The 139,753-nt window shown below is 39.5% G+C and overlaps 14 protein-coding genes and 4 long non-coding RNA genes across 31 annotated transcripts; 7 read left to right on the plus strand and 11 right to left on the minus strand.

The window, feature by feature from the left end:
* Positions 1-11,995: 11,995 nt before the first annotated feature.
* Positions 11,996-14,037, minus strand: LOC138928365 (uncharacterized). 2 transcript variants are annotated; one of them, XR_011444894.1, is made up of 3 exons: positions 13,871-14,037; positions 12,908-13,718; positions 11,996-12,238 (listed from the first exon to the last, which is right to left on the minus strand). It is a non-coding gene; the product is annotated as an uncharacterized lncRNA (long non-coding RNA). The 2 variants fall into 2 exon arrangements; XR_011444893.1 differs by lacking the exon at positions 11,996-12,238 and having other exon boundaries at positions 12,807-13,718.
* A 3,026-nt stretch (positions 14,038-17,063) lies between these two features.
* LOC138928307 (uncharacterized) lies at positions 17,064-20,507 on the minus strand. The gene is made up of 3 exons (XR_011444808.1): positions 20,417-20,507; positions 19,984-20,082; positions 17,064-17,194 (listed from the first exon to the last, which is right to left on the minus strand). It is a non-coding gene; the product is annotated as an uncharacterized lncRNA (long non-coding RNA).
* Positions 18,260-19,787, plus strand: LOC121502217 (fibrinogen-like protein 1). The gene is made up of 3 exons (XM_041775269.2): positions 18,260-18,268; positions 18,326-19,562; positions 19,622-19,787. The coding sequence occupies exons 2-3, from the start codon at positions 18,328-18,330 to the stop codon at positions 19,761-19,763; spliced, it is 1,377 nt and encodes a 458-aa protein (XP_041631203.2). The 5' UTR covers positions 18,260-18,268; positions 18,326-18,327; the 3' UTR covers positions 19,764-19,787.
* A 7,237-nt stretch (positions 20,508-27,744) lies between the features above and the next one.
* Awh (LIM/homeobox protein arrowhead) lies at positions 27,745-47,100 on the minus strand. 5 transcript variants are annotated; one of them, XR_011444876.1, is made up of 6 exons: positions 46,979-47,100; positions 32,073-32,254; positions 29,712-29,929; positions 28,651-28,884; positions 28,319-28,379; positions 27,745-28,098 (listed from the first exon to the last, which is right to left on the minus strand). XR_011444876.1 is itself a non-coding variant. In XM_017175405.3 (6 exons), the coding sequence occupies exons 1-6, from the start codon at positions 46,982-46,984 to the stop codon at positions 28,037-28,039; spliced, it is 816 nt and encodes a 271-aa protein (XP_017030894.1). In that variant the 5' UTR covers positions 46,985-46,999; the 3' UTR covers positions 27,745-28,036. The 5 variants fall into 5 exon arrangements, 3 of the variants coding, with proteins under 3 accessions (XP_017030894.1, XP_017030885.1, XP_070141479.1); XR_011444877.1 differs by having other exon boundaries at positions 28,663-28,884; positions 46,979-47,099; XM_017175405.3 differs by having other exon boundaries at positions 28,319-28,444; positions 28,663-28,884; positions 46,979-46,999.
* Positions 30,920-31,838, minus strand: Bfc (Booster for Crq). The gene has a single exon (XM_017175443.3). It carries the CDS (start codon positions 31,658-31,660, stop codon positions 31,007-31,009), a length of 654 nt encoding a protein of 217 aa, XP_017030932.1. The 5' UTR covers positions 31,661-31,838; the 3' UTR covers positions 30,920-31,006.
* Positions 47,101-53,448: 6,348 nt separating the features above from the next.
* On the minus strand, positions 53,449-78,685 carry enc (R3H domain containing protein encore). 5 transcript variants are annotated; one of them, XM_017175273.2, is made up of 12 exons: positions 78,395-78,685; positions 65,731-66,248; positions 62,789-63,623; positions 62,576-62,717; positions 62,350-62,503; positions 61,952-62,284; positions 61,664-61,887; positions 60,478-60,876; positions 57,791-58,718; positions 55,279-57,732; positions 55,112-55,211; positions 53,449-54,865 (listed from the first exon to the last, which is right to left on the minus strand). In XM_017175273.2, exons 2-12 carry the CDS (start codon positions 66,223-66,225, stop codon positions 54,810-54,812), a joined length of 6,120 nt encoding a protein of 2,039 aa, XP_017030762.1. In that variant the 5' UTR covers positions 66,226-66,248; positions 78,395-78,685; the 3' UTR covers positions 53,449-54,809. The 5 variants fall into 5 exon arrangements, with proteins under 5 accessions (XP_017030762.1, XP_017030746.1, XP_017030753.1 ...); XM_017175257.2 differs by having other exon boundaries at positions 62,576-62,732; XM_017175264.3 differs by lacking the exon at positions 78,395-78,685 and adding an exon at positions 66,718-67,180 and having other exon boundaries at positions 62,576-62,732.
* Rdh (Red herring) lies at positions 67,303-70,978 on the minus strand. The gene is made up of 2 exons (XM_017175305.3): positions 70,770-70,978; positions 67,303-67,763 (listed from the first exon to the last, which is right to left on the minus strand). Exon 1 carries the CDS (start codon positions 70,969-70,971, stop codon positions 70,852-70,854), a length of 120 nt encoding a protein of 39 aa, XP_017030794.1. The 5' UTR covers positions 70,972-70,978; the 3' UTR covers positions 67,303-67,763; positions 70,770-70,851.
* A 362-nt stretch (positions 78,686-79,047) lies between the features above and the next one.
* Positions 79,048-84,612, minus strand: Scsalpha1 (Succinyl-coenzyme A synthetase alpha subunit 1). 2 transcript variants are annotated; one of them, XM_017175545.2, is made up of 4 exons: positions 84,453-84,612; positions 80,246-80,694; positions 79,719-80,003; positions 79,048-79,648 (listed from the first exon to the last, which is right to left on the minus strand). In XM_017175545.2, exons 1-4 carry the CDS (start codon positions 84,487-84,489, stop codon positions 79,433-79,435), a joined length of 987 nt encoding a protein of 328 aa, XP_017031034.1. In that variant the 5' UTR covers positions 84,490-84,612; the 3' UTR covers positions 79,048-79,432. The 2 variants fall into 2 exon arrangements, with proteins under 2 accessions (XP_017031034.1, XP_017031041.1); XM_017175552.2 differs by lacking the exon at positions 84,453-84,612 and adding an exon at positions 81,220-81,397.
* Positions 81,988-82,546, plus strand: LOC108080713 (uncharacterized). The gene is made up of 2 exons (XR_001770930.3): positions 81,988-82,351; positions 82,422-82,546. It is a non-coding gene; the product is annotated as an uncharacterized lncRNA (long non-coding RNA).
* Positions 82,917-84,079, plus strand: LOC138928318 (uncharacterized). The gene is made up of 2 exons (XR_011444828.1): positions 82,917-83,708; positions 83,767-84,079. It is a non-coding gene; the product is annotated as an uncharacterized lncRNA (long non-coding RNA).
* A 402-nt stretch (positions 84,613-85,014) lies between the features above and the next one.
* On the minus strand, positions 85,015-87,969 carry PIG-B (phosphatidylinositol glycan anchor biosynthesis class B). Of its 2 annotated transcripts, XM_017175358.3 has the most exons (6): positions 87,778-87,968; positions 87,478-87,708; positions 86,555-87,022; positions 85,911-86,492; positions 85,608-85,851; positions 85,015-85,517 (listed from the first exon to the last, which is right to left on the minus strand). In XM_017175358.3, exons 2-6 carry the CDS (start codon positions 87,603-87,605, stop codon positions 85,356-85,358), a joined length of 1,584 nt encoding a protein of 527 aa, XP_017030847.1. In that variant the 5' UTR covers positions 87,606-87,708; positions 87,778-87,968; the 3' UTR covers positions 85,015-85,355. The 2 variants fall into 2 exon arrangements, with proteins under 2 accessions (XP_017030847.1, XP_017030840.1); XM_017175351.3 differs by having other exon boundaries at positions 85,015-85,851; positions 87,778-87,969.
* A 90-nt stretch (positions 87,970-88,059) lies between these two features.
* LOC108080572 (mpv17-like protein 2) lies at positions 88,060-88,885 on the plus strand. 2 transcript variants are annotated; one of them, XM_017175386.3, is made up of 2 exons: positions 88,061-88,512; positions 88,590-88,757. In XM_017175386.3, the coding sequence occupies exons 1-2, from the start codon at positions 88,165-88,167 to the stop codon at positions 88,611-88,613; spliced, it is 372 nt and encodes a 123-aa protein (XP_017030875.1). In that variant the 5' UTR covers positions 88,061-88,164; the 3' UTR covers positions 88,614-88,757. The 2 variants fall into 2 exon arrangements, with proteins under 2 accessions (XP_017030869.1, XP_017030875.1); XM_017175380.3 differs by having other exon boundaries at positions 88,060-88,885.
* A 97-nt stretch (positions 88,886-88,982) lies between these two features.
* LOC108080560 (mpv17-like protein 2) lies at positions 88,983-90,146 on the plus strand. Its single transcript, XM_017175369.3, has one exon. It carries the CDS (start codon positions 89,135-89,137, stop codon positions 90,017-90,019), a length of 885 nt encoding a protein of 294 aa, XP_017030858.1. The 5' UTR covers positions 88,983-89,134; the 3' UTR covers positions 90,020-90,146.
* A 499-nt stretch (positions 90,147-90,645) lies between these two features.
* IntS10 (integrator complex subunit 10) lies at positions 90,646-92,963 on the minus strand. Its single transcript, XM_017175319.3, has 3 exons — positions 92,708-92,963; positions 91,597-92,644; positions 90,646-91,534 (listed from the first exon to the last, which is right to left on the minus strand). Exons 1-3 carry the CDS (start codon positions 92,908-92,910, stop codon positions 90,872-90,874), a joined length of 1,914 nt encoding a protein of 637 aa, XP_017030808.1. The 5' UTR covers positions 92,911-92,963; the 3' UTR covers positions 90,646-90,871.
* Positions 92,964-93,052: 89 nt separating this feature from the next.
* Positions 93,053-102,435, minus strand: Ptp61F (Protein tyrosine phosphatase 61F). Of its 2 annotated transcripts, XM_017175340.2 has the most exons (7): positions 102,212-102,435; positions 97,352-97,525; positions 97,013-97,275; positions 96,013-96,379; positions 94,992-95,590; positions 94,803-94,928; positions 93,053-93,196 (listed from the first exon to the last, which is right to left on the minus strand). In XM_017175340.2, the coding sequence occupies exons 1-7, from the start codon at positions 102,332-102,334 to the stop codon at positions 93,172-93,174; spliced, it is 1,677 nt and encodes a 558-aa protein (XP_017030829.1). In that variant the 5' UTR covers positions 102,335-102,435; the 3' UTR covers positions 93,053-93,171. The 2 variants fall into 2 exon arrangements, with proteins under 2 accessions (XP_017030829.1, XP_017030821.1); XM_017175332.3 differs by lacking the exon at positions 93,053-93,196 and having other exon boundaries at positions 93,261-94,928; positions 102,212-102,434.
* On the plus strand, positions 100,968-105,080 carry Ndc80 (kinetochore protein Ndc80). The gene is made up of 2 exons (XM_017175587.2): positions 100,968-101,395; positions 103,020-105,080. Exons 1-2 carry the CDS (start codon positions 101,278-101,280, stop codon positions 105,029-105,031), a joined length of 2,130 nt encoding a protein of 709 aa, XP_017031076.2. The 5' UTR covers positions 100,968-101,277; the 3' UTR covers positions 105,032-105,080.
* A 227-nt stretch (positions 105,081-105,307) lies between these two features.
* Positions 105,308-106,304, plus strand: RsfS312 (ribosomal silencing factor RsfS-like protein, 312). The gene is made up of 3 exons (XM_017175629.3): positions 105,308-105,678; positions 105,737-105,997; positions 106,077-106,304. Exons 1-3 carry the CDS (start codon positions 105,381-105,383, stop codon positions 106,253-106,255), a joined length of 738 nt encoding a protein of 245 aa, XP_017031118.1. The 5' UTR covers positions 105,308-105,380; the 3' UTR covers positions 106,256-106,304.
* Reg-2 (Rhythmically expressed gene 2) lies at positions 106,297-107,521 on the minus strand. Its single transcript, XM_017175616.3, has 2 exons — positions 107,191-107,521; positions 106,297-106,832 (listed from the first exon to the last, which is right to left on the minus strand). The coding sequence occupies exons 1-2, from the start codon at positions 107,435-107,437 to the stop codon at positions 106,297-106,299; spliced, it is 783 nt and encodes a 260-aa protein (XP_017031105.1). The 5' UTR covers positions 107,438-107,521.
* Positions 107,522-139,753: the final 32,232 nt, after the last annotated feature.

Below are 139,753 nucleotides of genomic sequence, written 5' to 3' on the forward strand. Positions count from 1 at the left end.
AAGCAGAACCACTCCTAAACCACACCGACACGCTCTCTATAATTTATTTTGACATGTTTGCCAACACATTTCAATTGATTTTATTGTTACCGCGAGTCTAGCTCTAGCCGCCATAAAAATACGAAAATAAAGTGAAATCAGATGAAAAGTATCACAATTATTGAAATATGAGAACTTTTGACAGGCAGCGACACTTGGAAAAAATCCAAAGGGGAATTTATTAAATAATTGTTAAAAGAGGTTATAGAATAATAGAAATAATTGTTGAAAATTACGTTTAATTATTTTTAAAATATTTTAAAAACGAAAATAAAATGTTTACTTAAGAGGGAATTTAATTCTAGTCTCTTAAGCGAGTGTTTAAAAATGTTTTCTTATATTTTTATATAGTTTTATTTATATTTTATAAGGTGTCTTCATTTGTGAATTGAAATAACGAATTTACTAAGTAATATTAATTCTAAAATATATATATAAATATTAAACGTACTTAATGAAGTGTCTTAATTTATAAATGTCAACGAATTTAATAATAACTTTTCTTGATTTAATTAAATTACTACCTATATTATTAAAAATAAATAATAATAATAAATAATGGAAGAAAATGTTTGTGTTTTAGCAGGTTTCCTACCTCATTCATATTTTTTTTATTAGATTATTTATTAATAGTAGCCATCTCTTGTTTATTATTTATTTCTACATTTTTGAAATATTTTTTTGTAATTCCAAAACTGTTCCTTCTATTTTTTAGAGTGCCTTCAATAGTAATAACAAGTTGCAGTTATCGCCTACAAATCACCCGAAAACCGCAGAGCAGACAGACTCCCTCGCTGCCAAATAGTTTTGCGGATTTGTAAATTAACAAATTGAATTAAACGCGCGACTGGGCAACAGAGAATCAGTGGAAGGCCCTGGCAACCCTGGCAAACTTCCACCAGACTCCTCTCCCAAGGGGGGTTTTTAGTTTTATTTTCGACTGGGTTTTACGCCTATTTGCATTTCGCTTGGTTTGCCCGGCTGGTTGGTTATTTGGTTGATTTCCTTTTTTTCAGCTACCTCGAAAATTATGAATAATTCCCTGTGTTTGTTGTTCGATGATATAATCGCGATGGTAATCGGTATGTGACATCATGTGGCAAATTGCGGCAATTGTTGTTAATGATTAGGCCGTGCAGAAATTGTAGAGATCAATGGCCTTTGATTGCGGTCACAGATATGTTTGAATTTCTGCAGGTGGCCCCGGGACCTTGCACTGATTTTTAAAGGATTTAAAGAGTCCCTTTTCCGCCACTTTAAATCAATGTAAATAACTTTTCTTAAGTTGAGAGAGATTCTTTTTATTTTTTGCTGAAAAAAAGTTTGATATTTGTGCATATTTTAAAGCAAACAATTTGCATGCAAATACACATACATGCGAAAAAAAAGTTTTCCTTCTGTGTTTGCCATATGGCATATGTGCCTGCCTGCCTGTGTGTGTGTGTGTGCTTTGGTTGTGTTTGTATTTGCAATGCCTCCTCCGCCTGTGAAAATATTCGACATATTTTCCAACAACCAAAGCAAACATCAAAGGATGTTATGGCAACGAATGGGAAATGCTCTGGAAAGTTTTAAAAGGGGGTAGAAAATATATATTTGGGATTTTATGGAAATCTTAAAGATTAAATTATCTTTTACGAGTTGAGAGAAAATCTATCTTGGAGAGAGGAAAAATTTTGAATTATTTAAAATTATAATTATTATTTATTTCTTATGTATTTATATTTTTCATATCAATGTTATATTTATTTTTAAAATTATAACTTATTTAAGTCTTTGAAAAATTGTTAAAAAATACAAGAAAATTAATAAACTTTTTAAAAAGTCAATTCTATGAAAATATCATAATACATATTTAAAGCATACGCTTTTTTAAAGTAATAAATTGTTTTTAAGTCTTTGTATAATTAAAATCCTTAAATAAATTAAAAATCAATTACTTTCAGTAAAGCAATCAATTTTAGTATTACTTTACCTGGATTGTTTTATAAAAGAATATTATAAAATAATTAAAAGAATTTACCTTTCAGTTTAAATATTTAAATCCAAATATTTAACTTCAAATAAGTCTCTTTCCATTCTAGAAAATATATTAGTTAATTGATTGCTAAATTCTCCAAATTATAAATGAAAGAAAACACCCAGAAAACCAATGAATTTTCCTGGCACTTCCTCAAAAGTTTTCGGAAATACCTTTTACTCTCCCAATGGAGCCCTTCCTTCGCAAGCAGTAAATATGCATTTTGTTGAATTTTCCATTTCCATTTCCATACTCCCCCCTTTGGCCATTTCCATTTGGCCAACCATTTTGCGCATTTTTATGTTGTTTATTTTTGGTAGCTTTTTAAAAAACATCAGAACTTTTCATTTACATATTCGCTTTGTAAAGAGACACACACACACACAGAGGAGGGAGCTGTGTGCTGGTGTCCTGTGTATCCTTCGGAGCGTTTGCTACATTTCGCCTGGTGCCGAAAATTTGCATAAAATGCAAATGATGCTGAGCGGGGAAACCCAGGGGGGGGTAGGGGCCAAAAATCGTGGAGGAAGGATGAGCTACCTCAGTTACCGCTGTGGCTTTTTGTGGTCCTTTGCGATATCATATTTATTAAAAGGATTATTGGTGCTTCACTGGCATATCCTGTTAGCGCTGCTCAACGAACATTCGCCACCCAACGCAAAAAATCACCCAAAAAAAAGGGGAATGGGTATGAGTCTCCGTTTTCCCATTTATGCAAATGAACAACGGCTGCCTTTTGTTTCAGGGTTTTTCATCTATCTCCTTTTCCATTCGAAAATATGCTGCTTTTATTTTATTTTTTGAGCGCCGCCATATTTGATTTAAAAGTTGACGCCGCCGAATCGTTTCAAAAGCCTTGTAAAAAAAAAAGAAAATTAAACAAATACAATTAAAATGGACGAGTTTTTCTTTTACAACTTCGAGGGAATTTTCAGTGAATCTTCACCTGATTTCACACCTGGCACTTAGCACTTAGGAAAGCCGAAAAGCCGGCGCTATCTTTGGACGCTTGGCGTTGGCGCTTTGTTATGATTGCACTTTATTTACTTGAATTTTCTCACCTCCGAACTCGGTTTACTTCTAATGAAGTCGAACATTTTCGGCTGCACTTTTATGGCCCAGCGAGCGCCTTCAATTGGCGGCTGTGATGGGAAATTCGAAGGATTCCTTGGGAATCGAGTTGAGTTAGGGTTTTATGGGTTGGTTTCGTAAGGTTAGGGTTTTCTGTGGGTGATAATTGATTGGGGGTTTCTAAGGAAGGTTCTCTTATTGCGGGTTTCTAGTGTTTTTTAGGTCCTTAAAACATAATCATAGTTGGCCTTTTAATATAAAATAAAACTCAATTGAAATAAAATAGTTTCCTTCTATAAATCAATATATAAGGTGTTAAAAACTGTTTGTCTTTTACAAGAAATATATTTAATCATCTACAAAAATCTCTAGAGTTTTCTTTAAACTTGTAAAAAGGTGTCTTGCTATGTTATTTCATTCTTTTGGCATTTAAAACTCCTTAACAAATTTAAAAATAAAAACCAAAATCTCGTTTGAATCAAAAAAACCTCGAAATAATTCAACAAATAAATTAAAAACTATACTAATTCAAGGCATTTTAAATATTTTATAAACCAAGAAATCAAAATGTCCCAGAGAATTTAAAATATCTTTATTCTTTCACCTCCCAAAAAGCCTTTTCGAATATGCCTTAATTTAAGGTGCCCACATTTTAAAGGCTTCTCGGCCTTTTAGTATGTCAATTCAAGAGTTCGTTTCGGCATGACATATTGCAGCAAGTGGAAATTTGCTCGATTCCAGCCACCCCTTTTGGCCCCAAAGTCATCCCCCTTTTCGGAAAAAGCCAGCCAGCCCCCTTGCACACACAGATAGCACCCTTGGCCACACAGATGACACCCACATATGGCACTAACACCGCCAATTTGACGCCAAGTGAGTGCCTGTGTATGTGTTTCCCCATTTTCCCAACCCGGAAACCCCCATACTCCCCCTCCCCATCCCCTTTGATGTCGATGCCCACTTGTCAGTCATTTTACGAAAATGTTAAAGTATCAAATTCATTGGAATTGCGTTGAGAATGTTTGACAGTTCATAAATGCCCGACGCTTGACTTGCATAAATATTTTGCAAGGCCTCCCGGAACGGAAAATTTCATGGAAAATGGGGAAGTGGGGGTGGAAAACTGTATGTGTGTGTGTGTCGCATGTGTGTGTGGCTCTGAGCACTTGAAAAAGTTTCCAAAATGCGAAAAGTCAAACAAACGTCCGCGCCTCCGCTCAGCTCTTGACAGTTCTCCCCCCTTGTTCGTATTCAGTTTTCCGCTTTCCATCAGCTTTCCCCATCTCGCATTGCTGAGCATTTCCCCCCACATTTCATGGTTGCCATTTTGTTTCGAGAGCCGTAAAAAGTTTCCCCCGTTTTTTATCCCCCTTCATTGTTTTTCTTTCATTTTTCAGCTTATTTTTATTTATTTTGTTTGTTTTTCTATATGTTTTTTTTTTGTTCACTTTTTTGTGGGTTTGCGTCGGCGCAGTGTGAAAGTTGCTCAACCGAAAGAACTCACTCAACGCCCAGCGTGTGGGCACTGCCACGGAGAAGAAGCACTCAACTCAAGGGGGCGTTGCCCAAAAATGTCGAGTGGAATCCGATCTTCGAGTGGGTGAGTTTCTCGGGGACAGGGTGTTTCTGTTTAATTCCGATTTTCAGCTGCTGCTAAAGGAAAAACAGCTGTTGGCCGGAGAAATATTGAGAGTTTGCCGTTGAGTTATGTTTTTTGGTCCGATGCTAGGGACCTTGTTATGGGCCTTTCAGGACCTCGCCTGGCCGCTGCCTTAGTTGGTTTCGTGGAAATGTGAATGACAGGAGGCGTTGGTGCCACACGTTCCCTGAACGAGGGTGCGAGCGCCGGCAAAAATAATGTTTGGTTTGAATATACGAATAATAGGCCTTTGTGAATGTTTAGGCATTTATTTAGGTCACTTGGGTATTGAAATTTAATATATTATTTAAATAAAGGTAATAAAAAAGGTGTAAATGGGAGTTACAAGGGGTTATTTTGCCAATTTTTTTTTATTTTTATAAAATAAGTAATAATTACCTTAAATCTAAAGGAACTTTAATGAAGAAAAATATTTTTTTAATATTTAAAATATATTTTAATAAAAACTAAATTTATTTTTATTTAAATTTTAAAGTAATTTATAATATTCAGAGATATTTCAGTTACTTCTTTTTGTAATTTATTAAAATACTCGCTTTATTATAAATTTCATTTGCATTTAAGCTACCTCCCAATTTTAATCTCTTTCCTTCGATATGACTTTTACCTCCATCATAATCCCTTCCCTAGCTTAATCCTCCACCTGTTCCCCCTTAGAATACCTTTATCCCAGCTCCCTATTCCCGTTGGCTCTACCTTGAAAGCCCTTTTGATCATTCGCACTTCAGTTGGCTTAAATTGTATAAAATGGGGCGGCAGGTAAAGGCGCCTAACAATTCACTTCCGCGTCTACAACCATTTCCGTTGCACTACTCAACAAAACAAAAGAAATGCCTAGAAAGACGACAGCAACAACTACAAAATGAGACCTCGAAAAAAAAGAAAGCATACGGAAGGCAAATAAATATTAACAAAAGCTGAAAAAGACGCAAAAGTACACAAAACAGCGAACAGGAAAAAGGTGAAAAATGTATGTTGAAGTGTCCGCATGCTAAAAGTTTGAGGTACACATAAGAAAATTAACACGTATATTTAAATAAAAATATTATAAAAAATTAAAAACAATATTATAAAATTATAAAATATTAAAGAAATGTAGACAACGGAAATTATATATTTTATTCTTAAGGCAAGACTCTTAAGTACTAAATAACAATATTTCTAATTTCCTAATGCTGATATTAATTTTTTCCAACTGTTTTTCCCCCTCACAAACCCCTATATATGTATAACCCCCCCTAAGGTGCTCCCCCTTTCTATCCCCAATATTGATGGCTTCTGCACACGAAAAGGTGCAGAACGGCGGAGTATGACGCGATTAGAATCTGTAATTAGTTTTCGTGTATCTGCAATTGTTGTTGCTGTTTGTTTGTTTGCTGTTGTTATTTTTGCTGTTGTTTTTTTTTTTTTTTTCTTGCTGGGAACTGCACTTGTTTGGCGGCTAAACTTAAAAAGGCGTTAAAACGAGCGCCGACGCTTCAGACACGCGATGTTCACTGTTCTTTGGGCTCCTTGGCTCTCGATTCTTGGTTCTTGGAGCAAAAAAAACAACGAACTTGGGGGCGGTCTGGGGGAATCATCATGATGAATGGCATCCCAGATGCAACACCAGCAGAAAAAAAAGAGGAGCGACCTGTCATGAAAGCCAATTGCCGCTGTTTGCCCTCGACTCTGTGAATGGTGCCACAAAATTAAAAGGCTAATATAAAACCATAAAAGCATGCAGGATGCTCTTAAAATGTGTGTTTTTAAGGTATTTAAAATGAGAAGAAATTTGAATTTAAACTCTACATTAATTAGTTTTTGATATTTCAATAAATAAGAAACGTTTTTAAGACTATTTTGGGCATACACTATAATAAGAGTTTTTTATATTTATATAAAACATTAATATTTGTTTATAAATATATCTAAAAGTTTAAGAAAATAAGTTTTTTGTACACAAATTCGGGGATTTCCCTTTATTTAAAGTATAGGCTTTTGGTCATCGTTAAAATTATATCGATTTCGTATCATAATCGAATGTTTGCAGCTTGTCGTTTGTCGTTTGGCGGCACCATCATCAATGCCCGATATAACAACTACAAAAACACCGACACCACACACACACACACTCTTGAGGCAGAAACAACAACAATAATCAAGGCACAACAGCAGCAAACAACAACAGCAACAACAACGACAGCAATGGCAAACAGTAGTGGCAACAAACAGGCTCATTTGCATATTTACCAAACAAACACACTCACACACACCTACAAACACATCCCGTGCGGTGTGTGTGAGTGTGCCAAAATATACGATATCGTGTGCTGATAATAAGTATCTGATAAGTAATGATATACAAACACAGATACAAAGATATAGATACAGATACAGGCGGTGCAAGTGTGCCTTTAGCGTGTGTGCGTGCGATAAATGCATTCACAAAATGGCTGAACACCGCAATGCACACCCACACATGCACACTCGCCCGCAGAGAGAGAGTGACCGTTATGCAAAGTGCAATGGCTGCAGTTGTTGCACTTACTGGAAGCAGCCATCAGCTGCACTTGGAGGAAATTTGTTATTAAATAATAGTTAAATGCTTTATTAGATGCTTGAAAAGCTAAAGATGTCATAAATTTTCTTGAGATATTTTTCTGTATTTTTATACCCTTGCAGGGTATTATAATTTCAGTCAGATGTTTGCAACGCAGTGAAAGAGTCGTTTTCGACCCTATAAACCATATATATTCTTGATCAGCATCAACAGGGGAATCTTTCTAGATGTGTCAGGAAGAAATCGATTTTTTGGCCATTTTTGCAAAATTTTATAAGGGGTTACATCATTAAAATTTTTGATTTTGATAAAAAATTTAATTTTCAAAATTTTAAATGAAGTATGCAGATTTATTAACTGTAGAAAATCTTGCACAGAACAGATTTCCGATTTAAAATTAATGCTCTTTTGGCCGAGTTATGATATTTTTAATTTAAAAAAATCAAGAAGTTTTTTATGTTAGGAAAAATTATACACTTTTTTCCCAAGTGTATTGCACCTTGCATTTGCTGTTGCTGCTTTCGCAAAACTCTCGTTTGAGTTTGGCTTTGTGGCGCATTTTTGGCGTAACACAAAGTGAATCACACATATACACAGAGTCAGAGCCATGAACAGAAAACCAAAGTCAATGGCAGCTGCAAAAGCAACACCAAATCCCACACCAAAAGCAAATGAATTGAGAGACTGTAATTAATTGAGTTTAAAAGTGCTGCATAAAGTGAAATTAAAGAGGTGAAAAGGGTTTAGATGATTGCTTAGTTACAAAGTGGCAAGCTTAAATATTATTTAGCTAGATTTACTTTTCAGGAATATAAAATATATAAAATTACAAAGGCTCTTCCCTATTTAAAACACATAATCTCCAAAAAACCCCCTCAACATTAATCACATTTTATTAAACAAGAAACGTGCTATATAAAGCCTTAAATGGAACTAGCTTGACACTTTGGTCGCGTTTTATGACCAGACTTGGGACACAACAAAAAATTATTTATTTATGTTTTTTTTTTTGTCTGCATAAATTGTGAATACGTCTCAAGCAGATCATAGATCGTGGTTCCGTATATATACCTGCAGCACATTAAAGAGCCATTAAATTGCGGGAAGCTTTTATTTTAATGGATCCACTGAAAACCGAAATATTTTAGTAATGCCCTCAAACTAGATTCTTGTTTATAGAAAATCAATTAAAAAACTATTTCATTCGACGGAGGCCTAATTAAAAAATGAAATTCCAAAGAATAGAGTCATTTGATGGTAAATCTCTATCGTACAAATTATAAGGTTTATTGGCTTTAACGTTTTATCTATTTTCAAGCATTTTAACTGTAGTTTGAGTGGAAAAATTCAAAGGCGTCATAAAATTACAACATTTCGAGTCTCGGATCATGGGAGAGCTATAACTTTTACCAAAGAAAAAATGCGTGAAATATTGTATTGTTTATTTTGATTTAACTTAAGCTAGGAGGGGATGATAATGAATCCTGTGTTGTTGGATTCGCGAATCCCACGCGAAATACTAAAGAGAAATCAAGCAAATGAGCCGAAAGCCCTCGAGCAATAACAATTCATTTCCCTGCCTACAAAGATCCCTTCTTGTTGACTTTTTGTGTCACAGGGATGGACACATAATAATTGCTCAATGATTGAGTCCAGAAAGGCACAGAGAGAAAATCAGGACAAGATATATGGTTTTGTACATCCTTTAATAATAAAATATAAAAGATTTTGATTAGGGAAAATTATAGTAAGAAAAAAACAACATTTAAAATATTTTAGAAATTTAATTTACCCATAAAAAATACTATACTTTTGTCCACAAAAAATATAATTAGTGTATACAACCCCACTATAATTATATTTATTTTCTAAAATATTTAAATCTCTTTTGAAACCTCTCCATTTCCAGTGCATCTTCCCGAATCGACTCTATAACCCTCGGGCGCTTCCCACATTATTGTGTCATTTGCCATTGTTAACTTGTTAATTTCGTTTGATTGATTTTTAATACAACGGCATACAAATCGCCGCTTTGGAGACGGAGGACATATAGTTATGATTAAATCAAGTGAGACTCGCACGCGGCTTAGGTTGGCAGTGAGTTCCACAAAGGACGAACAGCCAAGTGCAACGAGGGCAGCGAGTCAAAAAGGAAGCTGCAGGCACGTGTCCTTAATCCGGTAATTACAGCGCCGTTCGTCCTGCCAACGCGGCCCAGCCGCTTGTGGTTTGAATGCCCAAATAGATACGGAGATACGAGAGACAAATAGATAGATAGATAGATATGTAGCAGTTACTTTTGGAGGGACTTCTTTCTGCTTTCTGTTTTCCCAGGCTGCGGCGTAACAAGTTAATTTATGTTCGATCCCTAGGCCCAGATAAAAAGGTAACTCCACCGATTTCCCTTTTTCATTTCGGGACAGTGTGTGTGTGTTTGGGGGTATCCGATTTCGGGGCGACCTGTTGACAAGTTGCCACATCCAAATGGATGACCACAGCAGCCCGAAGAAAAGGGGCCATCTAATCGCCTTGGCATCAGTGCACAGTGGTTTAAGTAGTCAAAAAATATTATAAAAACGTAAAAGGAAACTTACTTCGGGAAACCGAAGGTTATTTTTATTGCAAATCGGAATATCTGACTCTTGGCAATCCCTAAATTTTTACATCTTAAGCTTTTAAAAAAAACTTGAAATATTCGCATCCTATAAATTGATATTTATCGATAATTTAATATGATTATTTTGATTTTGATTTAATTGAAAAAGCTAAGTTTATTTCCCTATTTTATTCTATTCCTAAAAAATCTTAATTAAATTATTATAATAAATCAATCCCTTAACTTCACATCTTCCTTATTTTACAGCCTCAATTTTAGCAAACTTTAACCACTGTGCAGTGAAAAGAAAAAATGTTAAATGCTTGTAAATCCGTATCTAGTCGCTACTAAAATGTCCGCATAATAGAGTTATCACAGCGACCCCGGTCAAATCGAGCCACGCTCTCTGCGCCGTCGAATATATACTATATAGAAATATATACATATAACCCTAGAAATTTTGATTAATTGTCTCTGTTTGGGCTTGCGCTTTTAATTTTTCCCGCTCAACGCCGCCGTTGTCATCTCCCCAGATATTAATTCACTGTCTGCGGCTTTAGCGTTGAAAAATTCTTTTGTGTGTCGCATTGTCCAACTAAATCCAGCATGGAGCTGGAGCCACACATTTATTCAATATTAATTCAGTCGATGGCGGCACGGCGCAACAAAGTCAAATCGATTTTTTATGAAAATCTCTCTGTCTCTTATGGGCTTTTAAATGTTTAATCGTTTATGAATTTTGATAACGCAGCGCTACTAAAGCGATGGCTTTAAAGATGATCAGTGCGTCATTGATCCACAAAAGAAATAAGTATCCAGCGAAGCGGTTTTCAGAGATTAACTTTTTGCCCAGAGTGTGCCAAAAACGGAATAATGATGGCTTAATGTGTGGAATTAGCATAGGTCAGAGTGCTGAAAATGAGCTTATTGATGGGCTAAATGGAATCCTTTTTATATATTTTAAGAGCTTTGATTTGTTTATTATTTTCAATATCAATTTGCCAACGAAAATATTTAATCTACCAGCAGTTAAACACTAATTTCTTCAATTAAATTTTAATGCCAACTACGCCAGGGTTATTTCAATGAAAAATGAAAAACCATACTCGCCCACAGTCATTATTAAACTAAAAGTAACCAAACGAACAGCATTTAAAGACTAATTACATAAAAAAACAATAAAGAAAAACACTTAACTCATACATATTTTCCATAAATTTGCTGGCTAATAAACCCCAAAACTACTCAAAAATCTTTGAATTTATGGGCTCCCGGTGGAGTAGGCACCACCCACCTCTTCACATCAAATCCAAACACCAAGCAGGAGTCGTGTAGAAGTGGCAACAATGTGGCGGCGCCTCGGCCATTCGCCATTTTTATGGCCCACCTCGACACACAATTTTCCAGCCGAGTGCGGAAATGCGCGCATCACCTGGACAACTGGCCAAGATGATGATGAGGCGGCTTAAATTCGTATACCAATTCGGGTTCCGGAGTCGGGTGCACCTTTTCAATGCCATAAAATCGGCTGACTTCGTTGCGGTTTCGACTTGGTTTTGGTTCGGTTTCGGGATTCAGGGGATTCAGGGGATTCGGGTTTTGGGCTATCAGCGCGATGGCATCATTGTAATAGACTCTTCACAGTGCACATTTTTACGATGCTTACAAGCATTTCAACAAGTTTTACAGCTTTTCCACTAAAAGCCAGCCCCCGAAAAGTGGTCGGCACACAAATCTCCATGGCGCTACGAATGAAAATTCAAGAAGAACTCCCCCATCCTGGAAGTTGTATCTTTCTGTGTTGCTTAATGTGCACTGTGAGAAAAGTATGTGTATGGGGAGATGGATAAAAAAATGTTCATATATAAATAGCAATTAAAAATCAGCTAAAAACATCACAAAATTTCGGGTTATTCTCGAAAATATGAGACTTGTTCTGCATTTTATATACTTTTTAGAGCGAAGATTTCTTAATAATATATTTTTTTAGTTACCCTTTTCTTTAGTTAATATTTTAGACCACAAAACATAAATTAAAACTTAATTTCTTCAAGTGTCCTAGCAGAAAAGAAATCAATTCGAAATGAGCCATTAAACGCTGCTAAACACGCGGGCATTTTCCACCGTTTCCACCTTTTTCCACTGCTTTTCTTCCACCTTTTCGTCCGGTGGCTCCATCTCGGCATCCCTCTACGGTCCAGCCATAAATTTCCAACAAAAGAATGTAACCCGAGGCCTGAGAGTTATCCGCTGGGCAGGTTTTTCGGTCTCCTCTGTTTCCCGTTCGATAGCCGGCAGTCCCGATTTCTTCTGAATAAATTAAAATTAAAATAAAAATCATTTGTTTTTTTTTTCACCGCCTCAAACGTGGGAAATGTATGTGTTCATCACCGAAAAGGCTTGGGATGCACTTTGGTTGCAGTCCCCCTTTTATATTTATTTTTTATTATTATTTTTCTTCTCTGTTTCACAACATTATTTTTGTTATTTTAATTTAACGATCTCTTAAAAGTGCAATAGAGCCAAAAAGCTTGACCAATGTAATGTCAATGATGTCATAATATCGGAAATCGGTAACCATATCCTCGACAAATCGGAGGACGCAGGCTGTCTACCCTCGTCGAGGCTGAGCATGTCTTGCATTTTGTCAGTTGAGCATGACCGACTGATCTAATTAGGATATTATGTCACAGACTGGGAATAAATCTTCTCGAGGGTGAACTCAGAAGGTTTCAATTGGAAGTTTTAAAATGTTAAAAAAAGAGACAGGAAAGTAAGACAAAAAAGAGACAGTGAAGTGTGGGATTTAAAAGATATATTCAAAAAGGTTTAGAAACATTTGGAAGTAAGCTAAAGCTTCTAAAATAATCAAATAACATTTAATGTAATATATTATAGAAATTTATTATTAATTTCGTCACCTCAAAGACCTCATTTTCCATATATATTTAAATTCCCCATATCGAATTATGATCTTACGTATATTTCCTCAATGAACCATTCCTCTGACTGGGGAATTATGTATGTCAAAATCTGTGTCCCATTTCCAGTGGAGATATCTCCTTCAGTCTGCTTTTTCAGAAATCTTATCGCCCCGGTTTCGGATCCTCGTGTAAATTGTCACCGGCCAACAGGCACTAGCTCAATGTAATCTCCCCTCTTTGAGACCTCAGTCTCTATTCCCTGAAATTCCAGCTAAATACCCGCAAGTCCGATAAGATTTTTCCGCCTTACACAGACGTAAAGGGTTCCAAAGGGTTTACCAGAGATCCCACCAGCAGCAGCAGCAGCAGCTCCCAATCTCAATCGCAGGCCCATTTCCAATTCCATTTCCATTTCGATTCCCATCTGGTGCTCACATTTGACATTTAGAGGCGAGCATATTTCTCTCAAGTCTATGCCGCATGCTCCGCCAAATTGGTATTAAATTACTCACTTTGGTGATAATCGAAATGGACACGACACGATTACGGACGCAACACGCCGAGATCGGGGTATCGGGGAGCTCAGGTGGGCAGGGACAGGCACTGGGGAGGGGGGAGGAAGGCTTATCTCCGGACTTGGTGGGATCCCAACTGTGAACCAGTTCTTTGGCGTGGCGAGATCATAAAGAAAGTAAAAATATTGAGACGCAGACAAGTTGAAAATGCCACCACATCACATTTTGAGCGTTTTCAAAACGATCGATTCCGACGATAAGACAGTGGACACAAGGGGTCGTCAGTTCCAAGCTGATGCCATCTGCCATCTCTGGGAGCCACAACAACTATATTAAGGGCCTGGGGTTGATCTGTTCAGGAAGTTTTTTAATGTTATTTTTATTAAAATTTAACATTTTAGCAGAGGCACAACTTCTAGGGAAATGCTAAGCTTGTTCTTTTTTAAGTTATTAAAATTCAAAACTAAGCAAAAATTGTAATGTTTAAAAATATAAAATTATACCTCTATCATCATGATTTTAAGTCCTTTTAGTGGCAAATCCCGGTCCAGTTTCAATCTCAACATGTGTCAAATTGGGCAACTAACTGACTAATCTCGGACATAAACAGTTGCCCTGGAACAAGTGTTATTATTTCTCTAAATGTTTGGGATCAAAACAATTCAACTGTCAAATGGAATTGGCCAGGATGACAGACAGAAATGGCAAAGGCACACACAGACAGAGAATTAGGGGGAAAAACGGAAATCCTATTTGCATTTCAAACATTGCAATCCAGGGACTATTAAAAACAAATATTTGTGGGCACCACAACAAAAGCAAAAAAGAAGAAAAATAGCTTTTCTTATTTAAGGAGTCGACTTTGGGTTACCCTTTAGGGGATTTTTTTAAAGAATATTATACATAAATGTATCAAGTTGTAGGTTATTAAATGATTTAACTATGATATTGCCTCTAATAATTATAAATTTATAAATAATAATTATGTTAAAGTAAGCGAAATAAAACTATTTCCTCTTTAATCTTGCAATTTCTCTAACCCAATATACCCTCATCTTCATAATGGATATCAAAAAAGGATCAAGGCGCGAACACAAAGTGAACATATGTATTAGACGGTGGCTAGGACACCCCTTTTGGCTGCCTAATCCTCTACCCTCATCCCGCCGCTTCTTCCATAGAAATCCGCTCCTTTTTTGGCCTTGCCCGCACACAGTGGACACCCGGAATGGAATCCGAGCTCGAACTATCCCTGGCAGCGTTTCCGCCTTGACAATTTGTACAATTGTCGCTCAATTTATGTGCACAAAGGGGTGGAGTGGAGCAGGAGACCCAGGGGCAGGAGCAAACGAACAACTTCCGATTACAACTTCATTTGTAAATGTTTCCTTCGAACCATTTTTATCCTGGTGCAAATACACAATGCCTTTTGGCACACGTTTGGGCGAGGGTGCGATTTTGAGCTCAGTACACTTAACAAAAAAACATCCAAAATTATACAAATAATAATGAAGTTTGTAAAGAAATTTTTGAAAATTCTAAGACAAATTTTTATATATTTTATGTAATAAAATGTAAAGCAAAGAATATACCTAAAGTATAGGACTTTTTTAAGGCAATAGAAATTCACAAATTTATTTTTTTAAGTGCATTAAAGCAGGAACTGAGCACAACCCACATCTGTCAACTTCAATGAAGTGTCGAATGGTAAGTTCATCGTCACCAGAAATAGTTGTTTCGTGATGATTTCTTTTTTATAGGTATATATTTTATTATTTGTTTCTGTTACTGTTTTTATTGCCGGCTGCTGTGCAGGGACGCAATTCGTGGTGGGTGGTGCGACCTTGTGGGCGATGGGCGGTGGGGTGGTGACGCAAATTAAGCCTCTGGTGAATTTGGATCCCTCAGATTTAACACGCTCTCGCCAACCGCCGCTCTGATGCTGCTCTTTGAAGGCTGCTAATCACTTTAACATACATTTGCATTGCATTTACACGCATTTTGACCCTCATTAATGCGCCGCCTAATAGCCCCAGGGGCAAGTCCTTTTTCCAGGGGAATCCTTCGATTCGGATGGTACATAGAAGGGGTGTGGCAGTTGTGCAATAACTTTATTATCTTTGAATATTTGTTTAACAATATTTTATCTTTTTTTTCTACTAGGTTTAATTAGGGAGAAAGGTTAAGGTTGATCCATTTTTTGGCTTTGAAATTATGGTTAATTAATTGTTGGAATATTTTTATATAGTTTTTCCAGTCCTATCGAGTTTTTTAGTAAATATAACCCCTTTTTTCCTTTTTAACTTTCTGTGCAAAGTTTTCTTGAAACTTGTGAAATTTCGCGCTTTCAAAGGGTTAAAGTATTCCATTATTTTCCGGACTGAGACAACATGGGATCTTACCAGCAGCTGCCTTCCCGCATTCCCCTCGCTTGTCACTATTCCTTGCCATATATTTTCTTGGCCTGTTTTTGTTGCAATTTCCGTTTTAGATGCGGGCCCTAAAAGTGGAATGAATGCTGCTGCTGAATTTCATCTTTGAATTGTTTTTTTGCGCCAAAAACTTTTGTTTACTTGGCAAATAGTGAAGACTCGAAGCCCGCCCCTTCGAATCTCTCCTATATATAAATAAACCTATGGACAAAGTTTTATGTTGACTGCCAAAATCTAAGCGACTGTTTAGTTGCTTACCCCCCAATTTTCGCTCCCAAATTCCCTCCTTGAAGGTTTTTGTTGCATAAAAGTTTTTGTTATGCTTCCTCCTCGCTGCCATCGTCGTTGTTAAATTTCATGTTGTTGTTTCTGCCAAGTCTTTCCCTATTTTTTCACAGTCGAATTCACCGAAATTTGTCACGTTTGTTATTTTTGCGAGACGAGAGTTTCGGTTGTATTTACTCAACTGATTTTGATAACATTCGTGTAACATGGCCGGCATTTAATAGTGGGAGTTGACTGCCAGAAAGAAAACAGTATCTAAAGAGGTTTTATATTCCCAAAATTGATTTTAAAAATATTGGAAAAAATGTTTGTGGTATAAAAAGTGTAATAAATTACTTAAGAAGACTTTAATGATTTTATTAAAGCAAGAGAAACGAGCATTAGAAATTTATAAAGGTTTTTATGTGATATTAGGAAGTTTAATTTATAAAATAAATTTAAGAAATTATTTTTTAATGTTTTCTATTCTTTAATAAGCATATACATATTTCATTTCTTATTAACTAGAAATTCTAAGGTAAATTTATTTTAAATAATAATAATAATAATAATAATAAAAATCTTATAAAAAATATTCCAAAATATTATGTACTTCCTGTAAGCAAAAAATATACACCTTTAAGTTGATAAGGCACAACCCCATTTCTTCATATTTTTTTACCAACAAATCCTTTTTCAAAGGGCCACGCCCTCTTTGGCCAATGCGCCCATAAATCGCCGACATGAGCATTTTGTCCTTTATAAAGTCTAATCCGCATTTATTTTATGCTCGGCTACAAATCGTCGCTTTAATAGTGTCACCATGAGTTATTGGAGCAGATCCTCCGTAACTCGGCTCGGCCGCCCGCTCTCTTCGCATTGGGTTCCCTCGCAGCTCCATGGAAGCTGCCCCAACAAATAACAAAAATAAATGCATGCATTAGTTAATGTCCAGCCGTTGTCGCTCTGCCCTGCCTCTGCCCTCCCTCCGCCCCGTCTCTTTCCACGTCCCTTACCACACGGGGGCAATGGATCCCAGCAGGATGCAGTTTATAAGCGGACCGAATCGAGCATCCAGTTGCTCCGGACCTCGCTCCACTCGATTTGTGCACTACGCCAAAGAATTGGGACCTACAAAATACTTCAATTAATAATTTGATGCGTGTTAATAATATATATTAATTTAATAAAACAATAAATTAAATTTTTAAAATTTGAAGTTGTAGCTTTTCCAGTTCAGCGTTGATTGATATTTAAACAATTTCATAAAATTTGCTGTAAAATATTCCTAAATAATTCTGAATTCCTTTTAATAAATCCTTTTTTTAAGTGTATTATCATTGCTGTTGCTCTGAATGTTACTGTTTTTGTTGTCGTCGAAGGCGGCGGCGTCGCTTAAGCCAATTCAAAACGGTGGCCGCCGATCCAATGGATCCCCCTGGCTCGCGTCCAGCTCCGTTTCCAGATGCCAGCTCCCATCTCAGTGTTCCCGGCTCACGCTTCCAGTCCCCAGGAACAGATCCTCACTTTGCGTATTACATTTCGCGCTCGATAAATCTCCGCTGCCTGCCGCCCCGACACATATTTCATATCAACGCAGATAGTTCTGTGAACAGTGGAACCAGCATCGTTGCGATTTTCAACAAAAATGTTAAGTATATTCAATTTAATTTTAGTTAATTTGAGCATTTTATTGATAACCCAAATGATAGCGGAATTGAGTCTATATATTTAAACTTATCAAGATCAGGAAGAAACATTTTCTGAGTAAAAAGGTTGTTGACCCTAAAACTTTGAGCGAAAATGTTTCATATTCCACAACAAAATATGTAGGTTATGTACAGAGTTGATTAATATTTGCTGATAAGTAAAGGGAAGCGGTCTTGAAGAAGGCAGACGACGATGATGCATGGTAAACTCATGTAAACCATATTGACTTATCAAGGAAATTTCTCGCTAATGCGGTTTATGTATACATATGAATGTTTATGTATATATGATGTATATATGAAGGTTTATATACATTGTAAGATTAAAAATAAAAGGCACATTACAATACATCTTTTTTAACAAATTCAGTTCAGTTTACTTTCATCGGTTTCTCAGTTCGCAAGCTCAAAATAATGAAGTCGGCTGTTTTCGTTTTAGTTTTTTGGTTTTCCTTTTCGGAGAAGCCAAATCTGGTCTCTGCGAACACATCTAAAGGTTTGTTACAAAACCTTAATAATACTCGAACCGATTGCAGTGGATATTGTTTCTCAGCAATGCAGACGTTTCTCGTGAATCTCGTAACATTGGAGCATGCAAATAATACCCGAGATAATGTGAATATTACAGAGAATGTTATGGCCTCCACCATCACCGATTTGCAAACTCTACTGCAAAATAAAGACAGGCAAATATATTTAAATAATGAACAATATTTAAAATTTATCAATATACTAAGAGAAAATATTGCTGTCAAAAACCAAGAAAATATCAGATTACAAAACATACTAGATAATCTAACAGAAACTATAACGAATCATAGGATTGAAACTGTACGTAAAGATGGTCAATTCCAGGATAATAATGAACAAGTAAGGGCCAAGGAAATCAAAGACCTAATAGAACAAATCAATAACAAACACGAAAACCAAGAAATCATAAGATTACAAAACAGACTAGAGAATCTCACGGAGGTTATAACAAATTATAGGATTGAAGCTGAACGTAAAGATGGTAAAATTGAGGACTTAAGAGAACAAATTAAGGACAAACTGAAAAATCAAGAGATAATACAAAACAGACTCGATAATCTGACGGAAGTTATAATGAACTATAGGATTGAAATTTCACTTAAAGATAGTCAAATCCAGGACTATATTGAACAACTAAAGGCCATGGATACACAAATTAATACTAAAGATAACGAAATCAAAGTCCTAAGAGAACAAATTAAGAGCACACAATCCATCTCAGAGAAGTTAAACTTAACAAATGATGAGCTCGCAACATACAAATATACGGAGCAGTGTCCAAACTTGGCCACAATTTCCTATTTTCAATTTAAAATTCGTGGAATAAACACATTTCAAGCCAGGTGTAATCCATCCGGATGGATGGTCATCCAGGTGCGGTATAACGGAAGTGAAAACTTTAATCGCTCCTGGAATGAGTATAAGGAAGGATTTGGGACGTTAAGAGCAGAGTTCTTTTTTGGCCTGGAAAAATTGCACCTCATGACAGCAGCACGAACTTATGAACTTTACATTTCCCTTAAGGATAACACCGGAAATACGAGCTATGCTCACTACAGCGACTTTAAAATTGGCAGCGAGGAAGAATCCTATCGTCTGAAATCGGTTGGGAAATATTCTGGAACAGCTGGACCATCACTGGATTATCACGTCCAATCCAACTTCTCCACATTTGATAGAGATTTCACCGATGGTAACGGTTTGATAGGTTGTGTAAGCAATAACGGTGGTGGATGGTGGTATAAGGATTGTGGATTTAGGTATAACCTTCCACAATTATTTATATATATTTAATAAAAAAAGAAAATTGTCATTACAGCTCGCTCAATGGATTCTATTTCAAAAAAACAAATCCTGACATCCAAAACAAGTACATCATTTTTTGGGTAGGTTTCCGAGGAATTTACTCAAATACAACTCTTACCGAATCTGTGATGATGATTAAGCCGACGACCCTATAAAGCAAAATATATATTCTAATATTACTATCGTATTATATATATACATATACATTGGCAAACTTTAAACCAAAAATAATAAAAAAAAAACACTTTGTATATAAATAAATTTTACTTCGCCTTTTAATGATTTCTAAAACCACTGTGCATAGGAAGGTCGCGCGGTTGCGCATCATAAAGCAAATTTCATTTTGAATTATTTTCTTATATTTTCTTTACTTACTTATTGCTGCGATTCGGATGTTTTTTTATTTTTATTTTTTGCTCGTATTGCCCTCTTCTTGTTGAGACGTATTGTGCTCTGCGGAATGAGAGTGGTGATCTGTGGGCCAGAAAAGGTGTTAATGATGATCATCATTGCGCTCATCATCATAAGCATTATCACTGGGGAGGATATATCGACGGAATATCAAATAATATAAATATTCAATAAATATCTTAAATTATCAATCTTCTGAGTATTATTTACAGATGTAAAATATTTAGAAAATCAACGAAAAGGATTAACAAGGTTCCCCGAAATAATAACATTTGATAATTTAAATATTAATAATTTATGTATATTTTTATTTATATATTAAACCGATATTTGATATTTTTAAGCCATCCCTATTTGGATAAAGTCCATGCCCATTGATGGCGTTGTGCATACGAACCTCAGATGTTCTTAAGTAAAATTTAGGAGCTTTTCGGTGTCCTGTCGCCGCACTTTAAGTTGATTTGCTGTGGCGATCGTAATTCACTTGGATGTGGTTCCAGATCGGTTGAATATCTCGGCGGGGTAATAACTTGGGGATTTCAATATACATACATATGTATAAGATATATACGCACAAGACGTCGGCATGCAGGACTTGAAAATTGTCATAATTTATGAAATTAAACCATGAAAATATTTACTCATCTGCAGCACGAGTCGCTGATGCTCATTAAAATTTGCTAGCAAGGTTACACCTAAAGAAAGCCACTGAATATTTTCTATTTTATAATAAAAATAAAATAAAATACTAATAAAAATTATAATAATAAAGTAGAGTTTAAACTAAATATAAAACTAATAATAATAATACTGTAAAAGAAAATTAATTCCTACTAAAATTCAATTTCAAATAATAATAAATTTTTTATTATATTCTATTTTATTCAGTGTTATTTCAACTTAAAACTTTAGATTACATTTTAAAATTAAATAAAATTTTCAATGCTTAATATATAAAATATATTAAGCCAAGGTCTATTAATAATATTTTCTTGTAAAAAATAGTACATATTATTATTTGTTTATTAATCTTATTTTATAACCTATTTTCTTTCCGTGTAAAACCAAAGTCAAAGCGAATGCTGCTGTTGACAATGATGTTGCTGTTGGTGGTTTTCTGTCGGTGCTGTTGCTGGTGTTGCTGCTGCAGCTTTGCTGTGACTGCTGTTACTGGAAATGTTGCAACCACCCGAAAGTGGCTAATAAAGCAAATCTTGTTGACAATACCCAAGACTGGAGGCAGACTGGAGGAACTTTGTAGCCTCCCTTTTCGCTTTGCTGTTCTGTTTTTGGTTAAGCTCTACATGGAAATTTCGCCAATTAACACCTTTTAGCATGTTGGCCCAAAGACAACGACAGCAGCTGCCGTCGGAGGAGGCGACAACAGCAGCAGCAGCAGCAGCAGCATCATCGAATGCGTTAATTAAAATTATACTAAAAGCGGCAAACAGCAGCAGCAACACAAGCTGAAGCCAAAGTCAAAGCCAACGAAGCAGCAACATCACATAAAAAATAAGAATGAGAAATGAGAATAAGAGGCTCCTCGACGGGGCATAAGGACTTCTTTACTGTCGCTGGGCTATTAATATATATAAAATACGGCTAAAATACGATTAGCTGGCCTGCTCGGCAACATGTTGCTCCGGCTGGGGCGCATAGTAAATATTGACAAGCTGCAATGTGCAACAGTAAAGGCAGCAACATCCATCCGAGAGCAGCAGCAACATGAATATCGCACCTTGTAAACTCATTTGCGCGTACGTGTTGAAACAAATGTTTGCGGGGGGTAAGTGAAATAAACAACAACACAAAATACAACAAAAAACTGAAAAAAATTGCCATCCAGCATCCAAAAACAACAGGCAGCGACTGCAATTCGAGATTGTCTCGTGATTGCAGCAGCGTGTGTCAGCACGAAGTTTAAAATGGAAACAATTTTATAGAGTTTTTTATTAAGCCTTAAATTTTAGTAAAATATATTTTTTAAATAAATTAAATTCATAATACAAAATAACAAGACATAAAAATATTAATTTACATAAAACTGAAAGGTAGCTTTGGTTAGTAACGGTCACGCCCCCATCTTTAATGGCCGCCGTCCCGTCAGCAACAAATGTTGCCTTGGCAATTGCCATAAGTCAGACACAGCAGTAACTGCAACTGCAACTGGCGCAGCAGCCGCTGCAACTGCAGTAGCAACATGGCCACGCCACAGGAGTGAATTTCATTGCATGCAGTTTATGTGCGGCCTAATGGGGCTCTTGTTGCTGCTGCTGCTGCTCTTGGTGATGGGAAGCCACCAGCAACACGTCCATCTTCATCATAGGGTTCCTTCCTTCTTCTTTGCTGCCAAAGGGAATTATATAAATATAGCAGAACCCAAAAAATTTGAAAGTAAACAAATTAACTCATTTAAAGATAATACATTTAACATTCTCTGGGGACAATTAAAATGTACTTATAATTCTTAATGTAAGATGAAATTAATCTAGACCATCAATACAAAATTTCTTGTATAATAAACTACTTAAAAGAGAATATAAAAATTGTTAGGTTATAAGTAAAAGAACAAGAAAAAAGAATCATTAATTTTTAGCAACTGCACTTAGGTGTATCTATAAGAGAAACCAACAATTCTTTTGTCTTGATTTTAAATTCTATAAAATAAATTATTATAAATAAAGTCTGGTCATAAATAATATATATATATATTTAACTAATATAATTCAATGCAAAAATCCCCTTGTAATCTATCAGATATCCGTAGATATAAGAAAAACAGAAAGCACTTTATTTTGAATTGGTCTGGTTTTTTGGGCACCATGACACCAGCTTCTCTGAGCTTCTCTCCACAAAAGGGGGCCATGTCCACCCCTCGCCTTTATGCAAATTCGCTGCTGATGCTGCTGCGTGTCAATGCAAACTTTGCTGACTTGCATGCGAATGTTGCTTGCACAAACATTGAGGTTGAGGTGTACTGCCAAAGTTGTCGTCATTGGAGGACGTTGCAGCAAAGGAGTCGCCAGTCGCTGGACTTGTCTTTGCCGCTAAAGTTGCACAGTAAGAAAACAAATTAAGAGATTATTGAAATTTACTAAATTAATTTTACATTTTCTCTAAAAAAATAACTAATTTGGAGGAGAGTAAAACTATATCTTTCTATGTTTTTGATCTCGTTATCAATATGTATTGCATTTTTTCTTTCAGTGCAGTGCTGCTACTGCTGCTGTTTGTGTTGCAGCTCCAGGAGCAACCACCGCCTGGCTTGTTGGCCCGGCGACCACAGCTGGGTGTCCTGTGCGCGCACAGTCGAGTCGAGTTAAGCAAACTCGGTGGCCACCGGACAGGACGGGCAAAAGGCAAAAGCTAGGGGCAGGGATTCGCATACCCTCGCCTCCGTTGCCCCAATGCCAATTGGACGGGACTTGGCCCCGGGAATCACCCAAACGATTGAACAGAAGCTCCTTGCATATCAGTGTTGAGTATCAAATGCAATGGCAAAAAGCTAAAGTTAAATAAATAATTAAGACTTCAAAATTTCAAGTTAAATTAAACAACATTTTAATTTAAAAAATATATACTAAATACGAAAGAAAATATATATTTGTTAACACTTTTAGTCCCAAATTCTGGAATAATATTAACGATCTTTCAATAATATAAATAAATTGTATATCTTTCTTATTTTAATTAATCAAAAGATCGGAGATTGCCTTTTAAGAATTATAAATAATTTCCTTTTATTTTTATTTTGTTCCCCTTAAAACTCCAACTAAAACTAACTTGATCTTTTGGCTAAAAATAAACCGAAAAGCCAGCTCAAAGGTGCGTAAGTTGTCGATTCCTCAGACCCCGCAGTCCAGCCAGTTGGTGTTACATTTTTACGTGCTCCAACGCCCAATGATGATGGTACACACAGCACCGATGGATGCTGGGATGCCGTAGAAGGAGAGGGAGAAACCGAAGGAGGTGGCGGGTAAAGGCGGAGCAGGAGTTGACCACCGGCCAACGCCTACGCAGGCAGTCAGATTCGGATGCGGATTCCGATTCGGATTCAAAAAGACTCAGGCAAGAGTTGGCGGGCAGCGCAGCATGATGAATGTCCCATTCCCATTCCAAGCTCCTAGGTGAGCAGCGTTCTTCGTACGTGCCTGACTTTACTGGCAGAGGTGTGGCCCAAAGGGGGTTCTACTTAAAGAAAGAAAAACCCAGATCTAGATGTTTGAATTTCAGATTCCTTTGATCCTTTTAGCAACTTTAAGCCCCTCTTTTCGGGTTATTTTAGACACCTCTGACTGGAGGCCATAGAACGTGTGCCAGCGGGTCGTGTGTGGTGTGGGGATTGTGAGGATTTTGGCACAAGATTTCTGCGCCCCCCAAAATCAATTAAAATGCCAAGCGGCATGAGTCACACGCAACCCGGACAGGCTGTCACTGAGGTTGGTCCCCGCCGCCGTGTTGAAAGGAGCGGGCTGCCTTTGTCCAAAGAGACCTACCTCCTCGATGGATCATCTGGCGATGATGGAGCTGCCGAGGCGATGATGGGCCAATGGCCAGGAATTACAATGCTTATTGCATCTGGTCGGACTGGACATTTGCATACCCAATCACCGAATGGCAGGCATCCTCACACTTGACCCCGTTTTCAATGGACTCTCTGGCACGTTCTGTAATCGATCATCAGTTCCTAAAGTGGCCACAAGACTCGATTCGAAAAAACCAAAGTCCAAAGACGGGAGACTGAAGACAGAAGATTGTAAACTGAAGACTGGAGACTGAGGGCCGCCTCTCATCAAAGTCCAACAAAGCGCATACCACAGATATCAATTAATTTCAGCGGCCCAGCGTGGATGTGAAAAGGCCAACAAAATCGTAATAAGTCAATGCCTTTGATGGATGCACAGGAAGAAATCAAAAGTTGAAAGTTTTTTACTAAGAAAACATAAGATTTAAGTAAAATTTCTCTTATAATATTTAATTTACTAATATTTTTCCTCTGTGCATCTACAAAGATCTCTGTTCCACGACTTTGAACCTCTTTTCCAGCTTGCGTCTATTGATAAACACAAATAATTTTGTTGCAGGATGGATATGAATATGAATATGGATATGGATCCACCTCGGCCAGTCACAATCATCATCAATCGGTTAAGAAAATATTTAACAAGTGTTTGAATGATTTTGAAAAATGATGTGTGCCTGTGCAGCAGGCGCGATTTAAGCTTGGGATTCTCGAACTGCGATCTCGGGGATCTCTTGCAATGTACAAGATCTTAACGTTCCTCTTCTCAGCTTTAGTCGTCTACAAATTATTGCACGCGATCGCTCATTTCCAGCAGAAATAACACAAACACGGCAGCAACACGGAGTGGCACAACAGCAACATCCACATGGGGATCGGAGATCGGAGACGCGGGACGCGGGAATCGGGATGAAGGGAGATCGGGCTTGCCAGCTCCCAATCTTGCGTCCGAAGGCGATGTAGATATAGCAAATAAGATATGGCTGGGGCATGTCATGAGGCCCGCGACTGTGAAAACATCTCAATGGCAAAAGTATCACATCATTCATAATTCCATTGCCGCAGAAGGGGGACTCGGACTCGAACTGGAACCCCAACTCCAACTTCAACTTCAACTCCACCTCCAGCTTCAACTCGAATTGAGTTGTTGTAGCTGGCCACGAAAATCTCTCGCTTCAAGTGTTGAATGTTTGCTCAAATAACAACAAGCTCGGATCGAGAGATATCTCCAGGGGATCGGGGATTGTGAATCTCGGATCTGGGATCTGGGATCTCGGAGATCTACCCAGATCTCTCGGTGAAATTTGACAAATGAACCATGCAGCCCAAAAAATAAATAAAAATACCTTGTATATCGGAGTGTATGTTTGTGTGAGAGCGCAACCGTGGCCCGGAGTGATCATTATTAATGATGACGATTTGTTGATATTTTTGTAACGTGCTATGGAAAGCCCTTTTTTTTTTCTTTTTTGGTCTGCAATGCGATCGCACAATTATAGACCAACAACAGGAATTACAAACAAGTGCAGGGTCCCAGTCTCAGTTACAATCCCAGTCACTTGCAGTCTCATCGAATGCCAAGTCATGCCCACCCATTGGATCTTAAGGTCTACACGGACACAAATATAAGGGAAACTTGTACAGAAAAATTATAAAAAAATATAAAACAGTGTCATGCTTTTATATACAAATTTAGGTTGCAATTTTTATTTCAGACTGTTTAGTATTAAAGGAAAAATTTAAGTAAAAATGTCTTAAATAAATTTAATTATCTAAAATATTATTAGAAATATATATTAATATATATTCTAAAGGAATTTACCTTTCCCAAATTTTTTCTCGGTGCAAACCTACATTCTCAATCCCAATAACCATGATCATGGTGATGATCTTCCACACAAATTGCCAAACAGCTGGCCAGAGGCAGGAAACCTTTGCATAATCTAGGCTTATAATTCAATTAATGCCTCGGATCGCTCGACTGCCGTCGCCGCGATTCGTTTTTCATTTCGATTTTCGTTGCACTTAGCTCCGAACCTGAAGTGCAACACTAGAATCCAGCCACATGACTGGCAGCTCAAGTGCCCATAGCCATTGGGGATGGGGATGGGGTTGGGGATGGAGATCTGGCTATATGGTGACGGTAATGCGGGACTGGGAGTCGATGATCAGGCGCAAAACGTCGTCGTCACACTGTCTGCGGCAGATGCTTTAAATGATCGCTCAATGGGTTGAGAACAGCACCGCCAGGTTGATGATCGAGCACCCGGGGGCTGCACACACCGGAAATCGATTTCGAGTGTTGCCCAAAGAGATCGTTTGGCATTAGCAAATGCTGAGCCACAAATTAAGACATTAACGAAGCGATTTCCTTTGTAGATTTTGCAGCTTAAATGTTTAGAGTGACAGAATCAAGGATAACATATTTTGAAAATTAAGAAAAAGAGCTTGATTTTAAAGGATGACAATATTTTGTAGTTTTACTTTATTTGGTTTAGTTTTCCCTTTTAATTTAATCTTTCTTTTTAAGCAGAAACCAAATATATATTCCTTAAAAATACTTCCTGACGCGAGAGTCTTGCCTCAAACCTTTTCTGTTTAAGATTTTTGTATACCATACTTAATTTTTCTTTCAAAAATGGTTTTCTCTAAGCCCTCTTTAAATATTAATACATTTTCCATAACAAGATCTGTTCATTTCCCCCTTTACATTCCCAGAAAATAAACACACACACTTGTAATTTTTTTGTTTTTGAAAAAGTTTCCTTCTTTAATTTTCTTATTTTTTTCGTTTTAATTGATTTCGGTTCATCTTTAATTGTATTTTTATAATTTGTGTTAACTAAATGTTAGTTTTTAGCTGTGTAGTTTCCTTCATTTATCTGCGTTGCTTATCAATTTCGGCTATAATTACTATATACAATTGCCTGGCCAGCTATATGTGTTTAGGTTACGACTATTTATATCGATTTTATACATTTAAAAAACAAGAAAATAAACAATAACAACGTTTCGCTTGTGGTGTATAGGTAGGTGTAAGACAATGATTGGTTAGGCATACACATAAATATATTACAGGAGCCTTGGCAAGCAGTTATCCATCTTCAAATTGAATGGTTTCTCTTTTCTTTTCGGGGTAAACACTTAACGATTACTGAACATTAAACTAAATTAAATTTAAATTTCATTTAAATTAAATTAACTAAGTTTTGCAGCTTCTAAGCCACACTACAATGCAGGAATGTTTTTCTGTTTATTTTCGATGAGATTTCACTGTGAATGATGCTGATGGAATGGATGAATCGCTTGTGGTTTACAGAATTACAGATTGCTCAAAGCCTTTTTAAACTGGGACTGGCTGCTTTGTATGGTGGTTCGCTTGTGAGTGTTTCTTCTGGTTTCGTGGACGATTTACACAAAAATTTTGACTAGGAAAGGACGTTTCTTGGGCGGGCCAGCCTAGCGATGGGCTCGAGCTGGCGAGGATTGCTCTAGTCACACCTCGCTGGGCATGCAATGCACACTCGAGTCCTGCGACAACTCATCCATGGAGGATTCTAAGGAGGAGAAAGAAATGGGTAATTAGTTGTCAACACATTTTCAATTATAGTCTTAGGGATTTGTTTTAATTATTATCTAATATTTTGTAGAGGTTATTATATCTTTTTTGGAATTTTTTGGGTAAAAAAGGTACGACTTGCAATAAGTCAGAGATCGTTATAGAATCTCTTTAGTTTAAATATTTAATAATAGTTATTTTCTTTAGTGATTCCTTACCGTGTGCCGGGTATAGACCCGCTTTAGAGCCGTTCATATGCATTGGGTTCTGTGCGTTATTCTGAAATGAATACGTTAACTGCAGGTTAATATGACGCGCAAATGAGCTTCCTTCCGGTTCGCGTACTGCAATCAAAAATCGTTTGTTGAAAGTAGAAAAAAAAACAGAAGAAATTGTAAATACTGTGTTAGCATCTTAATCTTTTTTCTTTTCTTTTTTTGTATTTTTGTAGTGTGTGTTTGGAGGAGGGTTTGGGCTTCTACGGGAAATCTAGGGTATGTCTCTAGGGGTATTTCTCTGGGTTGGCATGCTGCACTAATCCACTACTTACTTTTATTCTTACCAGCATGTATGTGTTTTTTCTGACGCGCCCGCGAGTTCTGGAACCAAACTTGCGTCACACGCTTGCTGAGACCGGTCACCGAGGCAATACGCTCCAGATCCTGGCCATCCGGATTACTGTCAATCTGGAAGTTGGCCTGCAGCACTTGCAACTGCTCCTCGGTGAAGGTGGTTCGCACCCGTTTCGTCTTGCTCTTGTGATAACCATCGCCATCACAGCCATCTGGAAATGAAATTGAAATGGGAATGGCAATTGGTATTATAAATATTATAAGAACGTGTGAGGATCGGAAATTTAATCGCTATATAAATCGTAAAGGAACTAAGAGACTATAAGCACTTGGAAAAAAATATATCACAATTATAAATGAATTTCTTTCTTAAGAAATATATTTAAAATAAATATTAAAGCAATTAAATGCCTATTGATTTCCTTTTTAAATATTCTTTACTTTTAAATTATATTAACTTTGAAATTGCACCTTTAAACATATAAAAATTGTTTTAAGAATTAACTAGATTTAAAGCCAAGTGTATTATGATTTATTTTCTGCTATTTTTCCTCCATAAACCAACTGCTTAAAGGGCCTTAAGGTCTCTCGTCTCTCGGACTTGGCTCTAAAAGCATTTTGACAGTCGGCCAAATTGAAAATGTCAAAAAGTGTTTATGGTTTATAGAGCTGCTATTGCTGCTGCCGTGCTTTATGTGGCCACCGTGCTGGCCCGGTGGTCTCCTCCAGAAATTTTTTGGAGGGGGAAACTCAGGTCTAGGCTGCGACATTTACAAGCCGATCACGTCAGCAAAGGCTGGAGTGGTTTTTTTTACGAGTATGACACGATTTCGTCAACGACGGCGACTGGCTGGCGCTTAGTGATTCCCAGCTTCACTGTACCGTCCCCAGTCTTGGCACAGTGAAGCGTTCCAAATTGGCAACCCTTTTGCCACCGAAGCGTGCAGCCATGTTTCCTACTTGTTTTCACTGTTTTTATGCTTTGTTTTTTGTGTTTTTTTTTTTTTTTGTAAATATTAAAACAAAAAGAAAAACTCACCGTCGCTTGATGTGGTGCCACCCTCGACCGTTTCCAGATAATGAGCCTTGCAGAGCACCCGGTCATCCATAAGCGCAAACTGCTCGCCGGTGGACAGCTGGCGGCCGCACTGGTCACAGGCGAAGCAGGCCAGGTGGAAGACCAGCTCCCGGGCCCGTCTCACCCAGTCGGAGGCGGAGATGCCGCGACAGCACTTTGAGCACTTGGCGCCGAAATTTCTGCAATTAAAAAGAAACGGAAAACGGAAATTGCAAATCAGTTTTGGCAATAAAAGGTGAAGATATTACAAAATCAGAGGGGTGGTATATTTTCTAGAGATTTTATATAAAATTGAATACTTTATAAATTTAATAAAATATATTTATACTTTAGCTAAAGGGTTTTCCTTAATTTTTAAAACTATTTTCTATAATTCTTCAGTAAAAACTAAACAAATCAATTAACAAATATTCCTGTAACTTGTTTTTGTGAAAATTGAGTGAAGTGAATCATTTGGATACGGTTTTCGGTTTTTCCCGTATGATTTTTTTTTTGGGACTTTTTCCAAGCGGAAGTTGTGCCCAGCATCGATGCTCCGACAAACGTTTTTCCAAATGAGTTGGCAACTTTCGGTGGCTTATTGTTAGCTTTTAAGCTTATTTTTACAACAGCCACAACAATGTATGGCCAGGGCATGACTCGGATGTGGACGTGGACGTGGATGTATGTACGGACCTGGAGCTGGAGCTGGCGGGGATGCAATGCCATGGATGATGTCTCCATCGGGCAGCAGGCAATGCACACTTAAAATTCTTAACTTGAAAAATAAATATTTTTACAGCATCTCACGGCGCGTTTGTTTGTTTATTTTCATTTCGTTGGACGTCGACACCGTTTTTCCTACGACGTTCTTCTTCAACGTCTCTACCCATTTCTCGATTTTGTATCCATCAGATACGAATGATACTGGGGCCGTAGTTTGGCTTGCAAGTTGCATTTGCCTCGTAAAGTTTTCATTTCGTTTCGTTACGTTTTGGCCGCATCTTTGTCGCTGTTGACTTAATGGATTAAGTCGAATTGTAACAATTAACCAGCCAACGGAAAACTGTGGGAAAACACTTGTGCACATAGTTGGGAGTTGGAGGTGGAAAATCGATGGGAAATTTTGGAAAGTTTAAGTAGGGGGAAACTACCAGCTGTTGGCTTGCTTTTAGTCTTATTTTTTAATATATTTTGTAAATAAAATTCTGTTTATTATATTTCGTAGTCCTTGACTATATAAATTGATATTTTAAAAATTTCATTTAAAATTCCACTCAAGGACATCCTAGACACGGGCACTTGGTCTTTGGGGACTGGAATGGAAATGTTGAGATGACGGCTGGCCCATTGCAGACCACTCTCATGATTAGAATCAAATTCCCAGTCTGCATCTTGCATTGATTGAACAGCGGCAACAGCCGCTTGGTCAACTCCGAGGTGGCGCAGTATGACTCCGGACGTTCCGGCACTGCGCCATAGCAGGCACAAATGTTGGGCTTGCATCCCTTCCTTAGATTGGGTCTAGTGATCACATTGTGCATTATGCCCGCCTGCCAGTCGGGATTTATAGCATCAAAGTCTGTCTTCACCCGATCGAAGATAGGTTTGGCCTTCATCTCGGTCATTCCAAGCAAATATTTGCAGTTCGAGCGTTTTTTGTAAACGTGTATGAAAAGCTTATCCTCCTCTTTGACCGGAGAGTCTAGCGTGAAAACTACGCACTTGCCGCACTTGGGCGACAGGGGATTCACGCAGGAGCCGTATTCCCGGTCGCAGACACTCACGTAGACCGACGACCGGAAGGTGATCTCAACACAGGTGGGATACTCCTCTGGCGCACACTTATTCTGGCGTGTAATCAGCAGATCGTCCACCACAAACTCCATCATCCACAGGATGTTTCCACAATAACGTTTCTCTGAGCCCATTTTAATCCAAGAATTATACAAAACACTTTAAAACTTAAAAATTTAGCCAAAAATGAAAATTTGAAAGAAGGAATTAAATGAATTTTAAGATACACAAAGTTACTTCATAATTTAGTTGAAAAAAAGATGAAAGTGTGATGTCAAAGACTTGCCAAAGAATGAGAAATGGTATTGAAAATGATTTGATTCTATACTCAAGGCCTATTTGGTAGGTTACTTAGAAATAACCAGGTTTTCAAAATTAGTTTATAAAACTTATAAATCCTAAAAATATAAACCAATTTACAGAATTCGGTAAAAATAGTATAGCCTTCTTTGGAAAGGTTTCCAAGAACCTTTTAAATTTTCTAGCTTTTAAATCATACTTATTTAAATTTATTTCTTATGTTTATTGTTATGGGCTTGTACTCACTTGCTGTAGTCGGCCTTGCAGTACACCTGTCGCTCCCGGATGAAGCAGGACTGCTGTCGGTCCAGGGGGCACATGCACATGCAACAGCGAAGGCAGTGGGCATGCCAGGAGCAGCCGCCAACCTCCAGGAAAAACCGATCAGAGATTGGTTCTCCACACGCTGCGCAGGAACGCAGCTCAGTCTGGAAAATATAAAATGAAAAATTTAAATAGTTGGCTTAAAGAAAAGGAGGATGTTTTTCTTAAACAGAAATTAAAAAAAAATATTTTTATCAGATATTGTAGATATATACACTTAGTTAGACATAAATCTTAAATTGGTTCTATATGCTAATTTTAAAGCCTTTTCTTTATCATTTAGTTTGTTTGGAGCCTGAGAACCGGATCGGCTTTTCTATGCCAAACCGATCTGATCTGAAATCGTAGCGCCCCGTCGGATTTGTTTCTTCTTTTGTTGTGCCTTCAAATGAAATCGTTCAATAAATCTGGCAAATGTCCCGGCGGCTTCTGTTTTATTTCGCGGCTGCAGCATTTAACTTATGTATATTAAACAAATTTCAATAGCAACAAAAGATGGGACGAGTTTCATTCGCTTTGTTTTGTTTAGTTTTTCGTTTTTTCTTTGAAAATTGAACCATAAATTTAAAAATGTTATGCTAATTGTTGTTGGCGATATTATTATTGTTATTGTGTTGGTGGCGACGGCAACTGCTACGAGTTCGATTTTAATTCCAGGTTCCCCCCGAAATGTGAAATTTATTGACCCACCGTCGGAGCGATCTAATGAATATTCAATGTCTCGCCTGCATGTTACGCCGTTTTAAATGAGTGTTTCAAACAAATTTTATTGCGTTTCATAAAGTACCGAAAAAAAACACAAAAGTTAAACCGAAACGAAAAAATAATCCGTGGAGCATTATTCAGATTGTGAGTTTCTTAATTGATTTTTTTAGTGCTCCTTTTGGCAATTATTTCAACAGCTGGCGAAAGATACTCATCTACATTGAATGGTTGAAGATAAATTATTTGTAATATAATGGTATTAACTTATTTTAACAGAATTACTGTCACTGAGTGCTAAAAATAATATGCAAATTATTTATAACATGAGAATAAATCACTTTACCAGCAACAGCCCATATAAATCTTGGTTTGTATTTTAATATTTTGTGAATTTTTAAGGCCCTCGTAAAAACTCAAATAATTTATTTAAGTCTGCTCTCATAATTTCACCATTAATGCCCTCTCATTATCCTTCACTTCAATTCTCGATCTGGTTATCGTTGATTATGATGTGCAATTTCAGTTCGGAATTTTCAATATAAAAAAGAATTGACTGCCATACTTGAAACATTTAATTAATGGCCGTCATTTTGTTTTTGTGTATATATATTTCTTTTTCCATTCATTAAAAAATATAAACTGATGGCCACACAAAAATGTTTTTTCCATTAATCAAAAAATGGCCGAGAAAAATAAGTTAAACTTTTGCTGATGGCAAAACAATTGAAGCCGCAAATAATTGTCGTCGCTTGTAGCCACTTGTTATTAACTTAGCTGACGAATTCCCTTTTTCCCTTGCCGCCAGACATTGACAAAAAAAAAATATATAAATAAATACAAGCAAAATACATATTTAAACAAAGACTTGGCCATGACTAGGCCGCGATCAAAGGGCCCGACATTTACGGCTAAAGCAATTAATAAAACAATGCCAAACGGGAAAAAGAATTTAAAGGGGTAAGACTAGTTTTAGACCCCCGAAAGTTATTATTTAAAAACATATTTAGACAGTAAAAATACTAAGCTAAGCTACTTAAAACTTAAAAAATTCAAATAAAAATAAACAGACAAACATACAATTCTACAAAAGCCAAGAATTTATATTAAAAACTCCTCAAAGAAATCATAAATACCCCTTAGCCCAATGATGGTGTATCAAAAAACATGGAAAACCAGCAGCCCTGGGTAATAGATATCTATGAGAATAATTTATGACAAGCCGCAGCAGACTATCAGATACAAATGTATCTTTTTGTCGAGGGGGGTTGACGGGCGTCTGCGGCTGCCCCGAAATTCCAGTGAAATATGCAATATGGCCACCGTCAGTAGTAGTCCCAGGCGCAACTGGTGAGGAGTGTGTGCCGATGATATGGGTGTGCGTGTGTGGCAGATATAACTACATACATGAGCAGACACACACAACATGGCCGCGCTGCTCATTTCGCCTCGTTTCGTTCAGTTTTTCCTCGCTCTTTGCGCGCAGCCGCTGCCCGCTGCCATTTAACTTTTCAACTCCGCTGTGTGTGACACGTTTAATAGCTGTCCCAACCCCCCTCCCAGCCACCACCTTGCCTGCTGCCTACCTCACCTTTTTTGCCCTCTCCTCCCCTCCCCTGGATTTTCCCTCAACGAGCCTGCGCTCTGCTACGTCCCGCTCAGCCTGTCACTTTCGTTTAACTTTTCACATTGCTCGCCCGAAAAAACACAACCAACAACAAGGACAACCAGGGGGATGGGGTAGGAGGAGGGGTGCTGCATTCGGCGGGGTGTTTTCAGCAATTTGTTTTCCCAACGCCCGTTTTAACACACAAAAACGGAGGCTGAGACTTTGACTTGTGAGCACTTAAAAAAAAATAATTGATTTTTGGAAATTATTTTTGGGGAATAATGAAAATAATTTATGAGAGAATTAAATTTAATGGTAAATAAAAAATAAGTAAAGAAATAGTTAGAAAAGATGTTAAAATATAAATATGTTTTTTTGGGAAATAAAAAATAAACCAACTTTAGGCAAAAAAGCATTAATTTTAATTCGGAAAACTTTTCTACATTCAACATATAATTTTTTAAGAAGTACAAATGTTTTGATATATTTGAAAATTTAAATAATTTGAACAATTATCAAATTTTTAATAAAATTTTAAAAAATTTGTTTCTGCCGGAGATGGCTAGATTGACTTGGCTGTTGATGCTGATCAAGAATATATATGATTTATAGGGTCGGAAATGACTCCTTTACTGACTTACAAGATCCTAACTTAAACTATGATAACCTGCCAGGTTATAAAAATAAAAACAATTCAATTCCTTTTAAAGCTATAAAAAAAGGTTTCAAATCACATTTTCTAACGAAGATTTTCTAATAAAAACTTACAAATATATAACATATATTCATTCATGCATACAACTTTTTGTTTCAAGTGTAGAGGACCCGAAACTGCGAATTGCAGTCCCTCTCCTTGTTGGCTTGTTGGTTATACACATGCAATTGCCGTTGTTCTTGTTGTTGCTGTTGTCATGTCTATGCCCACTTTTGAAAATATGTCAGTTGTCAGACAGGCAGCCACAGGGGAAGGAAGGGGGAAGGACGGCTAGGACAGAAGGACAGAAGGACACATTTGAAGTGGCATTTTTGGCGAGCATGTCATTTGACTGTAATTTACTCGTGAGTGTCGTGTCGTGAGGCCTGCCTGCTGCGGTTGAGTATTCAATGCGAGATGCATAAATCTGCCCATGAATTTTAAATGGGTCTCTTGTGCGCGCGAACGAGGTCTTAGAATCACTGGAAAAGTTGCCATTTCCATTTTTATTTTCCGACTGTGACAGCAATAGGAAAAATCTGAAGTAGGCCAAAAATTGGAGGTAAAGATGAAGTTGATGGGGAGACCCATTAATTAAGAGGTTAATACGGGGAAGTTAGATATATTTCAAGACGTTTTAATATTAGTAAAGATATTTCGAATAAATTTTAAAGAGATTTTTATTTGATTTTTGATAATCTTGAATAAACTGAGTAACTACAGTTTAATGTTAAAAAGTTAACTAAAAAACCATCATACTTTCATATCAAATACCTTCACAATCAAATCCCAAACTCAGATCCAATAATATAGATATCAAACAAGACTCTATGTGAGGGTCTAGCAGTCTAAAGTAAACTCTAAATTATAAGCAAAAGGCAGCCAAGATTTCCGGAACTGATAGAAGATAATGATGAATTCGCTAGATCTCTGCGGGTCGCAAGGTGCGATAATATATAGCTCCCCCCTGAGTTATCTGTGGGACCCTGGCTAGTTCTTTTGCCTCTATCTCTCTATCTTTTATTGTTATTATTTGCTACGAATACTCAGTGTTATATAAGCACTCCCTATACCGTCGGCCCTCATAAAAATTCCACAGTTTAAAACTTGCACCTTGCAACTTTTGGCTCGAAATGTCGTAAATAACCCGACTTGGCAGTCGTATAAAAATGGGAAAAACAAAAGGCCAAGACAGAACTATAAAAGACACTGAAGAGTATGCAATAAAGTTTATAATCCTTCGCCCCAACTCCACCGAGAGGGCAAGGTGCCTCTGCCTGCCTGTGAGATGATAATGGTGTGAGTGTTTTGGAATGAAACCGATCTGGGAATATAAAGAGTGGACTGCAGGCACAAACGGTAGCCGGGGCTAAGAACTGTATCATCTTCGGGTCCGAAAATAAAAGAAGAACACGCCTAGAAGATCGATTACCCGAAAAACGGACAATCTTTCACGTCATTGCGCAAATTGAGCGATCATCATTGGGGGAAAGGGGAATACACTGTAAAGAATATGTAAAAAGAAACCTAAGAAGAGATTTTATATAACAAAAATATTAATTTTAATTGTTTTAATATCTTTCATTCATTTAAAAACACTTTTTCTGTCTTTAAAATATTTATTTGACTTGACATTTCATCTAATTTCTGATTTCATTGAATTTTTCTTCGAGTGCTGACAACTCCCTGAATCGATTTCTTTCTTCAATCTCAATATCAATGAATTGAGGGATCGTTGAAACGTTGGCTGCTCGGTTTTGATGACAAAAGCCTTGGCACTCAATTGATCTCTGTGGTTGTGACTTGTCATCTCTTTGCCTTGGCTATCCATCCCATCTATCCACCCAGCCACCGTGAGAATGTTGTGCTCCCAAAAAAAAAATATATATATATATAAAAAAAAACAGAAATTGAAACCAAACAAAAGCCGCTTCCACAATGGACATATCTCTCGGCCGATATCGTGGCAGTTATAACAACACAACAACTTGAGCACTTGTCACTTGAACGGATTTTGGCAAATGTTTTCCTAAGGCCTTTCGATCTCTCGCTTTAAGCTGCTTTTCAACAACAAATTGCAGCGAAGGCTACAAATCAAACAGAAAAGACTATCAAAAAAAAAAAATAATATATTGGTTTAATTCCAATATTTTTATTAAGTAAAATTTATGATATTTTTATGTGAAAAGAAAATGTACAATTACCTTTTGCTGATTTTAATGACTTTCGAAAAAAGGTGTATTGATTTTTAATTAGATATATAAATATTATTTACTTTCTTGCGTAAATTATTAATATTAAAATTATTTTTATACTTTTTAAATTATTAGATTTTCTTTAGGTCTCGACTCGAGCTTCTTTTCAACACACAAATTAAAGCGTGGGCTTAAGAGGCTACCAAAAAAGATAATATATGGGTTTAGTTCCTATATTTGTATTGTGTAAACCTTTTCATATTTCTAGGTGATTTATGCACCATGAAAATTGTCAACGGGCGTCTGTCAAATAAATACTTCGTTTTCTGGTTTTGTGACTTTCGAAAAAGGCGTGCATCGCTTTTTAATTAGAGCTACTTTTTTGTGTTATCCCAGTTGGTTTTGGAGTTGCGTGGGCACCTCGAACTTTTGTGTTTAATATATTGAATTATGCTAAAATATCACTACCAAAAAGATTACACGTCGGCGTTTGTTTGGCGTTCAGTTCGGGATCATCGTATCTGATTGTTATTTAATGGCCTCACGAACTGCTCTTTATGAATGGAATCGCCGCCAACAAACGCCCACGATTCCACGGTGAAATAAACGTAAAAATACAAATACAAAAAAAAAAGTGGAATAAAAAGAACCTCGTTCAAAGTATATCCATATTACGAGCACGCTCCATAAATTGGCTAAATGTTTACAAATATTTCATCGGGAAACGGTTAATGGCAATCTCACCTCCTCATACAATCGCGTATATATAGTCTATAGCTGTTGCTGTTGTCGCGCCCATTGATCCAATCAAATTGATGGTCAGCTATAACTGAGCAGAGCGAACAGAAATGGGGAAAAAGGGAATCCATTTCTATGGGAATACAGGAGAAATTGGCTAACTAAAAACTTAACTAAATAATTAAAAAATAATTCAGTTAAATCAAATAACTAACTTTCATCTATACGCTCTCAAAAAAATATAAAAGAAAATATTCTAGAAAGTATCTAAATGTATTTTTCCTTTTTTAAAGAATATATCTGTATCTTCTTTACTTTTAAACAAATTTTAAGGAATTTTTAAGAATTTATTTGTACCTCATCTAAGCTAAATTTTCTTGTATATTTTTAAGCTTTCCTTTTAGCCACATTTCACTGTATATCCGCGTTGCATTCACACTTTAAAACCTGTCCCTCAGTGTGTGTGTGCCTGCGCGTTACTGTTGGTTTGTGCATCTCTCCGGCAAACTTAATTACCGCTTTATGTCAATGGTCCAGCGTGTTTTTGCTAAATTTATCAGCGTTATTAAATTTTATCACTGGCGACAAAATGTGCATATGCCATTCAATTTTCACAACATATTCGCACACACACACACCCCCCATAACCCTTCCCTTGCCCCATGTCCAGTCTAGGCAAATACAAATATTATGATGGCAGACAACTGGCCTGGTGGATCGAATGGTGTATGGAGAAGACCCGGGCTCCAGTTGTGGGCCCCAACATTGGTGTAACATCGTAAAATATTTTACGGCCAAATGGATTCCGCTGCGGCCAGAGTCGCCAACGTTTTTATGGGCCGGAAAAAACAAAAGGAACCAATATGCCATTCGAATTTGAAAGAAAGAAAAGCTTCCAGTTTTCCACTTTTTCTCATTTAAGCCGCTAAGTGGATAATTGACAATTGCCAAAAAGTAACTAAAATGCAAATGAAATGTCTATTAAAGATAATATACTGTCCATCATTAAAACGCCAAGACCCGAAACGAAAAAAAGCTAAAAAAAAAACCCTGTTAAATGTTTATACTTTATATATGCATATATAAAAAGTTTTATTTCACTTTATATCTTGGGTTTTGTGGTTTTTTTTTCTGTGGGTTCTTGCGATGACAAAGCCTTGGCTCATCTGTTGAGGGGGCGGTGGGGGATGTTATGTGATGGGGTTAGGTGTGTAGGCTACACCGAGAATAAAAAATGAAATATTTAGATATAGTTTGAGATTTAGGTATGAGAAAATGATTTTAAAATATTTTTTAAATTTAAAACCGAAGGAGTATCTTTAGAAACATATTTCTTTTATGAAAATATAGGTTTAAACTTTATTTATGATTTAAATTTAATATAAGAAATCATATTAAAGGGTATAAAAGTTAAGCATCATATGATACAGCCCTTTAAAATGTTATATCACCATTTAAGTACTATTTCAAGTATTCCCCCCTTTTCAATTGATATTTTCTCACTGTGTAAGCTACCCCAGATATCCCAGAATCCCCAGTGTTGACAAGTTATTGCCCGAAGAGAGGCAACGACTTAAAATGTCGCACTTTATTACACTACAAAACACAAAACTGAACTCAACGCGAGATGATCATCTCCGCCGGGCTCTGGATCTGGCTGGGGTTTTCGTTTCGGATCACCTTGGTTCTGGGATCTGGCACTCTGAGACTCTGGGTTTTGAGTTTTTACAGCCATTTCAGTGTGGATCTTGGGCTGTTGGCAAACATCGGCCTTTGTGTGCGCTCCCAGCCGCGTTTTATTATAACTGTTGACTGCTCGCATACGAAATAAATTTCATTTTAATACTTTCTTCGTTTTAGTTTTCGTATATTTTATTTTTTTTTTTTGTCGGGGAGCTCGGAAAGTGATTTGCATACGGGTCGGCGTTCTCACGCGTTTCCCACCGGAGATCATCCCGCCGAGAGAGAGAAAGAAAGAAGTCGAGATCCCAGAGTCCAGATCCCAGAGCTTGATAGATCGCCCGACTTATGCAGCTAATACCGTTTTCGATCCAGCTTCCAGCTTCTATAGTTCAGCCGCCGCACAGTGGAGTCTTTATGGATGAAATCATTAACTTCAAAGGCAATTCTGGTTCTTAAAAATATTTTTCACCTTTAAAAATTCCTATAAAATAAACCAAACCGCCAATTGTCTTAAATTTTTCACTAAAAATTACTTCATTTATCGCTCATTATTTAAAAAATATAAAGTTATTTTAAACATACCCCCATATATTTAATTTTTAATTTAGAATAATGGTCCACTGTGCACCGCCGGCTGCCATTTCCACTGACCATAAACATAAACAGGTGGCAATGTTCATTTGCATAGACAACGTTTCGATATTAAATTTCAAAGCGAACGACCAGCGTCAACGACATTCCGAAAACACTAAACAAAAACATGAGAAACAACAAAAACATTAAAAAACAAAAACAGAAAAACGACCAAATCGAAAAACTCAATATTCAGCTTGGCGGTGGCAATCTAAAAATGGCTCTTCGATTTGCTTCTGGTCCCCTATGATGGTCCCGTCTATGAAGTATAGTATATCTGTGTATTTTTTTTAGTGGTTTCCTGAACTTGTTTCGTGTTTTAATCATTTGCGGCTTTCGGCAGCTGTCCCAAAATCGAAACGAACTTGTAAATTATATATATGTCGCGACAGCTCCAGCCACAGATCCAGGCTTTTGTCATTTGAATTGATAAGACCGAATTAAATGGTAATGGGAGCGAGAATTTCGATTCTTTTTCTTTTTAAATGGTAAAATATTCGGTAGGGTCAATAAGCACTTAACTTCTTTATTTTAGTTCTTGGTTGTTTAAATAATATATGAATTTAGATATTAGTTTAGCAAAGGAAATGGTTTCGAAAAATAATAACATTAATTTATTAATAGATTAATCAGGAAATCTTTAGGGTTATTTCATAAAATTCCTCTAGCTGAATTATAAAAATATTTACAGTCTTTAAATATTAAAAAAGATGTTGAAATAAGTGTTTTTAAATTTCGAATAATTTTTTTAAGTAAATTATAAATTGTATATTTTTCAGACAAACGAATAATGTTTTCCAACTTTACTTATATTTATTTATATTTAAAAAAATTGAAAGATAATAGAATAGAATTTTTATAATATATAAAATATATAGAATATATGAAATATACATATAACAAAATATTTATACTTTTTTAAATTATGTAAATAGTATTTAGGATTTTGTAAATAATTTAAATATTTTATTCATACACTTTCTTCACTTCTGAACTTCAAATTCTTCACTTAAATGGCTTTGTAAGCCCATCTCTTCATTTTCCTATCGCCATATTTTTCAAATTTAATAACCAGCGATCGATTATCATTTCAAATCTATATTCATGGCAATACAATAGCTTGTAGCAATGTCAAATTAAATTATGCTGCCCCTTTGTTACCATCTTGATCTGGCCCGTGCACATTTATTAACTCTTAATTAAAGATAATCTCTATCGAATTTGTTTGAAATGCATATAAAGTATGGTATGCGAGTTATTGCGTTAGTTTATAATAAAGGAGCACCCTGCGGCTATGCAATTTGCTGGGCAATAAATTTCAATAAAAAATAAAGCATTTGCATTCGATGGGATTTGTTTTGAGAATGGGTGTAGCCACCCTCGCCAAGCACTTCATTTGCCATTTTTTTATTATTTCATTTTTATTTTTTGCAGTTTTTTTATAATTTTATTTTAGCTTGCTTTTTGTGCCTCTTTTTTTTTTGCATAAATTTAGTAGAGAAGCACAGCGTAGCAGTTGTGCAAACAAGACTCAAAGTCGGGGAGAGAAAATCCGCTGCCAAAGTTCTCGAGCTGTCTGACTCTTAATAAATCGCTTATAAATCGCCCGCAAGTATCTCAAACGTTTTCGACACGCGTATTTCTTGTTCCCTTGCTGCCTTTTTTTTCTTCATGGAGGTATCTTTTTTATTCGCATAATTCTGTGCGCATTTTTAAGGCATTCATCATAAAGTTTGGCCGGTGTTTTAGGAGGGCCAAAACTCGAGAAAACCGAAATGCTTTTGTCTTTTCGTCAACATGTCACAGCCACTAAACATCAATAAGTTGGGCTTTTATTGATTTCGTGTTTTATTCGCCGTGCTGTGTGTTTTTACAGCTCATCTTTGTGCAGACTTTTTAGGGGGATTTCGAGTTTGATTTCTTATTTTTTATTGAGCATTGGCCACAATTAATTACTATACACAAAATATATAATATTTTCATATTTCAGTTTCGAGGGGCTCTCATGCAAATTGGCTTTCGGCTATTGTATTTCGGTGTTTCTGTATCTCCCTTACTTTATTTTTTTTTTTTTTGTGGGCCAATAAATCACATTCGAAGCTGTATTTTTTTTATTTAGGTTTTGTTTTTTTTTTTGTGGGCCACCGCCAAAGTTCTAGCCGATAATTTATTTGGGTGACTTTGAATGATTTTAGCGGTGTCTTTCAAACGCCCGAAAGAGCATTTCGGATCGATACTGAAACTAGTTTCGCTTCCCTAAAACTAATCACTTTGGCTACTGTTCGCCGATGCCATCGATAAGCCCGATTTCGAAAGCTCTATTGGCCAATTTGCAATTGTCAAACAATTAAATACCAATATATTCAAGAGAGATAAAACAGGAACACTAAGGAAAATAATATTAGGTTTTGTTGAAATTTGGTAAATATTTATAGAAAATATGGGAACTATTTTTCTTATTTAGTACATTTTCAATGCAGTCCCAAAATTTAAGAAAAGTTGAAAAATATTTTAAACTCACTATATTTATCTTTAGAAAGTAAATTTCCTTTATATATGTTGTGAGTTTTTAAATTTAAGAACCATATAAATTCTACCACTATTTATATACAAATTCTTTTTATAAACCTGCATTTAAAATATTCATAATATATATTTAGCAATAAAATTTTACCTCAACATTTTTTCTGACTTTCTTACTGCTTTCAATAAATATTTTGCAATATTTTTATCATAATCAAAATATATTTTAACATTTGTTAAACATTTTTCTTTATATTTCCCAACATTTTACCAGTTTTTCTTCACGTTTTTAATTACTTTTCTCTTAGTGCAGAGAATCTAGACAGAGAACATTTATTTTAGCAAACGATGAAAGTTGTGTGGAATTTTAGCTAAAAATCAAATCGATTGGTTTGTCGTTAGAAATAGTTGAAGGGGGATGGGTTGCTAGAGGTCTTGCCCCTGTAAATTTTAGGGGCGGTTTTGGGTATGGGTTTCTTTTTTTTTTTGGGTGCTGCCAGCCGACAGGAGCTGGAATGATTTGTGGCATTTTACAATTTTATTTGCTGCCCCGAAACCCCCGAACCCCGAGCATCATTTGTAAGCCAACTAAGCGTCCTTTAAGGACTATTTTGTGGATGCACTCGAACGAACAATGGAGGACACTCGACTCGCCTTCTTTTGTGCGGTTTTCGGGGCTCACTCTCTCCCTGTGCCTCTTCATACGATTTTCGTTTGAAGAGGAAAATAGTATATACGGAAAAGCAGGGGACTTTTCGCATTTACCTGCTAAAAATGCTGCTGGGATTTTGACACGTTTCAGATACATATATATATGTATATGTATATTCCCCTGGAGAGTCGAGGGATCGACGTCCGCATGCGCAACGCAACCCAAAACTGACCAGAAACTCGGGTCCTCTTCGGATCCTTTGTCTATTTTTAAGTATATATGTATGTTTGCGAGGCCCAAAACAAAGGTGTGATATTTGTTTCTCTTTTGTTCCTGATCAGGGCAATTGGCTCAAGTCAAGATGCATTTTCTGCCTTTCCCATTGTTTTTCCACCGCCAGCTAGGCGTAGACTTCTTGTCAGCGTTGACAATTAGCCAAAAAGCCATAGAAGATAGTGGTCACAGGACATAGGGACTCTTGAAAATGCCTCCTTTTTTGTTTTTTGTTTGTGAATCCAATTATGAGGGGCTTGCTGAAAAATCTGCTGACCGTTGGTCAAAGCAGCTGGTTTTCCCACCTTTCTTATATTTCCTTTTTGGCATTTGGAAAATCTTTGCAACCGGCACGCGCTTCTCTTCTTGTATTTCTTGTGTGTGGGATTAGGTGACACAATGGAGTTAGGCGTCTAATCTACAAAAGGTGTTTTGTTAGCCACTCGAAGCTAATAAGTAGATGGGTAGATATGGAAAGAGTCACTCGGACATGTATCTTAAAGATGTATCTTCAAGAGGTTATTGTTGTGAGAAATATGTATCTAAAGGCAGATTCTGTAGGTTATCTAGATAAATTCTTTATAAATATATCAAATAATGCAGTTAAAGGCTTAATTAAATTAAGTTCCCAAGAGATATGACTATTAAGAATAATTTAATTAAAAATCTATGTAAGGAAGTAGATTTCCACTACAATTTCTCATCCTTCAAAATTCCTAATATTTTTTTAAAAACCTCTTACATATCTTAAAGCTAAATAAACAGTTTTTTATTTTAAATTTTAAACTCACCAATCACGGAAAACATTTTCAGCCCCTCGAAGAAGGCGTCAATGACTTCTTAAAACACAAAAAAAAGACTCTGTAATATTTATGGGAGGTTTAGTTTTTACCAATCTTTCAATTTTCTTGTGAATTATTAATGAAAAATCAGTTATTGAAATATGTATATATGTTTTTTATAGCTGCTTTGCAGGCATTCGACATTTAAACGCTTAAATATTTATGCCTTTTTTATATCTCTTTCTCCGACTGACTACCTAAGAGCAGGGAGAAAAAAGATCCATACATTGTTGAATATTCATAAGCCAGCAGCGCCTAGTGGCGTCATTTTCGGATTTGGATTGGGATTCGGATAATATAGGCGGGACGGGGGATTGAGGCTGGGGTCCGGCCAACATCTGGGGCGGGTCAAGATCGATGATGTCAAGGGAAAAAGGTCGATCGGTCCGTGGAGAATCCCCTCTTATTTCTTTTTTTTTACTGTTGACATTTGATTTCTGGGCTTATCGCATTCTCAAGTTGTAATCCGCGGCGCTGTTCCTCAAAAGCCCAACCCCCGCTGTTCGGTTATCGTAAGAAGTTCTACCTTTAAATTCATAAGCCGATGCGATTAAATATATAACGCAGAGCAATAAGCGTCAGCACCTTGTCCAATTTGCTATGGTAATGAAAATTATATTCGTCGAACAAAGCCATGGCAAATCGATCATCGGCGAGCATAAATCATGATCGATTCTCTGCACACTCATGCCAAATATAACTTACGATCTTACGGCTATCTCTCAAGTTATCTCAAGAAATCCTGTGGGTGGCTCACACTCGTACACAAACAAAAAGCTATGGCACAGCGGGTGCAAAAATCGATTAAACGTTTTCGAGATAAAACCAAAAAATGTATTTGTTGAATGAACATTGAATTGAGCAACATCATCTAGGCGACACGATCACTGCAATGTCGAGGGGGAAAAAGCCCAGCTGACTATGGAGTTTTTTGGGTTTGGTTGCAGATACATCTGAATATTAGCCTTCATTTCACAGCCAATATTTCAAGATTCCCTAAACAGTGAATGCTCGAAGAGAGGGAAAAGTTTTAGCTAAGAAGTTGATTTTTAAAATATATTTTTGCTTAGTTTTGAACTTTATCTTAATTCCTGTTTGTTTTTAAATTTAAAAGAAAGTTTTAAGAGCGAAGGAAATATTAACAGAGTTAAATTAGAATGTATATTTAATTTGTACTTATTTAATTTAATACAAATACTTATTTAAGATATAAACTTACATAATCTCTATAAGCTTTGACTTTTAAAATTAAAAAGAAAGTCTTTCCAAATTAATGCTTCAATTTTCATTTTCTTTACCGAGTTTTCACTGTATTTTTAAGCCAAAGTGTGGGCTGTGATGTGAGGCGATCGTCATGTTGGTTTTTTTTTTAAGTTTTTCGGTTTTTTGTCTGACTTTTTCAATGCACCCCACTGTGCGATTTGTGTGCTTTTCATATTCACCGCGTTGCGAGTATAAACCATCGAAGGTGGTGGCCTCTGTCGTCTCCGGTGGACTTACTTTTTGGAAACTCATCGTTTTCCAGCCTTTATTAGCGGGATCCCAACGAATTGAATTGGTCTGAGATCGGGAATATGGAGATGTGAACTATTTTGCTCTCGTTTTTTTTTTGTTTTTGTCTTAAGTCGAAGTCACTCTGTATTTCTAATGACCATTCAAGCGCCGCCTGTTGCGTTTTGCTGACCCGCAGCGGTCGGGTTAAGCAACCCGAAAGGAAAACAATACTCTTTTATGGGTCACTCTGGGGTCTGTCTTACATGTGCAGCAATTACAGAGGAAGGAAAGTATCTGTACATAGTGATGTCAGTTTCATTACAAAGTACAGAATCAGCCATTAAACTTTGTGTAAATATAGTGTTTTTTATTATGACATGATTGACATTTATTAAACGAGTTATAGGGCTTTATAAATGCGATATTAGGCAGCCTTAGTAAGTGTAATTGTGAACATTGAATGCATATTACATACTTTAGAGGGGGTCAAGAGGGGTACACTTATTTTTCAATTAAATATGAGCTCATCTAGGCTTTTATATTTATATAAAGAAAATGCATAATGCCTTTAACAGGCCTTAGGATAATTTTAAATAATTTTATATTAAAAACTGATGGACAGAAATTTAATTTATAATAGAAAAAACTATGTATTGATATCATATAGTTTTTATTTCAAGGAAATAAAGCCATATTTCTTTAATGAAAAACCTTTTAAAGATTTTCCCTCATTAATTAATTTAATTTTCCCAAATTATACATCAATATTAAACATTCTTTGATAACTCACCTTCATTTTAAGTGCCTCCACAATTTTGGCGGTTTTTAATCCAAGTCTTTTGCACAAAATTCTTCTCTCGCCAGCTTTAGCTTTGGGTTCAAGCCAAACCTTAGCCAGATTACAGATGTCAAGATGTTTTATTTATATAGATATAGAGCTTTATTTTGGTATCTCAATGGGTCAAGCGTCGTCCCATTGTTGTGATTATATAATAATTATTATTCGCAAGCTAATAATAACTCGAGATCGAGTTTATCCGAGATGCGGATCAATTCGCAGAGGTCTGCAACATTTTCGTTTGCTTAGGCAATTAGCACATTCGATAACAGTTCACTTCAGTTCCGACGGCAAAAAGGTTAGCAATGCTGCCTCTCCTGCTATATATTACGGATATTATTCGATGCCACACACGTTACACGTTACACGTACGGAGATTTCACGATGTTCTCCCCTCTCCGGTAGAGTTGGAGATGTCTGGAGCGGAGCGTAGCGGACGCGAGATGTTGTTACAGCTTCGAGGCCACTGCGCAAACTGCCGGCGCTCGAGGTTCGAGCTCAGGGATCTGGCTGACTGAAGCGATTCATGCCCGGGCCCACCACCACACGCTCACATGCTCACAGGTAAACTAACACAGCACAGCAACTGAAGTGAACCACCACCACCACCAGCAGCAGCAGCAGTAGCTAGCATCCCGTCCAGACTCAACTCGACCGAAAACCCGCTCAACTGGTTTCTGAGTCGCTCCGCCGTCGCCAGCTGTCGTGCTCGGGAATATGGTGGTGGCTCTCGATTGGCCAACCTAACCACGCCCCTTGTTGCCGGGAGAACGAGTTCCGGACCGGCGTCCCCCATTTTGAGTGCTTTTACCCCGCGACATCCCACTGGAACAACGTTGCTTCTTTTGGCCAATTGAGTGCGCCGGCGCGTGCCAACACGGGCCACTTGTGAGTGGGTGAGTGAGTGGGAATCTTGAGTGTGGAGCGAGTGGAAACCGGCGGAGTCCCAATGGCTGGGTTGTTGCTTACGGTGGTGATGTTGCTGTTGGGTTGCTGCTGGGTTACTCTTCATGTTGCTGTTGCTGTTGCTGCTGTCTTTGCCATTATTGTCTATGTTGCTGCTGTTTTAAGGAATTTCTGGTGATGTTGCTATTAATGTTGATGTTGATTTTACATCTTTATTTTTTTGTTTTTAATGTTGCTGATTTATTTGCAATTTCCACTGATGATACTGCTTATATAAGCTTTTTATGTTGCTGTGTTTATTTTCTGATGTTTTTGTTTTAAGTCTTAATACTGCTGTATTTATTTCTTCATGATATTGTTGCCTGTTTTTATTGATGATATTTTCAACAATATTGCTGCTGCTGTTTTTCATATCTACATTAATTTTGCTGCTTTTGTTGGAGGTTTATCTTATAATGTAGCTACCTTGGTTACTGTTGCTGCCAAGTTTTTTCTGAAATAAAATATCTTGCTAACGCAGAGGATCTACATATATACCCTTGGAGGGTATTAGAATTAGAAAATTGCAATGGCAGTAAATAGTTTTCGAATTTAATTGCAAGTTCCAAGGACTTATTTTCAGTGTATCTGTTAATTTTCTTGTGATGTTGATGCTGTTTCTAAAGCTGTTGCTGCTGCTGCTGCTACACTCGTCAGATGTTGCTTGGCAATGTTTTTGTTGCCTCTCATGTTGCTGCCATCAAGAATGAATGGAAAATCGAGAGAAAACCGAGGGAAAATGCGGGAAACGGAACTTGCACTCCGCCGCACTTGACTTTTTTGGGGTCAAACCGCTTGTCGAAGGGGAAATGAGTTGCCAGTGGAGTTTCCTCTTTAGTTATTTGTTGATTTTTATTTTGATTTAAAAATGGGCAATGCTAAATTTAAAATTAAACAATTTTTGTATTAAGATTATTATCTAGGACCTTAAATACTTCACTTTTATGATGACAACTTGCTTTTAAATTCCCCCTCAAGTTAGGATCCATCAAAAGTATAAAGTATGTCTGCCTTTGTGCTCCTTATCCTTTGATTTAAGCCTGAGTTTAAGCTCTGTATTTAGCTTACCGCTCTCCATCGGATTTTCCTTTGACTTTTCGCAGCTCGCAGGCACTTTAACCATTACTTTGTGCCATTTTTCATCCAGTGTCTCCTCGGTCGTGGGCTGTCTTTTAAAGCCGCTTGGCATTCAATTGGCATTTGCCTGTCGCCATCACCCAGCGGAGCAGTGGATTTCCCTCACCCACTACCACTGCCCCTGCTTCATTCGCCGTTTTCTTTTTTTTTTTTTTTTGCTTTGCTCACGTTATTTAAGGATTAACATCATTTTATGCTGCCTCGCAATGCCTTTTTTGCAGGATTAAATGCTGCCGTCTGCTGGCTCTCGTTCTCCTGTCACTGCACTCATCCAAAAACAGCTTTATTTGAATTTAAATTTTTATTTCTATTTAAATATTAAGAAAGTTTGGTTTAAGAAGATCTGTTTTAGAAAATTTATATTTGGAATATTGTAATAAATATTTTTAAAATATAATCTTAACAGAAGAAAACTGCATTTCCTGTAAATTTTGTAGAGTTTCTTAACCTAATATATTATTTACTATTTTAAAAGATATTAACTACTCTCAAAAGATAATTGAGACTCAAACTTATGACTTAAATGAAAGGTATCCTAAATTTTTTCCGTGTTCGCCTTCCACTTCAACACCCCCTTTCCACCCCCATCTCCGCCTCCCTCCTTTCGCTCCTTTGAATTGATTGCATTGCACTTTTTCTCGCTGAAAGTTGTTGTTGCTGCTGTTGCATAGTTTGCTGATGCGCCGCCTCCATTCCATGGCTACAAAGTGATTTTTATGGCTTTCTGTCTGTGTGTGCGTATATGCCCGTGTGTGTGTGTGAATGCAAATGTTTACGTTTGTGTGCGAGAGTGTGTATGGGTGTGTATTTGAGCGCACTTTGATGTTTCCGCATTACAAAGGCGGCACTTTAATAGCGGCGCAATTTATCAAAAGGCAAACCAAAAAGCTCGACAGCAGCTGGTAGCTTTAACACGCATACGCCCCGTGGGGTGCCACAGAAAAATTGAACAAGAAAAACTAGAGAAACTAGGGGTATCAAGGGTCTAATTGATTCACAGAAGAGACTATTAAAAAGTACAATTTTGTTGTATTTTAAAAACGAAAAATTTAAATACATTTTACTTAGCTTCTTTATAAATTATTTCTTAAATAATAGTAATAACCACAAACATACCCCTTTAAAATCCTTAATATAAACCCCCTTTAAAAACATATATTATCCAACAAAAAAAAACCCCTTGACTATTCACCATCTATCAGCACATCGAAGCGCAGCCTTCGTCTTATCCTGGACCACATCTGCTTTTGGGAACCAACCAAGTCCAATCCAGAGGCTCTAAATTGATTAACAGTAGCCTAGCTCTTGGACCTAGGTGGGGAGATGTGAAAGAGATGCTGTCAACGCTTCGGCGTTCCCGGAATGCCTTCCATTTACATGCCATAATTTTTAAATGTCACCCGTTTACAAAGGGCTTGACCATTTGATTTCGGCCGCCAGTTCCAGTTCGGGCCCTCGTCGCGACGAACAGGTTGAACCTACGGTTTCGGGGCAGGTAGTTCTGATCGGGAACCCCAAATGAACTCATCCTTTTCACTTCTCTTCCTCTCTGTCTTTGTTCGATTCCATAGACCAGCGATATTATATTTATTTAGATCTTTATTGAGCTGCAACCTGTCGTAGCCGCAGTCATTTTTGGGTTTCGGGTTTTGGATCTTCCCATTTTGTTGGCAGATTTATGTTCTGGCCTCCATCCAGATATTGATCTAGGCGATACCATCGAAGGGCTGACCAAAAGTAACGTAACTCTCTCTGCATGAGAAGGCACAGTGAAAAAAATAATTCATACTTTTATTATTTAAAAAATTGTATGCTTTGTATGCTTTAAAATTGTTTTTTTTTATTATTATTTCTGGTCTCACTACCTTTGCCTTTGTACCTACCTACGTTTGTATTTTGGTATCCTCTTTACCAGTAATATTTTCTTTAATATTTCTTATAATTCCCAAGTACTTTTTCTAGCATAAAGCTTTTTATAAGAAATCTATGTAAGGAATAAGACGTTTGAAGAGTAATAATTCATAGCTTAAAACTTACTATATAGAGATTTCATAGAATTACTTTACTTACTTTGAGTTTAGAAAGCAAATTAAATATAATTTTCCCACAGTGTCCCTTTCTTTGATCGGTGAAAATTTCAGGGTAATTTGTTGGCTCCGTTTTCAAATTGTTTTTGTTGGCCGGTTGCTTGGGTTTTGAGGACAACGACAGGCTCTTGCCCAAAACTGTTGGTGGCATATTCGATTGTGTGTGCGGCTACCTATTCCGTCGCGCGTGTTATGAAGATGTTAAGAGATCCCCGATGCCCTGGTCAACCCCTGAAATATGTCTTAATTGTCCGGGGTTAGGGCCAGTTATGGAATGGACATAGCCTTTACTCCTACATATAGTTCACCGGCTGTTTGCACAACTCTCCTGTTTGCTCAAGTTTCGTTTAATGGCTGGGTTTTTCCTTTTCTTTTTTGGGGTAACATGTGCCAAAGGACACATCAATTTGTGGTGGTAAACGACTGTCCAATGCGTTCTCATAGTCCATAAATCATTTGCCCAACAACTTGTTCTATTTGGCCAGGAAATACAATTCATGTTTCATATCCAGTGGGAGAAATAAAATCCTATAAACAATAAAGTTGTTCTCTAGGGATTTTTTAAATAATAAAGAGCTTAGAGCTTAGCTGAGAAATTTCCACACTTTAAACAAGAAAGGAAACTAACTTTGGGAAGCCGAAATTTGTATACCCTTGCAGTTTGCCATAAGATCATGGCATCGAATCGAAAAAAGATCATAACTAAGCCAAAAAAGCTTTAAATTATATTCGGAAAGCATTTCTATGTTACTTTTTTCTAAGTTAATAAATCTGTATATTAAATAAATTTTTTCGAGAAATCAAAATTTTTGTTAATTTTCGAAAATTTTAATAATGTAACCCCTTATAAAATTTATAAAAAATTGGATACCTTTTTTTTTTTACGGAGATGGCTATAAAGACTCGCCTGTTGATGCTGATCAAGAATATATATGATTTATAGGGTCGGAAATGGTTACTTCTGCTTATAATAATACCCTTTTAGGGTAAAAAAATGCGAAATACCCCCAAAAAATCAAACTCAATTTAGCAGTTTTTTGTTTTTTCTCCTTATACATTACGTATATATATATATATTTGTAATAACTCTCTAGTGTATATATAAATTAAAATAAATAAATACATTTTTTTGGTTGTGTGGTTTTTGTTTTGGTTTTTTCTTTTTTTTTTAATAATAATTATCATTACCATCGTCATCATTATATATCAATAGAGTTATCCTCGTCGGTAAAAACGCCGCCCTCGTCTCTCAATATTCTTTTGTGTCTTTATCTCATTGCATGCTTGGTTGTTCGAGTTGCTGGTTGCCGTTGTTGTTGTTGTTGTGGTTGTGGTTGTTGTTGTGTTGGAATTACAATGTTTTACCAATTCAACCGAATTATCATGATGCAGTGTAGTAGTAGTGATATTAATCATAATAATAATCATAATAATAATAATAATAGTATATTGTATAACATATGCCGCTTGCTGTGTGGATTCCTGCCTCCATTTGCACATTCCCCAAACTCTACCCCAATTCTCCCCCTTAACTTTCACAACATTCTCTCTCTTTAGTCGTCAACGATTTTTTGTGGTTTATTTTAACAAACAGAGCAACAAACAAAGAAATGCACAACAGGAGCCACATGTTCGATATGCTCCCCAGGATACCATCTCTCTAGATCTCTCTCTCTCTTTCTCTGGCGCGGGACTAGCCAACAAAGCGTTTTCTGTGCTTATCATAATATAATTACTATTTTCTTCGGTATTCTGGAGTTTTGTATCTTCGTAATTGCCGAATCTTGAGCAGTTTTGGTTCACTAACTTACTTGGTACTGTTTTGTGTTATCCGGCTATATAGTATATGTATATGTAATGCTATATGTGAGTTATCAAGTGTTTGCAAGCCAAGTCTCTAGCCGAAAGCTATTTATACTTAAAGGTTAATGTCAATGAAAGGGGGATAATGGAAAGGAGATAATGGAAATGCGAATGATAAATGATCCTAGGCTGACCTACTTACTCGCTATCATGTATATATATACTCGTAGTCGCGTTTCAGATTCTTGTCGTTTTGTAAATTATTGTTATGTACATTTTTAGACATACAGTTCTAGAAGTTCCGAGCGAGTCCTGCCAACACACATGCACACACACACAGAGTTTTCGTTGTACAAAAATCAGGCAAATGAGGCAAAAATAATCCAAAGCTGAAAAGGAAAATAGCGAAATCCAGGCGAAGACAATCATAAGTAATAACGAAAGAAAGGCTTTAACTTTTAACTAATCATGTGGCTTCTCTTTTTATTATATACTTTTCGATTTTCTTTTCTTTTTCTCTGTTTTTTTCACTTGCCTATTATATTATTTAGATGGTACATATACATATGTAGTTTATACGCTAAGCTAATTATTTTGTTTAACAATAAATGTATATAGCTGCTTGACTGCTCCATCCTTCAGTTTCTCTTGGTTTTTATTATCATTATCGTTATTATTATTATTACTTTGCTTATGCTTAACAACGAAATTTTTTAGCTGCAACTTCTTTGCAATTAAGGAACAGAAAAATTATAAGGATATTCTATTTCGAAAGAACATAAACGTAATAAGGAAAATATTTCACAAAATCAAAAATCAAATGTAACAAATTTTCAATAATTAAAATTACAGAAATAATAATTAATAATTGACTCGCTAAATTATAGATTTCAATAAGCAGATTTGGTGGCCTGTGTCGCAGAGAGACTTTCCCGTCGAAGAAGAGCTTTTACACTTGAATTTTGCTGGACAAAATTAGATATAAGACTCGCGCAGCAGCAGCAGTCCGGGTACGAGTCCGGGTCGGGGTCAGTCAGTTGCTGTTGAGTTTCTGTTCTTGGCTTTCGGTTGAGATTTTTAAAATAATTAAAACGTATTCAATTAAACACACCAAAAAGCAAGGCGACTTGGTAATTAGTTGACTTTTTTTCCTCGTTTTTGGTAGCAGCTTTTGGAAATATATTTGAGAATTCCGGGAGATTGGAAGAGTGCAAGTTCAAGTCCGGGTCAAGAGTCCTCAGTCCGTCGTTGTGTGTTTTCATTTATTGCTTCTTCTTCGGCTTCTTCGGTTCTTCGTTTCTTTGTTTCTTTATATTAAAGACTATTTTTGTAATGGCACAAAATATACAGCATTCAATTTACTTCCTTCTTTCTTCCTTTATCCTGTTCTCTCCCTCTCTCTGTCTCTGTAGCGGATCAGTTGTGGTAACTTAACTCTATAGAGGCTATGCTTTGTCGGTTCCCCCTTTCCGTTTCTTACTTAACTCCTCCGGCTCCTTTATAGTTCGGTTTTGGTTCCAGGTGCCACGATTTCTTTTCCTTTCCAGCTACTGCTACCAAAATGCCCGACAACTCTCTGCGGCCAGCACTCGACGAGGTTCCTTGCCTCCAGCCATCCTTTTATCCATTTATCCGTTATCCGTTATCCGTTCATCCGCTCCACTTGCTCTCCTAGTATTATGGTTGTCAACTACTTTATGTTCCACTAGATTAGGTTGCTATTTTTATATTTATCTTAGGTATGCCGTTATGTTTATGTAGTTTTTGTTTTGCTTTTGGGTTTCCTATATATTGGAGTTTTCCGGCTGGCTTTACCGCGGACGCGAACCTTTGTAGTTCGGGTTCGGATGGCGACTGGGATGACGCGCTGGAAGGGGAAGATATACAAAAGTTAATTGCAAGTCGGAAATACATTTTTAAAATATTTATTGGACTCAATATTCTAAAATTATAAATAACAATAATAAAAAAACTAGTTTAAAAATTTAAAAAAATGATTTATAGCTTTGGTTTGGTTTTTAAAAACTTTTTCTTGCTCAAAAAATTATACAAACATCGATAAATATCGATTTATTATGATATATTTATTTCATTACATTAATTTTAAACTCACCTTGTATCATCATTGTGGGATACATGCCGGCCACCTGCGCCATTTGCGGCCGGATATCATTCGACGGCGACCGTCGACTGTTGGGCAAGGCTACCGAGGGCTAAACGAAGGAAACAGACACCGATTATGGTCCACTCAAGCTCAAATGGATCTCAAGGGATACTCACATGCGCAAAGTACGTCTGGCCGTACTTGAAGTATACACCGGCGGACGCCCCATTTGGATTATAGCCGCCAAGGGCGGCCGCAGCGGCCACGCCGCTGAGAACCGCTGCTGTGGCCTGCTGACTGCCAGCGGCTGCGGCAGCGGCAGCAGCGGCGGCACTATGATGCAGCTGGGCTGTGGGAATGTGCGAGCGGGCGCCGCCGCCGCCACCTGGTTGCGGTCCACCATTCGAGCCAGCCGCTGGCCCAGCAGCACCACCAGTTGCACCGGCACCACCGCTACCCAGATAAATGGCGGGCGGTGAGGCAGCATTCAGGGCAGCTCCGGTGGCCTGGTCCAGGACCACATAGCCGCCGGAGTGACTGGTGACCAGGGTTGGCTGTGGAGCAGCGTTGGGCGTGTTGGCGGCACTATTGTTGTTGCTGTTGCTGCCAGCAATACTGTTGGGCGAGTTGTTGCTGCTCTCGTGGCTGCCGCCACCGCCGCCGCCGTTGCCACCATTGGCGCTGGGCGAGTTGCGCTGGGAGACGCTGCGCCGATAGTCCTGATTCTGGCTCATGGACTTCTGGCTCCGGAAGCTGGCGGCTCCGGCATTTAGGCGAATGGGCGGCTTGGTCTCGTAGCTGCCGGGATTTGTCGAGCTCGTCGCATAGCTGGGCGCCGGCGGCGGGGGGCCACTGATGAGCGGCAGCTGGTTGGGCTTGTTCTCCCGCTTGCCACCCATGGCATGGGGAGGCGGTGGCCCGCGATGGTGATAGCTGGTGGTGTTGCCACCGCTAGTGGCTCCACCGGAAGACGAGGAGGCGCCTCCTCCTCCCAGGCTCACGCTGCTGGGTGAGGCACGCGGCGTTGGCTCGTTGTTGGAGTTGAGAAGCGGCGTCTTGGCCCCGGAGGGCATGCCACCCAGGGGAACCGAGTGGTGTCTAGGATTGTAGCCGCCGGGATGATAGGGTTTGCGCACTCCTCCTCCCACTGTCTGTGCTCCCGATGCTCCTCCATTGTTTCGCTTTTCGTAGGGTGAGTAGCCGCCGCCACCGCCGCCGGCCTCGTTGCTGCTCTGGCTCTGGTAGTAGTGCGCCGTGGAGCTGTTACTGTGGTAGCCACCGCCGCCTCCCCCGGCACTGCTGCTGCTGCCACTGCTATTCCCATTGTTGCCGGGATGTGCTGGCGGCGTACTAAACAGCGGTGCCTGTCTTCCCGGAGCCGCTGGCGTACTGGGTGCCGATTGCGAGGTCACCTGATCCATGGCACTCCCACTGGCCGCTGGATAGAAGGGAGCCGCCGTGATCAGTGCGTGATGTGGCCCCGCCTGTGGCGGTGGTGGCGCCTGCTGAACCACCTGAGGAGCTGTGGGTGGACCACCACCGGCTGCTGCTGCTGCTGCCGCCGCCGCTGCCGCCGCATAGGGGAAGATATTCGTTGGGATCAACGCGGTGGCATGTTGGGCTGGCAGCGCGTACACATGTGCCGCTCCCGCCGCACCACTGAGATCCGAGCCAGCCGCTCCTCCACCGTGGGCCAGCGTCAGCGTGGGCACCGCATGATATGTGGTTGTGCTGGCCGCCGGAGCAGCAATCAGCTGGGCGGAACCGGCCGCCCCATGATGCCCACCAGCACCACCACCGCCGCCACCGGCATGGTGGTGGCCCACCGAACTGGGCGGGTAGCTGCTGGGATTGTAGTGAATGGATCCACCGCCGGGCGTACGCTTAACACGTCCTCCATAACCGCTCGAGGAGCTCACCACAGCACCGCCATTGCTCGTCTGCTGCTGCTGCTGCTGATGCTGGTGGTTATTGTGGTGCTGCTGCTGATGCGGCTGGTGGTGCTGTTGTGCTGACACCACCGCTTGAGGACCAGCCGCTGTTCCAGCTCCCGGCGTGTGAGCGTGCGTGTGCTGCACCTGCTGCTGCACTGGGGGCTGGGTGGCCGCCACCATGGGCGCGGCAGCCACCGCCTGCTGGGGCAGATAGTACGAAATGGGGTGGTAATACGGATACGAGTATTGGATCGGATACGGGGCCATGGGCAGCTGCTGGATCTGGGCACCGCCGCCGCCGGGTTCGCTGGAGTAGATGAGCGGCGCCTGGTAGATGGGCCCGCCATTGGGTGCCGCTGCCGTTGCAAACTGGGCCGTCGGATAGGCAGCCGCCGTTGCCATTGGCATCACCGTGGTCGCCGTCGCCGGTCCTCCTGGTCCCGCCTGATAGATGGCCTGCGCCGGTATGAGACCCTCGCGCGGCTGCTGGGCGGGATCGAAGACAGGTATCATGTAGGTGCCGCCGGTTAGCTCGCCGCCAGCCTCCGGCGAGGCGAACAGCGTCTGGGTGGGCGGATGGCTGCTGGTCGTCAGCTGGAAGAGCGGCTGTGAGGCGCCGCCGGCACTGGCCACGCCGGGCTGAGGATAAGCGGCATATACCATGCCCTGCGGCACCGCATAGATGCTGCCATCGGGCTGTAAGGAATAAAGAGTTTGTATCCAATTAAAAACTAGGTGTTTAGCTTAGACTTACCCCCTGCTGATATGTGGTGGCGCAGTAGGGCGCCGCCCCGTTGGGCGTTGTGGTTGTGTGAAAGACGGTGGATCCATCCGGCGCTTGATAGCTCTGCGTATACGTCCAGGTGGTGGTCTTGGGCTCCTCAACAACGGCCACACTGGGTCCATGACTCTGGCTGGGCGTCTTAACCTCGCACTGGCTGTAGGGCGTGGAGCTGGGCGAGACGGACTGGAGGTCACAGTTGACCTGCGTGGCAGCAGCCACCAGAGGCTGCAGAGGCAGAGGCGTCTGGCTGGCCGGCGGCAGAAGGTCGGATGAAGCAGCCGAGGCGGAAGAAGAGGGTCCAGCCAGCGGCTCCTGCTCCTGAGGCAACTCCTGCTGAGCTCCGGCAGCTCCGTCCAGTTCCAGCTGCTTCTCACCCAAAGCACAGCAGGCGGGTATATTGGGACTGGTCGCCTGGTTCTTGTACTTTTGCACCTCGATACGATCGTAGTTCTTCGTGGAGATGGAAGTGGTAATGCTCAGGCAGGCCGTGGCACTGGCCAAGCTATCACAATCGTCACCCTTGACGCTGCCTCCATCCTGCTGCTGCTGCTGCGGCTGCTGCTGCTGGTCGTAGCTCTCGTATCCTTCGGAGCACTCCATGCCCGGTGATTGGGTCTCCTCTGCGTAGCTCTCGGTGGAACTGCAGGAGAGCTCAGTGGTGACATACTGCTGTTGCTGCGGTGGTAGCTGCTGCTGCTGCTGTTGTTGCTGCAGCTGTTGCTGATGCTGATGCTGCTGCTGCTGTTGCAACTGTTGCTGCTGCAAATGCGGAGACGATTTGCGATAATTGTTGTAGCCACCGGAGTTGGAGTTGCCCTGCGACTGGTACTGATTGCCCCCCGTGTGCTGGAGCGCCTGGTTGGGCGGCAGGTTGGACGGGTCGTAGTGGTAGATGGAACTGCAAAGGGTTTATTTAGATATAAAAACAAATATTTCACTTGGCTAAGGAACAACTGAATAGGGTTGAGTGTGTCTTTTGGTAAGTATTTTCTCGCTCGGCAGCATGCAACGTTCGAATAGACAAAAGTAAGTAGAAAGATTATAGAGCGGCGATCAAAATAATAAATTTGTGTGGCTTTACTTTATTTATTTTTATATTATTTATAGTTTATTTATTTAAAAAAAAATACTTTGATTGCAGCTCTATAAAGTAAATAAAAGGAAAGTACAGTCGGCACAAGCGGCTGCTGGCAAAAGTTGCCAGGGTTTTTGCTCTTTGTATAATTTATTTTGAAATATTTTTTTTGTTGCAGTGTATTTTGGCGACGCGACGGCAGCGACAGCGACAGCGACAGACATTTAGGATTATATATAAAAGTAATCGAAAAACAACAACAACAAATGGTTTGATCGACTGATTGATTGATACAATGCGAAATGCAATTTGAACGAACAACAATTAGGATAAGACGACAACACTGGCAGACGATACACGGATACACATTCATTCTTGGGAGTTATCGATCAACGCTGGAGGCAAGGCAAGCTTGGTGATTTGGTTTTTGGTAATGGAAAGGTGAAGTTCTTAGGTTGGCTTCGAGAGGAAAAGTCCGATATGATATATGGGCAAAAATAAGGCGCTCAAAATCATATCGAAAATATCGTTTTATATATCGAAATTAAAAATCTGAAAAATAGCGCAGGTAAATGCTAATTTATTTATGACTCCCTTTTTCAGATTATTTTTCTTCGATATTTAAAACAAAACATCAATTTATCGCACATATCGACTTATATATCGACTTTTACGATGCAGTATTGATATATTATGATATGATATCAAGTTCCGAGTGGCCTCTGTTTCGGGGTTTTCAAATGTGTGTGAGTGTGGTGGTGTGAAAGTGAGAGATAGAGGCACAGATCGAGAGATAGAGAGAAATTGAGTGGTGAGAGGCGATTAGTTATAATCGATATTTATTCGATAGCAGTTGGTGTTGCACTCGGTGTTGGTTAATTTAGTTCGAGTTTAGGCAGATAATTTACAAAAACAACATCAACAAGTCGGCACGAAAAATGAAAAGCTAAAAATGTTGCATATTTCACATATATAAGAACGTATTAATAGTTGTAATAAATAATATATATATAAACATAGCTATAGTTATATATTAAATATTTTTTTAAATATTTGCTAAATATTTAATTAAGCTTCAAGCAATTATTTTAGAAAAAAACATTTGTATATATTGGAAGTTACTCTTTGAAAATGGTATGTCTAAAAAATTTCTTTGAGTTGGCTAATTTTATAGTTTTTTGTAATTTTAGATAATCTGTTAACTTTTTACTTTTAATATTTGCTGAGAAAATTATTTAAAATGTTGTTTTTAAATATAATCATTTTTACTACAGCTGTTTTGTTTTACTATTAAATATATATAACTTTTATAAGGATAAGGTAAACGAATACGGAACTATATCATTAAAAAATAGATATATATATAACATATATAACTGTGCCCTAAAGCCGCATTTGTCGCTCTTTCTATTCTAGTTAGAATGTGTAAGTCGAAGAACAAATAAATAAAGCATTTGCAGAATTTGTTTGGAAAATACGAAAATTTTTGCAGCGATTTTTGTATATTGTTATTAATATTATTAATATTTTTTTAATTGTTTGTGTGGTTTTAATTTGCTTTGGTTTAGTTTTTGTAAATTACCCGTCTGCATTGACAATTGGTTGGAGGGTTTGCGGATCAATGAGGAGGCTGCCAATTGGCACATTCGAAATGTCTGTGACGGCCCAGACGAGTCCCGATGTCCCCGAGGAGTTGGACGACGACGACGACGACGATGCCGATGCCGACCCGGACGCGGCTCCCACTATTCCCAGGGGCGGCGATGTTGCGCCTGCTGTGCCTGCCTGTGCTCCAACCACGGATACCCGGCTGTGGTTGTGCCCATGGCCATGCCCATGCCCATGACTGTGACTGCTATGGCCATGACTGTGACTGGGCGGAGGCGGATGGTTCAGCTCCGGCGTCTGCCTGTCGCTGCCGTAGCCCGTGGGCGAGGGCGTGACGGAGTCGGAGCGCACGGATTGGGTGCGAGTCTTGTAGCTGGAGTTGGTTGGGGAGGTTGGAGTTGGAGTCGGTTGTTGGATTGTTTAAAATGTTGGTTGTTGTTGTTGGTTGGTTGGTTGGTTGTTGGTACATTGTTGTTTCGTTTGTTGTTGTTGTTGTTGTCGGGGAATTGGCATACAAAAATTTTGATTGATTTTGGTTTGTTTTTTTTTTCGTATTTTTTAGTTTTCAATTTTAAATTATTTTGAATTTAAATAAAATGGGGAGCGAGAGCGATTTTGAGTTTGGGTACATGGATATGGTTTTAACATAAATTTATTTTAGTTCACCGGTCCCACTAGGTATTTTTTAATAGTATTCATAAAAAAAATAATAATAATTTAAGTAAATTTAAAAAATTTTATAAGCATTAAATTCTTTTAAATTGAAATATAAAAACCATGGATCGCAAATAAAAGTCAAAGTAAAATAAAAATTAATTCTAAAAAATTGGTATTATGGTTATTTTATTTATTTATTTATTTTTTTTTTTTAATTAAATTGAATTATAATTAATAATAATAATTAATAATAATTAATCAGGGATCGTAACCTGATTAAACGCAAATAATTTCTATTGAGATGTATATCGATAATATCGATGAAAACATTGGCATATTAATCGAAAAAAATATCCCTTTCATATCGAAAATATCAAAAACTAAAGAAATCTTCTACATCCACTTAGTTTTAATTAATTATTATTAATCTTTCCTAGACCTAGTGGTTCCGGTTCAACATTTGAACAAAAAACAACAATTTGAGGCTTTTAGAGCACACTCACCCACTGCTGGAAGGTGACAGCCGCCATGGTGTGGAGGTACTGCCAGTGGAGTCCTGCTTGACGAAGCCGCGTCCGCTCTTGTTCGAGTTTGTGGAATCACCGCGCGGAAGGGAATTGTTGCCGGGACCACCGGAACTGGGCGGTCCACCATAGTTGCCAAAGTTGTGGGACTTGGGCACGGCTCCGCCGCCCGAACGCATAGAACCATCCCGCGATTCCGTGGACTATAAAGTAAAGATTTAATTTAATTAATTATATTAAATTAATTTAATGAAAGTCCTTCCATACATTCTGCATTTGCAGCATCTTTCCATTGGGCCTCTTTGGCCTGGGCGGCTGCTGGGATTGCTTCTGCTGTTGCTGCTGCTGCTGCTCCCAGCCACCGTAGCACTCCTCGTCGCCACCGCCACCGGAATAACCATCCTGGGCGCCGCCAGTTCGACTAAAGATGCGACTACGCGCCCGATCATAGTCCTCCTCGCGCTCCTCAAAGCTCTTGGCCTTACGGTCCAGGGAGAGCGGGCATAAGTAGGGCGACTGGCGCACCTCGTCGAAGCTGTGCGTGTCCCGCTTCAGAATCGATTTGCGTGCATCGTCGCGCACCAGCGACTGGAAGCGTATCTGGAAATCAAAGTATTGTATAAATTAGGGATAATTATTCAGTTTTATAGCTGATGTGTGTGTACCTCTGGTATGCGCGTGCCCTTGGTGACGGCCACAATCACACACTGCTGTGTCTCGGTGTCCACATTATGCTCCATGCCAAAAAAGGCGGCGGTGCGATGGATCAGCATGCGATTGTAAGAGGAAGCGGGCGGAAAACGATACTCACAGCCGCGACTGCAAAAGGGGAAATTCATTAATTATACACACATTTTTTGTTGCTCTAGGATCTACAGATTCTTGACTCACCTATTCTCCTGAACAAACTCCATCAAATCCTTCTCGATCTTAAGCAAGATATTGCGATCCTTGGGATTCTTGTTGAGTGTGTCGCGAAAGAACATTAGGAGATCGGTGCCACCATAGTCCGTGTACTGTTCGCTCGAGTTCTCTGATTGATGAAAGACTAGAATCAGTGAGTGGATGAGCCGGCGACACACACAGAAAGCCGATAACACTTACCGCGCGATATGAAGCCCGAGGTGTTGTTGCTGCTCGAGTTGTTGGAGTTGGACACGTTTCCTCCGCCTCCTCCTCCTCCATTGTTGCCCCCGTCAATGCTGCCGGATGAGCTGCCTCCGAGATTCTTCAAGCGCGGCTTGTTACCCTTGGCATTGGTGTTGTTGTTGGCTCGATGCTTCTTGTTGCCGCCAGCTCCCCTTGGCTCGTAGTGATACGGCTCCTCGTCATGGTTATTGCTCAGATTACTGTTCTGGCTGGACATCTCGTGACGCTCGTGGCGTTCATGTCGCTCTGCCGCCTTGTAGTTCATCCCAGAGTTGTATATTACACCCGTGGAAGAGTTGCTGCCAGTGCTGTTGGTGTTGTTCTGATGCTTCTGGATGTCCAGGCCATTGGTTTTCAGATCCACAACATACTTTTTGCCAGCGGTGTTGTTATTGTACTCCATGCCACTGCCATTGCTATTGGTGCGATTGTGCTGTCCGCCGGATTTCTTTGGTGGCGATAGTTTTGGGAACTCTGCCTCATTGCTGAGCGGGACATTCTGCTGCGGCTTCGGGGGCGACTGTTGCTGCTGCTGCTGCTGACTAGTGACAATCACCGCAGGTGGCGCCTCCATCAACGGCGAGTTGCCCCTTCCAGTTGATTGTGCTTTGCTGTTGTTGTTATTGCTGATGATGGCATTATTGTTGTTGTTATTATTGTTGCTATTGTTGTTTTCTTGGGCTTCCCCCTGGAGCTGCTCGGAGGCGGCGCGCGGCGTTGGCGTGCGCGGCGGTGATGTCGACTCACGCATTGCATGGCTGCGTGTGAGATGTTTGCCCTTCATGTTGCCCTGTTGCAAGGAGAGAAAAAGAAATAAAGGGGCAATCAGAAGTCGTCGAGGGGTTGGAAAGGTAATTAGTTTCAAATTAGTAAACCAAAATGAAATGCCAAAGTTGACCACTACAAGTAAGTGTACAGTAAAGCCTTGTTATAAAGCTTTTTTCCTAAACAAAGACCAGCTTGACCCGATTTAAGGAAATGTATCTTCCATTTATGTAAAAAAAAATATATATAAAATTATTATAATTTAATTTCATTTCATTATTGTTCAACCACAAGTTTCACTTTACTAAACAAAGGCCTGCTTAAGCGTTATTTCAATGTGAAAATCCATGATGCAATTGTTGGCTCATTGAAATGTGAAAAACAAACTCGACGGCTCGACGGGCCCACACTCTCACCGGAAAAACCGAAAAGGTTAGACAGCCAAGGGAGTAAACTCCGCCTCCTGGCAGTAAAATATACCAAAGGATATATATACTATACTGTATACTTTATAATACCCCACATTCTTGCCAAGACTCGGATTGCCTTTTGACATTATCCGCGCGACCTGAAGGACAGAGGACATCGAACGTTATGGAGGATGGGGAGTTCGTTCTCAGTCAGTCTGTCAGTCGGTTCAAGTTTAGTCATCACATTAATTTGTTTCTTGTATTATTTGTTTGCCTCGTTCATTGATTTTCCCAAGACTGACATCATTAATCAGCTGGTTGAAGTCACTTGAAAGGTGGCGATTGGGCTAAATTAACACTTGAAGTCTCAAGGAAATGAAGTGAAATGAGGGAAATCAGGGTTAAAATAAGAGCAAAAGAAATATCTACAAATAAAAAATATATATTCTAACCTGTACTGGTATTTATTCATTTGCCACAAACACTAAACCCAACTTAATTAACAGGAAATTGACTGCCTTTTCTACTTAAAAGAAAAGCTTCCGAGTTGCCTCACCGCAGGCAAAAAAAAATTCCCCGAAACTGCTGAAATACTGAATTATAAAACTGATTTCCTGGAATCTGATTTGCGCCCATTTAACTTTCAATGTGCGGGGGAAAATCAATAAATCGACCTTGGAACCACGCAGCAGCAGCAGCAGCAGCAGCAGGAGCAGCTGCCAGTGAATGGTCCCAAAAATCGTTCTAACGGGGAAAAACTCTAACACACACATAAACAATGATTGACGATAAATCCTGTATGAGCATTTAACCAAGGCAACCGACTAGGGGCCGAAAAGGGGTGTCGTCCAACACCCACCCACCCAACTCATACATACATAAACCTTGAACTCTGGTGTGTGCCTGGCAAAAAGAGGGTTTAGAGCCGTCTGGGATTGTGGGGCGGCAGTAACTGACTGCCAGGAGCCAGGAGCAATCAGAACCACGTTTACCAATTGCACACACTGCACTCTCTTCGGGGTCGATTGGGGAATTTCCAGCTATTGCGATTCGCAGAATATACATATAGTAATCGCCATCCCATACCACCCACCCACCATTTGGACTGCCAGTGACCTGACCCAGTTTATTAGACATTTTTTGGGCGTGTATCCTCTTTGCTCGAGAGTTCAGTTCATGGCTGCATTTATTTCGCTGCGAGAGAGGAGATTGTCCCAGCGAGAGAGAAACGAGAGCAGAGTCCCGACCAGATGATGAGCGGAGAGGAGCCAGAGTAGAGAAGCCCAAAATGCAACTCGACACCTGACAAGATGTGACCTGACCTATATAATCCTCGCCTACGCCTGTCCGGGCATTTTCAAATTAACCTTATTTCTACATTCTAAAAGTTTTTGATACATAAAAACATACTCAGAGCTTAACTTTTGAATATTTTATGATGGGGAAAAACCAAGTGATGCCTTAAAATAATATTAATTTAAACGATTTATATTGTTCTTAAGGGAGAACCTTGTTCCCTTGAATTCAAAATTCTCTATGAAAGTCTATAAATATTTAAAATATCATTAACTTGACTCTTTTGTTTTTGCAAACATTAGTTATTAATTACAAAAGGTCCTGACAGCCCCAAGAACTATTAAATGTTTAAGTATTTAATAACTACTCAGACTTTGTTCGGGCAAATAGCTTAAAACCATTTGAAAAGGTTACACTTCAACTTACCCGTCTGTTGCCGAAGCTATTCTGGCGTCCCAAATTGGCAGCTCCTCCTGATCCGGATCCTGGCACTGTCTGGAACTCCTCGTTGCAGTTGTTGTTGCTGCTGCTGCAGTTGCTTGTGGTTACTGCAGCAACACTAGGGGCTGCAACAGTGGTGGCGGCGGCGGTGGTGGCAACAACAGAGGATGTTGCTGTTGTTGTTGGAACAGCAGTTCCAGCTGCTCCCGAAGATACAGAGGAAGATGCTGATCCTGTTGCTGCAGCAGGTCCGCTGGCAGCAGCGACTGCAGCTGCAACAACTACTCCTCCTCCTCCTCCTCCAAGTCCCACACCCGCTCCCACTCCGGAGGATGAGTTAGTGTTTGAGGCAACGGCGGCGTTGGCACTGGCAACAACTACAACGGCGGCCGCAGCGGCCGCTGTTGAGGCAGAAGCGGCAGAGGATAAATTGGTTGGAATATTCGTAGCTAGGGCTACTTGAGATTTTGTGGAACTCATAATCACAGTTTATGTCAAGTGTACTGAAATGGGAAATAAGAAAAAAGGGAGTTTAGTTAGTGAAACATTTGAAAACTTAAAAAAATAAATTAAATTAAAATTTAATATATATATTAAATTGATGAGGCAAACAATACGCAGGTTACAGATATTCACGTGTGAAACCCTTTCACCAAAGCTCATAAATAGATTTGACTTTAAGTATAATTATAAATTAAATGGATTTACAATAAATGAACTATAATTTCTATTAATTATTATTATATCCCAAGCTTTTGTCAATTGAAAATAAAAATTATTTTTAAATGGTATTATGACACTTAATTGATACAATTGTATATAATCTTTGCTTGATTTTTATTTGGGTAAGAATTTCCCTCATTTCCCTGTTCGTATTTTCATTGCCTTTTGTATAAAGCACTGGCAGTGTCATACAACCACAAAACATTTCAGAAAAATGTAATTATCACCCTTCTATAAATAAATAATTACCTCAATAAGTGAGTTAGACTATTGCATTTTGTTTACACGGTTTTATGTAGCTCCAAAAATTTGTTAACAAATTTTCGTTAATCTGTTAGATTTGGGTTAGTTGTTTGTCTTTTGTTCTGGTTTATGCTGTGTCTGCGGTTCATAAGAATTTCTGCATAGTTTCTTTATTTATTTAAGTATATTTGTACGAATATTTTAAAAGTTTTTTATCTTTTGTTTTTTGTTTTTTAGGTTTTCTTTTTCAGAAAAAAATCATATTTGTCGAAAAGTTGCGGCAGTGCAGTTGAGAGAATATATATTTGATATAAAAAAGAGGTTGAACCAAATAACTCTGACGCTGATGTTGTTTTTCACTCGATTTTCTTTGGTTTTTGTGCGACTTACGATTAGTTTACTTTTAGTTTAGTTTGTTTATAAGATGCAAGGCTTAGTATTTTGTAGATAAATAGTTATTGTATTGGATTTTTGGTGGCAAAAAACTTTGCGAAGAGAGGAAAAATAAAACACAACTTTTGGTTTTGGTTTCCTGTCTGTTTTTTTCTGTTTCGTTTATGTACTTTTTTCTTTGTAATTGAGTTTAAAACGTTTGGTTTTTATTTGGGGTTTGTTTGTTTTTTTTTTTTTATAACGTTGTTTATCACATTTACACCATATCACCGAAAATCAGAAGCTGCCCTCGCTTTTTTTGGTCTGTACACTTGCTTGATTTTCCCAGTTATTTTGTTTAAAAATTAATTCATTTATGCACTAAACACTTAAAGGGCTATTTCTATAATTAATTTTATAATATATATGTATGTATATTGTATAGTTAAAAATATTTTAGTTAAAGCTTTCTCTTTCTTGTTGTTTTGTGATTATTTCTCTCGCCTAATATTATGTTGTTATGTTATATTCTTCTTCCTTCACAATATTTCCTTTTGTTTATTTATTTATACGAAGGTTCTCCTCTGCGGTTCAGTATTTGTTGTTGTCTATATAGTTCAGGTTCTGTGAGGATTTCTTTGATTTCCTGTTGTTTCTAGTGGCACACATTATTTTACTATCTGCAAAGTCGTAGGAAGTTTATTTAGTAGAGCACGATATTTGAGGGATTTCCGCGCACGCAAGAGATATATACAGTGAGAGAGAGAGGGAAAGAGAGTAAGAGAGAAGCTGAGAGAAAGGGAGGAACTTAATAGGGAAAACACGCACACACACCAATAAAAAATATGACCTTGTTTACGATTTATTTTGATATTCAAAACTGCACGACGAAACGAAGTACCCAAAAGGCGAGAAAACCGATTTCATGATGCGAATATTGCCCTCGGCACAATTAAAAGGGTGGATTATATTCGCAAGCTCTCTCTTCAGCTCCTAAACTCCTCAGTTCCTCAGGTCCTTTGGCTCCTTGACGGTCCTTGTAGGGACTGGTTCAGGTTTAACACAATTATCTCGAGGCTTTGATTGCAGAGTAGGTAGCTAATATTGTTCACTTTTTGTGAGCATTAAAAGGGTTGCTCCTGGAACTCCCGAAAAATAATAAATGTTGCAGAATCCAATGATGTTTATCTGTCCGAGTTGAATGGACTTTGCATAAATAAATGAGGCAAGTCGGTGCTCGGTGTGGCAAGTAAAGAAATCTTCCACAAAAAGGGGCCACAATTTGTATTGCAAAAATGATTTTTTTTAATTACAAATTTCTGGGAAAAAATATGATTAAGAAGGGCAAAGGAAAATTCCCAAAAAAATGTAAAAGCAAGAAAGACTTTAAATCTAAGAAACCATTTTCTTGAATATATTATGTATAAACATTCAGAAAAGTTTAAAAACTGTTAGCTGACATACAAAATATTTTTTGTTACATATTTGCAAGCGCCAGTTGACTTTTGCCCTAGTTTTCCTTAGCAATTTTCTTTACAAAGGCTTATGGCATTAACCAATAAGAATTCATATAAGAACAAAAAATGCAAATATCAACAAAGAGAAAGTGAAAATAGATAAACGAAGGTTCCAAGAGTCCGCCCCTAAAAACACCTGACAACAAAAAAATAAAACCAAAGAAAATAAAAGAAAATGAAATGAAATGTCATGACAGTCGCACTTGAATCTTATATTCTGGGAAATACCCGCGAAAAAGGCGAAACGAGATTTGGAGAAGAATATAGAGAACACATACAGGAGAAGGACAGAGAAGAGGTGGAGCAGAATAGAGCAGAGAGATGGCAAGAGGAAGCAGGCAGGTGACAGATGACGTAGCCGCCTTAAAAAGAAACACGCATACGACGTGTGGCACACGACCAAAACGAAGGTGACGACGTCGTCTTCGCCTTCGTTTCTCCGCGTTTTCTTCTTGGAATGAGAATAAGTATGGAAACGAGGCAAAGGCAAAGTTCGCCGAGGAAAATTTGGGACAAGAGTCGGAAAATTGCATTCCCAGCGTAAAGCAGAAACAGAGGACGAGAGTTCCGTGAAGGGGAGCGCAGTGGTATCATCGCTTGCATGTGCCATGGCATTACGACTTGCTTTCGACTTGGCCTTCCCGCTGTTTACAGCTGCTCGCTCACTCACCCACACCTCCCTTTTGGCTGCTGCCACCCGCTCAAAGCGACAAACAAAAAGCTTCGCCGTACTTGCGAGGAGCGAGGAGGTGCTGCGAGCAGCGAGTACTAGGAAATGTGTTGCGGTTGTCTGCGGAGCGAAAGCTCCAAGGCGCCTGCGTGGGAGAAATTAAAAGAGAGGAACTCACAAGAGAGAGAAAGCCAGAGCCTGGCGGTATAGGCACTGGGAGAAATAATTAGGTAGTAACTAAAGAGACTCACAGAATGGTAGAAACACCTCTATAACATTTCTTCGATTTTTCTAGTTCGATTATTTTTATTAAGCTGCAAAAAATTCTAAATTCTGTTCATTTATGAAGAAATTATTCATTATTTAAGAAATTTTTAAGTATAAACACAAAAGTTTATACCAAAGTTTAACTGATCTCCCTATTTTTGTCCAAGTGTATTACTAGAAGAGAGCACCGCGTGTGCCTGCAATCCCGAAGCCCGAGCAGGAAGTGTCGCTGCGATGCACTCGCAAAGGCACCAAAGGAAGCGGCTAAGGACAGGGAAATCCGGGGGAAAAAGAGGCGCAGGAAAAACTTAAAATGGGCGAAATGGGGCGTGCACTTGCCACAAACCAAATAGTCAAATGATTATAATTTGTTGACACGCCGATAATACGTTCCCGCTAACATGCACTTTTCATCAGTTTCCCTCACACGGACACGGAAAAACTCTACTAATTTGTTCGACGAAACGTCACCGAATTCAACATAAGGCAGTGGGGAAAATGAGGAAAAAATACGAAATGAAAAACGAAAAAACCGAACACGAGCAAAATTGCCGAGCGCCCATATAGTATGTGTGTGTGTGTGTGTGTGTGTTTGTGTGGGGGCAAAACGTGTGAGACTGTGTATGTATAATACACCAAAAATGCCACAAAATAGCAGAAAAAAGAAAGATTGTCTTCTTCTAAAAACCAAATGAAAATTCCTCGCGACTCGAAAACATTTTTCGCAACACTCAGACACACACACACACTTATTTCTCTGCACTTTTTTGTATATATATTTTTAAACACACTCTGCTGCCCGGCGAAAGGGGCTTCCTTTTTATAAATGAGGAGCTTTACTTATATCCCATTTACTTCTCGGTGTCTGCGGTCTCAGCACTAGCACTATTCCAAAACCGATTTCCATTTCGATTTCGATTTGATATTGGAATTCAATGTTGCTTCTTCTAGTTTTTGTATAGTTTTCTGGTTTATTTATTGCTACGCGCGTGCCATTTTCAAGACGATTTGTTTTTTGAGTTTTTCCTTCGTTTTGGATGTTGTATGTTGAGCAAATCCCCTGTCCGAAATATAAAAGCCCAACTCTCTGGATTTTCTCTCTCTCTCCTAGTGGTCTCTCACTCACACTCTCTTTCTCTCTCACTTTTTGTTATTTTTGTATAATTTGTATATTTTTTTTTCTGGTAGAAGAAAAAAAAAACCGAATTTTCTCGGGCACTAATTTTTCTTGCCTCCGCTCGTTTGCTTCATTGTGAAAAATGTATTTTTAAGCTGCTGCTGCTCCGATTTTTCTCCTTGATGTTGCTGCTGCTGCTAGTGTTGCTGCTGTTGGTGTTGCTGCTGTGGATATTGCTGCTGCTGCTGCTGCTGGTACGGATGACAATGACAACTTTGGCAACGGCTGCGACAGAAGCGACGACCGCTGGCGGACATTATGGGAACACGGCCGAATGGATACTGGGCCAACTCGCTGGCTGGCGAAAAATACTGTCCCAACCAGCCTGGCACACACACTCACTGTCTCTCTTTCTCTGAGAAGTTCTCTCATTTGAAAATCTCCTCCGGCAAAAGGGTGGCAAAAGCAGCCTAGTGTCTCGCATTCACTCTCTATCGCGGGAAGAGAGAGCGCTGCGAGTGCGTAAAAGCTTCGCGGAAAACAGGTTAAAGCGTATGCTTGTCCTGCTCCCCTGCTCTCTCTCTCTCTTATCTCTCTCCCCGTTTAATGTGCCACTATAGTTCACCCGATGTCCCATGGCCCAGAGCTAAAATGCTTATTGGGGTGGCATTTGCTCTCAACTCTTCACTGGGCAGATCACTTGCAAAAAATGGGATTTAAAAACTAATTATTAATTTTAAATAACTTTAAAATTTATATTCTCCTTTTTCTTTAAAGTTCATAGAATAAAAATACTTGTTTTTGGGTAACTAGTCGTATACGTAATATGGAAACCCTTTTACACTTTAACCTCTTTTCACTCTCCTAGTAATCTATTGAATATTTTATCAATGTAAAGTCAACTTTCCACTTTTGCTATGTTTATTTTGTATGTATTATTTCTTCGAGTGTTCTCATCTACTTCTTCTTGTTGCTGCTGCTCCTGAACGCCGCTGTGCCTGTTGTTTTAGTTGTTGTCATTGTCCTTCCTAATGCGTATTAGTATGCGTGTGCTGCTCCGACTGCAGTTGTTATAGTTCTTCTTCTGGTTACTGGGCATCTCCGCGTCCTTTATGTTTTGCTGTATATATCCCTCTATATAAAAGCCTATATCGCTGCTTGCTTGGTTCTTTGGCTTCACTTCCTAGCAGGCCGCCAAAGGACCTTGGACATGTGGCTATTAGTGCGTGAGAGTGCAAGGGAGAGAGTGGAAGAGAGAGACAAAGCGAGAACCAAACAGGATTGTTTATGGCACAAAAAAATAAACTTCATTAAAGTCGATGATGTTTTCAATGTTCTCTATACCTGAAAATCGAATTCAGTTTTAATTGAATGTAAATACCAAAGAGGTTTTCCATCAAAGCAATCTAAATCTGGGATTGAAACTCATATAATCAAATTGTTTAGGTGAAAGCTAGCCAGCAAAATGAATGGAAATAGTTTGGATACAGTAAAAAATGCCAGAAAAGGATACTTTGGACAATGAAATATCCTACAAAATTGCATAAGGAAAAATGGGGAATTCATTTAGAAATATGTATATAAAAAATTAAATAAAGAAATAATTACTTTACTTTAAATATTTTTCAAAATGTCCACAAATAAAGACTTTTTAGGCACTTAGCTAAAAGGGCATAATTAGCATTATTATATTTTTTAGTATAAAATTAGATCTTCCATGTAAAACTTTGAGCCATAAATCATCATTTATACCCTGGCCAAGCATAAAACTTTTTTCAATTCAATTATCCTTGCAAATCACTGCTAAATTGACCAAAAAAGTGTCCATCAATTGAAGCTGCCGCCATCTCTTTTTATTGCTTTTCTCTCGCTTCTGGCTATCTCTTTCCTGCCTGCATATCTGTCAATTTGGAGCCTGAAATTGCATTTGATTCCTAACGGAATATGCCAGTTATTTTATTTTCCTCTCTTTTTCTCCTGATGATGAATGCATTCATCATTTGAGTGGGCAATAAAAAAGCTTTTAGAATTTTGTTGCTTATGGAAAAAAGTATGCAAAAAGGGGGAGGGAGGGAGGAAAAGAAGAGAAAATACAGGAATAAGGATAAAAAAACAGGCATTGTTGCTGCCAATAATGTTAAGCCAGGAGTGTAATCACAATTGTTCTTTCTCAATTTAGTTTTATTTTTACCTTTGCACAGGATAATTGTATTGTTTATTTTTTTATTGGTTTTCAAATGTGTCAATATAGTGATATAAAAGTATACAGTTAATAATTATAAAACTAGCAACATATTTTATTTTCTAAGCGTATAAATTAACTTTGTTTAATGCAAGTTTTTGTGAAATTATAATTGTGTTTAGATAATTTATAAACTATTAGTATCCCAAGCATCCAAACTCTACTTTGCTCATTGTGCATTGTTGCGTTTAATACCGCAAACTGTGAGATAAAGTCAGGTGAAGCGTGTCCTAGATTCCACTACAAACACAGACAAACAACAAACAACAAACAAAAAACCCCTGTAAACACAAACCACACACTCATACACACGCATAGAAATTCCACCCCGAAGTATGCAACATAATTTTAGTGCAAACAACGCAATAACGCAACTTTTCGTCTAGAGGGACCTTGAATTCAATCAAAGTTGCGCTAACAATCCGGCAGATACTTTAGCTACCTCTCGCTCTCGCTCCCATTGCCTCCAGCTTCCGTCTCGCTCTGGCAAATTGCGAAATAATTTGCATCGATTAGCCAAATGGTTCCCGAGCATCCCCCCCTTCCCTGGCATGTCCTTCTCATTCTCTCTTTTTCTCGCTCACAGCTCTCGGGAGACTTTTTTGCCTAAGCAGGGAAGAGGAAGAAAAAGCATCTGGGGGATGTCAAATGCGTTTCCCCAAATGCGGCGTAATAAATTACACTAAACGACAAAATAAGGGTTTAAAGTACTTATAGATGTATCTATTGTACTTTAATTTATCTATAAACTATCTATAAACTGAAATTTTTATAAAAAGTTGTAAAAACCTGGGCTAGATAATGTTTATTAATAAATTTATAATTAATGAATAATTAAATTTTTTATTTATATTTGATAGGATATTTTTATCCTCATATTATATTAACTAAGGTGGCTAGTGTAATTTTTAAGAAATACTGGAATGATGATAATGGAACAGGAAATGATGGTACAGAAACACAAAAAGAGAGGGAGAGACACGAGACTGTTGCTCCTCTCTCTCTCATCTCTTGCTCCTCTCGGTTAATGTAATTGCACATTCGTGAATGTCGCGCCTTTCGCCTGCAATTACGACATCTTATTTGGGTCAACTCGGAGAGATAGCTCTCCGGAGAAGGAGGCGAAAGAGATGGAAATGCGACTAGAAAGAGAGGGCTACTAGCGGAGAGAGAGAGACAGAGAGAGGCAGAGACCGAGCTTAAGCTCGCCGCACGTGTGAGCTTAAAAGCGCAACGCATTTCGAGGCCAAGTGCCGAGCGAGGATGCGAGGATTCGAGGACTCGAGGATACTGCCAGCATCCGTCTGTCACTTCCGCAGGCAACTGCAGTAGTATTCAGAAGGAGGGTTGGCTTTAAGGGGGTGGCTGGCTATGCATGGACGCGGGGTGCAATACTGCACTCAGTGTCCAGTGGGTGTGGCCGGTGTTGGCCCAGTTAAGTTCGCCCTAAAGGCACGGTAAGCATTCGCCCAAACGGCACTGAATTTAATTTAAAACGCAAATAAGAGTATTTTTTCCTTGAAAAGCAAAAGTTATAATTATAATATGTGGATTAAACTCCTAGATAGTTCCTGAAAGTGTTAAATATGTAATAAGTTTTATTAGACTGCTCTTAACTTTTGTTAAAGATTTCACCTGAACAGACGATATACAAGAGGAGCTGAGAATGTTAGAAAACTGGGAGGTGATGGCCATTAAAGCCTTTTGTGATGATCCTGCTGGGGGATATTAAGCAAGCAAATCTAATCTAATTAGCCGGCAAATGCCAAAGCAGAGTAAACTCTTGCTGAGAGTCAAGGCACCCTCACTCCTCCCTCTTAATGCCTCCGTGGACCACCTGAGCGAGCAACCCACTGTGGCCACCTCTTTAACACCTCCCCCGCTTTGCTTTTATGGCGCAATTAAAATGCTAAATGCTTTACGACATCGCCCAGGGGGGGTTCTTTAATTAATTTGCCTGTGACAATGACTGGGCCATGCCACGTCTCGTGTCTTGACGACCATGAAAGGTGTTAACAACAAACGTTTGGCTAAGAAAGGAGGCAAGGACATCAGCACCACCTCCTTTTACTTACACTTGCTTGACCCAGACGAGCAAGCAGGCGAGCAACAACAAAACAAAACAAAAAACGGGCAGAAGGACACGCAGGCAGACAACCCAGAGAAGTCTTCATTTAAGCGCTCCTAACAACCTCATACTCGTTTTCCTCCACCTCTATCGCAACTAAATCCCAAGCCCCGACACTTCTATCGTCTGATTATGCCAGCTTTGATGGATATAGTCACCCTCAACTGGTTGTCTCGGATTGTTTCCGAGTCAGGTATAAGGTGGGACCTTGTTTGCATAGCCTATTTAGAATACTCTTGGCTTTTGTTTAGATTCAAAAATCAGGAAATTATTTAAATGAGAAATCAAACCTTATTATTCAAATGCAGTCAACGGATTCGAAGTTAAAGCTGGCAAATATAACTTTTCTGACTTTATAGAACCTATACATTAACTTACATTTTATTACATCAATATATGTAGCTACCCTTTAAGACGAAAGACCACAAAATTATCTAAACGTTTTAGGCCTTTTCCTAGGCTTCTTTTTAGCTGACTCAAGACTTAAACTTGCAAAGTCCATGGTAAGTAACACAGTGAATCCTGTGACACAAGGGCTAGACTAAACGGGAGTAATACATCAGCAAAAAGGAACAAATTTAATAGGAATAGGAAAACAAGAGCGAAAGTTGCCGAGACAGCATCTCCTGCCCCGCCATCCTCAATCATTCATTTGGCATATGAAAAATTCTTGTTGCATATACAAAGGGGCACCAGGGAACCGACATTTGGGGCCATTTGATTGTTGGCCGCTGTCTGCAGGTATAACAGCCATATTCCGGGTTCATTCCACGTAGCCATATAGCCACCTGCGGGAATTATGAAATATGCAAAAAGCATCTGCAGGGGCCTTAGAGGCACACCCTGGCGGCCTGTCGCCCATCCACCTCCTCACCTTCCTCTTTTGCGGGAATAGAATTCGCTTGGCATCGCAACTTTGTCTGCAGAGAATCTAAAGAGGCAGCATACAAGGGTGAACGGGTGGCAGTTTGAGGCCTCCGAATCAAAATCAAACACAAAAACAAAACTGGCGTAACCGATGAGATGTCATGTGTCTACTCTTATCATAGGCGATTATTCATAAGATGCAGCGAAACGAATAACAGGTGAGATTCGATAAACTAGAGCTGCAATTAAAAAGGTTACCAAGGTAAGGGTAACAGCTTAATTATACGATATATGTTAATATACTTTACAGTAAACTCCTTAAAAGTAAAGTAATTTAGGTGAATATCTTTGCAAAGTATAAACTTCTTGAAGAATTGATAATTTAATTTCTTATAAACACACATACTTATATATATTAAGTTCCCTTTTTAATTTAAGCTATGTTTCACCTATTTAAAACAGTTTTTCATCAGTTAAGTGTGTCTAATTTTATGTTAAAAATGTAAAACAAATATGTACACTGTTAATCTAAAAGGAGAAAAATACATTTTAACCGTATTGCTTTTTAATATATGTTTTTTTTATAAATAGAACTTGGTTTACTTATAACTGAAATAGGATTTTGGCAAAAATTCGGCCAACAGGAGTTGGCCTGTCGAAAAAAAAAAGCCAGAATGTCTTAGCAAATTTAAACAAAATAACAAAAGATAGCAAATGGCATGAACAAAGGCAATAAATTAATTTACACAAATTCCCAAAATTCTTCAATGAAAAATGCTTTTTTGCAGTAAGATTTGCATTCAACCTTTTTTTGTATTTGTGTAACGACAACGAATCGGACGGGCGAAGCGAATCCGAGCGCAGCAACAAAAGACTAAATACTTGTTTTCTTTTCTTTTTGCATTCTTTTTGTTGTTTTATTTCTTTTAACAACTGAAACATTGTGCGACAACGACGACATTTCGATTATAGCATCAGCCAAGATACATCGTCATCATCACCGGCGAGAAACATCATCGTCTAAGGCCTCATCGAATACAAAAACGAATATCTAAATATTTGAATAAAATAATAAACAGAGCAAAAGGCAGAGAGAAACACAAAACAGCGACGTTTTAGTGCATTCAGTGTGTAAAAATGCACAGTAAACACCTGAATAAAGGAATTAGTTAAGGCAGAGCCATGTGGTCAAGAATGAAATATAATTGTGGGTTTCCCCAAAACAGCTTTAAAATCAATTCCAAAGGAATTTAATACAAATTCTTTGATATTACATTCTAATAAAGATTTTAATTATTTCAAGGGCAAGATTTTCCAATAGCTACAGGTTAAATTTAAGTTAAGAAAACGAATTATAGATTATGATCTATGATAATACTATAATCGCCACTGTCCCCTAAATATATTCTTGTAGATTGGCTACAAGTAAAGTCATTCCCGGGTTAACTTTTTGTTTTTTTGGGAGAGGCCACAAACAAACCTGACGACATGATCACGACGCCACCGGTGGTGTAAGAGAGAAACGCTGCGTAGCACAGAGGGAAGGTAGGAAGGGAGAAATGATACCAGCCTGGTCGCATGATTCGCAAAATAGATTTTCAATAAAAACCCACTCGAAAACGCCGACAATGGCGGCGGACGTAGGCCAAAGAGCCATTTCGAATCTATTTTAAACACAAACAAAAGCATTCTCTATAAATCGAGCAAATGCGAAGAGGAAGAAACTTACAGAACTTACTGACAAGAATGTGATATGTCCCCCAGAGTTATGGGTCCTTGACAAGCTGGAGATAATATACAAAAGGATATTTTTGTGGTCCTGCTCTGAGAGCAAAGATCTTGAATATGGTTTAGTTTGTCCAAAAGTTGAGGAATTCCGGTAAAAGATTAAAGAGGATTCAGATACACATATCCCTTACTTTGTGCGATTTATGGATATTAGATCTAACATGTTTTTAACTATTAAATTAAACTATTAGTTGATTTTCTTTAAGTTTTTATACGTTTCTACACTTTTAAAAATAGAAAATAAAAAACCCCTTAGACCAATTTTAAATCTCTTAGAATACGATTTTTCGAAGGTTTTCGTAATCAAGTCCATACAGAAACCTTTATTTTAAGTTAATAATTACTTTTAAACACCAAATTCTCAGATAACATTTTCGATGAATTTAAAAATACTTTGTCCTGGGAAAGGGACACTAAGAAATGTTATTATTTAATGTATTTTGCAATGAATAAACCGGCATGGAACAATAACAATAAAAAAAAAAAAACTGCGCTTTGGGTTCTTCTGCGAACAAAGATGGGATTCTGTTCCAATTGGAAGAGACATACAACCCTGTGCAACTCCGTAAGTGCAGCCGGCGCTCCAAGAACCAAGATGTACGCGAACGAAATCACTTGTTACAATTTTGACTCTGTTCACGTCACAATACGCTGCAAAACACTTTATTTGCCGATCCTAGCCCGATTTTCCTGCGAATTTGGCGAAAAAACTCACCATTTTCAGTTCTGCTGGCCATGGCGACTGTTGTTGGATATTCTCTTTTTTCCCTTTCTGTTGACTTCCTTCTCCGCTTGCTCGGCTTCTCTTCGCCGCTTTACCGTTTTATGCACGAGGGAGCGGCGGACGATCTGCGGTGGCGGCACTGCAGTTGTGGGAGCTCTTCGCGGTGCTTTTCACATTTGTTTAAACCGCCGATACACAATAATAATAATAATAATAATACAGAAAATGAGGTTTTCAACGGTATGACCCGTGTGACAAATCCTTCACCGCCGCCAGTAAGGTTTTGAGGAAGATGCAAATGAATGTGATTGGTCACACTGTCTCAGCTGATATATCGATAGTTCTCAAGCAGTCTGGCAGCTCTAATATATCGGGAATATTTGTATATTAATTTTTCTTGATTTTAATGGAATTATCAAAGGGTATTGGTAAAATTTAAATTGTGAGTCGTGCAAATTAAAGTTTGAATTTATTAAAAAATACTTGTAGAAGTGAAACTTAAATATAAGGTGCAGTCTGGCAAACGCCGCAATAGAACTTAACAGAACTAACACATTTTACAACACTGAACTGTTAACCCTGCTAGAGCGCCAAATGGTTTCAATTTGAAATATAAGAAAATAAACATGAAAAACAAAGAATAATTTCGTAATAATTTTTTTGCATATTTATTACACATTTAAATACAATTCGCTTTGATATTTCGAGCAGGTATTTTTAATTTAAGGCAAAAATCAGATCCAAAAACTCATTTTCAAAGCCGAGTGCATTTTAAACAACTTCAATTATTTCATTTTGGTGCGAGTTATTTACTTTCAACTTGGTGGTACGGCAGTTAGGTAACTTAATTCTTGGAATACGTGTCACTTTAGCGATTTTTCACAATAATTTATTTGGATTTTCTCGAATCAACTCAATTCGATTTCGACACACTTTCAGCTTAAGGTTATTAGTTCATGATCATGAGTTGCGTATACGCTTTGTTCGGCGTACGGATTCCGGTTTGCGGTTATGGCCCGTTTTATTTATTTACACTAACTCCAGGCGCTTCATCTCCTTGAACAGCTCGTGTCCCATTTTGGCTGGACTCCTGGTCACAATAACGCCGGCCTTCTCCAAAGCGGCGATCTTGTCGTTGGCACCTCCCTTTCCGCCCGAAATGATGGCTCCGGCGTGGCCCATGCGACGACCGGGTGGCGCCGACACACCGGCAATAAACGAGACCACAGGCTTGGCCTTGATGCCCTGCAATTAAGAGAAATAATTGAAGATTTAATTTAAACATTTATTAAAAGTATAAAACGCAGTTACTTACCGAATTGTATTCGGTCAGGTAATCGGCAGCCTTCTCCTCGGCCACACCTCCAATCTCACCGATCAGGATGATGCCCTTGGTCTCGGGATCCTTGAGGAAGACCTCCAGGCAGTCGATGAAATCGGTGCCGTTGAACGGATCACCGCCAATGCCCACGCAGAGAGTCTGGCCCAGGCCCACCTCGGTGGTCTGGTGCACGGCCTCGTAGGTCAGGGTTCCTGAGCGCGAGACCACGCCAATCTTGCCGCGCTTGTGAATGTGACCCGGCATGATGCCGATCTTGCACTGCAAACCGAAAAAGATAAGAACAATAGTTGGGTTTTTGAAATTGTAATTCATAAGCTGAAGTCTGTCTATTTGAAATAGACATTAAACCGATATTGTTATTAATTTCTTAACTTTAGTCTGTGTGCGTCACGCCGAGAGATAAGCGGCATAAACAGAGCCAATGGAAATTGAACTTTGCACCGCTTCAGGCCAGTGCTTATCTCTTGGACTTGGCGAGTTGGAGATGTGCGAGTACGAACCTGTTCTGGGGCAATGATTCCCGGGCAGTTGGGTCCCACCAATCGCGACTTGCTCTGGCTAATCAGGGCATGCTTCACCTTCACCATGTCGTGCTGCGGCACACCCTCGGTGATGCACACAATCAGTGGGATCTCCGCCTCCAGGGCCTCAATGATGGCAGCAGCAGCACCAGGCGGCGGTACATAGATGACGGTGGCATGTGGATCCGTTGCCTTCTTGGCCTCCGCCACCGAGGCGAAGACGGGCAGGCCCAGATGCTGGGTGCCACCCTTCTTGGGGGAAATGCCGCCGACCAGCTTGGTGCCGTACTCCAGGGCCTGTTGGCTGTGGAACGTGCCCTGCTTGCCGGTGAATCCCTGGCAGATGACCCGCGAGTCGCCGTTCAGCTTAAGGTTGCCGCGCGTCTTGTTGTACTGCGAATTGCAGCGTACGCCGGCAACAAAGCCATCTGAAAAATTGCAAATATAAATCATTTATCATTTATTTGTTAGTATATTTATTAAATATTGAAAGACTTGTACTTAAATAAAAGGACTCTGGAAAATATGTATATTTTATATAACATAGTTTCGAGTCAAAGACCTCTTTTGCTAGTACTAATTTAATTTCATTAGGCTTTGTGTTGTACACTAGACTTAATTCTGTTAAATATATAATATTTTATATATATATATATATATATATATATATATCATATTTATATCGTTTAATAAACGGGAAAATATATTTGTTCTGTAATATTACTTGTTATTCACACCAAATAAGACATTTAACCTTATTGTGGAGTATATATACATATATATATATATATGTATATATATATATAAACAGCACATTTACATTATACAAACAAAAAAAATATTAAATTGATTTTACTTGCTTAAATAACGACCCTTAAGATGAGCTTGTTAATGTCAAAGCGATTTCACAGTTAATGTAAAATTGTTCGAACTTCGAACACCTTTTCATTTACCTTTCAAAGCATATTCTGATTTCCCCACTATCGCCATGCGAATTTTATATATTGCTCTTATTCTTATTCCTTATTTTTGTATTTCAAGATATCACAATATATATGGGCATTTCCACAGAAAGGTCCACCGCGGCCAAAAAACTAAAACTTCTCTAAAATGCTTATATATGTTTATACCAAAATTCTGAAATAATACCAGAAGCTCATGTCTCAAAGTAGATTAAAATACGTTGAAAAACAACGAAGTTATTTTTTTATGGCAGCTATAAGATATAGTGGTCCGATTTTCATAAAATTAAAAGCGAAAATCTGAAATAATATAAATTGGCTATATCTCAAAAATTATGCAAAAATTTTGAAAAACTGCCAAGTTATAATTTTTTTTCTAAAAATTGATCGAACATTTGTATGGCAGCTATATGATATAGTTGTCCGATCCGGCCCGTTCCGACATATAGTGCAGTGAGAGTATATAGAAGACTATATGCAAGGGTTTATTTAGATAGCTTTAAAACTGAGGGACTAGTTTGCGTAGAAACGGACAGACGGACATGGCTAGATCGACTTGGTTGTTGATGCTGATCAAGAATATATATCCTTTATAGGGTCGGAAACGTCTCCTTCACTGCGTTGCAAACTTCTGACTGAAATTATAATACCCTGCAAGGTTATAATAAACTACGCTATATTTCTGCTTGTAAATTAAAGCATATGAAAGTGACATTATTGCATCACATTTTTAAATTTGTTTCATTTAAATAGTCCCTGCCGTTTCGCTGAAATCAGTATTTAAACAGCTCGCCGCGAAAGTGACTTCTGTTTTTGTCGCGTGCAAATCCTTCAGTTTTTTTAAATTTTCTTTAAATTGAGCAAACACTCAAAATCAACATTTGCACCAATTATAGTCCTAGGCAAGAGCTATAAGTTAACATTTATAAAAAAAAAAAAATGAAATGTACAATACTTTTTTTATTATTTGAATGCGTACAAATGTCGAAATATGTTGACATGTGGGGTGGATGGCCACCCAAAACGTGCGACTGGTTCCCGCCACATTACTTTGAGCCCATATGTGCTGGCCAATATTGTCAGCAACACGAGGTTTGTAGGACTGAAAGACCGGGCGAGCCAAGTAAGTATAGGTCATTTGTAATGCGGAAATAATTTAAAGAAATAACTTAAAGATTATCAATACATTTCAGTATTTTCATATGTTGGGAAGGGAAGATGTCCCCCCGGGAAAGCGTGCCCGCCGCCAACCAAAAAAGCTGTTACGAAAAAACAACCGAAAATAAATAAAATAAAAACTACAAAAAAACCATAAAAATGATAGACTATTTACTACTGTGTATTCTGGATTTCTAATAAATTGTTTCAGCATTTAAAGAATATTTTAGGTTTAAAAATGAAAAATATATATAATAATTTTAATTGTCATGGAAAGTTACCGATTATCGAGGTATCACTGTGTTCTGATAGTCAAAAAAGCCGTTGTTTGTACGATGGGTAACATGCGAACCTTGAACGCATACTTTGAATATTTTATAAGCTAAGCTTTTGCAAATTATGTTTAAGGAACTTGTGAGACAATTACATAATTTGGGAAAAAGAAAAATATTATTAACTTTAGAAATATATATTGTAGATAGATATAATAAAGTTGTATATTTTAAAATTTCTTTTAATATTAAAATTCGTATAATTTCTCTGCAAACCCTGACAACACATTAGGACCTCAAACATAAATAATACTAGCCACAAAATTTGATTTAAAGTGCTTCAAAACTAAGAGTCTAGTCTACGTAGAAACGAACAAATGGACATATTTTGAACATTAGTTTTTGACAGTAAATACTAAAATTTCTGGTGTTAATTTTATATATCTTTTAAGGCTGTCATTATTTTAAACTCATTTACACTAAGAATTTATTTGGCGTTTCATTCATTCTTTGCAAGTTTCTTTATATTTATCTGAAAAAAGGATACATCTATTATCCTTTTATAAAGGATAATCTTTGCCGCACTGCAAAGGTGCTTTTTCAATGAAGAAAATATGCTTTACTTTTACAATATAAAAACAAAAATGCATTAAATTGATTTTACTTGCTTCAATACCGACTGTTAAGATTAGTTTTCTAATGCCAAATTGATTTCACAGGTAATCAGAAATTGTTTGAACACCGTTTTATTTACCTTTCAAAGCATTTTCCGATTTCCCAGTATCACCATGCGAATTTTGTATATTGCTCTTATTCCAATTGAGTTTTGATTGTTATCAAAAATGTTTTTAACCAGAGCCTTCCTTATTTTTGTATTGCAAGCTATTACAATCCACATATCAAATATAAAATGCAAAAAGTGCGAGTGGACCCCGCCAAAATACTATGAACCCTTATGTGGAGTTGATAAAACATGCAACTATAACGCTGCTAACCGAGAATTGCTGGATATGGAGATTTGTAGACGTGAAAATACACTCGGCGTGCCACGTAAGTATAACAAAATTTGTAATGCGAAAGTAATTTGAAGTTTATCAAAATATTTCAGCATTTATATATATACGGTGGGGAAAATGTCCCCCCGGCAGAAAGTGGTGCCCTCCAACCAATATTGCAAATTCAAAACATTATAAAAATAAAGAACAATTAGTGAATAAAAAAGCTAAACCAAAACCAAAAACAACTACAAAAAAACCATAAAAATTATAAATAGTATTTACTAATGTGTATTCTGTATTTTGATTTTTTTTAGAATTTAAAAAAATTGTTTGGTTTATAAATGAAAAAATTTAGTTTTAAAAATTTTAAAAAAAAGTTTTCGTTTAAAAATGAAAAATATATGAATTTGTCACGGAAAGTTACTGATTATCGAGGTATCACTGTGTTCTGCCGAAAAAGCCGTTGTTTGTACGATGGGTCACATGCGAACCTTGAACGCACCTCCCCCGGCTCCTCACCCTCCCCCTCCCACGCACCAACGCCTGCACTGCACAGCTAAAACAACTCTTCCTCTTCACCGAAGCCACGTATCTGGCAGGGCTTGTAAATTAATCCGGCTCGTTAATGCCAATTGAAGCTGCTTAATCAGAAGAAGCAAGCGGACCGACAGGTGCCCTCTAGTTGTTTGTACTTTTCCCACTTTTGTGCCGCAAATCCATCAAAGTTATATAAGTTATTATGCTTTCACACGCCTTTGGCGGCGATTATTAGGCAATAGGTAATTTAGATACGCACCTCGCACCTTCAGCAGCGCCCTCATAGAAGCAGCCATCTTATGTGTGTTGGAGGGTTGTGCGATTTGAAGCAGCTTTCGTTAATTAAACGCGTTTAATTTAATTTCGCGAACTCAGCCGAACAGAAGGTGACGCCGTGCGATCTGGCAACGCCGAGCTACTTAAGAATTAGAGGTGGGAGTGCAACAGGGCTGCCATATGGTTGGCAGGTTCTTTAGACGATACTATCGTTTTAGAAAATGTTAAAAATATAATTTTAAATATGTTTAATTTAATCAAGGCAGTAATTGCTTTAAAAATTAAAGTTGCCGTAGAACCTAAACAAAAAATGTACAGAATTTTATACAAGAACAAAGTTAGGAGATATATATATTTTTTAGTTTAAAAGTTAGTAGCTTGACGACTTAAAATTCATGTTAATTTTAATATTTTCATTTAAATTAATTAAATAATTTAAACAAAAATATGTATATTCCTTCTGTTAATTATCAGTATCAACTTTTAACATTTCCACAAGTGAGCGTTAGCCAACACTGGCCACCATTCAAATAAATGCCCCGATATCCGCTTGAGCTGAACCTTTATTTTGAGAAATGAAAGAAAGGACAGGACAAGAGGTGCGTATGGTCTACATAATAAAATAAAATATAAAATATATATTGCCTCTCGTTGGGCCGCCTAACGCCTAAATGCTGCGGATGGCCTACAGATTTATCAACTAGCACAAATTACACGAAAAGCGCCTACGAGTCTTCTCCATTCTCTACGTTTTAAAAACTTTTGCAAAGGCCAAAATGTTATACAAAATATACGTTTGTATTAAGAGTTAATATTAATTTTTTTTTGAACGGAGGGCTGAGTGGTGGGGTTGCAAAGTCTATCAGGTTTCTTTCGCTCTAAATGTCTAATTGAACTGATTCTCCTCGGCCGGTGGGAGTTCCTCCAGTCCCGGATGATCGTGGACATCGGGTTCATCCTCATTGCCGCCGCGATTAAATGCATTCTCCTCGCCCTTCTTCAGACGCTGGTAGACCAAAATGGAACGACCCGTGCGCGACTGACGATGCTGCAACAGAGACACGAGATTAGGTGACTGGGCGCCCACAGCCTGCGACCACTCGTCGGCCAGAGCCTGCAAGCCCTCCAGCCTGGTTACCTCTGCGTGCTCGATGCGATGGAGCAGTCGGTAATTGCGCAGGAACACGCTGATATTCTCGGCCAATGGATCGAACAAAACCAAGTGCGACGGCTGGGCGGTGAGCGGGTGTACGGGTATATTGGAGTTAATCCAGTGCACTGGGTTCTCGAAGAAGCGGTCCGCCTCGTCCTTGTACTGCTCCTTCTTGTCAAGATTGGGTTCACAGGTCAGAAAGCGCATGGTTACGTTCTCGTGGATGTGGCTGTGCATGTGGGAAATCAAAAAGATGTCTTAAATTTTTATTTTATTTCAAAAACTCACCTGTAATACGGCGTCGAGTGGCAGGGCATTAGAAAAAGGATATTCGCACGGTGCTCCCGCTCATCACGGTAATCCTGGGCAATCTCCCTTAGCTTGGGCATCAGCTCTATGGGTCCCTTCTGGTGAACGGTGCTCAGATACCATGCCGGAATTATATTGCCCACCAAGATCACCAGGGCAGTGGTCCACAGTATAGTGCTAGAGGCACGATAGCTCCATTTGGACAGGGCATCAGCCGCCACATATAGACACAGGGGCAGCAGCGGTGACACAAACCGGAACTCCTTGTGCTCCACAGCACTCAGTACCAGCAGAGTCAGGAAGATAGTAATCAAGAGCTGTTTGCTAACCGCAAATTTCTCCGACTTCTTCACAGTCTCCATCACGCCAAAGATGAAGGGCAAGGTGTTGATGCCCAGAACAGTTGGCAGTCCCACGGTGAAGTACCAGTACCAAGGATGTGAGCCATAGAAGCTGCCAATGTTGTTGAATATGTTGTACTTGAGGAACTCGTACGGAGTGACAATTAACCGACCATGCCAGTAAGTATCAATGGCCACGCCCAGGCTAGCAACGAGTAAACTGTGAAAACAATCTATGAAATAATTCCCAAAAGAATATCTTTTTAACAGTAGACAACTCACCCGATCAGAACGAAACGCTTGAGTATCAATTCCACAACATTTTGACGGCTCTTTCGCAAATGATACAGGCTCAAAGGAAGCCAAATCACCGCCGCCGTGGGACGCAGGAAGCAGCAGATGGCAGCTGACCAAAGGTAGCCAGTTCCCTCGCCAAACCATGGGAAATAGCTCAGGGCAATCGTGGTCAGTGAGGCCTCCAAGGTATTGGCCAGAGTTCTAGATCCCGTGTAGAACCAGAACCAGGGAACCAGAACCAAAAACAAAGCCCACTTGCGCTTGCCTGTCCACACGAAGAAGCGATAATCGGAGTAAGCGGTTAAGGTGGCCTGTAGAATCCTTGGCAGCAGCACCAGAAGCTGAACGCTGTCTAGATGGAGGAGAGCCAACAGCTTGTAGAGACCGGCGATCAGCAGGGGGTAGACATAGCTGCGAATGCCCTGCACCCATTCCCAGGTCAGGTAGCCGTAACTATGGAGAGGGAATAAAGATATAGATATTTTTATCAATAAAATCACAAAAACAAATTGTACAATTCATTATAATTAATTAAGACTAATGCCAAGATAATTGCTAGAAATATTTTAAGTACATATATCAAGGTACAAGGTAGAAAGGTAGTCCAAAGTACCCTGATATGGTTATTTTCAAAGAAAGCTGAATGAAACTTGGCAAATTTAAATTGTATTTCAATAGGTTTTGTTATCACAGAAGCACAGGATAATATTAAATATTAGCTATTATTAAAATATTAGTTTTTTCTCTGAAGGTAAAATCTCCAAAAAACAATACCCTTTTCTTGGTTACAGCTAATACCCTGTAATAGTTGGCCAAAAACCATGAAATACACCCCAACCAAAATCGAATAAATTACAAATCACCAATTATTATAATGCAAAGATAGACCGTTAGAGTCTGGTACTCACCCAAAAGTGATTTTGTGGGCCACCTCCAAACTCTGCCAATATTCATCCGGGACGTAGTATGTCTGGACCACGAAAACGGAGGCCAAGCGCACGGCCAGAATCAGCAAAAACACGTACAGCAGCCTCATCGCTGCGTGGGTCCCAAAAAAGAAGCAGAAGCCACAAGAGCAGTTCCAAAATTAGTCAGCCAGAAAAACCGGATGAACGATGTCGTCGTCGACTTGTGGTCACCTACAAAAAAAGTGTGTTTTAAGCGCGACTCCAGTTAATTTATTGGCTGCCTAGTGAGCCGGTCCTAACCTTAAATGGTTGCGTGTAGAGTGGAGTTTGGCTAACCGGACGGAATCGCTAGAAATTCCGGAATTTAGCCACGAAAACGAAACACTTTTGGCGGCGGCCTAAAAATAACGCGAACAGAGGAGCAAAGCAAAAACAGAAAACAGTGTGGCCGTACCAGTAAAGGGTTCTTGTTATCGATTAATATCGGTCAGGGATGGAAGCAACGAATTTGAATTATTTTTTATTTATTTTATTTTTTTATATAGAAGATAGATGATGATATTTCTTTAAGAAACCCCATATTTTAATGTCAAAAATGAAGTCAAACCAACATACGTTTCGAAATATATACAACATAAATTCAACCCAACCTAGGGAATCGAGGAATGGATCGCATGGAGGAGCAGGATGTTTAGAGTGCGATGGCATCGCCTGTTACGTTCGTTTCTTCGGAAAAAAGCCTCACCGGTAGACCACTTCTTGAAGAGATTTCAAACCAATCGAAAGCGGCCTGACACCGAATCGTTCTGGTCGCAGATGTCCGGAAAGTACCTACTCCTGACCGACACCATGGGATCTGGTTTGCTTATGGGCATCGGAGACGCTGTCGCCCAGTACTCCGAGCGATTAGCGGAGAACAAATCCTTTGATTATTCCCGTTCCAGAAGCATGGTAATAACCGGCTTGATGATAGGGCCAGTACAGCATGGATTTTACTGTTTACTGGATCGGATATTTATTGGCAATACGGGACTGGTAATTCTTCAAAAGTTGCTGGCGGATCAGTTGATAATGTCGCCCGTCTATATCGGTCTGTTCTTTTACCTTACTAGCTTGCTGGAGGGGCTAAGCATTAAGGAAACCAATGCCCAGCTGTCGGAAAAGTTCTTCTATACCTGGGCCATCGACTGCTGCTTTTTCCCGGCTTTGCAGTTTCTGAATTTCCGCTACCTTCCTGAAATGTATCGTGTGATCTTCATAAATCTGGTAAATTGTTTATACATAGTGATGCTATCCTATATCAAACACAGCTCGAAATCAGGACAAAGCTAGGACAAAAATGTAGTATTTCTGTCATGTTTCCGTTAAATTATAATGAAATAGAACATTGAAACTCGGCCCAATGAGAGATTTAGGTTTTTTTCTATTAAAACATTAACATTAACAATCAAGACTTTAGTAGAACTTTAAGGTACCAAAATGTGTTTGAAAATAACAGCAAAATCGGCCCTAAAGTCTATCGATAATCGATTGTCACCGAGCAGCTGTTAGCTTAACGTCAAATGCTTAGTGTCAAAGAACTTTCGTAACGTAACTGAAACTCACGGAAGAAACACAACACACGAGACATTAAATCAAAATTCCTGCGGTTGCCGCGATGTTGAGCATTCGCTGCCTGCGGCAGCTAGACGGGCCCCACCTCCGCCCCGTGCTCAGCCTAGTCCGGAAGCCCAATGGGATTGCTCAAAGGAATTTCACGGCTCTATGCCGCGCCAGAAGTGGTCACGTAATAGCTCCGCTCAGGCAGGGACTAAGATTGGGTCATGGCAAGGGGGAGACGAAGGGCGGAGCCCTGAGCTTCATACTCATGCGCTGGACGAAGATAGCGTGGAGCAACATGTTTGGTAAATACTTGCTGGTGACGAATGTGGTGGGATCCGGCCTGCTGATGGTCGTCGGCGATGTGATTGCCCAGGAGTACGAGTACCGGCGGGGCTTGCGGCAGCAGGATCGCTACGACACTGGTCGAATGTACCGGATGTTTGTGGCTGGCGCTCTGCAGGGACCGCTCCATCATCACGTTTACAACTGGATGGACAGGGTAATGCCAGCCCGCTCGATGAAGAACATCGCGAAGAAGATCCTCATTGATCAGCTGGTGATGTCTCCTGCCTGCATTTTCATATTCTTCTACACCATCTGCTATCTGGAAGGCCAAAATCTGGAGGACACCAACAAGGAGCTGATTAGCAAGTTCCCCTACGTCTACATGCTGGACTGGTTAACATGGCCGGCGGCACAGTATGTAAACTTTCGCTATCTGGATACCAAATATAGGGTAACCTTCGTCAACATCTGCACCGCCGTCTACAATGTCCTCATGTCCTACATGAAGCATGACTTTGGGCTCCATCTGCCGCTGGAAAACCAGCTAATGGAGTCGACGAGCAGCAAGGGCAAGAGCACCTTCTCAGACAAGACAACCACTCCCACCGAAAACCAGGCCACTGATAATTTACCCGTGCAAGCACCGAGAACCTAACCACGGGACATGCGAAATATTGTGATAAAAGAATGAAAACTTAGTTACCTATTAATATGCACATATTTTGGTATTAATAATTGGAAAAGAAGAGGCTCTCAGTATGAATATAAATTGATATATGGTACCACAGTGAACTTGATCATGTCTATAAATATATTATAAACTCTTAAGATAGAACAATTTAAAGCATTTTAGTGGAATTTGTTTTAGGAAAAATGCCAATGATGAAGCTTTTAATTGTTAACCTTTACAATTTCAACAAAAGCTCGCAAGGAATCAAAAATCTACAAAGTGAGCCACCAGTGATCCATTTTTTGTCTTGTTTTCGGATCTCAAACGATAGTAACCCATTTAAGTTACGGGTAACTCTCGTTTTTGGACCCCTGGATTATTAAGTAAAATAAACAAATGTAAAAACTAAGTTACCCTAAAATGAACATATCAAATAATGACCTCGATGTTGTTTTGTTATCGCGTTTAAGTGTTAGCTTAATTGATAAAGTAGTAAATAAGCTTTCTAGTCTTTAATATTTAAGTAAACTCTGTTGTCTGCACTATTTAATACCTTTATAAGACGAAAAGTGGTTTAAATAAATGAAAATACACAAGGAAAATTTTAAAAAAGACTGATATATTATCATCAAAATACTTATTTACAATGCTTTTCATATCAGGGTTAATCTAAGTAATCAGTTGGCTCAGATTAATTGAACCTTAGTACTGAGACAACGAAAATCCGCAGTCACAATTGTTGTGTTGATAATTTTCTTTGAAATTTATATTATAAAAAACCCTAGTATATTATAGTTTATATTAAACCCTCTCTTGATCACTAATGCCACGAAAAGATTACTTGATTACAATCGTCTCGACGGGCTGAGTGATCCCAAAGATGTGCTGGGCCAGCATCAAGTGCTCCTGGCTGATGAAGTTTGCCAACAAAGTAATCACATTCTCATTGCAGCGGCCAATCTGCTGGCGGGTAATGGCCTTGAACTCATCCCTGGCTCCTTTGTCCGCTCCCCGAGTACCAATTCGCCGGGTCTGAGCGCCACTTGCACCAGGAGTGACCGCGGTGGGAGCTCCGCTGGAGCCACTAGTGGGCGGCGAGCTGGTCAATTCAAAATTGTCCTCCTGCTGAGAGTTCCAGATGAACGAAAGTTCCTCAATCACATCAATGGCTATTATATAGGTGGATAGGGTGCGTAGATTGAACGATTTGCGTTGCTTGATCACGTTAAAAATCTGCTGGGTGAGTAGGACATCGTTGAGAAGATTCAACTGCTGGAGCACCAAGAGATCGCAAATCAAACGATCCGGGCAGCCGGGCTCGTAAACTTTTCGGCTGAGCCGACTGATGATGGCGCCCACGCAATATTGAACCAAGGCGGAACGGGTGAGGGGAAGGAAGACCATGTGGCGGTGGCTCTTCAGCGCCATGTTGTCCAGGAGCTGGCCCTGGGTGGCGGGCAGCTCGGATAGGATCTTGAGAATGCACTGAAAGCCCTGGAGCTAAATAAACAATAATAATAATTCGAAATAAATGAGAATTTATAAATACAAATTCAACTTACAGTCATGCTTCCTTGCATTAGATTTAGACTCAGGATCTGCAGGCTCTGCACCAGGCTGCTTTGCGGGGTCATGTCGGACATGAGCTTGTTGGCCTCATCCCTGTGCCCAAAGTAAATGGCCAAATCGAAGAGAAACCTTGAAATCCAGGGCGCCAGCGGAAGGGCCAGCATTAGTTGGCTGAAATCCCTCTGAAACTGATCCGTATTCAAAAGCTGCCAGCACTGGGCGGCATGCAAAAACGCCTTGGATAGCTCTGGACTGAGGGGAGTTGTCAGCGAGAACTTTGGTGGCTCCATGCTGGGAACTTCAGAGCCATCCCCATCGGGTGTCCACTCCATGAAACCCTCCACCAGAACGTGACTGACATCGGCATCCTCAATTCGTAGCTTACAGTTCCGTATGTAGCCGTGCAGCGAGTAAATAAACAGGGTCGTGGCATAGAATAGGACTTGCGAGCTGCCGGCGGGACTACCGGAGAGTATGTCCACCAGCTTCTCCCAGTAAACGTTCTGATTCACATGCTTACTGAACGGCAAAAACGGTTCCCAACCCATCATCTGGCCGCAGATCATCAAAACCTTGAAAATGTTCTTCCAGGCATCCGCCGTGTCCGACTCGTCCATGATCTGGCGCAGATAATACTCCAGGGAACTGGTATACAGCCTGCAGGCCAGAGCTGGCGACAATTCTGGCGGTTTATTCTGTATCATGGGCAGGACCTCCTCCACCAGTATCCTCTGATACAGATCCGGATCCGTTTTCATGCCCTCGGCCAGCATTTCTAGCAGTCTGGGCGCCTGTGTTACGGCCGACTTGGGGAACTTGTTGAACATCAGCAAATAGATATAGATGCACTGCTCCAGATTGTCGCCACTGTGGTTAATGGTGTGCATGAATATGTTGTGCTGAACCTCGGGCGTCAAGTGCTTGTACATCTTCACATAAAAGTCCTGTTCCGGCGTATTTTCATTCTCGTTTCTCAGGGCATTGGTTAGCGAATTGATTTCCTGCCACAGTTCCGAATTTTGATTCGGGAAATTTGTGGCGCTATAAAGGATGTGATCTATCGTTTACCATTAACTATATAATTTAACTTATAATTAAGCTTACATGACGCTAAAACACTTGGCAGCCTCCTCGTAGTTCTTGCCATCGCGCTCTAGTAGGTAGGCCTCGTATTGCACATTAAAGGCAGCTGGATATAGCGTCTTGGCCGTGATTATCCAGGCTTTGGCGGCGCAAGGATCGCTTTTCCGCAGGCTCTGGGCCTGCTTGACCATGTACAATTCATTTTCCTCGCTGGAATTTGTCATTTTTTGCTGAAATTCAACAAAACATTACCGGCAGCTGGTCCACTCACAATGCTATCGATAGATCAGTTTTACATTATCGATGGTTCGATGTCGATAGGCAGGCAGCTTATCGGAAAGTAAGCGCAAAAATTTGAAATCAGTGTTGGTAGTTAACAAGTATTTATTTAGGCAATAAAAGCTACAAATAATGCGAAATGATATGTTAAATTAGTGGCTTTGTGTTGGTGCTGGACTGGGGTGGATGGGCTGTGTTTGGTGTTACTAAGTCTTGGACTTTTTGTGTCGTCTGAAAACAGAGAAAGATGGAAAAAACATGTTATATGGAATGGCAGCAGTAAGAAATTCAACCCTTTCGTTTCTTAAATGAATAGCTTTATTTGAATACTTTCTTTCGTTTTCTCCTCGCACTTCCCTTTATATATATATTGAAATATATAAAGTGTGTGGTTGGTTTGTGTGTGTTTTGCTTTGATTTGTTTCAGTGTATGGTGTGTGGTGTACTTAGCCAAACGTTCAGTTAACTAGGGCATTACTATATAGGTATTGTTCATGTTACGTTTACTGTTAAATATAATTAATATAAATATGCATTTTTCGTTTATAAGTTATCATTGCGTCCGTCCTTCTTCGCTCTCATCCGATTTCATCGTTTTTGTGGTTGCTTTCTTGAATTTTTGTTTTTCCTCTAAAATGTGGTTTACACATATAAAAAATAATCCTTGTCGCAATCTCTTATAAATATGTTTTTTGGGGGGGATATTATTAGGTCTATGGGCTACACACTTACTCTTCTAAGGGGGAAAACCATTGAATAGTTTCCCGCTTTTGTTTTCCCCCCGCGGTTTTAAATACAAAATGCAATTAAATTAAACACCTATACTTCGCTTAGCTTGGCTAAAGCTTCTGTTCAAATCAATTAACCAAGTCCAAGGTTATAATTTTGAAAACAATCACTTTATTTTTGATTTCCAGATGGTTTTAAACACACAAAAACACGCATAAAATGAAACGTTTTTTGATTATCGAACTCCTTCAAATGACTTAAACGAGGTATAGGTGCATGTTGTGCTATATTATTGCTTTAAACAATGCCAGTAATTGCTGTATTAGCAACAATTCTTGATTATAATCAGCGGAAGGAGCGTATGGGGCGTTGCAAAGTAAGATTATAGAGACACTTTCTTTCATACAATTCTCCAATTTTGGCACATTGTGCTGCAAACTTTATATTTTTTCGTTCAACAAGTGTGTGTGTGTTTTCGTTTCTTTCGTTCATCATAAATAAATACACATAAAAATATGCTATAAGAAATTGCTGTACAACAACAAGTGAAGCGTGTGTATGTGTGTGGGGGAGGGAATTTTTGTTATATTTCATGATCAAAACTTTATTGCATAGCGAGCGAGCTGGGTTGAAGAATATTTGCATTTCGTCGATCGGTTAATCATCATTTTTTTTTCAGAGTGTAGAAAATATAAATTTGTTCTAAAAGTGTCAGTCTATTGCGCAAAATCTACTTTTTGTCGTGATTTCTACCCGATTTATCGATTAGTTTAAGGTTGCGTGTTCTTGTTTCTTTTTCTTTTCTTTTCTTCGTTTATATATATATAAAAATTCCCTAATATTTATGCATCTTGTATCATCGCTGCCTCCTCCATCACATCCAACACTCGTCCCACACATTAGATGTGGGGATGGATGGATCGGATCGGATCGATCAGGAAATCCTACCGGCAACTAAATACGTCATAATACAGCTATTGCTACGACAGTTAAGTCGCTACGACTACTACTTAGTGGCTACGGCGGGGTCACTTAACCTAGCTTTGTGTATGCGTACGCGCAGATAACGCCCACCACAACACCAGCGGCAATATATGTGAGTAATGACCTTCGTTTCTTTGCCGCCACCTGGCTATCCTCGCTCTCCCTTTGCTTCCTTTTAATGTCGTTGACCTTCTGCTCCAGACTGGCCTGATACTCGTTGCGTTTCCGCCGCTTCAGCTCGTTTTCGGGACTAAAAAATGAAAGCAAATTGATGATGAAAGGTTTGTAATATGAATTTAAGGATTTTTATTACCTGGCTGGTAGCTGCTGGCCTGGAATTGTATCGATGCCATTGGCCTTGCTGATCTGTTCAGCGACTGGCGCTGGCTTCTCATTGTTGGCATTCACATCGTCGGCCTGTGTCGTCGTCGTTGTTGGGATGGGCACATGTCCATTCACAGGCTCCGTATCGTGATTGTCGTTGTTAATCGTCTCGTATTCCTCCTCCTCCACATCCTCGTCATCGTCCTCGATGTCTTCCAGCGAGTAGTCGTCGTCATCGTCGTCGTCCTCCTCATCGCTATCCGAATCGTTGGCATTCCTAACCGAGGGCAGCGGCGGCAAGGGTCGCAGGCGATCGGCCACCTCGCAATCGCGTATGATGTCGTGCGGATGATTGATGATGTTGTTCAGGGCATCCTTGCTGCTCAGCTCACCGATAAAATCTCCAGCCGCCGCTGCACCATTGGCCTGGGCAGCGCGCATATCCAGCGAGAGGACGCCGCCAGAGTTGGGGGCCAGTGGCAGGATGAGCGATTGAACGCGCGGCGGCAGCGGTGGCGGGAGCTCGTCCAGTGTGTGATTAGAGTCTGTGTCATTGCTGATTGTCGGCTCCTCAGCGTCGAGGAAGGTCTGAGAAAGTTACAAGTTAGAGTACACAAATATGATTAGTTTCGTGCCAAGGCCACAGGTGTGCCACAGAAATCTCTACCAACCGAAAAGCAATGTCATCTCCTGCTTCAATGCATCAGGGGTAATGGCAAAATAAATTTAGGTTTTTAAAGTATTAAATTTTAGTAATTTATTAACGCATTTTGGAATAGAATAACTTGTTAATAACAGTAAGAAAGGGTGACCGACGACCCCTTTGATCACAGATTGTTTTTGCTTGAAGAAAACATTAAACCATAAAAGACTAGCGAATGAAATCTCTAGAAACTAATACGGTGACAGTCTCTATAGATTGCCGTGACACCCCCATTCTTGTTTTTTCTTCATCATTGCAAACGGCGCCGCTTGACAGCGGAACTCCTTAAACGTCTTCCAATACATACGGGATCGTGCAGCTTCTGTATGCCCTCGATGATGGCCTGGTAGGAGAAGTCCAGCTGGTCGGCGGTCTGAATCAAACCCATGCGATAGCTGCGCAGCTCGCACAGCACCTTGGACACATTGCATTCGCCATACTGATCGATCAGCACCAGGCAGCAGTCCACCAGGCAAAAGGTACCCGATCTTCCTATGCCGGCACTGCAGTGCACCACCGCCGGTCCCACGTCGCGGCTGAGGCAGCCCGAGTCGCGGACTTGCTGCAAGAACTTGAGGAATGCATCCGGCGAGCCGGGTATGCCAAAGTCTGGCCATGTTGTGTAGTGAAACTGCAACACTTCGCGGCTCTGCTGCGTTTCGAGATCGGTTAATCTGCAAATGATTAGTTGTAATTAATATTATTCACAATTATTCAGTTATTATTTATTTAAGCTGGAAACAAATCGATTCTGAATGCAACGATTATATCGATTATTTAGAAAATAACATCGTTTAAATCGAAAACTGAATTGTTTATTTTTGAAATCAACGAGATAAATATTAAAAAAAAGAAATAAATTTCTACGAATTAAATAATGAAAAATGAAGGTTAAATAACATAACACAAACAAAATTAAACGTTCAAAAACTTAAAAAAAAAAAATTAAAATCGAATAAAAAATCGAACTTCAGTCGAAAATATAATTGATTATTTTTAAATCAATAAGATCGTATAAAAAAATTAAATAAAATGTCTATAAATTAAAAAAATGGTTCAAAAACATAAAAAAAAAAAAATAATAATAGTTCGATAACACAAAAAAAATCCTAAATATATTAAAAATAAACAAATTAATCATTTACCACTGATTCTTGTAGACAAAAACTATCTTATTTACAGTTTCAGGTATATCGATTATTTCAAAACCAAATTAATAAATCGACAAAAATAGAAGGATCGATGTAATCAATGTTGACATCTACTTTTCCCCAGCTCTATTATTTATAGGCTAAGCTTCGACTCACTTGAACCACCGCCGCACAAAGTTCTGGTAGGTTTCGCAGCGCACCAGCTCCACGGTGAGCTTGACATGCGGTAGCTTCAAAGCCTTGTCTGCTCCCAGTTCGTTGGGCCAGTACAGGTGGCACTTGATCTGCTTCTTCTCCATCAGCTTGTTGAGCATCAGAATGGCGCTGGACGCCTGCTCCCAGACCATTAGCCAGAAGTGACCCACTGTATCCTCCAGGGGTCCCTGTGTCAATATATACTGACGAGCGGCGCGCTCCATCTGAAATGCGGGGGAGACAACGGGCAAAAATGTAAATGGGAATTTCAGATTGACAAGCCATTTATACTTGACCCACCTTAACCAGATTGGCATTAATGTAGTCAACGCTGCCGCGCTTTAAGACGATGCGCGAATGATCGTATGGATTCACATCCCGATAACGATTCAGGCCGCGGTTCTGGTGGCGTTCCGATTCCGAAGTGCTGAACTGTTGCTCCTTCGCCTCTCTATCGCATTTCTCACAAATTTCCTGGAATTGAAAGAAAGGTCATTAGTCCAAGCGAAAGCAGCTCAATTAATGAAACTGATAGAGACCCAACGGCATAAGCCAGCGATTTCTGGCACTTATCAGTACAAATTTGTTGACAATGAATGTGAATTTGTTGTGAATTTATTTAAGCAAAATATCAATGCAAAACGGCGAGTGTATAGTTTTTAATCAGACAGTTCTAGGAAAAGGAAACTTTGAAACAAATGACCCATTAACAGGCTACTTAAAAGTTTATTCATTCTGGGAATTAAGTTCGCTGGAAATACGCTTTAAAAGGCGTCTAAAAGTGCTGATTAGGAAAAGCACTAAGGAAAAATTTGATATTTTTACAAATCGATATTCGGTTTGATAAAAAAATTAAATAAACTTTTTTCATATACTGTTCGATTAATATAGATAATTTGACGTAGATCTGAAAATAAATCGATTTTCAATGAACAAATTTCTTTAAAATACAAGGATATCGATTATAATCGATTAAAATCGATATATGGATTTAGATCACCCATTGGAATCCAGAATACCAAATTTCGGAATTTGGGGAATACGAGCACAAATTATAATTAAAAAATAGATTCTGAATATTTAACGCAATGTATTTATTGCCTAATTAAAAAAAAAACGATTAATCTATTTGGACGATAAAGTGCGATATATTTCATTATTTATATCTTGGATACTAATACCTTAAGAAGCTTTAAGTCAATAGCATTTAAATACAAATATAAATGTAACAAATCAAGCATGACTCATCGCATTCCACACCGATTTTTGTTTACAAATATAGGCATAGGCCTAAAAATAAGATAACACACTCCCACAAAACCATCCATAAGGAATGCTTTACTAATACATCATTTATGTTCTCCGGAAATAAGATATAACCAATGACATTTCTAAATTCTGCTTAAGAAAACATATTATTTGGCTGACTTTAGCAGAAATTCGCCGTAAACAAGTCGTAAGGGAAATATTTGCTTATGAGTAGGCCCCTCTACTCTGAGGTGGCAAATTCTACGCATTATTATAATTTCCAATAATTTTCCCACACGCTGAGAAATACCAATTGCAGAGGATAACATTTTCTATGAAATCGAAGGCCTTTTTGTCATTGGGGGTTGCCCCATTTTCGACCCTGACTCACCACCACCACCGCCACCTGTCCCCACTCACACGACGGGTTTCTTTTGTAGCTTTTCCCGGAGGTAGGTAAGTGGGTTGCCAAACCTACGGCGGCAGAGGAACCTGGGTTGTTCCTCGATGGGAGTGAACCCAAGCCCAACACCACCCAGCTGGCAAACCGGGCGTGACTAATTAGCCAAGCAGCAACGCCGTCCGCTGGCTGTCGTTAATGGCATTATCTTGGGCATGACCGTTGCCGTTGTTGCCGGCATTATCAGCCGAATGTATGTATAATTGCTGGCACAGCTGTATAATGGCCACGGACAATCGAACCTAACCGAACCGAACCGAACACCCAACAAGGTCAATGGCGCCAAATCTGACACGATGACAGTTACTCCTCAAGCTCAGATTTTGGCCACCGGATATATTGAATCACATGCTTAGTAAAGGATGAGTAACAGCGATCAAAAGCCGGGTTTTATACTGTTTCTCCTGCTGATATTGCAGCAGCTTTCGTTGATTAAAAAATCAGTTGTTAATTGTCAGTGTTCCGTCATGATTCAAAAGTGAATCACACAGAGACACAGTCAGTTGCAGAGTTCGAAAATGCAAATAATATTGGACGACGCTTCTCGTCTTTGTTATGAAATCACCCGCAACAGGCGACTTCTTACGCAATCTCCAAAGACGAAATCTTTGTCAAGGGGCAATGTCTGATAAGGCGGGAAATTTAAAGAGAAATGTTATTTGGCAATTCTTTGCGATCTGTGGATTGCCCTTCTCCCCAATCACAATAATTTATAATTATTCTTTGGAAATGGAAAGTAAACCTGAATAGAATTTAGCAGATTCCATAGAAATCTTGCTATCAATTATTTGACGTGTGTGGATTATTTATTAGCTTGTCACGTGAAAATATTTATAGATTATATTCTGGGGCATTCTCGGGTATTTAATTCAAATATTTTCAAACTGATAAGAAGAGCTTTGTTATGTTCTTTGGTGTTTTTGTTTGGAAAAGGGGGATTACTCTAGTTTATTTCCCATTACTTAATATGTGAGATAAGAACAGTTAGCACGCTTTCTTTACTTAATGAACCCAAGGAAATAATACACTTTTATATGAATATTTGTATTAACTTTTTTTTATCCAAGCTAAAATAATTACAATCCCAACCAACAAATGGTTCTTCATTCACCTACTCAGCTCCTAAGTAATATCATATTTCCCCAACTGGCAAACTGCTATGTTATTTTATGCTCTGTGGTTATCCAGGTGACCCTTCTAAGCTGTATGGTGAAATCTTCTGCAAGGTGAGTGAGTGGAGCAGCGGATCATCATCATCAACTTGGGGGCTTGAATTTCCAAAGCGTGTCATGCAAACAGTTTGATTATTTCGCTTTGCATTGCAGCGCTTGAAGAATAATAACAAAAACATTGCATGCAGGCCGCCGAGCATAATTGCGCAAAAGAGGAGGTTGTCATAATAGAACGGAACGGAATAGAGCGAGTTTGGAGTGGGCAGGATGGAGATCCACAGAAGAAGCTAGGTGTAAACTGATAAGCATGAGGGGATGGTGGCTTGGATGAGAAGACCCGCTAACGGGAGTGCGTTCGATGGAAATGATTACACATTCAAGTGCGCAAAAAGCATAACAAAACAAAACCTATCCCCAATGCGTCATTGCAGTGAAACATAGCTAAGTGAAATTATAAAAATATTTTTAATTAATTTAAATATATGGATTACGGTTTAGCTTTAATCAATATTCTTAAGAATTTTTAAATATTTCAATTCTTAAGAAAGTCTCTTGATCATTTATAAAATTCTTTGAATTGCATTATGGTAGGTTTAAGCGTTTCAACGGAAAAATTCCTTATTTTTTCCACTTTAATATTAACCTTATTAAGAATATATAGAATATATTCTTTTTAAAAAGCAATGTTTTAAAATTCTTGAAAATAAATACAAAACTAATATAACGCTACTGAAACAAAGTGTTAAACATACGGAAGTTCCACTGTAGCAACCGCAACAATGATTCATTTCAACAACTTGTTGAAGAACTATTGAGTTAGGTCGAAAACGGTGTTGTGAAATTCCTGCTTTAAGCCTCTAAAATGTAATTAAGGAGATAGTGGGATATACTATGTTTTATGGGTTAACTAAGAGGTACTTTTTCAAGAACATCCCAGGAAATTCAACATAACAACCCTTGGTCTGCTCCAACTTCAATAGAAATACCTGTGCACAGAAAATTTTCCAAGCCAAAAGCGACATTTAATTGTGAGCAAACAGACTCCTCTTCCTCAGTTTTGTTGGAAAATTAGATTATCCTCGGCAACGGCGACGAACGGGCACAAAGGATGCGATGCCAGGCCAGAGCGGAGCGGTCCGAAAACCAAGATACACAACGCAACGCAACGCACACTGTCATCCTAACTGCGGAGTGAAATTCCGTGAAATCCCAATTCAAGTGAGTGGCAAATGGAACAAGACGCAGGAGGAGGTGGCAGCTGAGGAGGAGGAGGAGGAGCAGCTAAAGACACAGTTCGCCGGAACTGGCTATAAAGCAGAAACTGCCAGCCAGCCAACCCAGCTCGGATGAAGATGAAGAGGCAGAGGAAGAGGAAGAGAGCGGTGAAGGAGGAGGATACCGACAGGCAACAAGAAACCCAAAGCGAGACTCAAAAAACCAGACGCATGCCCTTTGTGCCCCTGTGTGCGTGAGTCTCCTCTGTGCGCCTGTGTGTGTGATTGTGTTTGTGTAGTTCTTAAGTGGCAGCCACTGTCACCCCTCGGCGATTTATTTTGGTTTTTTTTCCCCCAAGTCGATAGGGGGTTGGCAAGGGGGGAGCTGGAGAAGCGCCGCAATCACAACAAACAGCATTCCCAGGAATTCTATCCAATTTTATTCTGCCAAACGAATTCGCGGAAGAGGTACGCTCTAGCGATAGTCAAAGGAAATCGCTTTTTGGGGAAAGGTAGGCGACCGACCGAGCGAGCGAGCATAAATATGCCAAATACATACAAGAGTCGCTCCGTGTATGTGAGAATGCAAAGTAAAGTGCAGCAGGTGAGCGAGACTCGGTGTGCATGTGTGCATGCGAGTGTGTTTCGGTGTTGGTGAGAATCTGTTGGTACATTATTTTTGTTTTTTTTTCGGCCAAAGCCTGGCTGGTGACCACTTATAAGCCAGCAAGAGGAACAACAACAACAACAACGGCGAGAACAAGAACACAGTGGGGCCCACACAAATACACCGAAATATACACGAACACGCTCACAAACACACACACACACACCTACGGCTGAGAGTCCCGCTGTGCGTGTATTGGTGGTGGAGGCATCTGCAGAAGCCTTTTGCGCACTCATCACATTTTCGTGGAAATCCAAAAGCAGGAGCAGCCGAAAGGTGTGCGTGCGTGCGTATGTGGGTGTATCGCTTCAAGTCCTGGCATTTTCCGCCTTCGCACATTGTCGTTTTTCATTGCAATTGCAGTCCCGACGGGTCGTTGTAGTTGTTGTTGTCATTTACCTTGTAGTAGCGCGGCCACACAGGCTTTTTACTGTGGTATTCCGCCTCGATTTTCTGTCGGGCGGCCGCATTGTCCACCGAAATCGCCGCCGGCGACGACCCACTCGTTTTCTGATCACTCATTGTGCACTGTTTCCTGCGTTTTGCTTGCGATTTAATAACTTTTAATTTGGAGTTAATCACGGCGTTGACGTTTGAGATGGCACCGACTTGTGAATTTTGGCCCAAATATCGAAATCGCGATATTTTTAATTGATATTTTTCGATATCTTCCCCCTGGTCACTCTGAATCAAGGCAAAATGTCAAAACAAAGTTTTACATGTAGAATGTTAAATGTAAGTAAAACAGTCTGGTACTTTTGGTCGCTGGGACTCAAAAGTCTGGCAACGCTGGTAGCGGGGACTCAAAAGTCTGGCAACGCTGGTAGCTGGGACCGAAAAGTCTGGCAACGCTGGTAGCTGGAACATAAAGCGTTGCCAGACTTTTGAGTCCCAGCTACCAGCGTTGCCAGACTTTTGAGTCCCAGCTACCAGAGTTGCCAGACTTTTGAGTCCCCGCTACCAGCGTTGCCAGACTTTTGAGTCCCAGCGACCAAAAGTACCAGACTGTTTTACTTACATTTAACATTCTACATGTAAAACTTTGTCTGGCAGCACTGTGGGCGCTCAAATGCTATCGTTATCGGCTAATTGGTAATTTGGTGATGCAAAAACATCGATAGCCAGTTTTTGCATCCCTACCGCAGCCAACTTCAAGTCGAAGCCAAGTCAAAATAACGCGCAAAATTATATAAATTTTCAATTGAAGACGATTCAACGTTCACAATGTCGCACCACATGCCCCGGCGGACCAGCGAGTTTCGCGAGAGTGCTCTGGAGGACAACAGCGTGGCCGACAGACGCCAACAAAGATCCACCATGCGCAGCGGAGTCACACCGACTCCCAAATCCCACCAGAAGTTGAACCTGAGACCATCGCAGAGCCGTATTTCGCAGCCCCTGTACTTGGATCGAGATCGGGCCAGCCAGATGGCGGTGACCCCCAAGCCCAGTCTGCGACGCCCCATGTTCTCCTCCGTGGAGCGTGCGGTGGCCCTCCACTCGGACAAGAAGTGGGTGGCCGAGAGGTCGCAGCAAATCTTCGCGTACCTGCGCGACGTGTCCAGCAACCCAACCCACAGCCTGGACATCAACAGGATCAACAGTCTGCGCCAAATGACCATCAAGGAGTTTGTGGGCATAATTAATCACTTTTTCCACCAAATCTTCGGCAATCGGGTAACCGTGGGCCACAACCATGTAGAGGACATTACGGCCGCCATGCAGAAGCTGAATTATCCTCACCAGATGGGTAAATCGTGGCTTATGTCGCCGACTACGCAGCACTCGTTCGGCCATGTGATTGTCTTATTGGACTTCCTTATGGACTTTGCGCCATCCTCGGAGGAGCTGGACACTGAATTTTCGTTCACAGACACCTCGTATCAGCACAGCGTGGCCAGCGAGTCAATCTCCGTGATGTCCACCACGCAAGTTCAACAGGCTCTGCAGCTGGACGAGGAGCTGAACGGCCTGCTCTTTGCCGCCTGCCGGCCATGCATCGTTCTGTGGGATCAGGAGAAGACCGAGGAGGAGGACAAGATGAAGACCAAGACCAGCGAGCTGATACTATCCAAGAAGTACGATCTGGAGAACCTGCAAGCCCTGGAGCAGGAGATCAACAACCTGCAAGTGAAGAATCTGAAACTTAAAGAGCAGCTAAGCAGCGATAACGGGAATCTAAACCAACTGAAGCAGCTTACACAGGAGCAGGATCTCTTGGCCAAAGACTTGGCTGCCAGCCAGAAGGAACTGGCCCACCAAATGGACCATAACGCCAAGTTAACCGCCAAGGCCAATGAATACCAGACAGAGTTCGAGCGTCAGGTGGAGTACGAGCGACGTCTGCAGCAGAACGTGAAGAACCAAAAGTACAACATTAAGCAGCTCAAGGAGCTGCAGACGCAAGCCAGCGACCTGGTGAACCATTCCAAGGCGTACGAACGACAGGTGGAGAACGTCTCGGACGCGGAGCTCAACCAGCAGGTGATGCTGGCCCGGGCCAAGCAAAAGCAACTGGACTCGGTGGTGGCCTACAACCGGAATGTCCATAAACTGACCATAGACTCTGTGATCTGCCAATTGAAGCGAGACGGCGGCCAGCAATTGAACCTAGCCCTGCCGCTGCAGCCTACACTGTCGGACATCGACGAACGTGTTCAGTGTCTGGAGGTGCTGGGCAAGCTTCTGCAGCACCAGCGTCGTCTCACGGACGAGCGGCGTCAGCAGCTGGAGCAGCAAAAGGAAACCTTAGCGGGCGAGGAAATCAAAATATACAAGCGTGTTGAGTCTCTAAATTCGGAGTTGGCCGCCTTGAGGCAGCACCGCTCCAAACTGGAAGTCAGCCACAAGACCAAGTTGGACGCCTTGCTGCAGCATCAGCAGCAGCTGCTGGAAAAGGACTTGGCGCTGCGGGTCCAGCTGGAGGAGCAGCAGAAGGTGTGCGAGACATTGTCGCAGAAACTGGCGGACTTGGAGGCTCGCAATGAAGAGATCATGACCTCGGCTGAACGGTATCAGGAGGAGGATCTGCAGGCTCGAAATGCCCGCTGCGATGAGGTGGAGAAAAAACTGAAGGAAGCTAAAAACGAGCTGGAGGCCTTTAATGTCACGCTCGCCACCAATAAGGCTAAGCAGGAGCTGGCCAAGGAGGAGTTGGACTCACTCCCAATGCCATCGTTTGAGCCAGTGGTGGAAGCTATTAATAAACTTTGTTTTTAACCATATATTATTTATTATTAATAAACTAATTATTTATTTGTGCATTGAATTTAGCGTTAATGGCGAAAATTGCATTATTTTAAATTTTCAGATGGGTGTAGTTGCTTTGGATTGCCAGTATTGCAGCAAACCTGGCAGCGTTCGTTAAAACGACTTTTTTAAGCACTTTTTCACGATTTTTTGTGTGCTTTTCAGGAAAATGGCTTGAAAACTCAAAAGGTTTTAAAAGCGGCGCTGCAATTTCCTCGCCCAGTCTGGCAGTTCCAATTTTCTAATATTTGTTATCGGAAATGTTATCGTGCAGCAGCCCTCACTAATATTGTTACTTAATTAATTAAACTAAAATAAAATGATTACCCGCGTGTTCCGCTTGGTCCGCGATCAGCGCCTCAGTGTTCCCGTGCTGCGCTGCTTCCACCACGAGTTCTCCAAGCCGGAGCCAAAAACCCCAGCCGCCAAGGCCGAGGAAAAGCCCACCAATCCCTTCCAGAATGTGCCGGGCGGCGTCGTGCAGAGCAAATATAAGATATTCCGCGATGATGAAGCCACAGAGATCTTTGATGTGGAGGAGGCACGCTACCAGGAGCAGCAGCTTCCAAGTGAACCCGATGAGCAGCAGGATCAGTACTATGGCTTAAACCTAAAGCGTAAGCGGTAGAAGATCTAACACCTAAAGTAGGAGGACTCAACGCTTTTCTTTGACAGGTGGTGTTCGCGGTGTGTTCGATATTGAGGACTTGGTGGAGCTGTTGCGGAAAGAGAACGTAGACGACATATTCGTGTGCTATGTGCCCGAGGAGCTGAAATATGTGGATCATCTGGTTGTGTGCAGTGGAAGGAGCTACCGCCACATGCTGTCCACGGCGGAGTTTGTGCGTCGCATGTTCAAGATTAAGCGGAACAAAAGCGACATTCTGCCGCGCATTGAGGGTGATAAGAGTCGGGACTGGATGGCCATGGATTTGGGTTAGTATCAAGGGAGTTACGCTCCCTAAAATCCTAACAAGAATTCTATTAAATAACTCTTTTCATTCGTTAATTTCAGGCAACATAGCTTTGCACATATTTTCGCCCAAGGCTCGCGAGGAATACGACCTGGAATCGCTCTGGGCAATTGGCTCTCAGTACGACCGAGAGAGCCAGAAACCGCATAATCCCTATGGAGATATTTTCATGGCCCCCGTTCCAGCTGCAGTTGCTCCTCCGTCAAATCAGGAAACGTAGAATTCTTTGGCTTTTACTAGTTTAATATATTTACAATTGGCTCACCAGACCACTGTCCCGTCCGTGATCTTTTTGTGAAAATCGTAGAGACTGGGAAAGACATGATCGCGATCGATATCCTCACCGTACTTCCTCACCAAATAAGCATAGCTCTTCTCGTGCACCAGGGCCGAGTGCCAGCCCAGCTCCTTGGCGGCTAGATAATCGGTGGTGGGTCCATCGCCTATATGAAGACACTCCTCCGGCTGGAGATTCTTCAGGCCCGCCTTCTCCATGGCCTGGTGAAAGATCTCTGCCGAGGGCTTCTCCGCCTTGACCTCGTACGAGGTCAGGGCAAAGTCCAGATACTGATCCAGCTTGGTGTTTTGGAGCAGTGCCGGCAGACGCGGATCAAAGTTGGCTATCACGCCCAGCTTACACTTATCCGGTTTGAACTCCTTGCGTAGCTGCTGCAGTAGCTCAACGCTGCCATTGCAGGGCTGCCAGCAAATGGAGGTCTTGTAGAGCTCAATCAGATGATTGGAGAAGTTGTGCAGCTTGTCATCGGGTATGGCGGCTCCGCTGTCCGCAAAGGTGCCTGTAAAGAGAGAGTTACGTAAATTTAGATTCCCTATTTAAATCTTAAAATAAACCAAGGTCAGCTTTATTCCAGATTACCACCAATTTGCAAGGTACATATATTAAATTTGGTTTAAGGTCGATTGCGGCCAAAGGAGATAAGCCTCTTTATGTTTTTTGAAGATAATTTGAATAGTATTTGAAAGATTAATTTTCCAATTATTAGAGCTTTTAAATTTCCATAAAAAATACATTTTAGGCTTGCCAAGACGACGGATAACAACAACATTTATTAGTTGCACTTTGGAACAAGCTAAAATTGTTTATCACCCGGCTGGCCGGGCTGTGAAGACAAACACTAGACCAGAGGCCCTCACCTGCTATCAGCTTACGCCACCACTGCTGCCACTCGATCTGTGGCTCTGTTTCCCGTCCGAAATTGGGATAATCCCGGTTCATCTTGTACCAGTTGGCCTTGAAATTCTTGGCCAGCTCATTGTTGTCGCAGCGGGCGCCAAAGAGGGCACCAATCTCGCCATACTGCTTGCCGGGCGTTGTCCGGAATTGGAGAAGCGTATTGGTCACGTCAAAGGTGATCAGGCGAAAGCGACTGAGGCTGCGCATCTCGGATGGGGGGGGCTATTGAATCTCAACTGTCGTCGTTGTTTGGTGACCGAGAACTGCCGGCGTACTACGTGAGCTAGTGGCGTTCTGTTATTGTTTTGTACGAAAGTCGATCCGGCTCATTATCAGCTCTCGCAGGCAGCTGCCGCTCGGTTCGGATCGGTTTGGACCTCGGAGCATCGGCGCACACACAATTGTGTTAATTTCTATATCTATTATCGTGGACCCTCGGGGCGGTTATCTCTGGTTACTGCCATTGATATTGGTATATCGATTTGCAATCTGCAGTGATTAGCCTGATATGCAAACATTATTATAAGAGATAAGATCATGTCTCTTATCACGGCTTCTGTTTGTTTTTGTGTTAATTTAAAATGCGCGCGCAAGCAGCAAAAACCTAAGAGGTGGCGACACTTTGCTAGATTAAAGCAATTTTCAAATTATTTATTATAAGTTAATTTTTAATAGTATTTATTTGTTCTTTTTTTATATTTAATAATTTATAATTTTATTTTAAAATGTCTTTAGTTGTTTTCAGTGCTGTCGACAAATACGCCATCTATACAGACTTTATGGCAGCTAAATTATTTGCAGTCCAAAGCGAACAGAGGGCGCCACTACACAATACCTACGCCATTTCGATAATTATCGGTAAACAAAATGGCGGTTTCATGACAGACTTGCGCGAAATTTAAATTGCCATTTGTTTAGTTACTTAAATACTTAAAATTACATTAAAATTACAAACATATACTTAATATATATTTTCAATTTTAAATATAAATTGTAAACTAAATTGAATTAAGTTTATAATAAAATTATTGTTAACGAAAAAACTTTTAGAACTTAATGTAATGTATTTCAATAAGCACCAGACTCTTTTTATATTTATATTGGCCTTTGTAAGTACCCTCTTATTGTGAGCCATAGCTTAAAGCATATGTTTCTGACTTCTATTCATAAATCTTTCAACATCCTTCCATAAACTTGTTGCAATTCCACTCATTTTCGCTATAAATAAATCACAATTTGGCACTGACTACAAAGCCAGCCTTGAGGTCGAATTTCTATGGAAGGGCGAGGGTCGGGTCCCAAAATTCCTCACATTCCGCCTGTCCAGCTTGCCTGTTTGTTTCCTTTCTTATTTCTTGGCAGTTCTTTTTTTTTATTTTGTGCAAAGCCGCATATTTTATTGGCATAACTGAGAGTCTACCAGGAAAGGGAATTTCCGAAAAATGGCCTCTATAGAAATTGATTATGCCATTATAAGCAATTATTGAATACAAAACCTTATACCAATTGTGTTTGTATATATTTTAGTTATTAATGTGGAGTAGATTTTGTAAGAATTAGTACACTTTTATTATTATTATTTTTTTTTTTTAAAGAAATAAAATTGTTTTTAATATAATCAGAGGCAATAAAATGCACTCTACCGTATTAAAACTAAAATTAATTGAATACTCACCTAAATGGACACTCAAAACTGGTGTTAACTTTACATAAACGGCAGAACCCGCTGAATGCAAATCCCCTTAACCATCAGCCGAGACCCAGACACCTTTCCCCTACTCTGAGCAACTGTTGTGTCGGACCCGAGACCCTCCTGGAGGTGCAACTCCATTGATTACATTACCGTCCGCCACCTACAAAGCTTGTTTGCTCTGCTCTACGCCACCTTATCGCGCCCCCAAGCCCAACTTGGCTGCTTTGGAAGTTGCAGAAAATAAAAAAAACACACACACATAAACACTTTTGGAAAACAGAAGAAAAAAAAAAAAACAAAAACGGCAAAATTCAGTTACTGTCCAACTTTCAACAAAAACTTTCCCAAGAAAAGTAACCAACCGGAGGCGGCAAGTCAACGACTCCCCTGGAATTTCGTGTTGGCCCTTTTCGAAATGTGTCTGGTCTTGGTTGGTAGTAGTCGGGGCCAAAAGCTCCTCCACCCCCTCAGTCTCCTCATGCTCCCCATGCGCCTCGTCCTCCTCCATGCCACTCGCTCCAACTCCAACTCCAACTTCGGCTGGCTGCCTGACTGCCTTTTAATATTATCTGCACTTTGGGTCTTTGGCTGCCGCCGCTTTTTCAGTTTGTTGTTCTTGTTGTTTTGATTGGTCGTTTTAACCTGTTTGCGAATTTCTACCATGTTAATAAATAATTTTTAGAGGAGTTTTTAGAAGCGGCAGCAGAAGCAAAAGTACCGCACCAGCAGCGCCATCGTCAACACACTGTGAATAAAATGTTGTTTGGTGATAAATAATGGTTATCAAAATGGTTTATTTAAATTTTAAATGTTAAAAAATTAAGCATGTTTCTCAATAATATAATATACATAAGTTTATCTAAAGCTTTAAATGTTTTAAATCAAATTTTTAAGCTTATTTGAAATTGATTTCAAATCCTTAATAATTGTTTATAAGAATCTTGATTTGTTTAATATTTATTAAAAGTCCCAACTTTCACTTTTTCAGTGTAGAGAAGCTGATTCTTGTGTTGCTCCCAGCTTCTCCTGTTTCTCCTGGCACGACAACTCCTCATCTCATCGGAGTCGGGAGTCGGAGTTGGAGTCGTCGTCGTCGGATTAGGTTTGGCTGCTTCTACTGCTTCCACTTCTTTCTGCTCTTGGGTTTCGGTGCTGTTGGGCCTCTCCTGTGTGACTTGGAATGCAGCCAGACGGCCACTGCCTCCTGCCTCCTGCCTCCCCGGCTTGGATTCCCATCCAGCGTTCTGTGCTCGCCCACTAGAATGACCAAAGCCACCTTCTCCTGCTCCACCATGATGGTCGGCACTCTACCTGTGCCATTGCCATCGCATCTCCTTTTTGGCACTGCACCACAAACTGACACCAGAGCTTTGGCAATTGGAGTAGCTGCCAGCAGAAGTCTCAAATTATTGGAAACCAGAGGTCATTAGGTAGCTGGGAGAGCCTAATGAATATGTACAAATGTGTGTCCTAGACCAAACTTAAACTAGGGGTTCTAGGGGAAAATACATGGGATTAGTTATGTTTGCCTTAAACTTTGATTTTTCCAAAAATTATTAAATTTAAAACTTGATCAATATTGATTTAAAGGATTGTAATATTTCAGGTCTTCTTGAGATTTTGTAATATGCCCAAAAAGCAAGTAATTGGCAACAGTCATATACTTCTTAAGATATTTACAGAGTTTTTTCCCGAACTGATATACTCTCCAAATGCCATATATACTCCACTGTACGCTATGACCGCTTCACTTCCAACTTCTGGGAGTGCAATAGCACTATGCTGGTGTTCTTGTTTGAAATTCCTTTGCCAGCTTTTTGGTTTATTTTGTGTTTTGCTCAGCGCTTCGCATCGTCGTCTCCTCATCGTCTAAACCCTCCTACCCAGGGCCCTGGCTATCGGTTTGTGCACGGAAAATAAACTTAAAGACTTGATATGGGGTAAAATAAATAAAAAATCACGATAATTACTAGGATTTTAAAAATATATTTAAAGATTTTCTAAACATTAAAGGGTTTTCCAGTTTCCCTATATTTCATAGCTTTCTTAAAACCTCTTTAAAATAGTGCCTGAAAGTATGCCACAAATAACATTCAAATAAAGCAATTTAAGATCTCAAACTAGTTGATTTGTTATGTTTTTTAAACAATTATTTGTTACAGTGTACCCCATCCTCGTCTTCCGTCTTGGTCAGCATCTTCGCCGTCGCGGTCGTCGTCGTCGTCGTTGTCGTCGGGATGGGGCTGTGGCTGGGGCTCGTTTGTTAAATGTTTGGGTTTTGTTTGAGTTTATTGAGTGAATTCCTGGAAAAACGCAGGAATTTGTCTTTGGTCTTTCTGTTTTGTTCGGTTTTCTGTTCGGTTCTGTTCTGTTCTGCTTTTCCCTCCGCTCTGAGCCAGAGGTCTCCGATGCACTCGGTGCATAAAAATCGCTTTACGGCGTTTTGAGCTCTGGGCAACCGCTTGGCTTCGCTTTGGTTCGGCTCGGTTCGGTTCTGTACGATTCGAATCGGTTTCCCAAGGTGTCTGTACGGGTTTGTCGTGATAAAGGATGGACAGGTGATTATGACTTTTTTAGCGGGACACCCAATTACGTGCGATCGGGCAGGACAGGAAATCGGCAAAGATCAACAGGGCCCAACCCCTTTTTTGGCCCTTTTTTCGCCAATAAACATACGCCTTGTGACTCTGTGATGGGAACCGAGTTGGTTCCCGTGTTCAGCCCGGAGTGAAACATAATACTCTGGGGTGGTGCTACTCCGCTTTAGGGATTATAATTAAGTCGCCTCAAAGTTATTGTTCAATTTTCTAATGTTCAAAATGAATGTGATAAAGGTACATTCGGTTTTAATTGTTTTCTTTTAGGGCTTGACAATGGCCATTTTTAATTAGGGTTTTATTAATAAATATACACATTTTGTAACCTACTTTTTATATTTATTTAAGAAATCAAACTATTTCGGAAAACACATCATTAAGCTGGCACTCTTTTATTATTTTTAGATAACATTTCCAGATGACACAGTCTTTTGGGTCATAAACACCCGGATCTATTACCATTTCGCTGGATTTTATAACACCAGAAAAAAATTTGGCTCCAACGCCCACCGAGGAGAATTCCATTTTCCGAAGACGGCCAGGCGGAAGAGCATGGGGCAGCACATCAATCGGAATCTTCCCTCCTCAGTTCCGGTATGCCCAAAATAGAACATTCCTTCTCCTTCTGGATTTTCACCTTTTCCCCCCCTTTGGATTCGGTGTTCCTAAATCACCAAGAGATCTCTCAGCTAAGGAATGAGTGTGAGTCTTGGGGGGGTGACCAGAGAATCGGCTCCCTCTTCCGGGATTTGGATGGACGACCCCTCCGATGGCTTCCAAAAATAACGGAAATGGTTTGGAATCTTGAGAGAAATTTGCTATTTTCGACCGATGATTGAGTTGTAATGATTGGGCCATAGTTCTAGTTCTTGTTCGTGTTCCTCCACGAACACCATCATCCCCCCCATATGGGATGAATGGAATGCATATGTGCCACAACAGCAGAGGAATCTTGGTCTGTCAGTCAGCCAGAGATGGAAAATGTGGCTGGGAGTTGATCCCTAAGTGCAGGCTTACATTTTATATAGTAGATATTGTTTTTAAAATATTAAAAAATATTTAAATTAAGCTTAAAGACTATTATTTTATTTATATTAAAAATAGCTTTGCTTTTTTACTTCTAAAAAGAAATAATTCAATTATTATCTAAAGAATTTCATTTATACTTTCTTTTTCTGTATATACACTGCCCAAAAATATGCCTCCTACATCTGCCACTTCAGTTTTTGCTGCCTAAAGTCGCTGCATTCCTGCACCGACCGAGGACCACTGGGCAATGGTGATTCGGAGGCGATGGGATCGGTTGGGCATTCCCAGACAATGCTCTCGGAGAGCCAAAAAAAAAAAAATAAAAAATAAAGTAGAAAAAAAGAAAGCATTTCGAGTAATGGCCAAGCGCCCCCTGAAGAACTTTAAATAAATCTTCTTTTTCCGGGGGGAACAGAGAGATTGCAAAGGGAAAGGCAACGAACATTTGTTTGCCTTGTAGGATTCTCCTGTTTGGTTTTATTTTCAGATACAGAAGAGCCACAATAACAGGAACCACTAAAAATAATGATTGAAAAATATATAAAATAAAGGTTAATATTCAACATAAATAAAAAGTAAGAACTTGACCATTATTAGATATATTTTTTAGATTTTCAAATTGTTATGAAAGACCAAGTAAAGCTTGGGAAGTACTTTAATTTATTCTCACTAAGTAACTTAAAATTAAAATAACTTAAATTAAATTAAAAAATTTATATTTCATAGTGAAGAATCCCTGAAGTTTTCCCTTTTTTCGCTACTTTTAGAAACTGAAAACTGCTGCTGCTATTTTTTTTTTTTATTATTGTTGCTGTTGCTGTGTGCCATTCGCTTGCTTTAAATTTCTAATTTTGTGGGCAAGTGAATCTGAATTTGAATTTGAGAAAGATCTGGTATGTATGTATGCATATAGCCATGTCCCGTGTCCCGTGTCCATCTCCCATCTTCCATCGGCCGACGCAGTGCGGTAAAATACGAGGTAAGAGTCGCTTCCCCATACCCATACCCCCCTTTCCCCTAACTCAAATTCGCATTCGCATCACAGTAGGGGTCAAGGAAATAGGGGTTTGAGTAGGCAAATCAAAATGAGTTCCAAGTATTTAAAATTTTGGGATTAACAATTAATTAGAAGTTAAAAAAACTTTTGTAATAATAATCTGCAAGCTTTTTTTGAAATTTATGACTTTAATTTCTATATTATTTCTTAGCCCTATTCCCTTGCCCTCGTCTGTCCACATGCGTATATGCGTATTCAGCGAATTCTGTCCATTACTCAAAGAAAGCGTCGCGAAAGAATTGCCAGAACGAGACGTTGATGTCGATGTCGGTCAGAGGCGGCCGCCAGACAATGTTTAATTTGTGTGCGAATATCGGCGACCAGGGCTGCAGCCACATAATATAACCATCAAAGTGAGTCATATATTTACATATTTGGAGGAGGAATACTTGAATCCCTGTCCATATGCACTCCACTTCCGGCGGCGCCTAAAAGTAGGCAGCGGCGATTTTTACTGTACTGCAATCAATCCTCAAGGACAACATCCGGCGGAAGTTCAGCCCTGGTACAAGAGGAAGCCCTGGCCGACGTAGCGCCACCATTACCATAGCGACATTAACGTCTGGCCAGCTATTTTCGAGCATGTTTTGGTCTGCAGGAAGCACAGGCCCAGCAGCAGCAGAGAGGGCGAGCTAGAGCCCAAGGCACTGAGCGAAAATTGGGATAATTAAGGAAATTTTAAGATTTTTTAAATAATTTTATGATGTATATATAGCATTTATAATGAATATAATGAGAGATGGAAATCTTTTAGATCATATGAGAACCTTATGATAGACAATAAAATTCTTATAAATCTCAGGATCTGTAAATGTAAGCGATACGAAATTTGGTATGTAGATAAATTATGTACTTATCAAACAGATAATATTAGTTTCCAAAATGTTAGCATCTTATAAATTACAAGAACTTAGAGTCTTATTTAGCCTAAAATTTAAAATTATCTAAACTACACTGAAACCCTTTGTGTTGATTAAATCCTCCTCACATACCAAAATTTAAAACAATCAGAAAATTCCCTGACTGTTTTTTCTTCAGTGTAATCATTGCGGCTTCGTCGTCGGTCAGCAGCAGCAGCGGCAGCAGACGATGCTGAGAAGTTTCGATTTTTATTTTTGTCTAAAACATCTTTATGTGCTTTTAAATATGCTGCGAAGTGACATTAGATTTTTCCCGCGGCCGAGAGAAGGGAGGAAGGCCGAGGGAAACGCAGACAGATCCGCTACAGAAATAAAATTTGTCACAGACAGTTAGATCAGCATCACGGATTCGGGTGTGTGAGTGTGTGTCTGTCGTCTATTCTATGGATACATCAGCATCTGAGCATCTGAGGAAAAGGCGGGCTAAACTTAGACCAGCCTCAGCATTTTTCCTCTTTCCCCTACTCAGCTTTTCCCGATCGCCGTGCTGCTGTTGATGTTTTGATTGATAGTCGTCGTCGTCGCTGGCCATACCATGCCATGCCATATCATCCAAGATCCAAGGTGGCTCCGGCTCTGGTGGCTTCCATCCGTTCCGATCCGATCCGCTCCTGGCAACAGTGCCAGTCGGCAGACAACCTTCCAGCTCAACAGTGGTTGATCAGGTCTAGACCAAAGCACAACAACACACACAATAAATGCATAGCAACAACAGAAAGATACATATATCCGCATCCGTCCAAGTTGGCATTGCATGTGCAGAAGATGCAAACGATGAGCACTTTTCCATGCCCTCACCGAGTCTCGGGTGGCTTTAACATTATTTTAAACTCATTAAATATAATTCAAGTTTAACGTTTCCCAATAAAAAGGTAATTAAACTACAATTGGCTAATAAACTGTTAATTATATAAATTCTTTTTTAATAGGAAATAATAAATATTTACATAAAATTGCTAAGTGGCCTTTATTTATATTTAATACAAATATTTTGAAATATATTAAAAAATATTCTACTAATATTTAAAAATATATTCTTATGCAGATTTATTTGTATAAAAATATTTAAAGCTTACAAAGTCTTCTGCAGGTGAAATTCTACTTTTTAAATACACATTTTTTCTGAGTTTTGAAGAGATTATTAAACTTTTGACTCAATAATAAATATTCACATTATACAACAATCAAACGACTATTAGAAATATATTCCTTTTCCCTGAACATTATTACCTAAATAAAGATGTGTTTATTGGTAAAACAGATCAGATTTCCATAGTTAATGGCACTTATCCTAAAAATCCTAAAAATTAAGTTAAAACTGAAATTATTAGATGTTGGAATTTGTGTCAGATCAAAGAGACTGCCATGTTTGAGGTTTAATAGCGAAATAAGTTTAGGATTTCCATGTCTAGAGAGTATATCCCCTATCGCCTAGATATTCCCTTCGGATTTCTCCTTTTGCTTTGCTTTCCTCAGCATTTATTTTCGAATTATTGTGCACAGTTCTTGAGTCATTCTTCCGCGTTCTTGCATGAAAATGGACGTTGGACTGGGTCTGGGATTTCCATGGTAAATAAGGGGGTGGGGCAGGAAAATGCACAAGGGGCGGCAGCTGATGATGATGATGGTAGGTTGGTTGGTGCAACCGTATTCGGCAAAAATTAGCCTTGCCTTTGTCTGCTCTCTTTCCTTGGTCTCTTTGTATGCAGATGCTGCAGATTAGCCACTCCAGACAACCGCCTGGCCACTATATAACCGATTTAGCTTAAGAACACTCCCTGCACTGGGGTATAAAGTCAGCAGCTGCAAGGGAAAGTAATCTAATTGATATATTGAAATATCTTTCAATATATTTCTAAGATGATAAAGCTTTATTTTTAATTTTTTATGTATTTTATGTAACGACAAATGTCTTTATTTTCCCCAGTGTAATGCTGCATCTGGCATTAGAAGCAGATGAGGGCTCTGCAGCTGATAACAAAGAGCCGAAAGGGGGTGGAGTTGAGCCAAGACCAAGCTGAGTTGGGGCTGAGACTGAGGCCTGAGTCGGGGGAAAACTGCATTCCTCGCATTCCAATGACACCAGTAACAACAACGCACCACGTTTTTCATATTCAAATGCAGCCCAGACTCAAACTCAAACTTAAACTTAAACTCAGACGGAGACTCAAACAGAAGACGAAAAGACTTTACACGAGGAAAAAATGTTTAGGATTTTCGTAAAAGGAATTACAGTACATTTTAAATAAGATGTTATATAATATTTTATGATTAATATATAACAACAGATTTGCTGAAAGTTGGCAGACATATTTATTAAAATTTTTCTAAGAGGCTATAAGAGCTTACCTAAGCTTCAATACATTTTCCTAAATTTTTTAGTTTTTCTCTGCTAATTTCAATTATTATAAATTGTATACCAATATTTCTTCCAGTGCCTTCATCCCGTGGATCACAGATCCGTGGCTGAGCCGCACTTAACATAACAACAATGCACAATGCACCGGCGATGGGATGGCGATGGAATTGGATGGGATGGGATGGGTTGGTGATGGTGATGATGTTGTCGCTGCAACTTCAAAAGCTGAGCAAACAAGGGGGAGAGAGTGGTGTGTGTGTGTGTGGAGTGGCGCGGAGTGGAGGCCACTCGGTTCGAGCCTGGCCGAGAATGTGAGAAAGAGTTGGACAACAAAGTTGGCTGGCGACTGGCGCTGGCCGTGGGTGCGAAACCAATTTACAGCGCCCCGTGAGGTGTCGCGAGTTGTGTGGTGGGGGGGTGTAGTGGGAAGGGTTCAGGAGGTGTGGCAGGTCCCCCACCAATATGGGGGATTATTGAAAATTAAACTCTTGACACCTCGGCGACTTCATCGGGCATCGAGAATGCAGTCTATCGTGACCATTCTCAGCGGAAATTAAGTCTAAGGTTTCATTTTGTTTTCACAAGAAGAAAGGGAGTCATATTTCTTGCTCATATTCATGAAATTATTATTAATAGGATTGTGGTAAATATAAATAAAAAAAATTTAAGAGTTTATAATATTTAACATTTTTAGTGACTATTTAACTAGAGATTATTTTATATATTTTATTACAACTCTTTTCTGGTAGACATATTTTTTCCCAGGCAACCTCTTTACTATATCTTTACTGTTACCTATTTAATTTGTGCTTTATTATTTAATTAACATTATTTTAGCCACGGCTCAGCCGAAAGTCGGGGAAAAAAAAACTCCCATCGAACTGGCTCTCATCTTTGGTGTGACTTTTCAATTATAAATCGAACTTTCGGTGGCTGAATTTCAAATAGTGGGAACTCCCCGCAATCGCATTCCCACAGGCCAGGCACTCACACTCACACTTGCACCCACGCCCACGCAAATTGGGGCAAGATAGAGTCAGACATTGGCCAGACGACAACGACACAGCACAGGCCACAATCGGAGTTCTCAAGTGTCCCTGCCCGGGGATAATAATGCACTGGCATTCAGGGCGGTGATTTCAAAAGGCGACGATTGGGACAACAAACAAATTGGGCATAATGCTGTCCGATCTGGACCCGGGTCGGAGATGATGGCCTGCTGGGCAGGCTCTGCGTGCGACATAGCCAAGTGGTGCCAGTCGTCCGGTGGTCACCAGTTGCAAAATTCGTAGAAGTCATTGAGTCGACGAGCCATTTGAAATAGGATCGGATCGGATGGGATAGGATGGGATCGGTTCTAGAATTGCCAGGGCGTTCCCGAGAACGTAGAACGAAAACAGTGGGCACCGGCATCGGCTCCAGCACCTACTTGCCTCTATATATATTTGTTTCTTAGCTGGTCACTTGCATTCAATGTTTTCCTTAATGCTCGGAATCGATTTTCCGAGAATTATAACAGGGTAGGGGAGGGACAGGACCACCACCATGGCCACTGGCTGATTTTGTCAGCGTGTAATCATTTTCGCTGACAATAACTTCCTGTGCCACAGATTACAGAATGAATACAAATGTGAAGTGATTAGGAGGAGTTATGGGTGCACTGAGAACGAAAACGGGAGCAAAATTAGAGAGAATCTGATTTTATTTGAAAATTAATATAGCATTAGCTGAAATCAGTTAAGAATTATGAGATATTCTTTCACTTTTAAGCAGTTAAACCCATCTCAGAGATTTGTATTAAATAAACCAAAACAACCTAATGAACAAAAGAAAATATATACTTTAAAAGAAACTTCACCATCCAAAAACCCCTAAATAAATTTTCTCAGTGCAGGAAAATACCTTCGTCTCACATGGTGTGTGGGTGTGCCAATATCAAAGGATCGACTGCCGCTGTCCTCGACCGACGCGTCGTCAAGTGTGGGAAGTGATGTGTTGATTACAAACAAGTACGGATCCCGAGATATATGGTATTGTATACCCTGACGACACATTTCAGCCCTGACCGTTCAGATTCGATCCCAAGGCGATCTGCGGTGCTGTGCGGTGCGGTGCGGCATCTCAAAGATGCTTCCTGGAATCGCCCGGAGACCTTTTCGGGATTACTGTAAATATGCAATCAATTTTTATCGATACTCTCGGCTCGGGGGTGTGCGTGTGTGAGAGGAAATAAGAGAAATGAAGAGAGGCAGCGTGAGATATTTTCCCTGGGAATCGGATCGGTCCAGTGGTCCGATAGCTGTAAATGCCATTCATGATCGTCATAATATTTTCTTATCCTTTGGAACTAATTTGTTGGCCGGCCTTTGGGAAATTTTGATCCTGGGAAATGCATGTGTCTGGGAAAAACCAAGGAAAGTGGTTTTCAATCAGGGAGAATATTTGAGGTCGTTGGGGCTCTGATAAATGTTGTGTGTATTTTTATTGCATTGACTTATTTGGATTTTTTCTGGGAATATGGTTTCTGGGAAAGTTGGTGATAAAGTTTGAGGGTGGTGAGATCATATCCTCAATTATTTATTTAAAGAGAAAACAAAATTTATGGGATTTCAGATGAATTCTTGGTGGATTTATGTATTTATTTACTATTTAATTTAATTTTACATAAATTTATAAAATAATGATGTTATCCACAACTGTGTCGTATCGAAGAATTATTCAAATGGCACATTATAGATAATCCTTGTTTTGTTTTTGATGAAGCAACAATTAATTGGGTCTCTGTCTCTGGTAATCTGAAGTGTCAGTGGAGCCTCCTCCATTTACTGGCTCCACTCGCGTCCACTTCCACTCCAAGAGCCTTATCCGCATAATTGTTTCTGGTCCATTGATAGATCCCTAATCTGATCTGCTTAGTGAGTGCCGTTCGATTGGAAGATATTTCCTCCGTTTTCCCATTCGTATTCGTTTATAATTTGCCCCGATGTGTGTGCATGCATGGGCGTGGGGGGCGGTGGAAAGGGGTTTGGGGGAGGGTAGGGGATTGGGGGTATCTGGGAGATACGAATAGTGCCAAGCTTATTTGTCTATCTATTGGATTGTTTGTCTGTCTGCCTGCTTGTCTATTTGACTAACAGACTGTCCGTTCGTTCGTCTGTCCGTCCGCTTGTCCGTTTGTCGGACTCTCCGGACTCTGAGATCCCCCGCCTCCCCTCAAGCTTCCCCTGATAGTTTTTAGGTTGTTTTGTTATGGTTGGCCCATTACTGCATTCCACATGCACAGTGTTTGCCTTGATGTTTTTAGGGTGTTTCGTTTCTCTTGGTGTGTTGCCGTTGTTATTATTGCTGCTGCTGCTGCTTCAGATGTTGTTGTTGTTGTTGCTTTTCTGCTGTGTTACAAAATCATTCATCGCACACACATATTGAAATTGTAAAAAGCAACAGCCATCAACGTAGATAGAAACATATAAAAATTCTTTGCATTCCAATGAATCATGTTGTTGCTGCTGCTGTTGCTGTTGCTGCTGCTGCTGCTGCTGCTTTAACTGGCAGCGACAGCGACAGCAAGCTCCGTACTTCGTACTTGATGTAAACTTTAATTAGGTAACACTGAAGTATGTGTAGGTATGTGCACACTGCTTTCTTCCTCTTCTGTTGCTGCTTCGTATGCAAGTTGTTGCTGCTGCTGCTGTTATTATTATTAATGTACGCTATATGCCACAGGCGGCACAGCGACAAGCGAAACTATCTAAGAGATACGCGTGCATATCTATAACTTATGTTCTGCACTGAGAGAAATAACTTCTTTAACGTAGTAGTAGTGGTTTTGCAAGATATCACTTTCATCTGTCTACCTTCAAACCCCTTTCTCATCAGTAAAAGCTTGTTTTAAGATCTCGTCTTTACTTCGCCCCATATTTTTCTCTTGGTGCATTCCAGTCCAAAGTCTTTTGCTTCTTCATCTTCCACTTCTATTCCTCAGTTATGTTTCTACGTGTGTGTGTGTGTGTGCTGCTGTTATAATTGTAAATAATGATGATAACGCGATTACATGCCTGGTTAAGGAATTTATTGTAATTCGTTGGCCATTTGAGTAAGAAATTAAGGCAAACAGGTTATAAATTGTAAAGCATTTGAAATGCCGCTTGCCGTCAAGGATTGTGTTTTGTGTGTCCCCCTACCCCTCGCCCTATCTTCTTCTTTCTTTCTTTATGTGCGGCGTTATCAGGTTATTTTTCTTATCTGCAAGGCAACATGGAAATGGAATGAATTGAAAGGCGCACTGACGAAAGATAAACAATACAAGGCGCACAAACACCGATATCGATAGCGATTGATCGGCTTTAAGCTGCCGTTACCTCTGCCGCCACCTCTGATTCTTTGGGCGCCAGTTGTTACTGTTCTTTGAGAGAGCTTTTCATATTTTCCTTGCGGCTTTGGAGTTATTTTCTTTTTGTTGCATCTCTAGGAGAGAGGCTATTGAATTAAAATATAATTGTTAAAATTAATCAATACCCTGGATTTTAAAACTTTGGCTGATAACAGTTTCAATTATGTGATTGCCAGGGTATTCCGAAAATCCATTCTTAACTGTTTGTTTCTGTTTTGGGGTGTCTTGTTCTTCTCGTCTTTTGTTGGGGTGTCTTCTTCTGTTTTCCTTCTCTGGTTCCTTGTTTTTTTTTTTATTCCTGTGGGGTGTCGCATGCCAAGCGCCAAGCATCCCAGCGCCAAAGAAGAACAAGAGGAGGAGGGAGAAGAAACAGCAACAAATACAGGCACAGTGGAAACTCCAAAATGCGGCCCCCACACATGCAGACTCTGCCACGGCCTCTGCCGACGCCGCTGCAGCAACTACAACAATAACGTTGAACGTTGAAAATTGTGAATGAAATGAGAGGTCTAACCTCTTTCGCTTGGAATGTGGTCGACGTGCCACGGCAACTGGTTTCGCTCTCTCCGCCACCGTCGCCACCCCCCCCTCTCTCTGGCTCCCCTCGCTGACGCTGGCTCCCCTTCTCGCTCTCTGTGGCTCCCCCTTGCTCTTTGCCGCCTTTGCTTGTTCATTATCGCTTTGCTGGCAAGGGTGGCGTTAGTTGGCCCCCACTCTGCTCCGCCCCCCCCACCTCCTAGATGCTGGCCCTCTTGGACCCCCGTCCCCCTTCTTGCTCTCCCCCACTAAATTCGAATCTCACGCTCACGTATCTGCGCAATACGTGATCGCCGTTGCTGTTGTTGTTGGGGCCGTTCGTTCGGTCCACAGCGATTAGTATTTGCGTATGTCTGTGAGTGTACCCGAAAGAGAGCACCTACACACCTATAAAACTCTTTCATGGGGGGCTGTGTGAGTGAGTAGTTGATAAAGTGGCGCCTGTGTGTGCGAGAGAGAGTGAGCGATCAATTGGCATATGCAGTGCGTCTGTGTGTGTGTGTGAGAGACGTCGTTAAGGTTTATGTTAGTTTTTGACATTCTTGCTGTTGTTCTTATTGTTGTTGCTGTTGATTTTTTGCGCGGGGGGGCGAGTGAGAGGGCCTCGCTCTCTCTACTTTGGGTATTGTGGGAGAGCGGGAGAACGCCAAAGGGGTGGTGGTGGCGCGAGTGGGACGGAGGAGGAGAGGAGGGGTCGAACGGCAAAAACATAATGGCGGCGATTTTATAAATTTTCATAGAAAACTTAAAAACTGCGTTGTAACAAATTGTTTAAACTTTATTGCTTTTGCCTTGCATTTGTTTTTCGTTTTGTTATTTTTTTCTGTGTCAATTAAGCAATTAAATATTGAGTATTGATTGACAAATTCGATTTTCGTTGATTACTTGAGCTAATATTACCTTCATTTTTATAATCCGCAAAATAATTAAACTTAATTTGGTGTTTTTTTAATTGTTTAAAGTTTTTTTTGTTTATTAAATTTTTTTGCTTTAATTATACACAAGTACGGCATTTTATAAATGTTATAAACGGATGTTTAGTTATTTAATTTATTCGATGTTGGGCAAATTACAAGTCAATTATACAAAAATGTTTTTTAGGTATTTTATTAAATCCACTATAATATTTATTATTTGTTTAATTCAAACAAATTTACTTAAATAATCCCAGGCTGAACCAATTTCATGAATTAATTCCCAAATAATAACATTTTTTGGAAAGTAAAGTATTAAACAATAATTTTTTAGTAACTCATAGTATTTTAAGAACTTCGATTTTAGCAGAAATTCATAAAAATATTTATAGTAATTCTTATATTAATAAATATTTTTATATGACTCACTAAAATGGAATAATTTCATTCATGGGAACTTCTTGAATGCATTTCAATCAAGTTTCTTGTAAAAATCTAAATAATAAGCTTCACAACATTTAGCAGAATTTCATCATGAGGCAAATTATAGCCTTGAAATGTCACCTCTTTCCTTTGTAAATGCACTGTTGATATTTCCCCTACTTATCTGAACAATTCACACGCACCGAAAACCTTTTTTGCGATTGACCAACAAATCCCTGAAAAGGAACCCCGAAAAATTGGAAAGAAAAAAGTATTCGAAATATAAGTAAACAAGAAGCATTAATGAACGGCACAAAAAAATGTGCATAGAATGCAAATTTATTTGGCGCATTAATAAACGAGAACGGACAATCGACGGACACGCGGACGTGCGGACACGCGGACAGGATCCAGAGCCGCGTAAACAGGATATGGGAGATGGCGGTATCGGAGCTGGAGATGGGAACTACGGCAGCGAAATGCGAAATGCGAGTAATTATGTATGTTTGTGAGTATTATAATTAACATTTCTGGGAAAACTCGAATGCGTTGAGCAGGACAAAAGGCGAAATCCCAAAGAGATAAAAAGCCAGACGGACCGGAGAGGAGGTAAGGCAAGGGATTTTGCGCCTTCTTGGCTCACACACACTGGCACTCGCATTATAAATGAGCCGAGAGCTGTCCGCATCCTTTGGTGTTGTTGTTCTACTGGTTTTGCCAGATTATGTGCGGATTTTTGCACACAGGCCAAAGGCAGCCAAACAAAATATTCATAATGAACGGCATACACGGGCACTGAGAGAAAAGAATGATCATTTTTTAAGAGATTTTTTGGAAAATCAAAGCTTACAAAACCAAGCTAGAAATGCATTCATTTTAAATTCGCTTTTCTGTACTAGTCTTAAATAGGTTAATAAATCTGAATACTATATTTAAAAATTAAAGAAACCAAATTTTTTGAAAATTTTTAGGATACAATTTTAAAAAATATAAAAAGTTGTTACCCCTTAAATATGTATATAATCCAAAGAATATTTTCAGTAAAGACTGTGTATCTTTCAGATTTCGATGTCCCCTAATTAAAAAGTACTCGCTTTTATTAATAATATTTCATTTCAAAATCGTAAGAGCCTTACGTAAAATATTTTTGTTTAATCCTTAATCTAGGATCCTCCTATTTCGCTAAGTGCCCCTGTGTACTCACACATTCTTCAGAGAACTCCGAGTAGTACCGCCGAAAAAAGGCAGCAGCATCTCACACACAAAGCTGAATTCAAAAGAAAAACAAGAACGGACCGCATCTCGATCCTTTGGGCTTGCAGCCTCCCTGCTTCCCCCCCCCCCCCCCTGTACCATCCCATTCCCATTCCCTTCGCCAGGAACATCCCCCTCTCGAGATCAGAAAGGTGAGAAGATTTTCTCTCTCTCTACCCGTAAGGCAGCATTCCAGGCGGCAGCTCAGGCCAAAAACTTGAGGTGAGAGGACAATCAACTCGCAAACAACTCGCAAAAGCGGCAACAACAACAACAACTATAACAGCAAAAATTCAACAAGAACAACAGGAACAGGAAGAAAAAGTTATAGACTAGCAGATACCTGGATTTTTAGTTTAACAAAATTCTAAATTCTAAACAAAAAAATATTTCATTTTAGCAAACTGAAAGTTTTGCAATCAAAAATTATTTTGTTTATGATTTTAAAAACTTTTTAAATTATTTTAACTTTCAGTTTTTCGAAATCCAAATCATAATTTTTAGAGCTAAATGCAGTTCTCCCTATCTAGATCACTTTGGCTGTTTCTGATCACCTAGACTATAACACATTCCTCTCCAGCATCCTTTAACATTTTTCCCAAAAACAATATACCCTTTTTTAAGCCCCGATAACACACCAACAAGTTGAAAATCCCATTCTGGATTCAGACAACTCGTGGCTAACTCAAAGCGCTTGCGCCTATTTAATTTGGCTGCCGCCAACATTTTCGAAGCTCCCACAGATTCCAGATTCCGTCCGGCAATCTCCATCCTGCAACCCCTTTGCCTTGTCTCCGGCATCTTGTTAACGATCATGGCAACAGGATTCTGCTATTTTGTCGCTGCTGCCCTGCGCCACACAGTAAAAAAAATAAGAAAGAAAGCAAAAAGCCGCAAAAAAATCAGTCAAGAAAAGCAAGCCAAAGCGGAAAGAATGCTGCTGGACAGAGAATGCCATGGATCGAATGCAGGATATCCTGGGATAAACAACTATAAGATGTATCAAATATTATATATTTAAATTTATCAATATCAACTTTGAAAATATAATTTTTAGATAATATGGAACTTTAAAGAACTTCTTTACATAATTTTTGAATTTTAATTTAAATGACCCATTCTATGAAAAGGAATTTAAGAGTTTAATAATTCAAAAGTTATTTTAATACTTTGAAATAGTTATCTAATTAATTTAGGAAACATATTATTTTAGGAACTAATCCAAAACAAAATCTTAAACTTCTTAATTAATTAATTTTAATTAATTAAATATATGTATGGCAATACTTTCCACAGATCTTACAAAACTTTATCAAAAATAGTGACACCCTTTTTGCTACCCCATAAAAAGCAAAAAATACAAAAAATTATGCACATTCCGGAGGCATCCACACAGTCACAACCCCCAGCCCCCCCCCAAGACCCGTCTCCAGCCCGATCCCAAACCAGGGACCGATCAGCGGCATCCCAAAAGAAATGTGCCCAGCACACGCACAACAAACCAACAAACAAACACACGCATACACTTGGCAAAAATCACAGTGAATGCAAAAAAAAAGAAAAGAAAAAGAAAAGGAAAACAAGAAGAAACAATTGACGAGCAAACAGAATAACTAAATGCAGCTCCAGCTCCACTTTTGACCACCAGTTCCCGGCGTTGTTTACCTCAGCACCAGAGGCACCACCCAAGGAGGAGTGCTACAATGTTGTGCTCTCGGAATTTGGCTTTCTCCTGTCGCCGGCTTTATTAGCCAAGTCTGCTGTTGCAACACACACACACACACACACAAACACACAGACACATGGCCCACTCTCTGTGGCTGGGCCCCCACTGCCCCCGCCGGTGGAATCGCTGGCACCGAAATTCCACAAAGAATTTTAAGTGTATACAATATTAATGTCTGGGTCTGGGGCATTCTGCAAACTGCAACAGCAACGGCAACTGCAACTGCAACTGCGACGCCAACTGAGGCAGCAGCAGCAGCAGCGTCCACGAGTCCACCAGTTCCCAAATCCCCAAGTCCACACGAGTCCATGTCCATGGCCAAAACCTGATGTAGGAGCAATGTAAGAGTAATAGCCACCGCCGACGACGAAGAGGCGTCGTTGACTTTCGGATACGAGCCTGGGCACCCAAAAGTCAGGGATGCCCACTTGAAGTGCCCAGAAAAAAAAGCTGGAATAAATTAAAGAATTAAAATATATGTACCATAAATAATATGTTAAGGATTTGGTTTGCTTTGAATAATTTGCTTGAACTAATTTTAAAAATAATTATGACATTTTTGAGCTTTGAATTGAATATCGGTAACTATATCTTACCGAAAAACTTAAAAAATTTAGATTAATCAAAATTTTAAAAATAAGGAAGAAAGGTGAAGTCAATTAGTTACAGGACTAAAAATCTTTATAATACTATAATAATTTATTATTTACTTTTCGGCCTAACTGATTTTATATTTATGAAACAATTTTTAAAGTAAAGTAGGCAAACATATACAAAATCTGGAAAAACTGCAACCCAATGTTTAAACAATAAGTTTAAGAACTATTTTAAGATATGGACGTCATCATTTGTAGCAATTGGAAAATGTATTTTATTGATAAACATTTGTTTGAAGATACTTTTGTATATAGGTTTGGATTTGTGTATGATTAGAGGAAAAATGGATCAACGAATTACATTAAGAAAAGGTGGACTTTTTGTTGGATATTTATAATATTATATATAATTACAAGGAGGTTATACTTAGTTATACTTACCTAATATACTTAGGTTACAGTTAAGTATAATTCAGATTTTTCAGGGCTTTATTAAGAAAATCACAACGTTAGCTGTACTTTTACTAAGATATGAGGTCTGTAATTTCCACCTTTAGATACGTGTAACATTATGACTTAGCCCAAGAAAATTAAGAACTTCGTATACCCCTCAACCCTAAAAGGATATTCTATATATCCTAGACTCATTAAAAGAAGCCAGATTCAAGAGATCAAAGTAAAATAGCCAGGTTATCAGCACTCATGAAACCTGGACTTCGAGACGTAAACAAGGCGAGTGGGAGAGAGCAAGAGAGAGTGAGACAGAGAGGGCGAAAGAGGGGGAGGGAGTCAGAGATCGGCATCGTATCTTGAAATGAAATGCAAAGAAAAGAAAATAACAAAAACAAAGTTTCTCACGTTCCTCTTCCTAAATTCTTGGAATTGCAATACATTAAAAAGAGGTCTTTGCTTCGTCTGCATACATATGCACTTTCGGTGCGGTGCGTGTCCCGTGGCCCCGAGTATCTTTGTATCTGTGTGTGTGTCTGTGAGTGAACGGACAACAACGGACAGCGGACAAGCGGACATGCGGACAAATGGACGAACGGACAGCAGTTTTGAGCCGTGCTACAAGCGAACGCCGCCACCGCCACCGCCCGTTCAACATATTCCTTTTTCTCATCGATTTTGAGACCTATAAGTGAATGTGTCGATTGAGTGCACAGCAAGAAAAGTTTTGTAAAAGTTTTCAGAAAATATTGAATTGTAATAATAAAACAGGTAAGAGGGTTTAAGAAATATGCAACATATTTTAGGGATTTTCAGGGATCTTAAAGTTTAATTGTTGAGATCATTTAAGATACATTTGTGTTATCCTCTTCGATTTATATCAAATTTTTAAGATACAATGATATCTTTTATGTATAAATATATTATGAAATTAAATTTAAAGGGTTTTTATATATTAAATGCATTTAGGGAAAATTTGCTAATTAAAACAAAAAATTAAAAGGTCTTATAGGATGTCAAATATGAGATTCTTCAATTGGATCATGGGTCCGAATTTAATATCGATCATAAAAATTTTAAAAGATTTTCTTTGGTATATGGGAAGGATGTGAGAAAACCTAAAAACTTTTAATTTGTGGAAGAAAATGTAAAATTCTGGTAAAAATGATTATGATAATGAAAGGGAACGGATTATTAATAAATATTAGGTTCAAAGATTGAGATATAATTACTATGATATAATGACATTGAAATATAATAATTGAAATATTTGTGATGCTAATAATGCTAAGCTTTAACCATTTTAAGTTAAATCTAGTAAATACTGGCTATCTTTATATAGATTTTAGTTATTTTTATCCTTTAAACTTGGTATAAATTTTACTTTTAAAAGACCTCCCCCTTATTTCTTTTCGTGTAATGATGCATAGTGCTGCCGTAGTTGCTTTTGCTGTTGGCTGCTACTTTGGCAATATGTTTTCGTACGAGCCTTCTTGCTGTGCTTGAATTTTGGTCTTGGACTGGGCGGTCGCCCACGAGGAGGAGGTGGACGTGCATGCGGATGATGCAGGGAGCAGGGAGCTGGGCTCTGGAGGATGGAGTACGGGCTTGGAGGGGGCCCCATAATGAAAGTCGTCGTCTCCCATCGTCGTCTGCATCTTCGTCTTCGTCTCCGGCTCCGTCGCCTCCTTCGTCTTCGGCGGTTTGATCAAATGAATGAATATTATCATCGATGCCTGTTGAATGTTGAACGAGCTGACTTGATGACCGTGCACCGGAGCGACGATCGTAAAGAATTCTTTTTTGTTGTTCTTCCCCTTCTTCTTGCACATCTTGTTGTTGTTGTTGTTGTTGTATTGTTGCACCCAGTAAAGGTATATCTGTGTATGTGCGAGTGGTGTAAGTTGTTTGATCTAATTGGTTCATCGAACCAAGTCTACAAGAGAGCCTTCTCAATCTGCAAAAGTCTTCAGTCTGCCGTCTGCAATCTTGGGATCCCATCCTGCGGATTATGATGTTGGGGCACCTATTCTTTTCTCGTCTCTTATTTTTTTGCCAATTTAGTGGACAATCGTAGGCCAGGCCATAAAAAAATGCTGGCTAACAATAACAACAGCCTAGAGTTGAAGTAGGTAGACACTAAAAGAAAAATGGATAAGGATAATGTGCTAAAAAGGGCTTCAATTTAATTAGGATCAGATACTTTAAGAATCATGAAGATAGTGGTTCTAAAAATGTTACTTGTATACCCTTAAATTAATTGATAAATACAATATAGTTCTTATATATATATTTTTTTTTAATTTAGAGAGTTAAAAGTACTAGTAAACTGAGCAACATGCCTTGTAATAAAGACCTTATACTTGTAGATACATTTACATCCTGAACTTTCTTAATTTTTCCCCTTTATATAGGAAAGTATTATCTATATATTTACCTCATACATTCCAATATCGCTTATTCCCACCTCTATAAAGTATCCAAAACCATCGGATGCATTTCCCTAAAAATGCATTCAACATTTTTTTCTCCTCGACTGGCGGCGACATGTACAAATACAGCAGTTGGTTATTTAACAAGAGTCAAAATCGAAATTCCAGGAATTTAGGATTGGGCTCTTCTTCTTCTGCCCTTTTTTTTATATATTTTTTTTTTCGGGGCGGGGGTCATAATTAAGTGGCCTTAAATGCCGCTAAAGGAATTTCTCGCAGGCGACATTATTATCAGTGTGCCTTTCCCTCTTTCCTCGGCGTTTTTTTTTTTTCTTTTACGAAACAAACTGATAGGCCCAGAAAATTGTATTCTTCGGCTTCGTTTCATTATATATAGATTGACTTGGCATTGATCGCCTTTCAAAGAATGGAATGTGCTCATATATATTGGTTGGAGTTGGACAAACGAGGGACAATGGACCGAGGAATTTATTGGGGTGCATCATGTGCATCTGCATCTGCATCTGGGAGATACTCTCTTGGCACTCAAACAGGTTGGGGCACTACGGCAATTGCACAATCTTCTAGAGCTTCTGTGTGTAGTTCGATTGGTAGTTCGTCATCGGCAACGGCACAGAAATTCCAATCACATGACTTCATATCGGAGTTGGGTGAGCAGCACTCGCCGTTGTACTTGTTCTCGGTCTTGAATCTTGCCGTCTTGCGTCTTGGGTCTTGAGTCTTACGTCTTGGGTCTTGGGATCTCCTCTAGTCTTCAGTCTTGACTTTTCAGTGTGTTCGCTTTTCCAGTGTTCAGTGCTCGGCAGCATTCAGTTTTTCAGTTCTCAGGCCGCCAAGGCAAGTCAAGTCAAACCAGTTGCCCCGTGACTCAGAGAGGGTGGCTGCGGGGAGTCGCCACTAATTGCATATGCATTTTGCATAATCTCGTAGTAATTACAATAGTTCGATCTCTTGCGTTTTGCCATTCACAAGCCGCCCCTCCAACGTCTATACCCCGTCTCGTCACGTCTCTGGTGGTGGTGGTGCTGCTGCAGTTTGCCTTTCAGTTCATTCATAAAACTTGCTGCAGTCGCTGCTGCAGTCGCCGTTGCCGTCGCTGTCGCTGCCAACGTCGACAACGTCGGATCTCCGATCTGGCTTATACCACTATACTACTATATATGCACAGTATCTCCTCTGCACCCTGCACACGCTGCACCGCAGTGCATTTCATCACTCAGCCGCCACTCCAAAAAAAAAGCACCAAACTCAAGCACATAGAGACGGACCTTCTTGAATACTCTTTCTTTGGGAAATGGGTTTAAAAGATTTATATTAATGGAGACATTATTATTCATGCCAGAAGCAATAGAAATTAATTTACTTTCAGGCTAACAAGTAAGTCTTATGGGTGATTAAGATACTTTTATAGAAATCCAAAACTAAATATGAGAAGACCTTTTCTTTGAGTTACAGTTTATTATTATATTAATCTTAGATGTCCTGATTGTAGATATATTCTCTTTTTCCTACTACAACAAACTGACATATGCTACAAATAAAGTAAATTTATGCAACTGATTGCTCAGTTACAGGTGATATAAAGTATCAGCAATATCAGGTTTACTTTAAAGGTTTTAAATTGAAGCTTGAAAAGATCTTATACTTAAAGAACTAAAATGTATACCACAAATGTAATAATTAGTTTCTTTAATATTAAAGTTATATCTTACTTAGAAAAGATAGAGTTTTAGATGTAGTTGTTCTCAAGTTACATATGTACTTTGAGCTTTAAAACATGAATTGATCTCTATTAAAGTATGGTATTTATTAAAGTTACACCTAGTTTGTTTCTTCTATATCGTATTAAGAACCCCCAGAACCTTCTACCTCTTGCAAGAATCTCTTTTCCTGTCATCAGCTGATAATTCCCATGATAGTAAATCCATCATCGCCAGCCTGGGGACATAGATCACACGAGGGTATGCGAGGTGCGGTGTATTGCGGAGATCTTCACAACAAAATCCGAATCCGATCCATTCCATTCTTGTTTTTTTGACACCAATGCACTCTCTGGCTCTTATCGCACATAATTCATATCTGGTTTCTCGCACTGTAGCACTGCCCCGTGCGTGTGTTAATCTCCCCTGATTTTTTCTTCAGTTTCTTCTTCTTTTTTTCGGTTCTGGTTTCGGTCACTGATAAACTCTGGCTGGGATGGGTGCAACACATCCCCCAGAACCTCAAACCCCACTAAAACCCCATCCCCATTCCCATTCCCATTAATATTAAAATTAAATGCTCGATGCAGCGCTCATTGTTGGCGCCTAATACTTATTGTACACATATATTTCAATTTATTAATTTCGTATGCATAAATCTTGCGCTTTATTTATTCAATTTGAGTCTTTGTTGTCTGCTGATCGCAACGGTGGCCCTGGAGTCACACAGATCTCCTCGCCGAGCGCTGCTGCTCGGACACAATGCATCTGTGGCCTATGGGCTATTGATGCTAACTGGCAGCGGCGGCAGTGGCGGTGGCGGTGGCGGTGGCGGTGGCGGTGGCGGTGGCGGCTACGGGGCTTTCAGGGGTTAAGAACAACGGAGGAGTAAAGAAGAGGGTTAAGAAGGGGGATATTGGGGGCGGGGCACTATCGTTTGAGGCGGCGCACATTCGATCTTTGACTTGTAAATTCTTGGAATGCAGTTAGTGGGGCATTTTAATGGAGGCTGTCGCTGTCTGTCTGCCTGGCGGTCGCCCCTCCGTCGTATCTTTCGGATGCAAATGCCGCTGCAGCAGAACGTACTGTGAGGTGTACGTACTGGTACGAGTATGTGGCGTGTATCTAAAACTTGTGGCATGCCAATTATTGGGGTCAAATGTGATTAAACCTCGTCTAATCGATGTAACTATATTCAACAACCAACTCTTGCGACATTTCCCACTCAACTAGCTCACTTCTTTGACTAATTAATGCTTGTGGAATGTGTCACAGTGGCACTTGAAAAGGTATTTCGATTGCAGTTGCATAAATTTTGATAAAAGTTTGATATCTATTAATATTCTTTAAAGAGTAAGTAACCTTTGTCTTGATCAAACCTCCATATATGGCTATAACTTGGACAATCTCCAGTAACCCCTAATTATATTGACAAGCGTTGACAAGTTCTAATCAAAATTGAAGCTCAATTTATTGAATTAATTTATCCATTAATGATGGGGGTCTCTAGCCTCTATTGAACTCTATTAAAAAATTTAGCAGAACAGCTCTTACAAGATTTTCCAATGGCTTTTCGTGGCTTTGATTGAAATTAAAAGAGGGAGTTGTAGTTGATATAATAAAGATAAATAGGGAAAAACTAATGAAAAATTATTAATTGTTTACATCAAATAAAGAGTAAATAAATTATCTTAAAAAGTTTATTTAACTTGCTTTAATAGGGGCCTTAAATATTGAAAATTAGTACATATTTATGCTTATTTGATCTTATTAAAATTAAAAGAAGCGTTTGATTTTTAATATATATCTTACAAATATTAAAGATTTGATTAGTGATTTTATGGAAACTTTAAGACCCCCAATATAACGATCATTCATTGATTAGAAAACCAACAGCTTCTCCGGTAACCCTTTTCTCCATTCATATTTTTGTTTTTCAATTTCCGTTTGTTTGTCAACAAAAGATCGCCTTCAAGGAAATCCTTATGATATATGTAGTTTGTATCCAAGTTCAAATATCAAGCGGAAATGTGAAAAATATTATTAAAGGGCCAAATTACATAACAAAATTATATGTCGCACATAAACAAGAAACGGAACAAGCCATTCTAGACTCTTCCAAGCTTTCTAGTGCCTCCGCCATTTTGTAGTTCTGCCATTAGAAAAAAAAACAAACAAACTTTAAATACATACATATATACAGAGAAATGAGAGCATATTTATTGTATATACATATATTTAGGTTAACACTTCCGATTTGTGGCCATGTAATTCGAGCAGTTTACGATTATGCAAATGCATCGATTAATGGGCGACAAAATGGCCGAAAGTTACTCGGATCTGGAACTGAACACGTCCACAAAAAACATAAATTTCTACACCTGACGGCCATTTTGTATTTCGGTCTCTTTCATTTGTTGTTGTATTTTATATATGTTGTTGTTTAATTTGTTTTTGTGAGTATTTCATTTTTTTTTTGCGCTCTTTGTGAGATTATTGCTAATTTCGGGTGGCTCTCTTGTGTGTGCTTGTGGTGGGTTTTTTTTTGCGTGTGTTTGTTTTTTTTTTTTTGTGTGTGGCGGGGGATGTGTGTGGTGGGGTTGACCACGTGATGCGCTCTTTGCAAAAAAATAATAGCCACGAATTTTGGGGGTCTAAAGTAACCCCAAAAAAATACAAGAAATGCATAAAAGTTAGAACAACTTCAGTCTTGCACAGCAAGGACCTATCTAACTTTTTATTTAGACTAAACTTGATCTTAAAACATTTGCCAATTTTCTTATTAAATATATGTGCGTAGAAAATTTGCAAAATATTTTTTTTCGGGAGAGAATCTTGGTGCTTTGCTGTGTGTGTTTGTGAGAAATGCTCCGAAAAAACTAAGTGAAAAAAAATACCATGGCACAACAAAGTAGTATCTGTGTGTGACTTTCGATGGTTGTGCACGCCCCTATGCGTTGTCGTTGTCGTTGTTAATATTATTATATTGTTTTTGCTTTTTTTGCTGCCCAACAACGACCCTTACGTCAGCAGTGAGCAGCACGTGGACTATTATTAAGGCGTTTAATTAACTCGGAAGCATTTAGGATCAAATTCATAATTAAAATGAATAACAGAAGGGATTCGGCGAAAGTAGGTTTATTTTGGGGTTATATTTCAGCTATATAAATGTTTCATTAACTCGCAGGCATTTGGGATTTAATTTATAGCAATATAATTGATATGCCAAAGAAAGTTTCTAGGCTTATTTCATGGATTGACCCTATTTATTCTAAGAATTTCCTCCAAGGGTGAGTACCATTTGATTTGATCCGAAATGAATTTTCAATTTTATGCCTACTAGATGAAAATTTTGCCCCCATGGCAATGGTACACACTTATACAGCCGCAGACGAGAGCCCTCTCGCACGCACACATCGTTGGGTTCTAGTATCCGTAGTATCCGTATCTGTATCTGTAGCTGTGTGTACCCGTATCTGTGGCCTGTATTTGTATCTGTAGCTGCCAACGTCGCCGCCGTCGCTCCGCTTGTGATATGAGCTTGATGTTACATTTTTCATATGGCACACTGACTGGTTCCGGTTCTCCTGTGGCTTCTTCCTCTTCAGCGAGTCTTCACTGTATGCGTGCCCCCTCGCACCTTTGTGGAATGGCCCCCTTGGCGCGCCGCCACTGCCACTGCCACAGGAATTTGTTCCTCTTTGCCTTTTCTTTGGCCTTTTGTTTTTATTGTTGTTCTTTTCGGGGCTGCCTTTTGATCGTGTGTGTGTGTGAATCTTTACACTGCGCATAAAGTATATGGAGTTTTTGGAATGCGAGATTTGAGTTTAAGTCGAGCTTTTGTGTTAAGAATAAGATATTTTCCTGACTTCATTGGTTCCTTTAAAGTAGAAGGATAGATGTCATTTTCAAAATTTAATAATCAAAGAAAAAAAAGGGTTGGTAATATCCTTCAGAAAGCATTTAAAAGCAAGTATTTTATTTTTTAACATAATTCTTCGAAGATCCAAAAGAACTTATTTAAATGATTAAGAAAAATATCAGGCGTGAATCCCTTTTTTGTGACATCTCCCTGTACTATTAAACTGTATCCCTTAGCATGCCCCTTAGCAATCTCTTTACCCAATAATAAATTTATAGCAAATATAGGAGTTCTATCGCATTTCCTTCTAAAACACATAACTTCATTAACTTCATTTTCACGTATAATATTATTGCTTGTTTCATCACCTTTAGAGATATCTGAAATACCAGATTCTTCTATTCTCATCAACAAACAAAATACAATAAGAATCATAAGATCGCCTTGAATCAATTCTAGTTAGCATTGATTACAAAACTATTTACAATGGTGATATCAATAAAAATAAACTCGTTTTACGCTTATTAATAGTAGCATTTACAATTAATTATTGTTTGCCTAGAGGCTACATGTTCCGATACATGAGCATATCCATTAAAAACTGATCCGCTAAGCGGTTGAAATTAATAAATGTCAATTAAGAGTAAACCTGCTGTGTTTTAAAGATATCCAATGTAATATTTATTTATAACTGAGCTACTGGGTGGGTAAAAATGTAATATATTAATCACTTTAATCCTGTTTATGTATGAATTTATTGAATTGGTATTAAATTGATTTCAAGTTCTTTGTCTTAAAGCAAAATAAGAAATTGATAATTGAAATAAACCTACTTTTAATGGGCTTTCTGAAAAGATACTTATAAATATAATCCTCAAATATTCTTAGCCAGGATAGTGCAAATATAACAATTTCAAAATAATTATAATTAGGCACCTCAAAACCCCCTTTCTGCAAATAAATGCCGACACACGTAAAGAAAATCCACCTAAAGCACCTTCCATGCGAATAACCGTTATAATTGCCTTGCCAAATCCGCCATTTTGCTTTCGATCGTTTCGTTAATGAAAATTTCTCGCTGTGCTTAGACGCCGCTCACCAACACACAGACGCTTGCGCTCCCGAGCAGCTAAGCTTTTGCCAGCGGCCAGAACGAGATAACGCGACTATCGGCTGAGTGTATGTGTGTACGTGTGGGTTTGTTTGCTGTTTTTTTGAGAACACCCAGCAGACGTCGGAGCAGACTACGAATTTTAGATTCTCATCGAGCAACCCCCCCGGCCCCACAACTCGAAGTCCCCCCGAAACGGCCTTGGGGCTGTATGGCGTTAACCATTACATGCAAACTCACACTCACAGTCGACGCCGGCAGAGGTGGCGACCGAGGCAAGGCAAGGCGAGGCAGAGGCAGCCGCTCATTCATTCATACTTGTTGCTGTATCTGTGTTTCGGTGTTGTGTCGGTGTGTGCGTGTGTCGTTGTTCGGTCGCAAACTAAAGTTTCGTGAGGCATTTGTTTCAGTACGTCACCGACAGCGCCAACGAAAAGAAGGAGGAGGCGGCGAGCCGGACTCAGCACTTGGGAATTGGATTGGAGTGTGTGGAGAGTGTGGCGTGTGGTGTGTGGTGTGTGGTGTGCGGAGTGGCCAGCGGAATTGGGACTGTCTGTCTGTCTATCTGTCTGGCCTGGTCACACTGCTTGAAGGGTTTCCTTCTCCGAGGAGGGAAGGGAGGAACAGCAACGGGAAAGCCGGGGTGGCAGGCTTCGGCTTCGGTTTCCATTGACAATCAAAAAGTGCTCTTAATTAGTACAAAAAATACAAGATAATAAGAAACAGAAACAGTGCATGTGTCAGTGAGCCAGTGTCCCTAATTATTAATTAGCTTAAAGCCTCGGACAAACAAAAAAGAACCGAAACAGACACACGAAACAACACACGAAAAATTATTTCGCAAATTTTTTGCGACGCAGTTCGAAAGAAAACAAAGCAAGCCAGCCAAGAGCAACTTAAACGACGTATTTAACAAACCAAAAAAAAAAGAAAGAAAAAACTAGGGGAGCAACAACAAATACAACAACAACAACGACAACATCAAGAATTAAAAACAAACTCGCTCGCGACTTTTGAGCCTCGCAACTGAATAATTAAAATTAGAAGCGGAAAAGTAAATACAAAAAAAGAAACAACACTAAATAAATTTCAAATAAAGAACCCGAAACGCTTTAAGTATGTGTACATATATGTATGTACATATACATACGTATACATATGTATTTTAGAACAAAAAAAAAAAAATGGCGCACAAAGAAACTGTGAACTTATACAATCAAAAAATTTTTATTTGATTGCATGTACATATGTACAATGTACGAGACCAAGACCAACAACAAATGAACTTTGTACCAGTGACAACGCCAGCGATGATGATGATGATGATGATGATTAAGGCGCTGCAATGATGATGAATGAAATGTATGGCCTAGAGTGATGTACGATCATCAATGTAGTTGGGCTTTAATTCATTGAAGAACCTTAGTTTTCAAAGATCCTAAAGAAACATAGAGATCTTAAAGATCTTGAAAGAAAAGGTGAAGAATATTTAGTTCATAAAGGATCAATTGATCTCACAAGAATCACTGAAGAATTCAGGATCTTTAAGAATTATAATTGTTCCTGGATCTTAAAGACAAGAAAAGCAGGTTAACAAAGAACCCCTTAGACCATCTTAGAATTCTAGGAGGTTCATGTTTAGCCCGTCATATCTGTAATATGCAATTTTAATAGACTTGACAATCAAAACAAATAAAGGTATGGGGCTCGTTCTGTTCTTGCTTATTGCCTCTTTTCCTAGGTGATAAAGCTCTTACACTCTGGCGGCGGCGTGCATTGAACTAATTGGCCCCAATGTTGTTGTTATTGTTGTGTTTGTTGTAGACTAGTTTTCCACGTTTCTTTTGCCTTTTTTTTTATAATACCCTTCTCTGTGTATTTATTTAAAGCGCAAATGTTTTAGATACGACACACACAGAGGCGTAGAGTGTAGACTAGTGAGTAGAAAAGAAGAGAGAGGGGTTGTAGAGCCAGTCAGACCGCTGTCGACAAATAACAACAACAACAACAAGCCGAAAAAGTAAACTACAGCAAAATCAACAACAACAATGTATAAAGGCAAACTTGCCTATCTGCTTGCCTTTATTTTTTGTTGTAGTTGTTGTAATTGTTGTAGTAGTATTTTTTTTTGTTGGGTGCGTGTGCTCAGCATTTAACTAAACTGGCACACACGCACACAAAAAAAAAGTATGCGAAACAAAAAAAAAAAACACCAACAGCTACACTAAGACCAACACTACATACACCAACGCGACCACACCAACACCATTTCAACAATCTGTCAGGGCTGGCAGCACAGTCTGCTTATATAATCACCGTCTAAATGGCTTTGTTTGTAAGTATCTACACATTTATTCAAATGCAATTTGTTTCAATTCTTTATTTCGACTGACTTACGCGTGTATGTATGTGAAAATCTGCAGCGTGCATGTGCATTTCAGTATGTATGTATGTGCATGCGAACAGCTGTTCGCCGACAACAGAAAACAGCTGTTACCATTGCAGTGCAGCTTCTACAAAAACAACAATAAATGAAAATGAAATAACAAAAAAAGACAACAAAAGCAAGAACACAGAGAGCGAAGCAAGCGAAGCGCACTGACGCCGGCAGCGGCGACGGCCATGTGTCCTTAAAGCGCTCGTGGGACTTTTTTTGCGCACCAAAAAATATCAAGTATACGCAACCGACACCGCTGATGGGAAAGCGAGAGAGCGGCCCCAGACGTTGCTCCCTCTCTTTCACTCACCTACACGCGGACAGCAGAGAGCGAGCTCTCTCTCTCTCTCACCTATACAAGCTCACCCACACGCGCAACAAGTTGTTGTTGCTTTACCACTACTCTCTTGCCCCCACACACACTGAGACGCTGAGCGCCAGAGTTAGGCGCCGTTAGCCCTTGCTCTCTCCCTCTCCGCGTAGCGTTGCCAGAGTGTCGAGCGAGTGCTGCTCCCCATTTACTGTTATTTGAATGAATCTATTTACAGGGGAACTTCGCTAAATAGAATGAGATTTTGAGATTTCTTACAAAAACTTTAAAAGTTAAAATGTTTTATTTAGCGATTATAAAATCAATTAAATTTAATTATTAAAAAATTAATACCTGATTCAATCAGGCAATTTTCTGAGAGCTACCACAAAAACTGCAACCTAGTTACAAGCACTTAATTCGATAATTGGACAACGTTTTTCCATAATGATTAATAATATTTTTTTGTTGTTGTGCGCTTTTGGTGTAATTTGAAACCCATTAGGGTTGCCAACGTGCCGCGGGAAAAATAGTGCGCAAAAAGAGTTTTCCCCCGTTCGTCGCGGCGGTGTATTGTCCAAACTATAGTACATAATAAATAACCAAGGCGCAATATGCGCAGCTTCAATACAGAGCCGACAGATACAGATACAGATGGGCACACACAAAATAGTTTTTTTTTTTTTCTGTGGATGGGAATTGGGA

Source organism: Drosophila kikkawai, chromosome 3L, assembly GCF_030179895.1.
Source record: "Drosophila kikkawai strain 14028-0561.14 chromosome 3L, DkikHiC1v2, whole genome shotgun sequence".
NCBI classification, from domain to species: domain Eukaryota; kingdom Metazoa; phylum Arthropoda; class Insecta; order Diptera; family Drosophilidae; genus Drosophila; species Drosophila kikkawai.

Bases quoted from the DNA above. Each gene is read 5' to 3' on its own strand.
- Scsalpha1 (XM_017175545.2), bottom strand. From the start codon at position 84,489: ATGGCTGCTTCTATGAGGGCGCTGCTGAAGGTGCGAG. The intron at 80,695-84,452 runs GTGCGTATCTAA...GCAATTTTTCAG, and splicing joins GGCGCTGCTGAAGGTGCGAG to ATGGCTTTGTTGCCGGCGTA. The intron at 80,004-80,245 runs GTTCGTACTCGC...TTCGGTTTGCAG, and splicing joins GAATCATTGCCCCAGAACAG to TGCAAGATCGGCATCATGCC.
- LOC108080572 (XM_017175380.3), top strand. From the start codon at position 88,165: ATGTTTAGAGTGCGATGGCATCGCCTGTTACGTTCGTTTCTTCGGAAA.
- IntS10 (XM_017175319.3), bottom strand. From the start codon at position 92,910: ATGACAAATTCCAGCGAGGAAAATGAATTGTACATGGTCAAGCAGGCC. The intron at 92,645-92,707 runs GTAAGCTTAATT...CATCCTTTATAG, and splicing joins GCCAAGTGTTTTAGCGTCAT to CGCCACAAATTTCCCGAATC. The intron at 91,535-91,596 runs GTAAGTTGAATT...TTGTTTATTTAG, and splicing joins TAATGCAAGGAAGCATGACT to CTCCAGGGCTTTCAGTGCAT.
- LOC108080560 (XM_017175369.3), top strand. From the start codon at position 89,135: ATGTTGAGCATTCGCTGCCTGCGGCAGCTAGACGGGCCCCACCTCCGC.
- Ndc80 (XM_017175587.2), top strand. From the start codon at position 101,278: ATGAAGATGAAGAGGCAGAGGAAGAGGAAGAGAGCGGTGAAGGAGGAG. The intron at 101,396-103,019 runs GTGCGTGAGTCT...TTTCAATTGAAG, and splicing joins CATGCCCTTTGTGCCCCTGT to ACGATTCAACGTTCACAATG.
- Reg-2 (XM_017175616.3), bottom strand. From the start codon at position 107,437: ATGCGCAGCCTCAGTCGCTTTCGCCTGATCACCTTTGACGTGACCAAT. The intron at 106,833-107,190 runs GTGAGGGCCTCT...CTCTCTTTACAG, and splicing joins GTGGCGTAAGCTGATAGCAG to GCACCTTTGCGGACAGCGGA.
- Bfc (XM_017175443.3), bottom strand. From the start codon at position 31,660: ATGGGCTCAGAGAAACGTTATTGTGGAAACATCCTGTGGATGATGGAG.
- Rdh (XM_017175305.3), bottom strand. From the start codon at position 70,971: ATGTCCGCCAGCGGTCGTCGCTTCTGTCGCAGCCGTTGCCAAAGTTGT.
- RsfS312 (XM_017175629.3), top strand. From the start codon at position 105,381: ATGATTACCCGCGTGTTCCGCTTGGTCCGCGATCAGCGCCTCAGTGTT. The intron at 105,679-105,736 runs GTAAGCGGTAGA...TTTCTTTGACAG, and splicing joins CTATGGCTTAAACCTAAAGC to GTGGTGTTCGCGGTGTGTTC. The intron at 105,998-106,076 runs GTTAGTATCAAG...CGTTAATTTCAG, and splicing joins CTGGATGGCCATGGATTTGG to GCAACATAGCTTTGCACATA.
- Awh (XM_017175396.3), bottom strand. The intron at 29,930-32,072 runs GTGAGTACAAGC...TTTTAATTGCAG, and splicing joins TGCAAGGCCGACTACAGCAA to AAATTTCGGCGCCAAGTGCT. The intron at 28,885-29,711 runs GTGAGTTTTTCT...TTTCATTTCCAG, and splicing joins TGGCACCACATCAAGCGACG to ATGGCTGTGATGGCGATGGT.
- enc (XM_017175257.2), bottom strand. From the start codon at position 66,225: ATGAGTTCCACAAAATCTCAAGTAGCCCTAGCTACGAATATTCCAACC. The intron at 62,285-62,349 runs GTACACACACAT...TTTGATTTCCAG, and splicing joins AGGGCACGCGCATACCAGAG to ATACGCTTCCAGTCGCTGGT. The intron at 54,866-55,111 runs GTGAGTTTAAAA...TTCCCCTTCCAG, and splicing joins TCCCACAATGATGATACAAG to CGCGTCATCCCAGTCGCCAT.
- LOC121502217 (XM_041775269.2), top strand. From the start codon at position 18,328: ATGCAGACGTTTCTCGTGAATCTCGTAACATTGGAGCATGCAAATAAT. The intron at 19,563-19,621 runs GTATAACCTTCC...TTGTCATTACAG, and splicing joins TATAAGGATTGTGGATTTAG to CTCGCTCAATGGATTCTATT.
- Ptp61F (XM_017175332.3), bottom strand. From the start codon at position 102,334: ATGAGTGATCAGAAAACGAGTGGGTCGTCGCCGGCGGCGATTTCGGTG. The intron at 96,380-97,012 runs GTGAGTCGAAGC...AATCATTTGCAG, and splicing joins TTTGTGCGGCGGTGGTTCAA to ATTAACCGATCTCGAAACGC. The intron at 94,929-94,991 runs GTAATAAAAATC...TTCATTTTTTAG, and splicing joins GGCCAGCAGCTACCAGCCAG to TCCCGAAAACGAGCTGAAGC.
- PIG-B (XM_017175351.3), bottom strand. From the start codon at position 87,605: ATGAGGCTGCTGTACGTGTTTTTGCTGATTCTGGCCGTGCGCTTGGCC. The intron at 86,493-86,554 runs GTGAGTTGTCTA...TTGTTTTCACAG, and splicing joins AAGCGTTTCGTTCTGATCGG to TTTACTCGTTGCTAGCCTGG. The intron at 85,852-85,910 runs GTGAGTTTTTGA...CCACATGCACAG, and splicing joins CACTCGACGCCGTATTACAG to CCACATCCACGAGAACGTAA.